This window comes from Colobus angolensis, unplaced genomic scaffold (assembly GCF_000951035.1).
Source record: "Colobus angolensis palliatus isolate OR3802 unplaced genomic scaffold, Cang.pa_1.0 Scaffold418, whole genome shotgun sequence".
NCBI classification, from domain to species: Eukaryota; Metazoa; Chordata; class Mammalia; order Primates; family Cercopithecidae; genus Colobus; species Colobus angolensis.
Window position 1 is genome coordinate 386,223 of NW_012117577.1, and position 144,179 is coordinate 530,401.

Genomic DNA, 144,179 nt, shown 5'->3' on the forward strand with positions numbered 1-144,179 from the left:
AGGTACCCCATAGGATGGGAGAGAATATTTACAAATCATATATCTGATAAGAGATAATATCCAGAACACTCCTAAAACTCAACAGTAAAATAACCTGATTCCCAAATTGACAAAGGTCTTAAATAGACATATTTCCAAAGAAGTTATACAAATGGCCAACAAACATGTGACAAGATGCTTAACACCACTAATCATTTGAGAAATGTGAATCAAAACCACAATGAGATACCACTTCACACTTCTAAGATGGCTAACCACAAAATAATAAAATAAACAAACAAAAAATAACCAGTGTTGGTGAGAATGTGGAGAAATTGGAACCCTTATCCACTGTTAGTAGGAAAGTAAAATGTACAACCACTGTGGAAAACAGTATGACAGTTCCTCAAGAAAATAAAAATAAGATTACCATAAGATCCAGCAATTCCGGAAAAATTGAAAGCAGGGTCTTGAAGAGATATTTGTGTACCCATTATCATGGCAGCATTGTTCACAATAGCTAAACCTTAGAAGCAACCCAAGTGTCTGTCAAAGGATGAATGAATAAGCAAATGTGGTATATACAGAAACCAAAATATTATTCTGCCACATGATATGATGTGGATGCACCTTGAGGATATTATGCTAAAAGAAATAAGCCAGTCACAAGAAGAAAAATATGCTTTGATTCCACTGATACAAATTACCTCATATACATGAGTAGTCAAATTCACAGAGACAGAAAGTAAAATGGTGGTGCCAGGGCCTGGGAGGAAGGAAAATAAGGAGTTATTGTCTAAAGGGTAAAGAGTTTCAGTTTTTCAAGGTAAAAAGAGTTCAGGAAATGGTGGTGATAGTTGCACAGGAATATAAAAGCACTTAATACCACCTGTATATTTTTAAATGGTTAAAATGGTAAATTTTATGTTTTATGTATTTTTTACCTTAACACAAAATGTGCACAAAATAAAAAGTCAACTGCTTTGAATCAAAGATGATAAAGTACAAGAAAAACAAATGGCACCTGATATGGTTTGGCTGTGTGTCCCCACCCAAATCTCATCTCAGATTGTAATCCCCATGTGTGGAAGTGTGGAAGGAGGGACCTACAATCCCCACATGTCAAGGGAGGGAGGTGATTGGATCATGAAGGCAGTTTCCCCCATGCTGTTCTCATGATAGTGAGTTCTCACGAGATCTGATGGTTTTATAAGCATCTGCCATTGCCTTTGCTTGCACTTCTCTCTCCTGCCACCATGTGAAGAAAGTCCTTGCTTCCCCTTCACCTTCTGCCATGATTGTTTTTTGAGGCCTCCCCAGTCATGTGGAACTGGGAGTCAATTAAGTTTCTTTCCTTTATAAGTTACCCAGTCTTGTGTATGTCTTTATAGCAGTGTGAGAACAGACTAATACATCACCTGCAGGTTTATTTAAAAGTTCAGGACAATACACTATGGAGTCAGAGTTCTATATAAGCAAAAGCAAACTTTCTAAACAGAAAGCTTACCAGATCATTTCACCAGCTTATCCCATTGAAACCATACGTCAATAACCTATTAAATGCTGGATCTGGAAATCATTGTTTCTAGATATTTTATTAAATGGGGCGGAGCAACTAATTGTCATTCGTGCATCCTTTGGTACTCCTTTTTTGCCAGAACCCACAACCCGCAAATTGGGTGAGAGTCAGGTCTTCTCATAGTGTGAGGGTGAATTAGCATCCGTGACACTCAGCCTAAGACAATGCTAAAAAGTTATTGGTTGGTTGAGTAGTAATCACTTTGTGACACCCAAGCCTCCAGTAAAGTGAAACCCAAGCAAAACTGGCAACCAAAGAACCAAGTCTCCTTTCTCCCTCATTTCCAACATCTGTTTGCCAAATACTTGAACCCAACCTTTCAAGTCCAAAGGAAATAGCATAAAAGAGTTTTAATTATTTGTAATTTGCTCATTATTTTTTATGATGAAATATTTCAAACCTATCTAAAATGAGAAATTAACAAATGGACATCCCTCTATTGTCTCCCGAATTTATTAAATTATAATATTTTCCACACTTACTTTTTAAAAGAGAAATAAAACATTAGACGTATAGTTGGTGTCCTGATATACCCTTTTCCAATGCTGTTCTCGTCTTCCATTCCAGAGCTAGTTCTTATTCTGAATTATTATCTTTTGTGTACATATTTTAAACTATTACTGGTATTACCACATAATTTTGTTCCATGTTTTTATACTATTCTCACATACTGTATATCCAAAAGTAATACACAGCAGTTGTGGTGGGCAGCCTCCAAGATGGCACCCATTGATCTATGCCTCCTTGTGCTCACACCTGTGGGCAGTCCCTGCCCCTTGAGTGTCTGCTGGACTTAAGAGATTCACCTCTAATGACTAGCATACATAATGGGATATCACTTCCAAATGTAGGTGATAAGAAGACTGATTTCCATTTGGGTACTCTCTGTCTTACTCTCTCTTGGTTGATCACTTACGAGAGAAGCCAGCTGCTATGTCCCACTTTGTCATGGGGCAGCCCTGGGGAAAGACCCACCTAAGTATACGTGGAAGTAGATCTACTGAGGCCTGCAAATAGCCATGAAAGATAGCCTGGAAGCAGCCTCATGAGAGATCCTGAGCCGGAAGGAACCAGCTCAACCATTCCTGGAGCCTTGACCCACAGAAACTATGATGAAGTAAATATGTATTCTTTTAAGCTGATACATTTGGAAGTATTTTGTTGCACTGCAATAGATAACTAATGCGGCAGAGTCTAGCATGTTTGTAAACTTTTTTCACTTAATATGGTCGTTGAGATTTATCAATGTTGATACATGCAGCTGTAGTTTAATTACCTGTATGAATATATCATAGTTTATTCACTCATTTTTAAGTTGATGAGCTTTTATATTTGTTTCCAATATATGCTACTACAAGTAAAATTCCTGCAACAAATATTTTTTCTCATTTCTCATCTAATCATTTTTAATTTCATAAAAATCACAAAGCCAACTAATACTCAAGTGCAGATTCTTCAGTAATCAAAATAAATTAGGCACGAGGAATTTATGATTGGTCTACACTAGCATGACATGTTTACATTTTTAAGGCAATATTTAATCTACCAAGGTAAAGCCCTGGGTTTCTCCACAAAAAACAATCTAAGCAGGTGATCTTGGAACTGTAGAATAAAGGCCATTGAAGCATATTCCAATCCAAAGCTGAGGCACACAGGTAGCAGTTTCTCATAATTAGCCCTGATTTGAAAACATTTGACCTAGTTAGCATGCTTTTCCTTCTCTGTTTTCTAAGCTGAGATGTTGCAGAATTTCCCAACAGATGTTTCTTCTGTGACTCAGTAGGAGACTTCTCACAGGTGCATTCTCTAGTAGCCACATGAAGAAAAGTCAAGATGCAGTGCTCCTCCTCACACTGCCCTTCTGAGCCAGCAAATGGCCAGCCCTGCCCCCGCGGCTATACGCTGGGGCTCCTGAGATGCCTGTTACTCTCTTTGGACTACAACGGTGAAGCTGAAGTTGTAAACCTCCTAAGAAGTGGGAACATGCCCTGTCATGATCTCTCCTGGCAAAACAGGACTGGTTAAAATGTCATCATGAATTAACAAGCGTGCCTGCATGCTTCATGATGTGACAAAGGTCTTAAAAGATTCTCTTCTATTTTTGATTTACAGACTTTTGAAGCTGACATTAAAAATTATTCCTCCCATAAAGTGTATTTGGTAAAATGGTATCACTTTAGCAGGCTCAGTTATTTGTTATCAAATATATTTCTTTATGTTTTTATATTTCCTATCACATATTGATAGGAAAAGAGAAACTAGCAAATGATGACCTCCCAGTTTTAGCTATAGCCATAGAAGCGAAGCACCCCCAACACCACTACCACCCCCATTGAAACATAAAAGTGCTGAATAAGGAAAAGACAGCTTTGATGAGAGATGCAAATACAGTAACACCCCCACGATGAACAGCCTTGAATGACTGTCATTTTGATGCAACCTGAATGGGTGATCTATTTAAAGGGATGTCAGGCTTGTCAAAGCACCTCAGTAACCATTTCACCACAACCTAAGATTTATTCAAGAAAAATCAAAAAGTGAGCACGTATAACATTCCTTCATTATTTGAATCATTTTTAGAAGCAATCCATATCTCTCTCAGAATATATACCACAATTCATGTGCATCAATGAAAGAAATACATACTAAGCAAAACCTGCAACCAAAAGTGTGTTATCCAGATGCTTCTGAACAGAAGAGGCAACAAAGATAGGCCATAGGCAGTCTCCCTGGCCCTTTGGTCCTGCGCAGCTTCCACCTCGGTCTTGCACACTGTGGCCTACCCCCCCGCCTGCCCCCACAGCAGAGCCTCTCTCAGGGCACGAGTTTACTTTGTCTCTTCACCTGCATAGCACACAGCCTTGTGTATCAGAAGTGTTGGAAAGATGACCGTGGAACAAGTACAAATTTAAACTTACAGGCTTAAGGATTAAAATAGACAACCAACTGACAGAGGAAAATGAACTTAAAAGTTTTCTTGAGCACCCATTATGCTCATTGTCCCATCTTCTTTTAAAAGGATCAGTTGAGGTGTCTCCGGCGAAGGTCAACAGAACAAAATGAGGTTACCGAATATCCTTCCTGCTTGCAGGTCATTAGGCAGACAAATGCCTTCCTGTGGCGGGAAAGCTGATATGAAAGAGAGCAAAGTAAGCACAGAATCTAGGAAATTAAAGGTATTTTTCAGGCAATGCGTTCAGCGGTAAAACCCAGTCCCTGACGTCCAACAGACCCTGTTGGAGAATACTTTACAGCCTCTGCCCCAGACTGCTATTCATTTAACAACACATTCGTTACTAAATGTGCATTGTCTAAAGAACTCAATGCTCTCCACAGAATAATTCTGGAAGGCAATCAGAGGAATTTATGACTGGTGGCTTCTGAGGAAGGGACTGCAGGGAGAGACTTCATGTTTAATGTTTTGCACCATTTGATTTTTTTTCTTTACCTTATGCTTACACAGTTTTTTACATTAAAAATAGTTGTTTGAAAACGTTTGATTAAAAAAAAAAACAAAACACTCAAAATCACAATATGCCTCAAACAAACATAACAAAACCAAAAGCTAGCACTTAGTGTTTTCTTTACAAGCTGCTTCACTAGCTGTGCATCTGAGAGGTCCATGGAGAGTTAAGGAGAAAGCTTTAATTTCGTGCTGAGGACAGCTTTGGGGGAAAGGGGGTTATTTCTTGTTCATGCCTGTGAAAACACCCTCCTCAGAGGAGACACAGGTTCTCTGAAGGGTTTGCAGGGTATAGAGACGTCACAGTTGTGCCCAAAGCCCTCAAATCTTCTACGACTTTAACCCGAGCAGATGGTCACCAGAGCTGACTCCCTATTAAAGGACGATTAAAACAAAGTCAGCTTCAGTATCATGCTTTAGGGAGAAAAACTGAATATTTCTGGGAAAGGGGTTTTATTTTTCTGCATTTTCTACTTAAAAAAACTTGGCCAGGTGTGGTGGCTCACACCTGTAATCTCAGCACTTTGGGAGACCTAGGCAGGCGGATCACGAGCTCAGGAGTTTGAGACCAGCCTGGCCAACATAGGGAAACCCCGTCTCTACTAAAAATACAAAAAATTAGCTGGGCATGGTGGTGGGCGCCTGTAGTCCCAGCTACTCAGGAGGCTGAGGCAAGAGAATCACTTGAACCCAGGAGGCAGAGGTTTCAGTGAGCCGAGATTGCACCACTGCACTGCAGCCCAGGTGACAGTGCGAGTCTCCGTCTCAAAAAGAAAAAAAAAAAAATCAAGGTGATTCCTCTCCTTTCACCCCTGTTCTGGATTGAATTGTGTTCCACCCAAATATATGTTGAAGTTCTAATTCCCAGGACCTCAGAATGTGACCTTATTCGGAAATGGGGTCTTTACAGTGCCTTCCACAGTTACAAAGGGGTCATTAGGATGGACCTTAATCCAGCATGACTGCTGTCCTTATCAAAAGGGGAGGTGTGGACAGACACACATAGAAGGCAGATGATGTGAAGAGACACAGAGAAGATGCCACTGGAACAAGAAGGCAGAGATTGGAGTTATGCTGCCATGAGTCAAGGAGCATGTGGGACTACAAGAAGCCGGAAAGAACAACCCTCTTAGTACTGTCAGTAGCACACCATCAAGGAGAGACACACTATTTCCAATCACCTCCGATTAAGAACCAAGGCCCAGAATCTCAGCAGTCTTGTGGGGGACTGGAAAATAAGTACACAACAAGGAGAAACTAGGGCATCTAGTGTGTTTCTAGCACTTCTGCAGCGATTGTTCCTCCTCACTCAGAGGCCACATGAGATAAAAGAGCCCAGAACAGTTAATGAGTCCCCAGGAATGGCATCAGACGTAGGTTATAAATCTGTCTGGGGTATTTTTACTCCCATTATCTCTCACGTGTCTACATGTACATCTGCATTGATTTCATTTGGTCATAAGTTCCTTTGGGGCTGTAACCTCTGCATCAGACAGTGCCATTCAGTGTCCTCTGGGAACTGAATAAATGATTGCTGAATTGAAACTCCAAAACAATTGAGACTAAACAAATGGGTAGATGTGAAAGCATTCCCTGAGATAAGTAAGTGGCTTCATTCCTCACTTCTCTAACACCAAAAGAACATATTTAAAGAATTAATGATTTTGAAGACATAAAAAAGAAAAGTAGAAATAAAAGTCCTGTTTTTCTAATTAAAAAAAATTCTCTTGATCATCTACAAATTATAGGACTCCATATATTAGCATGCTATTTCATTAACAAATTACTGCCAATTCTCCATAGTGAAGGAATAAAGAAAAAGTTCACCTAATAAAAGAGGTTAGCTCCTAATTAGGATCAGGCTACAGAATTTGCCGGGTGTAATTTTCCACTGCGAATTGTTCTCGGGTTGACCTTGGCTGGTATCAAGGACATGGGTTTGAAAACACATCTTTCCTTTGCCAGCACGTCCCCATAAAGCACCAGTACCTTCCACAGACCATTACTGAGTCTGTCTCCTCCCTTAGTACCCCACTCCCCATCACCCTGCACTGCCTCTAGCTTTTAGGAATCTTCTTGAAGAGGAATTAACTTGCACTGAGACCCACGGGGTAGCAGAAAAGGCACAAGACTTGGAGTCAGACAGGCCTGGTGGTTCTGCAATACCTGTGTGACTTGGCCCTCTGACTCTCAGTTCCCAGTGGTATAATGAAATCATAACACCTACTTTCACGGGGGTTAAACATAAGGGTGGTTTATAATGGTACGAAGCAACTGCTCACACATGTTACTTCCTTTCTGTTTCGAGTCCTGTCATCAGCTCTGGCATTCCTCTCCATTCTGCCCTAGATACCCAGGGAAGCTATGTACATCTCCTAAGAATGTGCAACTAACATACGGTAAGGGCAAGATTGAAAACGTTGACCCCCAAAGTGTCCAGTTTGGCTCCACTGTCCACCCCATACTCTCACCTTGAAAATTGACTGCACTAAGCACACTGTCTTATCTACATCTTCCATCCTTTGGGGCTCAAGCAAGTGAGTTTGGAGGGGAGGATGGGGCAGCAAGGCAGTCCTGCGCAAGGACACTGTCCCTGCTTGGAACCCCAGCGCCCTGGCGGTGCTGACACAAAGAATCTCCCTGCTTACCCTGCTACCTCTACCCCACTGGATTCTAAGTAGATTGTGTAAATCCCTTGAAGATGTTATTTATTTATTTGCAGGAAATCATCACCACCTATCTTCCTATCCCATCCCAGTTGGTTCTCCCAAATGCCCCGTGAGGTCCCAGGTGTGATTGATCTGTGTGGTTATTTCACAACGAGGCAAGGGTCAGAGCTTTATACAATCACTTCATCCATATCAATTGCCTCACCATGTGAATAGAAAACCCATGGAAAAATTCTGTAAATGCACACCAAGCAACCGAGCTTCGTAAGTCAGCACTTTGGAAAACTTTGGGGCTCTGAAAATTTTCCAGTGGTTCCAGAGACATCAATGTGACTTTCACGGACAGGACAATGGTGTGGAAGTTTGGGAGGAATGAAGGAACAAGGATTTAGAGCTGAGGCCAATTCTGCTCCCACATTACTGCCATTGATAGGTATCTGGGAGATTCTTACAGAACTTCAGACTTCCCTCGATTCCTTTTAGGGTTTGTTATCTCTGTTTGTCCCAAGTGGGCCCTACTTTCTCAGCTTAAGGACTATCATCAAGAAAGTTATTCCAAGGAAACAAAATCAGTTAAAATTTCTAAAATTTATAAATCAAAGATTGTAACAGGCTGTGGAAGACAGAGAGTAAAAAGAGTGAAAAATAAGTATAGGGAGATAATTTTTCTTGGCCAACACTTACAGATTTAGCAGGTGATATAAGTTATTTTCATGAAGATGAAGAACCTGAAAGCAAAATTCTTAACATGTCAGTATGTTTTAAAGGGGGAAGGAAAAAGACTTCTTTTTCTCTTATATTTCAAAAGGAATAGTACAAATTTCAACAAACTTCCTTTAGTTAAAAAGACTTTCCTGAATTTGGTTATATAGATACTTAAATTTACAAGGCATAATTATAATACAATCTGACTTTTAGCAAATCCCCAAAATTGTATTTAAATTATTCTTATTTCCTTCAATGTAATCATCTCCAAAGCAATTATTGCCACGAGATTTTTAAAAACTCCCTTTCAGAATTATTTTCAGAACCTGAGGGATATTTCTCCTCAGTAGTGGTAAACATATGTTCTTTGAAAGAAAATTTAATTTTTGGAAATGGCCCAAAACCAATGTGATCTTGATCAATTTAGGTAAAAACAGCTTTGGTCAAATAAGATGAGACTGAGATTCTATAGTCATTGATTTCAAAACCAGTTCCCAAAGAGAAGTTTGAAAGTGTATTTTGCACAATGGTAGCCTTGTTAAAATAGGTGTTTTCTTTCCCAATATAATGGTGTTCATTTAGCTTTATGAAAAGCTTCCTTTCTCTTTTTGAGCCTAAACCTCAGTATTTCGTTTTTGCTAGCTGCTTTTCAAAAACTTGTAATTAGACACTTATGACTTCATGATACTACTGCTTTCACCTGGGATCAGTAATTTTTTTCATTTCTAGTGTGGACAATTAGTTCTCTTAGAACTTCCAGAACTAATTAGCTAGTAGAAAGGCCACTGTGGATTTGCTGGACAGCTTTATTCCTTAGTTTACAGTATTTTCTGGCATTCGTAAGCTGTTAAGATTAGCGCTAAGTTGTAGCTTTACCATGTTCCTGACTCCAATAACATGTAGAGGTTAGATGGGCCTCCTTTCTTCTCTAATTTAGGAGCTCATTAAGAGACTTTTACTTACTTCAAAAGTGCACAACCATCAAGGTTATCAAGTGCTAATCTCTGCCATGTCATCACAAGAGACAAGGAACAAAATTTTTCTACACCCACAGCGTTTATGCACGCTTTTTGGCTCAGTTCCTGTGGCAATTTCTATATATTCTGGGGAAAGATCTATGTTGGTACCTATGGGAAGAAAAGGGATAAAGTTATTTAGAAATGATGTCCTCTCTGGACTCCTTTGGAGCATCTGTGCACCTCCCTGTGGTCCAAGCCTGCCCTTTAAATTCAATTGAATAGAACGTACATGGGCATCTTCCCTGCTCCATGCTGAGGCCACAGCAGGCTGAGATGGGATCCCAGCTGAGTGTTTGGGAACACAGTGGAGTTACCCAGGCTACCAGGGGTGCCTGTTCCACAGAGGTCAGCTGTCATGAGCTCGTCTGAAATTGGCATCAGGCTAAACCAGGGTGTGTGTTCCCTTGGGCCATAACGGAGGAGCACACTCAGAGGAGGAGCCTCAGGCATCTTGGAAAACTCCATTAAGATGCACAGGGAACAGCCTGCACAGTGTCTTTTGGATGGCAGCTCCTAAGGGTGAGTGTTCCACCTACTGACCCAACCCGATATTTTGGAATTGGGGGTAGAGGTTTTCCACCCCATGAACAAGGAGGATGATGGATGCCATGCTGACCTACTGTAAGTGTTTGCCTTTGTCACTGATGCTTACCTGGGTATTTTTATTTGATTCATATAATTTATTAATGTATGTAAATTGAATTTGACATTTATATTCTTTTATTTACATAATTAAAGTTTTGTGCCTCTAGATTAGAAAAAGATGTCATATTTATCCCTTTCGGTGGTTATTTGCCATCACTAACCACTCAGGATGGCTTATCACAATGGAAAGTGAAGGCAGTTATTCTTCTAAAGTAGTATCAAGTGAATCACTTTCTCAGGAAGTTGGAGAATACAAAGTTAGATTCTGAATTGAATCCCTAAGTTCTCAATAATATTTGTATATAGCACTTTCTACTGACAAATTTGCTGCAAATTTGAAACACAACAGAATCTGCTCTGGAAAATAAGTTTTGCCTGGAGTCAATATTTTCTGGTGGTTGGCTGCCTAAGAAAGGGAAATTACCAAAGAAGACTCAGGGTAACTGGAAAGATCACAGCCTGTGGGCCTTCCCTCCTCTGTTCCTCTATTGCTTGTTTCTCAATCTTTGCTTCAGAAGTTGGTGGTAACTTAAATATACATTGTTTATATAGATAACTCTACTAATTTGTCACTGTATTGTCAGCACAGAGAAAAATTTATTGAGAGAAATCTGCAAAATACCTCTTCTCCCACTCTGCTCACACATCAAAATATCCTCTGTTTTTGACACATACAAATGTGACTTTAATAAGGTAATAAAATATAGACTCACTAAGCATTCCTGTACTGTTTCTCATCCCCTGTTTCTTCAGCCTCTCTCTCTTTCTCTCTCTCTTCACTATTCATCTTTGAGTCTCCTGATTTGTTGGGGTGGAGAAGGGGTTGATAGGTCTAGCGTGGGGATAGTAGTGATGAAAATCTCTAACTCCTGAGAGACACAGGTCAAATTTCTCTGTGTGCTGGCAAAGAAACACACGGTCACTGCCAAAACCACAGAGTAAAGTCTTCTAAAAATCCCCTCAGACAGCAATGTTTTAGAGTTAAGCCTTTTCATTTATATTTGGACAACCACCTGTCGACTTCTACTGGCACTTGACAAGGGCGGGTAGATGGCGCGAACCTGGAGCAGAATTAGCCCATTCAAAGGGCTTGGTATTCCCCTTTGAAGAGGCTGCCATTGTTTTTAACTGAGCCTAGTCAAGGCTCATAAGATCAAAACATGAAAAACAAAAAGGAAAGCGTTTACTTGGGACAGGGTCTCACTCTCCTCTTGAGATTATCGCAGCATTCTCAGACCATCCCTTTTAATCCAGGAATCAATTAGAGCAGTCTTTACAATGTATTTCCTAGTCCTGCAAGGCAGTCAGTGAGAGCCAGGGGAAAAGACAAAGGAGAAAATCCATGCTGGATGTGCAGGGTGCAATGGTGGGTCCTGCCCGATGACTCCTGCTGTGGCCACACATTTTCCAGGGCAGGATTTTTCTCTGCCACAGAAGTAGAAGCTGGGATGGAAGCACATGAAGCCAGAAGTAAGAGAATGAAGTGCAAAGTATGCTTCAGTTAGGAAAGTCTCATTTAAGCCAAATTGCAAGTTTGTGATGGGAAAGGTACCTGCCATAGGTTGACATCTTTGGTGAGATGCAGACACTCAGTACTGACTGAGTTACCCAATTCTCTAGTTGACGTAGATTAAGCCATTCCACCTACATCTTGGGGTTTATAATGAGCTGCTTATGTCTCAGGGGAATGGATCTGTGATAGGTACTTCAAAGGGAAGATGAAAAACTGCAAATGTTCTATTGCAGGTGGTGGGGAAGAGTAGACAAAATTTATGAATGTATACTATATTATACTCTAAGCCCTATGAAAACACATTGATGAACCTATCATGGATCCTGCTCAAATAAAAGTGTATATTATTAATTATTCTTAACAATCCCCAAACGAGACAAGAAGATAAAACTCACAACTGTATGGCTGGCCTGGTTCGGTGGCTCATGCCTATAATCCCAGTGCTTCAGGAGGCTGAGGTGGGAGGATCACCCAAGGCCAAGAGTTCAAGACAAGCCCAGGCAATATAGGGACACTTCCGTCTCTACAAAAAGTGAAAAATTTAGCCAGGCATAGTGGCACATGCCTGTACTCCTAGGAATTTGGGGGCCTGAGGTGGGAGAATTGCTTGAGCCCAGAAGTTAAACCTGCGGTGAGCTGTGATCACACCACTGTACTCCAGCCTGAGCAACAGAGTGAGACCTTGTCTCAAACAAAATAAAACGAAACACAACACAACAAAAATTGTATAGCTGCTTTTCCAAAATAAGACATTCCAATATCTCTCTTCTGGAAACAATCTTTTGGCCAATTCAAGAGCATAAACAGTGGATGATGTCTTCTACTTACCTTTGTAACATTTATTGTGCACCTCTGCAGAGTCAAAATTATGCTAAGGGCTGTGAAGCATACAGGCAGCTGGGGTGAGAACGCCAATCTTCCCTCCTGCCCTGTGAGCTGTGACATTCTGACAAGGGCAAGCATGCAGGTCCACCAGGTTCCTCCTGTACCATGGACGTGGGTTTTGCAACAGCTTTCAATTCATTGCCCTTCCATTCTCGTCCATGCCTACTCCAGTCACCCTTCAACCTAGACACTCAACTGAGCTTCCACAGAGCTGGGGTAAAGTAAGCTGGCTCTGCATGCTGGGGACTAGGGGACCAAAGCCAAACCCAGACGGTTTGTCCTTGCTCTCAAAGTTAACATGGTCAGTTCTAAATCAGAGTTTCTGTGAAGTGTTACGGGAATACGAATGGTAAATATTTGCTTTTGGTGGGAGAGAAACAGAGACTTCTATAGTCCTGATTAAACACAAGATCAGCTACAGCCAGGCTTGGGACAGGACTGGAGCTGGCTAAACAAGATTACAGCTTTGTTGGAGCTATGGGAGCCCATCAGGTGTTCAATTCCTCAAATTTATTTTTTGATTTCTTGGTTACTTAAAAGTCGCATTGGGCTTTGAAAGCAGATAATAAACAGATGTGTCACCTAGACAAGGTAGCTTGTGGCAAGAGCAGGCACTCTGTACAGCAAAGAAAGTACATCTACACCTGCCCTTCATTTCCACCCTCACTTTGCTGCCTGTCATAGCCCAGTCCTTCATTGGTACTCTTTCTCTGGATGGAACTCATCCCTGCCATCCATCCTGCATCCTGCAGGTCCGTGCCGTATCATTTTCTCCAAAAGGTCCTTTGCACCTTGTCATAGCCAGATTCCAACAGGAACAGATGGGCATATGCACAAAATTTAACTGAGAAGAGTTTAATAAAAGAACTGTATACAGAAGTGGATTCGGATTCAGATATTACCAAAGGATGCCAAAATACTGAGGGACTAGCAAAAGTAAGATCTTGCCCCAGGTCTGAAAGGCTAAAAGGAGAAAGATGGACTCTCTCAACTGGTGAGAGCCATAGCTATAGCAGAGGGACTGCCTGTCAAAGTCAAGGCCTAGAAAAATATAATCACTGTAAAAGCCATGGCAGGAAGAGGATGAGGCAATGAACATTCCAGCTTTTCTCTCCCCCATCTCTCAATGGTTACCCACTGGTTAAACCCAACGAGAAGGTGAAGGGAACCCCACTTCCCTCTGGAGTCTCTGCATGGGTTCAGTGTCTGTGGCACAAAGCAGGGTAGAAAGGGTAGAGAATGAATCTGAAGGGGAAAGGGTTCTTTTATATCGGTATCTCATATAATTCCTACGGTTAAATTGTAGATCGGCATCTTACCCATTTTACAGATGATGAAATGTGGCTCAGTCCGATTACATGTCTTAGCTAATAATATAGCCACATAGAGTCAGGATTCAAATTCAAATTCATTGTATGACTCCAAAATCTGTGCACTGTAGCCAAGAAAGCTGCACTGATGACTGGATTCAGGGATTGGTGGGGTCTAGGAAAGGAGCAAGATGGGAGATCTGAAGATGTCATTCAGGGGATGATTCTGTTGACTTTGATCATGTTGAGGCCATGAACTGAAATAGGAAACCCAGGAGGAACATATTAGTTTTATGTGCCCACCCATGCTGAATCTGAGGACCCTAAAGGAAACAATCATTCAGTGAATGTGTCTAGCATGCGATGTGAATGCAGGTCTGGAGTATCCGGAGGGCTCAAAGCCAAAAAGAAATATTTACAACCATGGACTAGGGTGATGGCTAATACCTTGAGGGTAAAGGACATCACCCAGGGGACTTCCTGAGCAGAGATGAGATGAAGATTCAGGCAGGGCCATCCAAGAGCCCTGCACTGAGCATTTCCTCATTACCAAGGGCTTTCAAGGCATTTCATAATGCCTAGCTTGGCACAAAAGGCCCTCCTCCACTGGGCCCCAGACTTCAGCATTCTTTCTCACTGATTCCAGTAACCAACTCTCTTCTCTGGTTAAACCTACCTGCACTCTCCCAGCTCTTCCACTTTCCCACACCCCAAGCCTTGACTTGCCCATGCTCCACTCCTCCTTTGAGGCACACTATGCCTGGCTCCCTTTCATGACCTTTGGTGATTCCCACATCTTCACTACACAGCACATCCTGTCTTACAGACCCTGTGTCTTTTGTCTCCATCTGTATGAAGAATTAGGTGCTCAGCATACATTGGATGTAGATAAATAAAAAAATACTAGTTGGCTTAATAATACTTGCTTATTTTGGAGATGGCCAAACATCACTAAGGCCAGCTTTCTTGTTTTAATTCAAATTAGCTCACCTTGGCCAGGCATGGTGGTTCACACCTGTAATCCCAGCACTTTGAGAGGGCAAAGTGGGAGGATTGCTTGAGACCAAGAGTTAGTGACCAGCCTGGGCAGCATAGCAAGATCCTGTCTCTACAAAAAAATTTTAAAAATTAGCTGGGCATGGTGGTATATGCTTGTAGTCCCAGCTTCTCAAGGGACTGAGGCAGGGAGATCACTTGAGCCCAGGAGGCTAAGGCTGGGGTGAGCCAAGATTATACCATGCCTGGGCAACAGAGCAGGACATTGTCTCTTAAAAAAAAATTAGCCCATCAGTTTGGGCTACTTTCTGTCCGAAACAGTGATCCAAACATAGTAATGGCAACATTATTAGAATATTTGGGTAGGCTTCCGGAGGGACTATATGAAAGGGAACGGCACTTATTGGGATATATATTATAGCGCCTAAAGTCATTTTGGGCTCAGTAGGTAGTCACTGGTCAACTTCTGACCATAGCACATACTTTCTTAAAATTTGGGGCAAGTTACTAAATCTCCCTCAATCTCAGTTTTCTTACTTGTAATAGTGTCACTTATTTAATAGGTTTACCATGCAGATCAAATGAGATCATGCTTAGCCCAGGCCTGACAGCTAGTAAGGCCTTAATAAATGCTAGAAATCCTTGTTATTATAATTACTTCAGCCCATCGAGTCTAGCTTATTAGAGCTAGAAGGAACTGCATAGAAAATTCAGTCCCAGCACTTAATTTATAGATGAGCAAATAGATTCTCAGGTGTCAGGCCATGATCTGGTGGAGCTCAGAGATAAAATAAGACCTGTGTTCCTTTGTCCACTGGCCAGCACTACTCAAGAGTCTGTGTCACATTTTATACTTGCACAGGCCCATGCTTTTACTTGTATTACAAGCAGTAAGGCAGAGTGATCTAGATCTGTTTTTTGTTCATTTTCTGAAGAAATAGAACATTTATATCAAATCCAATCTACCTTGATCAGACAGGAAAATATAATAAAACATTTAAGACAAATCTTTACAGAGCAAAAGTTACACCTGTTTGTAGTTACAAAAATCCTTGCCGGTGACCCTAATTAACACCAACACTTACGGGAATAATGAGAGCAAACATGCGAAGAGTAAGGTTGAAATGAAAGTCACGGGGGTGTTTTGTGCATGACTGGTTTTTTGTTAGTTAGTTTTTGAGTTTTGTTTGTTTTTTTAGACCACTGTCTGGGTCACAGAAAAACACTTGTAATGACAATGTCCACCTATAGGTGGCAAACTTGTACTGCTGTCATTCTGTCCTTGAGTGTCCTTGCAAATAAATGTCACTGGGAATGGAGATGAAAGTGAAATTTGAAGAAAGAAAACAAGAAATCCAAATGGATCCAGAAACAATGTTCTCAAAAAATTTTTAAATGAAAAAAACACGTAATAATCTTACAAGATACTTAGTCTGATTCATCTGCAAGAATACCTCATGAAATTGCACCAAATGCATATATTCAGGATCCATTTCAGAGTTCCTACAACATAGCACACCCTGGTTTAGAGTGGGAAAGACATATCCTTGCCTTGAGAGTGCTAACAGCTGGGAGCCTTCCACCCGCAACACACTTCCAGCAACAGCTCTCATTTGACTTTTGCTGTTGTCCCTGATGTCACAGATAAGAAAACAGAATCTCAGAGACACCGCGGGGAGTGGCAGACTGGAGCCCAGCTCCTTAGAGTCCAGGTACTGTCTCTGTCTGCCACTTTATGCTATCTCAATGTAAGGCAGAAAGCGACAAAGAGATCTAGGATTTGGGGGTAGGAATAACTAATTATTTGGGTGTATCACTCACAGGAAAGCCCCAGTGGTTCTTCTAGAGCCTTTGTAAATAGAATGACCTTGGACTCTCTCATTTCTGCTGTTCACCCCGGCTAACCAACCCTTACTCTCTCATCGTGAAAGGGGGGTTGTTTCCCAGAGTGAGGGTCAGGATCCCCTGGGGCTCTAAGGAAAGTAGTGAAGACTTTAATTTACAGTGGCCAGGCTTGGTGGCTCACATCTGCAGTTCCAGCTACTTAGAAGGCTAAGGTAGAAGGTTCACTTGAGCCCAGGAGTTTAAGGCTGCAGTGAGCTATGTTTACATGCCACTGCTCTTCCGCCTGGGTGACAGAGTGGAAAAAAAAAAAAAGACTTTATTAACAAGAAATAATTCTTTTTTTTTTTTTTTTTTTTGAGATGGAGTTTTGCTCTTGTTGCCCAGGCTGGAGTGCAGTGGCACAATCTCGGCTTACTGCAACCTCCGCCTCCTGGGTTCAAGAGATTCTCCTGCCTTAGCCTCCCGAGTAGCTGGGATTACAGGCATGTACCACCATGCCCGGCTAGTTTTGTATTTTTAGTAAAGATGGGGTTTCTCCATGCTGGTCAGGCTCATCTCAAACTCCCGACCTCAGGTGATCCGCCCACCTCGGCCTCCCAAAGTGCTGGGATTACAGGTGTGAGCCATCACCCCCAGCAAGAAATAATTCTTCTACCCTACTTTTAAAAGCTTTTGATATAGTATACTCATGTAAATGTGTTTAATTAAGACAATATTGAGTGCCTGTTTAAACGTATAAAGAGGGTACAATGTGTTTTTTCATGCATTCCTTGCTCCTTTGAAAAATTGTCTCATGTATTATCCCAGGCTTATCCCTAAGTATTTACATATATGTAGATATGTAAGTGTGGATATAGAGAGAATTTTCTTTGCCCAATTCATGTAGTACTCTGCTGCTTGCTTTTTTCATTTAACAGTATAACTTGGAGAGCTTTAACTAGACATATGTTATGCAGTTTAACGTGTCATGGGGTTTATAGTTTGAATGTACTATAATATATAAACCATTCCCTTCCCTACTGGTGGATGTCTAGGTTGTTTCTGTTTCTCATTAATATAAACAGGTCTGTAGTGAAGTGCTTTTATATATACCTGTGTACGTGTACAGTATCTCTGAAAGATAAATTCCTTAAAAGAAAAAAATTGTTGGACCAAATCATAGATATGCATGTTGAATTAAAAAAAAATACTGTTAAATTACCTCCCACAAAGGCTGAACTGCCTTTTTATTGACCCCACCTCTCTCTCATTAACTTTCTATTCACAACCTATACTCTGGGCCATTTTTATTCTGTTTTAACTTTTTTTTGTTTTGTTTTGAGACATAGTATCCCTCTGTCACTCAACCTGGAGTGTGGTGGTACAATCATGGCTCACTTGAGCCTCTTGGGCTCAAGGGTATCCTCCTGCCTCAGTCTCCTGAGTAGCTGTGACTATAGGTACACACCACTATGCCCGGCTAATTTTTACAAAATTAGTTTTTGTAGAGATAAGGTCTTGCTATATTGCCTAGGGTGGTCTTGAACTCCTGGGTTCAAGTGATCCTCCTACCTCAGCTTCTCAAAGTGCTGGGATTACAGGTGTAAACCATTGCACCTGGACCTATGTTTTAGCTTTAATCTTGAAGTCTTCCTTCTTCCTCTTTCTCTCACCCCACACTCAATTCACCGAAAACTCTGTTGGATTTACCTTCAAATACATCCAGAATCTAGCCACTTCTCACCACCTGCTTTGCTCTCACTTGGTTGAAGCCGCCATTACCCCTCCACTGGATCCCTGTAGTAGGTATCTCCTTGCTTCTGCTCTGCCCTCATTCAAACTACTGTCAACACAGCAGCCAGAGTGACCCTGTTAAAACAAGTCAGATCATTTTACCCCTCAGCTCAAAATCCTGCAACGTATCCTCACTTCACTTCATAAAATCCTTAGGGTGACCTCCAAGGGCCTATGTGATCTGCACCTACATTCTCTTCTCCTACATTCTCCTCCTCCCTGTCTCTAGTCTGCCATGGACACTGACCTTCTTGCTACTCCATGAATCGTCCAGGCACACCCCACATTAGGGTCTTAGCAGTCCTCTCCTTCTTGATATCCACTTGACTAACTCCTTCACCTCCATCAAGTTGGCTCAGATTTATCTTTCTCAGTAAAGCCCTTCTAATACCCTTATTCAATACTGCAAACATCCCCCACCAACACCCTATACTTCTTGCTCTCCTTTTTCTTTTCCCAGAGCATTTACAACCCTCTTACCTGTTATGTAATTAACTTTATTAAGTTCATTGCCTACCTCCCCCATTTGAATTTACATGCCACATGGGTGGGGATCTTTACTGTTTTTTCACTGAAAAAAATCTTCCATAAATATCTGTTGAATTGGAATTGCCATTCCTCTCTCCATTGCAATGGTGAAATAGCTTCAGAAAGCTGTGGTTTTGACACTGAGTCATTCCCTTGTGGATGATGTTGTCCTATTGCTTTTTAAAGATAAGTTTCAAATAGGAAAAAAAAAAACAGAAAAAATGGGCATCATCAAAATTTTAAACTTTTGCTTGTGAAAGACTCTGTAAAGGAGATGAAAAGACGGACTACAGACTGAGAGAAAATATTTGCAAATCACAAATCAAACAAAGAATACATATAAAATCTCAAAACTCAACTGTAAAAAAAACACACAGGCAATTCAATTAGAAAAGGAACAAAAACATGAACAGACATTTTACCAAAGGGGATGCAGAGATGGCAAATAAGTACGTGAGAAGGTATGTAACATTATTTGCCATTAGGAAGATGTAAACTAACAAACACCACAATGATATCAGACATATCTGAATGGCTAACATAAAAAATCACGTCAAATCCTGGCCAGGCACGGTGACTCATATCTGTAATTCTAGCCCTTAGGGAGGCCGAGGTGGCTGGATTGCTTGAGCCCAGGAATTCGAGACCGGCCTGGGTAACCCTGTCATACCCCGTCTCTACAAAAAATACAAAAATTTCTCGGGCATGGTGGTGCATGCCTGTAGTCCCAAGCTGAGATGGGAGGATCACTTGAGATTGGAAAGTCGAGGCTGCAGCATGCCTGGGTGAGAGAGAGAGATACGATTTCAAAAAAAAAAAAGAAAAAAATCAAATGCTAGTGAAGATGTGGAGAAATTGGATCACTCATATGTGGTGGTAAGGATGTAAAGTGGTACAGTCACACATATAGTTTTACTTTTTCTTTTAAAACCAAAAATGGACTTCCCATACCATCCAGCATTTGTACTTTCAGGCATCTGTTCCACAGAAATGCAGACTTATGTTCATACAGGAACTTGTACAGCAATGCTCATAGCACCTTTATGTATAATATACAAAAACTGGAAACCACCCAAATGCTCTTCAACAGGGTGAATCGTTAAAAAAACTGTGGAACATCCATACCATTGAATACTACTCAGAAATAAAAAGGAATGAACTACTGATACCTGTAACAATATGAACTGGTCTCAAGAGGTGGTGCTGAGTGAATACACCAATCTCGAAAAGTTACATTATATATTATTCCATTTACGTAACATTCCTGAAACAAAATTATCAATGGAAAAGAGATTAGTGGTGTCCAGGATTTAGAGATGAGGATGGAGGGAAAGAGAAAGGGCTAATATAAGGGAGTCTTGTGGTGATGGTGCGATTCTGTATCTTAATTGTGGTGATGATACACTAAGCTACACATGTGATCAGACTGTATAGGACTATGAGCACACACACACGGACACACACACACAGCCGCGCACAGACACACACACACGAGTACAAGTGTAACTGGAGAAACCTGAATGAGCTCTGTTAATTGTACCAATGTCACTTTCTTGGTATTTATACATACTGTAGTTATGCAAGATGTTACTGGGGTAGGCAAGGTAAAGGGTGCACCCGAATTCCCTGTACATTTATTTGCAACTTCCTGTAAATCCATAATTATTTCCAAATTTAGAAATTAAGGGCCGGGCACGGTGGTTCACGCCTGTAATCCCAGCACTTTGGGAGGCCAACGGGGGTGGATCACAAGGTCAGGAGATCAGACCATCCTGGCTAACACGGTAAAACCCTGTCTCTACTAAAAATACAAAACATTAGCCGGGCATGGTGGTGGGTGCCTGTAGTCCCAGCTACTCGGGAGTCAGAGGCAGGAGAATGGCGCAAACCCAGGAGGCAGAGCTTGCAGTGAGCCAAGATGGTGCCACTGCCCTCCACCCTGGGCGACAGAGCAAGACTCCATCTCAAAAAAAAAAAAAAGTTAAGAAAAAAGTTTCAAGAGGAAATCCACGCCAACTTTCCATTGGGATGTTTTCCCCTGGGGTTACTCTCCTTATTTCCAATACATCTAACCTTAACTTCTTTTTATTTGGTCTTTTCACTTTTTGAGGGAAAGCCCAAAAATACTTACTTGAGTGAACATTATTCTTATGTGGTTTTGGGTAATCTACTCAGCTCTGTTCTTCAGCCTTCCCTTTGGAAACCTGGGGAAATATCTTCTGTCCCCATCCTCTCGGGAATGTAGAGAGTTACTCACAGAAGTTCCAATTAACTCATTTCATGCTGAAATAATAGAGCAAGTGGGAAGTGAGGTGAGCACTCTCCTCTAGTGAGCACCCATCACATTCTGGTCACTGCACAGGCATTTCAAATCTGCTGTCTCACTGGTCAGGTTTCAGCTCATTTGAAAAAGATGTGAAGGTCCTATATAAACTACAGCATTGCTGGCCACTGAAGAACTGATAGCTGATAACATTGCTAAACAGCAAGAGTTCTTACTGGGTTTATACTTCTCAAATTTCCAATTAGTCAAAGCAATAGTAATATTTAAGTTACTTTTTAAAAATGCACAGGCTAATTGTCTAATGCAATTTTCAAAATAAGCATACTTGGCTCTTTTTAAAGCCTTTCCCCCTGAATTTGGTCAATAGATTTTGGAACCATTTTAAACACGTTGATGTCAATCTTTTTGTAAAACTTTCTCCTCGGTGCTCCCCACCACCATGTGTCCATCTCTTTTTCTTCCTCACAGTAGCATTTCTTTTCATTCTCTACTTTCTCTGGGATATGCCCTCACTAAACAAATTTGCTCTGTCACTCTATTCTTATACTCGCTGGGAATGAAATGTTATTTGTTGGTCACCCATTAAGCACTGAAACGACTGCAAGATTATTTCCAATACATCATGACAAACATTCTTTGAAGTGTGTCACACGAGCCCTGAATCAGCAAGGAGGATAGTATTGGGAGGGCCGTTGCTAGACTATACAGTGCCTTTGTGCAAATTAGAAAAAGAGCCCCCTCTGCATGGGACACAGGACTGAGCCAGGGCTGAATTTCAGTCCTTACCTGCATGGATGAGATACAACCTCCTCAGTAAGATCCAGAAGCTATGGAAGGAGCTCTCAAAAATACACTCAGCTCATCATCATTTTTGTACCCAAATCCATCACTGACTTACAGTGATTCCAAGAGTGATCCCTTGACTCATCTGTGACCAAACTTTCTTTCTGTGTTAGACTATAAATCTATAAAATACTTACACATGAGGTTTTACAAACCTGTCCTGTACACATTTCTTATTTATCATCATGACATTTATCATCTTAATTATCATCATGACAGTGGTGCCAGTACTCATTGGGAGATCAGCAGATCACTCAGCCTTGGGACAAAATAGAGAGTTTTAAGTAAGACAGGGGTACACCAGATATTTTTATCCTTGTTTAGTTTTCCTCTTCCAGTGCAGTGGTCTCTGATTCAACAAAGCCCAACATTCACAACCTGCTGTCAGGGGCCTGTTGCATGCATTGTCTTGAGTTGAATGAAAACATTTGACTCTCTCTGTCAATTTGCAGTGGAACACACCTTCCAGATTTTCTACACTATGTGGTACCAGCTCTGAATATTTTCTATTCAGTGTTCACCTCTGTGAGCTAGTCTGAAAATTGGAGACAGAAACACTTGACAAATCACTGGCCACATTACGGTTACAGGTGGTGACACATTGCTGCTGCTGCTGCTGCTACTGCCGCTGTTTATTCATGAAACTGGAGATTAACGTTCCATTTCTGAGATGTAAACTAGGAAAAACCCCATATAAAGCACCAGCATTGAGCAGAATAACAGACAGACAATTTTCAACTGAAATGTCAGTTATTAGAAGTCATGTGGAGTCAGGAGTTGCCATGGAATCCATTTGTTTCTAAACCAGCTCCTCCTGCTGGAATAGTTTCTCATTATCATGTCTTTCTTATGGGGTTGGGGGAGAAAGAAAGTGAGAGTCCATCTGATATAAAACTATACTATAATTCCAAAGCACTGAGGCCCTAAAATGAATAGGAAATCAAAAGTTTTAAGGAAAGTTAATGTAAAATTTTAATACTCATTTATATTTTTGGTTGGCTTGGAGTAAAACAATCACATTGCTATCAAGATTTCTTTTCTGTGACTTTTGATTATTCAAGGAGAATACACAATGGCTTATGGTACAAGATGTATCTTCACAAACTAGTTATCAGATCTCCAGGAGTGAAAATAAATATCAAAGCAGATCTAAACTGAGATGGGCTGCAAATTTGCAGTGCACTTGTTTTCCCCTGTTTTCTCCTATGTATCATTTTTATTTAGATTCTTAACCAGACTATTATGGCTTTTCCTCTTGTGAAACTGCTGATGAATCTATCCCCTTGTTTCCTCCAAGTTATTTGTTCAAATCACGAGAAGTGATTGGCTGGCATATGTTAATGCTTGAGTTGTTTCTGTGGTAAAGTCTCCCATGTGTTTGTAGGTAAAATAAAGAAACAGATTGATCAAATATCAACTTGGGACAATTGAATTTCAAAACATACAGAATCCAGAAATTAACCACTGTTTTAACATATGTACAATATAATTGATTATAATTAGACAGGAGATCTGTTGAATGAAGATACATTAGAATTATATTTGCATATCTATCTTATTCTGTGTTTTCTATGAAAGAATGTTAAATGTTTCATGTGAGTAAAAGTGTTGGTAGATGACTCTAGAACCTTGAACCTGTGTTTCTTGTTGTCTCCACTTCCCAGTGTTGACGAGTGAGCTCACCCCAGGGATTCAAGAAAGGTTCAACTGTTTTTAAAACCAGACCCCACCTCATCCTCCTACCCAAGGATTTACCCACCTCAGAGCCAAGAGGGCCCCCACCCTCAAATCATTTGGGTTGACAGTTTACAGTACAGAAATGCAAGCAGCAGCACTTAGGCATATGAAAATATGCCAAACTTCCCTAATAACAGAAAAAAATTAAAAGTCAATTTTCATCTATTAGACTGGGGAGAAAAGTTAATAATATGCTTCATTCCAAGACTGTAGGGAAACAGTCACCCTCACACATTGCTGATTAGTGTCAATTGGCAAAACTGTCATGGAGGGCAATTTAGCAATGTTTATCAGGAGTGCAATCCATGTATCCTTCCATATAGCAACTCCATTTTTGGGAATTTGTCCCGTGGGTGTACTTGTACACAGGTAAATGACATGTGTACAGTGTTATTCACTGCAGCATTGTTTGTGATAGCAATAATGGGAAACAAACCTAAATGTCCTCAGTGGGTGAAAGGTTAAATAATTTATACTGGTATTTCCTGGAATGCTATACAGATGTTTAGAAAAGAAAGGATGAAGAAGCTTTCTGTATACTGTCATGGAAAGTGAAAAAAAATCAAGGTGCAGAATGGTGTGCATAATATAAATCTTAACGTTTGCTTGAAACTCTGGAAGAGTAATAAGAAGCTAAGCAGTTGTACAGCTGCAGACATAAACTGGTAGCCCAAGATCCATTTGCTTGGTTTGCATAGTGTTTTGAGATTGTATTTCACTTAATAACCTGGATTTCTAGGTAAGGAAAATGACTGAAGTAGGTCAAGTGTTAAGATAAGAAATGGTGCTGGTAGCCTAATCTGTCTGGATTTTCCACTTGGTTTTAGGGTGGAGGGACTCTGCAGTGCAGCCCTGAGGAGATGAACAGTTTCATTCCAGAAATGGAGCTGTGACTCACAGATAGAGATCGTCATCCCAAACCTCTCTCCAGTTTTCTGAAAGGGGCTTAGGAACCACCGCTGGGAAAAGGCATGCCCAGCATCCACATCATCCCAGGTGTACCCAGGAGCAGCACTGACTTACCCATTTCGCACAATAGTCACAGTGCCGGGGGCCCATGTAGTTTTACGGCCTGAGAAAAATGTTTCAATGTTTATTTCTTTTACCATCAGAAGAAAAAAAAAATATGTAAAATAATGAATATACGATAATGAAACCAACCTGGATTACACTCATCTGTTTACCAATGCAGTTAGAAAAATATAATTTTAAAATATTTTCTTATGCAGGATGGAGCCATAAAAAACATGAGAAAAGTGCTTAAGGATCAACAAAGCTATATTATAAGGTTGACCCCGCACAAGAGGAAGCACTTAACCACTTGAGGGGAGGCCTAGACCTCCCTGTCCCAATGCATCCAGGCAGGGCCCCCTCCTCTAGCGACCACTCCCCCGTACCAACAGCACACACACACACACACCTTGAACCCTTTATGCCTAAGTTGTCTCGAAAAATGAGGGAACAGGTTTGGGGTCAAAAGGAGAACCAATGCTTGTCTGCTATCTTTCCAGGGTGTTCCACCCCTTGTTGACTGAACCAAAGCCTCTGGACTTATTTCCAGCAACATAGCTGAGAACCCTGGAACACTGGAACATTCTGAGAGCACCCTGTGTATTTTCCTGCTCATCTGAAGCCAAACTCCCCACGGAAGATTGGTCTGGCTAAGGCCCCAGCTTCCTCTCCCTTTTCTTGAGACCAGCCACTTTCCTAAGGAGGCAGGAATAAGCCATCTTCAGCGACCCCATCCCTATCACGGAGGACAGCCTCACTTCTAGGCCTCGACTAGACCGCCCTATAATTTTATGCTGTATGTTCAAGATCCCACAATACTATGGCCATCGCTTCGAATATTATCCCCCCTCACAGTCTTCTACTTCAAAAATAGGCTGAGAAAAAGCAGACTAAGGCAATGGTTCTTAAAGTGCGGTTCCCTCACCAGCAACATCACCTGGGAACCTGTTAGAAATGCAAATAAATTATTGAGTTCTACCCCAGATCTACTTAATCATAAACTCTGGAAGTGAGGCCCAGCAATCTGTGTTTTAAGCAGCCTTTCAATCAATTCCCATGCACGCTCAAGTTCCAAAACCGCGCTAAGAGCGAAGGCGCCCAGATATTCAAGGGCAGATTCCCATGTCTCGGGCCCAGAGGCGATGAGTCCAGAAGGACCCAGGAATGTGCCCCAGACGCCCGAAGCACAGGATCTCCCGCCCAGACAAGCACAGTAGTACTTTTCCGGGGTCCTGAGGTTGAGACGCGAAAGCGGGAGCAGCTATTGGAGGCTCAGGACTTGGAGACTCAACCACCTCAGCGGCGCCGCGCCCCCAACGGGGATAAGCTGCTACTCCTCTGCGTCTCCGGGCGGGTCCACCGCCCCTCACTGCGCAGCCCCGGGTGGCGCCGGCAACCCTAGCTCTGAACTCATCCTTGCTTCTGCTTCCCTGCATTCGGAGCTGCGTAGTGGCCTGAGGCCCTCCTCACCCTTACGGAATGCCAATTCCAGATTCGGACAGGGATTCCGATTCCTAAACCAAAGTGGGGCCTTAGACTTCATATTTAAAAGCCGCCCTCCTCCCCAACCTCCATCCCAAGTGACCCCGAGGCTCGGCCAAGACTAGAAGCCAGACATCTGCTTACCTATTAGAGGGATCCTCCTCTTCAGAATGCCTTACCTACCTACCCAGGGAATGCAGGGCGTCGTTCCGCGATTCACTGGCACAGGGGCTAGAAGGAAAGTTGGGGTTCAAAGAAGGGAAGAACCCTCTAGAAAGTTAGTCCAACGGTTCTCAAACCCGGAGGGGCTGAAGGGCTAATGTTGGAGACCTGGAGTTATAAAGATAGGTACCTGCTCTCCGGATCCAGCCCATTCTGATGTCCCGTACCCTTTTTCAGGCCACTGGCCTCCCCACCCCCAGTCCCTCCGGCCGCCAGCCCGGGCCTCTTGAGCGTGGGCCTGATGTGGCCACCTTATAACAAAAGCAGAGTTTGGTCTGAAATTCGGGATCCGATTTAAGAATCAAAGTGTTTTTTAGCCCGAGTTTCCAATCTAGTGTTCATCTCCAGAGTTAGAACGCCTCAGCTGTGTGCCTGCATTCAGCGTTGCTGAAATTTATGTACACAGAGCTTCCTCCGCTCGATTTCTGGAAAAAAGTGTGAAAGTGCAGGCACCCACCTGCTCCCATCCTCAGAATGCACAGAATCAGACCTTTTTCCAGCTAGCAATTATGTTAAAATAATTATATTATTTAAAGCTTAAAATTTATGTCTGCAAATACAGTAGTGCACAATTCAAGAAGCACTTATTTCTCGGCGGCCATTCAAGGTTATATATTAGACAACGGTTTCCGATATCTGAAAAATTAACCATAATATTTAGAGAAACTATATGAAACCCTTACTTGTATTCGCCAATCTCATTTTCCAACTTGGTGGATTTTCTTTTTTTTTTTCTTTTTCTTTTCCCAGTGTGTAACCACTGAAGTGAATTTGGGATATTTCAACGGTCAATTTAGGGAGACAACTGAAAAACAGTACCTCGGAAAAAGATTTTTCTAAATATTTATATACATAAAATATACTTTTCAAAACGTCCTGATCAGACAAGTAATATTTACCATAACTTCTAACATAGCAAATATAACCCTATTTTGGGAGGCTCCTTCTACACTTTGGGGTCAAGGCTACAAGTGGCCTTTGTTTCTGCCTCAACATCATAACGACTCACAGAGATGTAAATGTCTAAATGTGGTGATAAAATGAGTCTAGGATAGGATTACATTAACTAATATACTTGGAAGTAGAAAATGTTAATATTTCCTAAGGCAATAATATGTCCCTAGATAACTTGTCCTTTTCAGTGATAGAGTGAACATCTGGATATAACATACTGAGATGTTCGAGTGACCATCTTCAGATTTTGTATCTTGATTATAAATATATCCTTCATCCTGACCTTGGACATTGAGCAAATCCATGTCTGTGTGCTTTGTGCAACTGTGCATGTGGAATGTGCGAGCATGCAAATGTGTATGTGTGCGTCCCTAGCAGTCTGCAAAAAAAATTAAAGAGAATGGTAGTGGACAGAAATCCTTCTAGTTTTGATAAGTTACTCAAACAACCTGGAGGAAAGAAGAGTCATTAGAGGAGTTATCGGAAGGCAGGGTGGAGGTCTGCGCCAGAGCAAGTGTAGGGGGCTGTGCCAGAGCAAGGGTTGGGGGCCGAGGCATTGAACCCCGGTTCAGCGGTTTGCACCTGAATTCCACTATGCGTTCACTCGTTCTTTTACAACCGAAAGTTCACCTTCTCTAGTCTTGATTTTGCCTTTTGCGGGGAGGGGTCAGAAGGCACCTGAGATGCCCATTCCCCCGTCTATCCGGGTGCGCGTGGTATGCTGGACATTGCTCACACAGGCGCGTTGGTTCCCGAATCCACCCGGGCTGGCTCCCCGCAACCACTGGGGTAGACTCACGGACGCCTGCAGGGTCCAGGGCAGACTCCATGAGGGCAGCATCCTGGGTTGCCCCAGAGGTGGCAGGGACTCTTGGGGGAAGAGTGTCGCCATCACACTAGGCTGTTCGGTAGGGGAAGGAGGGAGATACTTTTTTTGCAGCCCTGCATGGGTTTTCTCCCACATCAGGATCGCACTCTGGATGCCTGAGGGCCAGAGGCTAAGTTTTAAGGCCACTGGCTCAAGGAGGTGGCGGCCTAGACTCTATAAGGATCTCTATTTGGGGATAGTGGGTCGCCGGTGACCGTCTCTTCCTTTCTGGGGCTTTTCTCCTTATATTGGCAAAGCGGATGGTGCGATTAGTCTCTGAGCTTCAAGAAATTCATTTAAAATTTCCCATGACAGAGGCGAACGCAAATTCTCAGAACACGTGGGAGGCACCTGAGGTTCCGGTTCACAGTTCACGCCTCCGGCTACAGGGCGCATGGGGGGGTTGGCAGGCAGGGTCGCGGGGAGGGTGCAAAGCCGGGTCCCTGGGCCCGGGCGGGGGAGTGAAGGAGCAGCGTTCCGGCTCCAACCTAGGTTCAAAGATTAGAAAAACAGGTGTTACGTCGTCATGCTAATTCACTCTCTCGGTAAACGCGGCTCAGACAGTTGTGTGCTGAGGACTTAGCGAGAGGCCGTCACCTCGTGGTCGTGCATTCACTTTGTTTATTAAACGACATCTACTCGTCTCATTGACAATTGAGCTTTGCTGGGACATTGGAACAGCCCGCCTAGCCCCCCAGCACGTCCGCTTTAAGCGTGAAGACTTCCTTACTCATTTTGCCCATCTTGCTTCTGAAGGCAAAATTACTGCGTTTCTTCTTCTGGAAACCCAGCATTACCTGACTCCCCGCCCCCACTCCCGGAAGTTTCTGCTGTGGGCACAGGTTTCAGATCCCTGAGAGGCACTTCCACACTGGCATGTTGTTTCAAGTAGAGATAGGGTTAGAGTACTCGCGGATTTGACTGAAATCCTCTCTAGAACACAGTCGAATAGAAAACCTCCTCTTAACCCTGTGTCATTGCTTCGCCTGGCAGCTATATCTGACCTGGTTGGAGGGGAGAGGAGGGTCAAGAAAGTTTATTTCCCTCTCCACACGCACTCTCCACCCCCTACTTTACATGTAGTAGCCAACTTGACCTTATCTGATCTTTCTGGAATCTTGTGTATAAGTGAGCCACAGTGCATCTCTCGCTATCTTCTAGCTATGCTTGTTAAAAATGCATCACTGGGTGGTTGAAAGCTGCCCAGAACCAGGTCTGTAAGTGGCTACAGTCACTGGGGAAATGACTCCTCCTAGATTGGAGTCCATTAGCCAGATTCCAGTTTTGAAAGACGTACAAAATCTCTGTGCTTCTTTTTCTTTCTATCCAAAACGTTCACCTCCTCCAGCCAGGTGTTGCCCAGATGTGTAAATACCACCAGAAAGCTCCTGTTGTCCTTCTTCGAGGATCTCACTGCCATCGGGCAGCAAGGAGGAGGCAGATGTCTGCATGTTTGAACAAACACTCTTAAAGTTGTTCTGAATATCAGCAGAATGGCACACACCCCTCTTCAAAGTATTTATTTTCTCAATGGCAATTAGCGCCACACACGAGAGGATGAGTGCCCCGTCACTGGTGTTCTCACTGATTTTTATGACAGATGAAACAACTCCCCCCAAACGCACCTCTGGGAGCCGAATCTGGTCACAGGCAGTACCCAAACCAAGCCGGGAATCGAGTCTGTAGGGGGTGATTGGTGAGCACAACAATTGTTTTTGGGACAATTTGACTTTTTCTCTATGCTATCTGTTGTGTTTTCTCAGATGAGAGAAAGAGAAGGCGTTTCAAATTAGAGGGTCTCTAAGAGATAATTACTCAGGGAGAGTCCTGGTGAGCGTTTGTTTAACCAGCTCCTATTAGGGAATTGTGCGCTCCTATTAGAGAACTGTGAGCATCGTTAAGTTCATTCATGCAGACTGTATCCTTTATGTAAGGAATAGTCATGTTGGACTTTTGTTCCCTGAAACAAAACCCGACAAAGAGTTGGCTAATGTTTAAGATAACGGACTGTTGTGATATGTATCTCTATATATCAATCATTCTATTTTGCCCTGAAATGTAACGTGTTCCCCTAGTGTCCCCCTCGCTTCTCCCCACAGGAAAACTCCCTGGTCCAGCTTTCCACAGCGAAAAAAATCAGCCCCCAAACCCAAACCGTTTAGAAAAAGGCGCACTTCTTTGGGATTAATTTAAAGACAGTTATTGTATTTATTTCCTCTGGCAATGAATTCCGTGTCTTCATGGTTTCACAGAAAGAGAAAATAAAGCACAAAACCGGCCTCGCGCACGCCGTCGGCCCCCGACTGCCAGCGAGATGGCCCTTTGGGCCAACCCTGCCTCCTCCGCCGGTAGACCTAACCAGCCGGTCCGACCTCCGCTGCCTCCGGACGTCCCCGGCTCTTCTGGGCCGCCGCGCTGGACTGAGCGCTTAACCACCCGACCCCAGGGAGCCCGAGGAACGCGGGTCGCGCACGATGTCGGGAAGGCCCAGGAGGCCGCGAGCAGCGGCGGCAACCGGACAGCGCCGACCCCGCACCCGGGGCTCATTAGGAGCCCAGCGGCGGAGCGGATAGTAAGATCCAGACCCTGGAGCCTGGACGCGCGGAGGGCGGCACGGGGCCGACTCGTGTCACTCATCCCTGTTGGCCAATGAGCGCCTCGCCCCTGGCCGGGCCAGGCCAATGGGAGGCTAGGAGGCTTCTGAGTGGCATTGAGGGAGGGCGGGAGAGAGGCGGCCCGGGAGTGAAGTTGAAGCTAAACCCTTAAGCTATAAAGAAGTTACGGGGGGCAGTTTTCGGCCTCCAATTAGGAATAATAGTGAACTGGCTTCGTAGCAACTACGGAGGACCAGGATTCTAAAATCACCTCACTCTTCCCAAAGCTTGCATCCTCCTTTCTCTGCCACGCACCACTCCTCTAATTCATGATCCAGAAAAGGGAGCCGGGAATGCTCTGCTCCTCTCTGCTGGTGGGAAGCGGAGAGGCCGGCGGAGCCGCTGGGTTGGACGGTAGGCATGAGTACAATTAAGAGATGGGCGCCCCCGAACCCTCTGCCGCCTGTGGGGACTGAAGGTAGGTGAAGCAGAAGACACCCCGCGCCCTCCAGGCAACCCCGGAGCTCCGCGGCGGTGTGGGAGAGGCCGCGGCGCCTCCCACCCCCGGGGCGCCTGAGAGGGGCTGTTGCGAGCTCGCCACCTGTTAACCTGGCGCTGTCGGACCCCGCTTGTTGCCGCCCCTGCTGGGCAGCCAGAGCGCTGGGTCGCTTGGGAGTCCCGAGGGACTTGGTGTGTAAGTGTCACTTTTTGAGGAATCCCTCAGACTTGAGGCCCAAGTTAAAGAGGTAGCCAAGGTCCAGATCTGCCAAGGTCGGGAGCTGAAAGGCCCCCGCCGCGCCGTGGAGGAATTCTGAATTGTGAAAACCTGCTTTTGTGGGACATGCGCCCAACCTGGGCGCGGGCTCGGGGACTCGCAGCGGAAGGTCCCTTGCGGGTCTTCAAAAATATGCATTTTGTTGTTTGGGCAACTTCCCAGGGGTCTGGAGGATGTGGCTGGCGTGGGTGAGGGAATGCCAGCATTATTTGCAGGGGACCGTCTCGCTGCCGATTTATCCGGTTCTTTAAAAACAAACCCAAAACGCCCGGCTAGGCACGCTGAGTCCCTTTCCGGCGGTGTTTTTGGAATTGGGACGAGTGTGTGAGTGGTTGTGGAGCCGCGGATCTCTTATGCTCTGATGTTGTTGTCTTCACAGGGCCTTGAAAGAGTAGTCTGGAGTTCCTGCTCTTCCCAAAGGGGCTAGGAGATACCTTAAATGCCGCGAGACTGAAGAGCAAACGTCGGGGATTATTATGTCGATTTTCCGAGGACCAGCGTTCGCAGCCCGGAGTAGAAGAAAAGGCTGGCTCCTCAGGGGTCCCACCGGCATTTGATACGCCGGAGACCCCCAGGATTGCCCAAATTCCGTGGATCAGCAACTTTCCTATACTGCATCCCGCATTTTCAAAGAAAATATTTTCCTTTCACCCCCGCTGGTCTTTTACTGCCATCAATACACAGTTCTTGGTGCAAATACTTCAGCCTCTTTATTCAAAGTATGTTTTATGTTTCTGCCAAATATGATCTCTAATTGAAAGTTTATTTTTTGTTTTGGATGAATCTGCGGAGTTTACGTTGTAAGAAGAAAGGGGGAACAAGACACAATGAAAGAAAAGTCCAAAAATGCTGCCCGGACTAGGAGGGAGAAGGAAAACAGTGAATTCTATGAACTGGCTAAATTACTGCCTTTGCCTTCGGCTATCACCTCGCAGCTGGACAAAGCATCCATAATCAGACTCACCACCAGCTATCTCAAAATGAGAGTCGTGTTCCCAGAAGGTAAGTGACTTTGGCCAGATGGAATTTCAAATGCAGAAGAGGCAGGGGATTTGCCAGGCAATGAGCCGACACCAGTGACCAGAGAAATGCATACATATTTACATATATATTCTGCAAAGGGAAGTTTGGCTCGGCTACTTCACTAAGGTCCTCACTGAACTCAGAATTTCTGATGCTTTTTCTTTTTCGAGGCTCCCTCTACTTCCCCATCAATACTTTCTCTTCAGTCCGTCAGATATGTTTGGTTGGGAAGCAGCCCAACAGTCCTTTTGTCAACACTTCAGATACTAGGCTCAATTGAAAGTACTACTAATCCAAACATGACTTTCTTTTTACTCCTCTTGTTAGAATTTTGTCCAGTAAAAAGCCAGAGCACTGCCAAATTCTGTATTTTTTGCCAGGTGTAGATAGACCCATGTACCTGGAGCTAGATATGCCAGATAATAATTTCTCTATATGTCTAAAGTTTTGCAAATGGGTAACATGCATATTTGTGAACAAGTATGCTTGAATTTACTCAGGTTCTTAAATAAATTCTAAGCAAATTTATTCTGAGTTTTCAAGACATTCACAGATTCTAGAACTAACTCTGGAGCTTGATGATTTGCAACTGTGGGCTTGGTGTTATCTGCAAGATAATAGGCTAGTTCTAAAATACATAAGATTGAATTAAGATGGCTAGCCCGCTTAGAAAATATCTTCTGGGTGTCAGCTTGGCAAATGGATTCTGAGAAAATTGTCTCTTATAAGGCCTAGAAGTTAGAATAGCTGAGCTGTTGACATGGTTTAAAACTTGTATTTAGATTATCAAGATTCACTGTGTGAGGACAGTGCAGCTTTCATAGAACAGTGTCCTGTATAAAACCATTTATACTTATTAGAAAAGGACACTTTTCCATTTGCCCATCTTTTCCTTTACTTGCATTCAAATAATACAAACAGATTTTTTTTAAAAAAATCTTGGATATGTCTTTGCTGGCAGAAGGGGATTCAGAAATGTAAAAGAGGGATTACTAAACAAGCTAACAAACAAAAATCCAAAAGAAAGAATTCTGTTTATTTACAAATGAGAACTTCTGATTTGACCCCTGGAGGTGTTTGTTGTTGTTGATTTTAGATGTTTGGGGTTTGTGGTTTTCCATTAGATGAATGGATGGGCAGGAAACAGTCATTATTGGGTTTGCAGTTTCACTTTGCTTGATCATGACGTTAAAGTTATTATCTAAGTCAAAAAGCCTGCAAAACATGCTCCAAGCCAAAGGAAAACTTTCAAATTATAGTTCAGTTCTACCTTCAAACTACAAGTGATGTTTTAGTCGTTCCCTCCTAAAGCAGTTCCTTGAACAGTTCTTCTCTGACCCTGGAAACCGCGGGGAAAAAAGAAATGAAAGCCTAAAGTACCTGAAAAGTAAATAAATAAATAAATAAATAATTTAAAAAGAAGAAGAAGGGGAACTTATATACCAAAAACCACATTTCCCATTCACACTGTGCTATGAATTGTTGATGGGATAATGGCCATTATACCACACTGCCTTCTATTTAAAAAAGAGATCTCGTTGTCTTTTATACTGTCAGCGCCTACTTTATAAAAATAAAGCTATTGCGAACTCCGCTGGCCGCACTGTTCCTAACAGGATTATTAGCAGTGATTTGTCAGCCCCTGCGGTCTCAGTGGGCTCCCTTTCTGCGTGATTTCCAGCCGGTCTCGTCAATTATCTGTGCCGATGTCGCTCGCTGTTTGATCAGAAGCAGCATATGGTGTTGCTTGTGGGGCTGCGAGTAATCGCGGGAGGAGAATAGCAAGGCGGCGTTCTGGGGCGGGCACCGAGCCGGCCGGGAGAGCCCGGGGAGTCTCCCGGCCAGGGACGCTAGTCGGCTTGGTGCAGACCTGGGGCAGGCGCAGCTGGGAGGATATCGGGCTGTTTTCTGCTGTTGTTCGTGTTTTTGTTTTTAAAAGAGCAAGCCTTTTTGCTTAATTAAGTGCTAACTCTACACATTGTAAGTCGCGTTATAAATAAATAGGAACAAAAAGTAAACTCTCACAGCCAACCTCTCGTTATTTTTAAAGAGAGCGCCAATGAAGGCTTCCGCTGGAGTCCTTTTGGTGGCCAGGATGGTCCCCTCTGGCTACTTTAACAGCCACTGTGCTTTCTGCAGCCCCCTCACCTTCCCCCTCCCGAGCCCCGTACCCCTCCTTTCTCTCCCTTCTGTGGGTGAGTGTGAGTTTATGGGGAGGAGGAGGTGGACGATGTGTGAACTCTGGGCACATCATTTGTTTCTCCAGCTACTGTTGAGCTCATAACTCACCCTCAGCCTCCACCCAGTGAGCTAGACAGGGTCATCAGAACAGCTGGCTTCTAGGGATGAGGTTTTAATTTTGATGGTGGACAAGCTTCAAAAACCCAAAACCCAAACACAGCTCTTGAAAATATTAAACAACAATAACAACAACAACAACACCACAACAGCTTTCAAAGCAATAAAATAGTCACAATCGCAAGACCAGGCACAACCTGTAGGGGTGCCAAATTTAGGTTCAGTGTTGACTGAAGGCAGAGAGTGGACAAGATTGGGGTCCAAGGCAGTTGGAGGAACTGACCACTTTATATGGATGTAATCTTTTCTAGTGGTGTTAAATGGAATTTGTTGGAAGATGAAATTCATCTTTACATCTATCTTGAAGCCATCCTAGTACATAGTAGGTCCTCAACACGATTTTAAGGATGAGATTAAGATAGGTATAAATGTCTATCACAGGTAATATATGGATTTTGTAAGTTATATAATCTAAATAATTATTAATCTGGTGACATAGCTGTAGGTATAAAAATGCTGTAAAACTTCAGTTTTGTTCATATACTATTTCATCTCTAATACACTGTAATGCCAAAGTCTGTAAGTTAAATGAACAAAAATCGTTTCATAATTGTATTTGAAAGAATAAATATCCTTAAGTACACCTTAAATACAACTAATTCCCTTCCCTTCTCATTTGCCAAATACACTTTTTTGTTTTCCTCCCAAGTCTAGTAGCTTCCGTGTCTGGGGGCAAGTTTCAGCTTTTATTTGCCTGAGTAGATGAAGTTAAACTGTTTAGGTGAAAATGGGGGAGTGGGAGAACAGAGAAATGGATATGGGTACCTGAAATAATTAAGAATAAAGCATTAGGTTGGAGATTTCAGAGAAAAAGAAAATTAGGAAAGATAACTGAGAAATCACTAACACTTCATATCTCCCAATTAGTGACATATTATATTCCAAAGTAGCCTTGTGAAGAAAAAATCGAGGCACATGGAAATGTACCAATTTTTGGTATTATCACAGCGAGAGGGACAGGATCTATAAAATAGCATGACTTTATTTGTGTGCAAAATAGGACAAATTCAACTACAAAGAAATATATATTTGTTATCCACCTATAAAGCAATTTTGGCTGGGTGTGTAGTGGCTTTCATAATAAACTTTGAAAGGATCAGATATATTTTCTAATCTATAGTTATTCAAAATCTTGGTAACATCACATTGCCATTTCGTTGACAAGATGTCTTGGAAAAATAAAAATAATCACAGAGTTGAAATTAGTAACTACTCAGGAAAGATGGTCTCTACCACAGACAAGGGTGATTAAACAAACTTCCGCAGACGATTTCTATAATATTCACCTGAAGATTGAAATCCTTAATGGTATTTTATATATATATATATATTTTTTTTTTTTTTTTGAGGCAGAGAACTGAAAAAGAAAAGGAGGCCCCATTTCCCACGTGGGTCGGTGATTTAAGGCTGTTTTTCTTGCTTCTTGGGGAAATGATTGAGCATTAGGTTTCCATGTTTATTTTCTTACAGAAGTTTTTCTCATTTAAAGGCCTTTAAGCACAGTTTATGCTCCGTGCTGGTTTTCTGTGTTTAATTCCAGTTTTGATGTTGACTTAAAATGTGGAGTGCAGAACTAAACTCCGTGCAGAGCATTTGCAAGGCGGATTTATGTGCTAGAAATTGTAGATCAGATCAATAAAAAAGGATACTTTTTTCTTTTAAGGGAGAGATCACTAATAAAAACAACAACAACAAAAACAGGTATTATAAGCTATTGTGGGATGCTTTCAAGCAGGGTGCAGTCACTCATCTAATGATAAAACAAGGCTGAATTTCTAAAGGACAAATCTAATTTCTAGGGGAGTTGTTGTCCAGTTCTAAGAAATCTTGGCAGCTTCCAGCTTTTACACACCCAAATGTGGACACAGAATGAGAGCCCATAGATTCTCACCACATTTCTCCGTACCACCAGGTATTTCACGGGAAAATGAGGCTTGCATCTTGCTAACATCTAATGATTTTAATGGGCCACCCATTGCCAGTCTCTGATCCATGAAATTTTAAAATTTTGTGTGGAGGAAGGGGAACCTCAATTATTTAGAAGTGGTCCTGATACTCTGAAAGTGCTAAAACAGTGTCCACGGCAGAGTAAACTTCCTTCCGCAGGCAGCCCCACTGAATAGGCGGTTCCTGCACCTTGTCACTCGGCCTCTGCGGCTCGGGGCCGATATGGGACAATTATGTCCAGGCCCCCGTCGCGCCTCCCGCACCGTCCAAAGCACGCAGTCAGCCAGGTCTGCGCAATGTGTCCCATCCTCTGTCTGCGATGGCCCCAGCCAAAGGCCTAGCTCATGGTCTCAGCACAGAGTCTCCTCACTCCCCAGGCCGGCCCAGGTGCCACCCCCTGCCCGGATCAGAAGTCCCTCTGGAGCAGGTGTGTGCCAGCAACCCCTCCTGCCGTCCCGGCCACTGCTCCCGAAGGGCAAGCAGTCGTCTAAATCTTAGGTCCAGATCCAGTCTGTTTGGGCAGTTCCCGGGAAGGCGGGTTAGGTGCCATCGTCCGAGTCCCTGCGCCAAGTAGAACCGAAGTGGATTCGCCTGCGACTTTGGGCTTGGCCACGCCAGCGCGGGCCTCTAGGGAGGTGGCATCGCCAAAGCTGGGCCGCATTAGAAGACACGGAGTCCCAGGGTGACATCGGTTGACGTTTTTCGGCCGTCACTCAGGACTGTCTCGTGAACGCTGCATGAATTTCGCCCCCAATTTTAGTCTGACCGAACCCCGCCCTCCTTGGGTTTCTGCAGTCTTTTGGCGGCTGACTCCAATTCCGGCAGCCAGGTTGGCCCGCAGGCTCTATCCCTATGGGAAACCCAAATTCCAGGGCTGGAGCTCCGCGAAGGCGGGGAGAGAGAGAGAGAGAGAGAGAGAGAGTCAGCGCTGTGACCTTAGGCCTCCACCCCACATTTACAGTAACATTAGTGGATTCCCTGGGCGCGGCCGCGGTGTCTCTGAACCGGGATAGGCAGGCAGGAGAGATCAGGGCACTGCTGAGTGCAGGCACACACTGTGGGGTCCAGGCTGCTGAGTGCAATAAGACCTGGCCCGGCGCGCTCGACGATGCTCTCAGGTCAACCAAACAGGCCCCTTGGCCGTAGAAGGCCGCAGGCAGAGGGGGGCAGCAGCGCCAGAGGTGGGGTCGGGTGCGCCTTGGTGCGTGAAGCGGCCTCCTGCCAGTGACTGCTCCAGAAGCTTGGTTCGGGCTGGTAGCACCCATTTGCAGTCACTTTTTTTCTCTAAAGAGCCCGGCCGCGGAGGCGCCCGGAGGCTGAACACAAAGGCCACTCAACGCCTCAGCCCGGGGAAGACTTGGACAGTACGCATTTAGCGAGGATGCGCAGGCCCGGAAGGATACATGGGATTTGGGGTTTTCAGGATTACCCCCCACCCCCGGACCAGACTCTCCTACGCACTCTCAAGGGACACTCAGTTGGTTGAGACAAGTTGTTCAGGAACCGCAGTGGCCTCGGCCTCAGAGGGCTTTCCCCTCCTCAGTCACCAAGTCGTGGTCAGGTCATGAAACAGCGCCTCGGTCCACCCTCCTCCATTGCCTAAAAGGCACCTCAATTAGTTGGGGAGGTGAAGGTTCCTGGGAAGGACTGCAAGGAGGATACATTTCTATTGAGATGTAGCGTTTATTTATTAAAATAAAGAAAAAATTTAAAAGAACAGAACACACTCTTCTCTTCCTCCTTTTCCTGTCTGAGTGAAGGCGGTGATGATGCCGGGTCTGTAATCTATATTTTGTCAAGGGTATGAAATTCATTCCGAAGGAAAAGCTCTATCAATTTATTTTTGCTGCTTGCAATAACACAGCTGGATGATGCTTTGAGCTCATGCTAGACTGGGGCTCATCATTCATTCGCCAAGAACGGGCCTAAATGGTGCCTGTGGGATTAGGTCAATTTTAGTGGATCTACTTCGCCTCATTTGGTTACTAATTGGTTTCTTGTTTTATAAATCGAAATCTCATTTTCAGGAAATTACAAAACCCGTGCAGTCAGTCCATTGAGGTAATCCTTGGGTCAGGGGGTATTTAAATGGAAATGGCTCAACCGAGAACGGAGGGTAAAGCAACAGTGAAACTTGCCTGGGTTTCACAGGATATGTGAGCTAGCCCTTTAGATCCATAATAGATACATCCCTTCCAATGCTACTTATGTAAATATGATAAACCAGACTTTAAGGGAAGAGGGGGGCCTGGGAGAAGCAAAATTTATCAGCTAAGGTTAATGTGGCATATCTTGGAAATCTTCCAAAATAGATTCTGTTTTCCTTTGTCTTCGGCCACTTTAGCTGAGGAAAATCCTTTTGTCTAAAACCCGATTTAGTTATCGCCTCCCTCACAGAGCTCCTTTTCTCCTTTGCAAAACCCCGTTCCCTCGGCCTCACCGAATTACAAGAGAATCTTTAGATCTTGTTCCCACTGTAATCCCGCCGCAAAGGGAGCTGGTTTCCTCCTCATTTTAAACAGACAATCAAAGGATTTGCGAATTTTCTGCGGTAGGTCAAGTGCAGAAACGAAATCTCAGCTTACCCCCTGGCCAACTGAAATTGGGTTTGCCAGAGCGCGTCAACGAAGGCAGGAGGCGAGGGGGTCCAGGGAGGAGGCCTCTACCCCACTTCGAGACTTTAGGGAGGGGGGACCCCTTACTAGGACTTGGGGGAGGTTTCCTCGATATTAGATCGGGAAAGCCCGGCAGGTAGACGAGAGTAGCCAGTCCTTTATAAAACATTAACCCAGACACAATCGTGAGATTTCTACGGGTAACAGAAAGAAAAGGCAAACCTCTGGGAAAGCAAAAGGTTCCTTAAAAGGTGGCGGGGGTGGGGCAGGAGAGGGCGAGGAAGGCTCCTGTTAACCTGTGCGGGACGGGTTGTTTATTAACCAGTGGGGAAGTCTTATTTTCTCTAGTAGGCGCATACTAATGAGGCCGAAACCCGAAACAACAAACAGCCTAAGCTGGCACCGGGAGTTCAGAACGAGTATTTATCCCGAGCCCAGCCTGGGGGGATTTTCATATCATTCTAGTTGGGAGGCCGCTTTGGGTGTCTTCCAGCCCCTTTGGGAGACCCTCAAAATGTCAGTCTGAAGACGTTTTGGTGGCCTTCAGCGCAGGCTTCGTACTCTTCCGGGAGCCGCGCGAGACCTGTTCCCAGTCGCAACGCCGTCTCCACCCGCTCTGGGCTCGCCCGAGTGCCCCGGCCCTTCGTCCCCGCCAAACTTTGGGGTTTAAGGCCTCCGTAGGCCCCAGAGCGCCCAAGGGCCAGCGTCGCCAGCGTCCTCGGCTTTCCCGACAGGGTCCTTTCTCCTTTCCCCCGTGTGGCCTCCGCAGCCAATCCCTCCTGCCACTCCTTCTGAGTGGGTATGTCTGAGCCGGGATTTAAAAAGAAAAAAGCAGGTCGTGACAGAAACGAAGAATAGGTTGGCTGAAACTGGAAGAGCGATAAATGTGACAAGGCGAAGGGGTGTGTACAGGTGGCTGTGACGGGGGCCCTCCCAGAACGGTCCAGGAGGACCCCAGGGACCAGGGCAGTGGAGTCACTCCAGGGAGGAAAGCTGGGGCGGGCTAAAGAGTCGGGAGGAGTTGACCGGGAGCCAGAGAGGTAGAGGAGTCCCGGGTGCGGGCGGGGAGCATCAGTGTTTGCAGAGTGTTGGGGAAATCGTTAGATTTATTTAGATGTGCAAACACCCAGAAAGACCGGATTTGAGTTTAAGGGGCGCTCACGGTTCCTCATTACCAAGGCTTTGATCGCTTGCTTAGGAAGCAGCTCCTAGCCAAGACCTTTTAAAAATCCAACTCCATGTTTTATTTTGAAAGATCTGCCCCCAACCTCATATTACAAGGCGAGTGTTCATCATTGTGTACTTCTTGGTGATTTGCTCCTTAACGCAGTAAATCACCTTTCTGAGGGGTGGGGTGTGGGAGGTCATGTTAAACTTTGTTTAATGGTGTAAGAATAAAAAGATTTAACTATCTAGTTAAAATAATTTTAGCAGCAGCACTATTAAAAAGATAACACCCATAAATAGCTTAACACAGGCCTTCGAAAGTGTTTTTTTTTTTGCCTTTTTTTTTTTCTTTCCACAAAAGGGTACTCTAGCATACTCCATATTAAAGTTTTAAAAATCGGCCACAGGAGTCCTGAGCGTTTTAATTTTTTAGGCATCAACAGAGAAAGTTTGCAGCAAAGCCTCCAAAGATCTTAACGGGGAAACACCAAGGAGAGAAAGAGATGGTCTTTGTGAATAGAATACAGTACCTGGAACGTAGAAAAGTTGAATGAGTCTCAATTCGAGAAGAGAACGAAAATATTACAAAAAGGTTGTTAGCACCCCAAAGTAACTGACTTCAGAAAAAGCCCATGCGGGTTTTAGTGGTAGGGGAGGTGGGTAGGGGGCATGCGTTGTGTGTAAGGCAGAGGGCTAGGAGGGGAAAGGAATAGGAAGATGAGTTGAGCAGTGATGCTGGTAGACTTCAGGCTGGAAGTCATCCGCCAGGGAACTAATTTTTCCGAATGGGATTAAAGCCAGAGGCCAAGGGGAGGAGAGTGGCTGGAAGCCCCGCAGCCAATCAGAAAGCCCGCCAGGGACCGGTTGGACCTGGCCGGTCGTCTTAGGTCGCTGCAGGCTGGCAGTGGCTTTCGCTGGGTGTCGGGACAAGCTCGGCCCCCGGGAAAAGGATGACGATGAAAACTCTGGGCGAGAAGCAGAGTGCCCTTACCCCGTAAACAAACTAGTGAACCTACACGAAAGTTATCGGTGGGGTGCAATGTTGGAGGCTTTTTCCCAGCCTGGGCCACTTGGAGTCCTGCCAGGGGGCCCTTGGCCTGGGCCCAGCCCTCCCTGAGAAACCAGGTCTAGTTTAGAAGAGGAAATCTAACCTCTGCGGAGAAACTGAAAGGACGGACTGAAATGTACACTCTCCCATCCTCCGCTGTCCACATTGAGAGGGATCCCCTATGGTATCCAGTCAAAGGGCAGGTGCTCGCTGGGGTAATACAGTCGCGGGACTTGGTCCCAAACTGCCTGCCAGGTCCGGGTTCAGTGGCTACAGGATGTTTCTGTGTCTCCACAGGGCTCGGCGAGGCGTGGGGCCACTCGAGTCGGACCAGCCCCCTGGACAACGTTGGCCGAGAACTGGGCTCCCATCTGCTCCAGGTACAGGTGCAGGTCTTCCGGTGGCACATAAGCTTTGAGGGTCTGAGTGTCTGGCCCTGAGTTGGGCTTTTAGTTTCTCAGAAAAACAAAACAAAACCGAACAAACAAAAACAAAACAAAACAAAAAACAGGTATCTGTATTGCACGGGGCCCTCTCAGAGCCCAATAGCTGCTGCAAAGTAAAATTTTAGCTTTTGCAGATGATGCCTCAAGAGGTTGAGAGAGAGGTAAGGTAGACAAGTGAGAAGCTGGGTTTGGAAGGTAGCCCAACGAGGCCCCATCAGAGCGAACTAACCGAGGGAGGGGGCACCATTTGTCTCCATTGGGCTGAGGGAATTGGAACACCCCAGATCAGGCAGAAGAGGCAAGGCCACAGAACCATCCCAAATGAAGAATTTCCAAAGGAAATAACAGGAATCTGGTAAAAAGACCTCTCAGTGCTTTAAGCCCACACCTTTCCAATTCAGCTACATCTGCAACTGGTTTTATCTCCCTGTAGTGCCCAGGTTCCCTCTTCTCTTCCTATTCCCCTTCATTCCAAGCCAGCCCAGGCTGCGTGCAGGACTTTGCTTAAGCACATACACACCCCCAGATAATGAGTCTAACCAATGCTAGGCTCCCATTACCTTGTGGTATGTAGTACTCACAGTTTTAAATTGCTCTTTGCCTACTTAAGTCACAGAACAAATATTTTAAATTGCAAAACCCCGGTGGCATTTTTAGATTTTGCATTTGTCCCAACCCTGCAACATCATCATTATTATTATTCAAGCCCACTGGGAGCTACTTCCCCCAGGGGCCTTGAACCTAAGCAGCATTTGGGGAATTTAAGCAAGTTTTCCCTGTGGGCTGGCATAAGTGGCGTCTCTTGACAGGAGCTCCTTTTCCTACCACTACCCTATACCTTCCTCCTTCCAAGACACCAAGGAGATTTTAGTTTCATGGGACAAAGAAAGGGCTTGGGCAAGCATTCTCTCACTGACCTGGCCTTCATACCTTTGAATTTATCTAGAAAGGCACTTAACTCTAAGGCATCTTCTATCAAATTTCCCTGTGTCCTTCCCCTAATATTTTCATATTCCCAACTAATTTTCCTCAGAAACATAAACAAGAAAACAAAATCCAAACTGTCCTTGACACTTTCTAGCTCTTGCTAATTTATTTCCCCTTCTTCACCCCACATTTCTGGCAGGACTGACTTACATTCCCAATTTCAATGCCCCCCCAATTCATTCCCACATCCCTGCAGTTTGACATCTCTCCCACCCATCATGCTCTTCACTGGCTTCACCACATTTTGATAGCAAGAATTAGATGCTCATCTCTTATCCTGACAGAGCTCGCTCATTCCGCAAATTTAGGGGGGACAATTGCAGGTCAGATGGAAAGCCCTGCTCTCATGGAGTTTACATTCTAAGGAGAGCAGTTTTACAAGCCCACATAGGTACACTGTGTAGTGTACCAAGTGGTGGTATAGGTGCCATGGAGAAAAATAAAGAGGATAGGAAGAAAGAGTAGTGCCTTTTAAAATAAGAGATGGTTGTAGAGGGCCTCACTAAGAAGGTAACATTTGGACTAAGACTTGAAGGAGGTGACACTGATTATTTAACATTGTCTCCTTTCCTCAGTTTCTAAAATAGCACTATTTCCCAGATTCTTCTCTCTCTCTCTGCCTGCTCCCTTTTGATTTTGCCGCCACTGGTTGGCCTGCAAATTCTGTAATTTCCCCAAGGGTTTAGCTCTATTTCTCCTGTCACAGCTTCAAGGCTACCCAGGTAATCTCACTCAATACCAGCCTCTCAACTCCTTTCTCCATATGAAACCAACTGGTTTCTCTAGTCTAGACTCTCCTCCTGAACTCCAGATTTTTGTTTCCTACTGCAAACTGGACACATCTAAATGGAAATCTGCATACACTTGAAGTTTAGCATCTCCAAAACAAGGATGCACTATCTCCCTCCCCCAGAATTCTACTCATACAAAATCTCACTAAATCTTGGTTATTGATGCCACCTTCTGCTTAGTGCCTTCACTGAAACCTTGAAGTAAACCTCTCTCTGCCACCAATGAAATCCATATCCAGAAACATCTTTGAATTAGATTCTTGCCTTTCTATATTCCCCTTCTGACTGCCCCATTTCAGGCTTGACCATCTCTGCTGCAGCTGCCTTCTCTGATCTGCTCTTCCCCTCCACTTCCTCTTCAGATCACTGTCTTCATTCTGCCAAACAAAATAAAATTAAACAAATGCCACATCTAAGCATGCTATTCTTCTGCTTAGAAACCTCTGTTAGAACTCTAGTGCTTACGGAGCAACTCCGGGTTTCTCAAGTTGACATTTCAAGCTCCAAAATCTATTGCAGGTGTAGCTCCTTTGCCGTCTCTGGTTCACCAAATTCATCACTTCAGAATACACTAGGTTGGTCCTATCCCCAGACCCAGCAGACTTTGTCACTTCATTCCTTCTGCCTAGAATGTTCTTTCTCTCTTCTCCAGTCCAAGCTTCTGTTCAAGGTTCTGCTCAAACATCAGCTCCTCTAAGGCCTGATTGTCCCCCAGGCCTCTGGTCACTCAGGCTCTGGGCCGCTTGCCTATTCAGCACTGTCTGTTCAGCTGTGTTGTCATTATATCTGTCTTCAGGCCAGTTGCCCCTGCTGGACTTCCTGCTCCTTGAGAGCAGGGTCTGACTCATCTTGTGTCTGCCTGGACTAAGGCCTTATTCACAGAGATAGAGACTGTGAAAATCTTAAGACTTTCCTTCATGGAGAGCCTGTCAGTTTGATGTATCAGTGTAAACTTACACACACATACACCCTATGGCACTACTCTATGGACTTGCTCCTTGTTAAACCTCTCATCTCCTAAACGCCGCCTCTCCTGGACTCTTTCCAGTCACTGGCCAGCTTTCTTCTGCCTACAAACTTTAGACTGCCAGCCCTTCTGTATTGACCAACCAATGCCTACTACACGACTATTCCCAAACCCTGCTATTACTCTTTCCATTATAGAACACGTAGGCTGTGATTTTCCCCCCTAGAACTGTGTGTGTGTGTGTGTGTGTGTGTGTAAGAGAGAGAGAGAGAGAGAGAGAGAGAGAGACAGTGTGTGTGTGTTTTATGGATGTATTTTCTTTGTTCATTTCAGTGGATCTTGAGTCTTACAGGGCATTAGCCTTGTCCACCAATTACTCTGGATCTTTCCCACTGGGCTGCATGCCCCAGATGTTTACAAATTTAGAATGAACAAAAGGGGCTCATGTGGCTAGTTTTCTATGCCCTGTTTCCTGCCAGACCTGCTCCACTCCATCTCTCTACACTTTTGGCTGAAAGTCACTAACTTCTGTCCTCCTGCTCCCATTTCTCCAGATGGCCCAGAGGGCTCTCTATTCTCTCTGTTTCTGCCTCCCCAGACCCTGGATGGCTTCATCTTCGTGGTAGCCCCAGATGGGAAGATCATGTACATCTCAGAGACAGCCTCAGTCCACTTGGGTCTTTCTCAGGTAGGTGAGTGGTTCACATACCCCACCTGCAGTGTTTACAGCCAGGGCTGGGTTGGGGGTTGGGTGTGCTTCTCTAAACCTGGAGCTGGACATCTCACAGCTGGCAGGAAGACTCTTAAATGGGTCTCAGTCTCTCCATTTCTCCACTTCCCTTCTCCTTTACCTTCCACCCTAGGCCCAAACAATGGCTACTTTTTTGAGTCCCTGTGGTAAGCCAGAAAACATGAGAGGAGGTTACATACTTATTTCATGATATCTTTATCAGAACTTTGCCAGGGAGCTGCTGCTGCTGTTGCTACTACTACTATTACTGCTATTATTATTGTTATCATTATTACTGCTATTTTTATTATTATATAGACAAGGAAGTGGAATCTTAGATAGGCTGCAATAGGTAGCAAGAAGCAGAGCTGGCATTAGAACTCAGGGCCGAATCCAGAATTCTGGCTGCTGTCCTCATGGTCCTGCAGCTCCGGTGGCCTAATCTTTCAGTCCCTTCACCGGGCATTCCACCGCCACCGGGGCGGCGACATCCTCCTCTTTACAGGTAGAGCTGACCGGAAACAGCATTTATGAATACATTCACCCGGCAGACCACGACGAGATGACGGCGGTGCTCACCGCCCATCAGCCCTACCACTCTCACTTCGTGCAGGGTAAGGTAGACATGTGCCTGCGATGCTCAGGCCCATCGCGGTCCGCTTGTGATTTTCCCCCAATTAGTCGTGGCAAAGACGCTTGCCGTCCCACGCCGCCGGTATCACACGTCCTGAGCTTCCCTCCGTTCCTCTCTCCCAGAGTATGAGATCGAGCGCTCCTTCTTCCTGAGGATGAAATGCGTCTTGGCCAAGCGTAACGCCGGCCTCACCTGTGGCGGCTACAAGGTGCATAGCTGGAAGATCCGCTCCGGGTGGAGTCAGAGGGGGCAGGAAGCGAGGCGCGTGCGGGTGGGAGGAATGTCCCCACCCATAGGACTACCCGCGAGGGCGCCCCCAGCTTCAGTCGAGGAGCCGCAGGCCAGGACTCTCCACGAGGGCCGCGGAACTTTGTGAACACCTGGGGACTATGCTTAAAGACAAAGTCTAACTGGGTGCCAATACTGGATGGCCTTGGTGGCTATGAACTTGTGACCCGTAGAGATGGGCCTTAAGGGTTCGTAAGGCCTCTGAAGGGGCGGGTAACTTTGGTGGATCCCTAAGAGTTTATGCATAGCATTACATAAGAGGTTAGAAACCAGAGCTTTAGTTCGAAGATATGGGTCTCACTTTGAATGTCGTTGAACGTCATTAGCAGGTTTCAGGGCCCTACTTCGCTGTTCAGATGCGTTAGGGTTGGTGGGGCCAAGCCTCTACATTTTTTATGCGCTCCCAGGTGAGTTCAGTGTGGCTGTGCAGTCACTTTCTTAAGACACCTTAGAGTATCAATAACTTTGGATTCCTTAGTGCATGGGCGTGGTCAGCACAGCGTTCCCGGCTGAGTCGAGTTTCAACATGTTTCAACCCCTTCTCCACCTTTTGGGGGCTCTTCCTGACTGTGGCTGAGTCTCCCTCCCTCTCCCTCTGCCTCAGGTCATCCACTGCAGCGGCTACTTGAAGATCCGCCAGTACAGCCTGGACATGTCCCCCTTCGATGGCTGCTACCAAAACGTGGGCCTGGTGGCCGTGGGCCACTCGCTGCCTCCCAGCGCCGTCACGGAGATCAAGCTACACAGCAATATGTTTATGTTCCGCGCCAGCCTGGACATGAAGCTCATCTTTCTGGACTCCAGGTGGGTGGGCAGGGCCGGAAAGGGCTTCCCTTAGCCTGAGGGCGGCCCTGCTTAGTGACTGAGAGCTTTCCGTTTATCCTATGAGCCCATTTTGCAGATGAGGCGACTGAACCGTCCCTGGAAAGTCAGGGCGGACAGCTAGGTCTCAGAGGGCTGTCGAGGGTGTGTTTTGAGGGGTATCCCTGCACCCCCACCTGCACTCATCCTGCAGGGATTGCTCTCCTCAGGGTGGCGGAGCTGACGGGGTACGAACCTCAGGACCTGATTGAGAAGACCCTGTACCACCATGTGCACGGCTGCGACACCTTCCACCTGCGCTGCGCGCACCACTTGCGTAAGGGGCCACCCTGCCCCGTACCCAGGCAAACTTGGCGCTTCCCCTGGTTAGGGGGTGGGGGAGCCACGATTTAAGGGGACAGGTGGGAGCCCAGGGAGGTTGGTGGTGGTGTGTGAGGCCTCCTGAGGGGCTGCTCTGACACTGGGCCCACCTAATTCTCTTCTAACATCCGCGGGCCGCTAATACAGGCGGAAGAAGCATTTCTGGGAGAAATCCGTCCCCCTCCCCCCACGCGAAGGTATATTATTCTCCTATTGGTATTTTTTTTCCCATCTGCGAACCACACTAAAGATGAACAAAAACCAAGGCTGGAACTCACTTGCGTTGACTCGCCTGGCTTTTGATACAGCTTTGCTTTGCGCGTAATCTCCCGGGCAGGGAACGTAAGCTCTGGAGTTCAGCTGCCCAGAGCTTTACTTTCGTAGTTAGAAAAGCGAATCTGTAGGAAACCCCCCAACCATAAGTGTTCCCCCCTGTGCTAATGGTGAAGACATCTGGTCACCTCGGTATCATCCCTATAAGGGTGACCGGAGGGCTCGATGCAATATAACAGGACAATCAATTCTTTGGGAATTTGCCTGTCCTCTCCCTTTCCTGCCTGGTGCGGTTATTACGGCCCACAGGGGGCCCTCAATTCTCACCACCAGGGATTGCATTTGGGACTAGTCCCGAGCAGGCTGGTTCACCACCATCTGCCTCCTGTCTCTCCGTCAGTGCTGGTGAAGGGACAGGTGACCACCAAGTACTACAGGTTCCTGGCGAAACACGGAGGCTGGGTATGGGTGCAGAGCTACGCGACCATCGTGCACAACAGCCGCTCCTCCAGGCCACACTGTATCGTCAGCGTCAACTATGTCCTCACGTGAGTGCAAGACTGAGACCCCTTTACCCACTCCAGGCGACCCTGCTCTCTGCGAGAGTGCGGGTGGCGGCACAGCCGGGTTAGACAAGGCTCGGGCCACTGGAAATGCCTTTTTGACCCTCGAGTGCTGGCTGCGCCAAGAGGAGGCAGGTCGAACACTTTCAGCTTTTTGAAGAGGCTTTCTTCGTCATATTCTAGAGAAAGATTTAGGAGTTTTTCCATTGCAGTGCATATTTGCTTTCTTCTCTTTCTTTTTCTCTCTTAATCTTTTAAGCGAACTCTGCATTAAATAAAACTTAATGCGGCAGAAAGAAAAAGAGAGAGAGAGGAAAAGATCCGACGTACGGAGCCATTTATCGTTAACAAACAGGACATCTGTTTCATTTTTTCAAATCTGGGGTTTGAAGTTCTTAATTTTAACCAGAGTCTCCAATCAAAGTTAAGAGTTCTGAGAGAGTGGTTTTCCCCCTGAACCACAAAGGGGGCTTAAGTGACCAGGAGGATCTGACTTTAACTCGCAGAAAGCTAAAGGACCCCAGCGAACGCTGCAAGTCTTGGCCGGTGCCCAGGCCCCTCGCGCGGTGTAATTGCTTCACTGAGCGAGGAGCAGAGCTCTGGGTGCCACCTGCGGGCGCGACTGACAGGGAGGTTGCAGAGGCCTGCATTTCAGTCTTATTCTTTCTAGAAACAATAATACTTTCTGGTTGCCAGTGTGGCCCTGCAGGTTGATCACGTGGCCTGGTGTGTGGCTGGTGAAGAAAGCATGTTCTGTATAATGTTTGTGAAAGTCCAGTTGCTTAGGGTTGAAGCCTTTATAAAGAGCTCTTTTGTGTGTGCAGTTGCGCTCCCCCCACCCTCTTTTTGGTAGAAGTTGAAATTCTTGTGATTTTAGGGAATCTCATAGGTTGTTTACTTTGGAAGTTGGAAGTGTTGACACACCAGGCACTTAGTAGAATGCTATTTAGACGTTAGGAAGTTGGTGAAGGGGTGCTATTTGGAATCAGACTATACTATAGGTGATGAGGACTAGATTCGTTTCACGTTGTTTTAAATTGCCAAATTAAAAATGTAGTAGTTGGAAATACTATGCTCGGCAGTAAGACTATTTATTCTGTGTCTTGTTTAATAAGAAAATTTAATTCAATAGACTTAGAAAATGAATTTGGCTTAGATGAGGATTCAACATTCAAGAATAGTAGCTGACAATTAAGAATAATCTTTTAATTTTTTCATCTTAGTAAACAGTGTTAATATTATACAATTCTTGTAATATCAAGAAGGCTGTGTATTTTAATACAAAACAGAAAATTTACCAATATTTTGGGTTTCATGAAACAAAACCACAATTTTATGCATACAGTTGTTCATATTATTAAAATAAATGCAAGAGAGAATTGCAAAGCATAATTCATAAAATAGGCCACTCTGTGAAGCAGTAGTATTAAAGGGTGAAAAATTACGTCTGCTTACCATGGAAAGGAAACGGACATTCTTTAAGAAGGTACTTTGTGTGTCTGAGACATCACAAGCATTACACATACACTCTGTTCTCTGGTGGGTGCCTGTGGTTAGTAATCATTTTTTATCAAACAGCAGGGTATATAGTCACACAGACCCATATAAATGATCCAGATGCAAGTTAGACCTCCCAATGGGTAAACTTAATTTATGTTTGGAGTCATTTTGAAATATTCTGTTTTGTTTTCCAGTAGATAAGTGTACATTTTTTCTTCTGTTGATTCTGTCATTCCTGACTTTACATACTCCTTCAGAACTGTAGAATTAGATGATCAACTTTACATCAAATTTAAAAAGATGTAATGAGGATAAACAAATGATTAATAGAAGGAAAAAGAACATGGTGCACATTGTTAAAACATTTTATACCTCTGAATGAAAATGGAAATAAACACACAGAAGCATATATACACAGCACACAAGATGAAAAGCTGAAATTGATTACCCTTTTATGAGTCTCAGCTTCAGTTTCTTGTATAAAAATTCTTAGGACAATTTTTATGGCTGCAAATGTGGAAATTGCTTTAGATGAAATGTCATCAAGTGGCTCTGTGTATGTTAACAGGATTTTCATAATGAACAGGTTGCAGTTTGTTTGATGTGCATATCACACATCTGGCTGGAAGTTACTAATTTACATTGTCTTAGCAAATTAAATAGATGGCTATTGATTCTCCATGGTTGTAGTGAACTACCACATACATTTGTTTTTTAGGGCTACTTCCCTATGAAGCCTGAGAATGACAAGTGAATTCTTTCTAAATACACCACCTCAAACAAAGTACTTAAAGCCACAAGCTCCCAAATTGTTTGACATGCCAGATGTTTTCCAAATTTAAATGCTTTAATAGCATATATTTTAAAGGGATTTTCATGTCATGAAAGTAGAGATTTTAAATAAGCCTTGGTCAAATGAGGTTGTGATGTTTTGGTGGAGGCAACATTCATAAGCTCATTGATTTTCTAATTTCCTGATTTATTGCTGAAGTTAAAATATGCTAGAAAAAAAGTTATTATCTAACAAAAGCAACACTGATTAGACTTATTTAGCAACCTTGTTTTAATAAGTGGTTACAACAGGGCATATAGGAAAACTGGATGATTTTAGAGGCAGGTGGTACATGCCTTGGTGCTTTTTACTGACTTTTGTATGCCCACTATATGTTCTGAAAATCTGGAGAGGTGAGTGAGAAGATACTGTGATTAAATTCCAAAAATTCCCTTAGTTTTTCTGGGTCTCTGAGGTTCAGTGAAGCTTCTATAGCTCTTCATTAAACCCTCGCTCCAAAACAAAACAAAACAAAACAAAACAAAACAAAACAAAACAAAACTAATCAGTTCATGATTTTCTGTAAGACACACATACCCTGTTAGCTTTACTTTACAGATTTAAAAAAGATTTTTCTTATAAGTTATGAGTATCCTCAGGCTTTGAAATAAGTGTTAAGTATGACAAGCCTTACTCTCTGGTTATTTTCAAGAGGGTAGGTGAATGGAATTAGTGTCTAGTAACAAGGATGTCGGGCAAAGTCCAGAATATATGGAGTATACTGTGTAAAGACCTACGTGAGTTTTCTTGAATTCATGTTTTCTTGAGTTTAATTACTATTATTAATTACTCATCGCCAGCTCAGATGGAAAGCTTTAGTTTTTAATGTAAAGAAAATTGAAAATATAGAACACTTAATAAACTATGAAAAACAGTTTCTAAGAAAATTAACAGTCTTGGTTCTATTTATGTTTTTAGACTACATATATTTTTAAAATAAGAAGTACTCTGCCACTTTTAAAGATAACCCAGTAGAGTATAAAATTCCTATTTAAAAATATTTTAAAACATAAACTTTGCAAATATAAAAGTTGAAAGAGAAGTAAATGAATATCCATATTCACCTCATCTATATCCAACAACAGTTATTTTCCTATATTTACTTTACATCTCTCTCTACCTATATGTGTGCTTATTTTTAATGTGTATTTTTTTTCCTGCTAAATCACTTCAAAGTAAGCTACAGATATCATGGTGCTTCATCCTTGAATAGCATTTTCCAACATAGCCACTGTACCATTTATGATGACACATTTAAAGTGTTAAAAATTATTGTGTGTAGAGCTTGCAAAAATATAGTTGAGAGCTAGTTTACTGGTGCCATTAAAAACAATCTGCCACTAATGTTCATCAAGTACTCATTAGTGTATGATCTCAATTAGGCTGATTGATAGGAAATATTTTGTGAGGAGACTTTCGTAGGATAGAAGGTTCTAAATGATACTGTATTTTAAACTAGCTTTCTAATAAGACTTGCAAGCTAATACAATTCTGATATTATGTCTGGAAAGTAAAAGAGAGAATAGATTTAGTGAGTAATTTGGAAATTTTGGAATCAGACAGATTTAACATCTCAACTTCTTTTTCTTAGCAAAGACAGCTTCTCTGCTTATTTATTTTCTACATTTAGGATGGAACATTGCTTTCCTAGAAAATCTCACGTGGTGTTTTAGAGTGATTCACTGAACATATATGAGGAAGTAGTCTTCTGTGTTAAAATTTCTATTTCTGTGTTACTAAAAGCAAAACAAATAGAGACAATTTATATTGGTAGTGTATGTAACATTTGCTGTCTACTAAATACCCTTTTTGAATTTATAGAAAAGTTAGGCCAAATACCAAAGGTGAGGTACAGTACTTCCTTCATGTCAATGAAAATAAAAAGGGTCTCTATATTATAATTACTGCAGATCCCATACTTTTTGTTGTTGTTTGCATACCATGGTATGTTAACCACAACAATTTACCATTATGAGAACCACTGTAGTTCTTAGAATTAAAAAGGATTTTAAATGTTAACATATTCTGTAAGTATAAAACCTGACATATCCTTGTCATAAAGTAGCAAACATTAAAATATGTTCATATTGCTTTCCTCTTTTAAGTACATTATCGGTGCTGAGTTAATTTGGGTTTTCAAATTTTACAAAATTACTTATTTAAAGACCAGTGATGCATTATTATTGTTATAGGAGTTTTTAGAGAATGCTTTAAAACAACTTGACCAATAACATATATAGTTAACATATATAGTAATTTATTTTCCTGGTTAGCAAAATCATTTTTATATTACAAATAATATAAATACAAACAATATAAAATTTCCTTTTCACTTAGCAAGCTACAGAAAATATAAAATAATTTACTCTGTGGAGCATTTGTATAGACTTAATCTTTTGATCTTCCAAAATAATAACCATGCACTAACGTATCAAATCTAAGGATAAATTAGATTTGATCCTTAATTGTGTTTAATCTTTACTAAGATAATATTGAACATCAGAGTCACAGTTTTCTTTTCAGATGATCTTTTATGTAACTTAATGATTATAAAAACAAATTGAAGACATATTTGTATTAATATTAATTTTATAACTACCAAAACACTTAGTTAAAAGGAAGAGCCAGGAGATTTAGTGTCTTTTGAAATACATAATACCAGTTAAATATTCACTTAAATAATCTTATTCTTCATACACTTTTTCCTTATTATAGTATTTTATCAAAAGGATCTGTATTTGGTTTTGAATTCATCTTTTATGAACTTAGAGACTTTGTATTTTGTTAAACAAATACTGAATGCATATCTGCTTCAAGGTGCTGTCACATTGGTTACCTGACTTGCTTCTTTGATGGCTCTGCACAGTGGTTGGGTCAGAGATTGCTTTTCGTATTTTTAGGTGTGGAAACTGAGGCTCAGTTATGCTGAGTAAGTAGTGAAGCCAGAATTAAAAGCTGGTGTGTCACTCCTACTGCATCCTGCTGTTCTCTGTGTATAGGGGTGGAAGTGGAAGGTGGTTGTAGGAAAGATGTCTGAGAAACAGGGATGGATTTGAATGAATGAGACCTGTAGCGTTCAGCCCACAAAACTTCAAGATAGGCTTTGATCTGAATTCACAATGGAAGATTAAGAAACTGCCTCTTTGTGGTTGCTTCACAAGTGTGTGCAGATATTGACATTTTCCTAGCTAAAATTTAGCTGTTCTGTCTTCTCAATGACATTCAATTAAGAATGTCTCATTTTTCCCCCATAAGTTTCACTAAGGGCATTTTCATTTTGTAAGAAGAAAATGTAGCCTGCAAACATTTTAGTGTTTTACTGAATTGCTTGGTTCTAGATTACACAAGTACATTATTGCTATTACTAATTATTCTATTTCTGCAACTAGATTTAACATTTTATATTTTTGCTAAACAAAAGAGTTAACCCAAATGTCAGTAGATTTGCAAACCAAGTCATATGTGATGCAAATTGCCTGCTGTGGCAGGGGTGTATTTCTTACATGGTGTGTGCGTGTGTACATCCCCATGGGGATGGGATGGGAGGAAGAAATTGGCCCTTTTCTGCCTTTGAGAGAGAATAGAGGGGATATATGGCAGCAGGGGATGCCCCCTGGGGGTTCTATTCAGAGGCCTGGGATAGAGAACTTCCCAGTATTCTTCGTGCTGCTGTGCCATCCTCTGGCCCCTTCGCACTGCCACTACCCAACTACTTCTCCCTCCCCAGGCCTCTCTGGCCTCCAGTCCTTCCTCTGTTGTTGCCCTGACCTGAAAGGCACTGATTCACAGGAGTTTCATTTTAGTTCCCGGGTCGAGGCCACTGGGTGTGTACTAAATGACCAGCCTGTCTACTTTCCTCTGGCTTTCTCTTAGTCTGGCTGTTGGGAAAAAAGGGTTTTAATCTTTGACTCACATTGTAGAAAAACATGGATCACTGCCTTATTTGAAGGCAGGGACCCATACATGTGATTGTGAATGGATGGAGAAATTCAAGGGAGGCTTTACTTGAACTCCAGAAAAACATGTTTTTGTTTCCTGACTTAGTCTACTCACATGGGAAACACTGTTATGTTTGATACAAGATGTGTGTGTGGTGGGGGGTGGGGTGGATTATACATATCTTCATAATTGAGTAAAAGGCTGCCGCTGCTTTCACCTTAACCAATACTTCCTTCTCGGTTCTTGGCCTATGATGTCTTTCTAGATGAGCAGGTGATCATAGAAAATTCACTGGAGTTGAAATGCTAGTGTCTATAATTAAACCTTTGTGCAAAAAAAGGATTGGTTGGAGTTTAGATGAAACTTGGAATTCCTGAGTGCCTGTCAGTAGAGGAATTTAACATTCTGGCTTGCCTGAGGGAGTAAACTCTCCAACTCCATCTCCCTTTCCCCTGCCTCTGGCATTCCAAGGACAGGGAGCTGGCGGGGAAGAGGGCTCCTCCTTGGTGATCATGGAACTGAAAGAAGAAGTTACTTTGCAGGGCATTGACAATGTTCTGGGGTCTGGCTGAGCCTGGGCCATCTCCAGAAAGTGGTATTGCAGTAGGATTGTGATTTTGTTTTTACAAAGACCCACAGTATCATTTTCCAAGCAATCTGTGAAACAAAGGCATGGGCTTTAGTGCCAGATGGGCCTGGGTTAGAATGAAGACTCGGCTACATAGTAGCTGTGAGGCCTTGAGCATATCACTCTACCCCTTTGACCCTCTGTTGCCCCATATGTGAAATGGGGACATTTATACCCACCTTTTGGGAATTTGTGGAGGATTAAATGAGACAATATATACAGAGAATATATAGCACAGTATCTGACAGAAAGCAGGTGCTCAGAATTTCTTAGCTGTTTTTATTAGCTCTTGCCAATTATGTAATGTCAACTAAAATACTTTGAAAGAGAATTACTAGCTTTCTCCTTAACTTGGCTTTCTATATCCTCAAATCCAAAAATTTAGGTGTTTATTTTCTCTTCCCTCCCCAGTCCCTCAACACACAAACCTCCAAGTTTTGTGCTGTTTGTGTGTGGTGATTTCTGCAGTTTGGTTAGGCTCACCCTGTTTTTCACTGTAGTCTTGATACTCTAAGGGGAGTAGAGATTTCTATGTGGAGGGAGAAAACACAGCATTTACTGAGCACCTTCTTTGTGCTAGAGAGGGTGGAAGGTGTTTACATAGGTTAGTTTCTTATGGAAAAAGAGATCATAAGAAACTAATCAAATATCTAGGGTAATTTAGTTGGAATCAGTGTTTTGTCAACTTTACCAATGCTAGTAGTTATAATTTAATGTGCATAAAACACCAAACACTGACATTTCTGATGGTGTTCAGTGGAGCCTTTTGTATATTCCTCATTGTTCTACATGGACTGAGTGTGGCTGTATACCAGTGTTTCATGGAGTATAGCAGATTGCAATGATTAGTTGCATGATTACATGAAGTAGGAATCTTAGCATTTCTCAAGTAGTTGACAATTTAGTTGGTGAAATAGAAAGGTTTCATTGAAATCTTTGAGGAGTCAGATTAGCCCAGTTTGCAATGTTATAGTATACTTGCACCATTTGCTAAGGACACAGAATACAAAGGAGCTCAAAGTGACAGTGGAGCTATCAGGGAAAGGATGGAATGTTAAGGGTTGGAAGCAGAAGTAGGGTGCTTTGAGACGGGTCAGTGACCTATATATATTTGTCATGTTGTTCTTTTCCAGTAAGTACTCCTTGTAACATTGTTAGTATCACTCTTCAAATTAGATTCAAACGGTGATGGTCTCAGTGCTCTTGTCTAAGCTGGGTTTTCTCTCTTTCTTTACATTCTTCACCTTGAACTTTATTGCTGAAACTGAGCATGTTTCTTTGTTAAAATTTAAATAGTTTTTTGGGTACAGGTGGTTTTTGGTTACATGGATAAATTCCTTAGTGGTGATTGATGAAATTTTAGTGCATCTGTCACCCAAGCAGGGTATACTGTAGCCAATATGTATGTAGTCTTTTATTTCTTACCCCACACAACCTTTCCTCTGGAAGCCCCAAAGTCCATTATACCATTCTTATGCCTTTGCATCTTCATAGCTTAGCTCCTACCTGTAAGTGAGAACATATGACCTTTGGTTTTCCATTTCTGAGTTACTTCACTTAGAACAGTGGACTCCAGCTCCAACCAAGTTGCTGCAAAACACATTATTTCATTCCTCTTTATGACTAAGTGGTATTCCATGGTGTATATATACCACATTTTCTTTATCCACTTATTGGTTGATGGGCACTTAGATTAGTTCCATACCTTTGCAATTGCAAATTAGGCTGCTATAAATGTGCATGTGCATGTTTGTTTTTCATAAAATGCCTTCTTTTCCTTTGGGTAGATACCCAGTAGTGGGATTGCTGGATCAAATGGTAGTTCTACTGTTAGTTCCTTAAGGAATTCCCATACTGTTTTCTATAGTGGTTATACTAATTTACACTTCTACCAGTAGTGTGAAAGTGTTCCCTTTTTACCACATTTATACCAATAGCTATTGCTTTTTGAGTTTTAAATTATGGCCATTCTTGCAGGTGTAAGGTGGTATCTCACTGGGGTTTTAGTTTGTATTTCCCTGATGATCAGTAATGTCGAGCATTTCTTCATATGTTTGTTGGCTGTTTGTATATCTTCTTTTGCAAAATGTCTATTTATGTCCTTTGTCTACTTTTTGATGGTATTATTTGTGTTTCCTTGTTGATTTGTTCATGATCCTTGTAGATTTTGAATACTTGTTCTTTGTTATATGCATAGTTTGCAAATATTTTCTTCCAATCTGTGGGTTGTCTGTTTATTCTGCTGATTGTTTCTTTTGCAGTGCAGAAGCTTTTTAGTTTAATCAGGTCCCATTTATTTTCATTTTTGTTGCGTTTGCTTTTGGGGTCATAGCCATGAATTATTTGCCTAAATCCACATTCAGAAGAGTTTTTCCAAAGTTATCTTCTAGAATTTATGATCCCATGTCTTAGATTTAAGTATTTGATCCATCTTGAGTTGAATTTTGTACAAGGTGAGAGACAGGGTTCCAGAATTGAGCGTTTCATCAGGACTGGAAACTATTTTTTCTATATCCTCAAACCCACAAATTTAGGTGTTTACTTTCTGTCCCTTCCCCAGTCCCACAACACACAAACCTCCAAGCTTTGTGCTCTTTGTATGTGGTGATTTCTGCAGTTTGGTCAGGCTCACTCTGTTTTTCACTGTTGTCATTGATAGGCTAAACGGAGCAGAGATTTCCATGCAGAGGGAGAAACGTCAGCATTTATGGAGCACTTTCTTTGTGCCAGGGAGGCACAGTCTCTTGCCTTTCCCAAATTGGTACTGATATATGATTAAAATGTTCACTCAGCTTTAGTAATAAATACTTTTTTTTTTTTTTTTTTAGCATCTAGACTAGAACACCATTTAAAATTTTTTTGGCCGGGCGCGGTGGCTGAAGCCTGTAATGCCAGCACTTTGGGAGGCCGAGACGGGCGGATCACAAGGTCAGGAGATCGAGACCATCCTGGCTAACACGGTGAAACCCCGTCTCTACTAAAAAATACAAAAAAACTAGCCAGGCGATGTGGTGGGCGCCTGTAGTCCCAGCTACTTGGGAGGCTGAGGCAGGAGAATGGCCTGAACCCGGGAGACGGAGCTTGCAGTGAGCTGAGATCCGGCCACTGCACTCCAGCCTGGGTGACAGAGTGAGACTCCAACTCAAAAAAAAAAAAAAAAAAGAAAATTTTTAGGGATATCAATATTCTGAATGTAAATCTTATTGAAATGAATACACTGTGCTACCAAGTATATGATGGGTATATTTCAAAAATTATTTTCAGAAAGAAAATATGAGGTCTATATTAGGATGACAAACACCAGCAGATTGGAGAAAAGGGAGGTTCAAAGTCCTTATAACAGCTTGTTCCAGATTTGCAGGGTCAGAGGGTCTCATTTGATATTATAATCCTGTTGTTATTAGAATATGATGCAGTCTAAACCTTAGGCTTCTTAGTTGGATGTTTCAGACTCTGAAAAACATAGCAATGCATTACAAGTTATTTGAAAAATATGTTATCAAATGAAATATCATAATGTTTTATCCTATGACATGGCATATTAGTTAAGAGGTTGGGCTCTAGAATCTAGGGTCTATTGTCTGTGCCCTAGCACTGCCATTCATTAGCCCAATGACTATGGACAAATTGCTTAACTACACTATCTCTCTATTTTTTAAAAATCTGCAAAATGGGCCAGGCGTAGTGGCTCATACCTGTAATCCCAGCACTTTGGGAGGCTGAGGTGGGTGGATCACGAAGTCAGGAGATCAAGACCATCCCGGCCAACATGGTGAAATCCCATCTCTACAAAAACACAAAAAATTAACCAGGCATGGTGGTGAGGGCCCGTAGTCCCAGCTACTCGGGAGACTGAGGCAGGGGAATAGCTTGAACCTGGGAGGCAGAGTTTGCAGTGAGCCAAGATTGCACCACTGCACTCCAGCCTGGTGACAAAGCAAGACGCTGTCGCAAAAAAACAAAAAACAAACAACAACAACAACGAAAACCTGTAAGATGCAGGTAATAATAGGTTCTACCTCACAGAGTCAATTGGAACATTCAATGAGATCATGTGTAAGGTTGGTGGCTCTGTGCCTGACACAGTAACACTGAGTACATGTGAATTATTACAGTGGTTATTTTAGTGAAACTGAATAAAATAATTTTTGTCCTGCCAATGAACACAAAATAAATGTGTGTGAGTCTTTGAACTGAAGGAGGGAAAGCATGAGTCTTAGGAAGGCAGAGAGTGGTCCAAGAACAAGAAATCAGCAATTATGTTGACGCATCTGGAAAGATCCTCCTTCAACTGGTTAGGACTAGTGGCCTTTAAGCATTCATAAAAGGCTTATTGAACACCTATTATGTATCAAGCACTGTGCACGGTTCAGAGGACATCAAAATGAGTAAGGCAGTGTCTGCAGGAAAAAGAGAGAAGCATATGTCCAAGCTGTATCCTAGCCTGATTTCCCTGTGGGCTTGCTGGTAACTGAGATGCCTTTATGGAGGAAAGTGTGTCCATCCACAATTAGAAGGAAGACAGCCCAAAGCATCTTGGCACTGTTTGGGTCACTCCTGAGGAAAGAGCTCACAGGTGTAGTCAAACTGCTTTCTGGCTAGATAGTAGAAAGGGAGGAGAGACAATGGGAGGAGCTGGACACCTTGGAAGGGGTGTGTGTGTGTGTGTGTGTGTGTGTGTGTGTATGTGTGATGTGTATGGTAAGGGAGTTCATGATTGGCAGCAGAGTAACTGGCTACAGATTAAGGAGTTCAACTTTAACTCTCTCAAGGACGTTGCCCAGGGTGGGCCCTGTGTATCTCATTGCCTCAGGGAGAGGGAGCAGTTGTGTTGATTTTTGTCCTGTTGGAATGATGTTTTGTCCTGCTCTAAATGGGATTTTTCAAAATTTTGGGTGTTGAGTTCTGATAGGATTATGAATCTCAGCGAGTTTTTCAATTAACGAATTATTCTAGATTCAAAATAGTCTTTGCAGATTTATTACATTTGAAATACATTGTCAATTATTTTAGATGTTTGTAATTTTTTTGCTTCTTTTTTCTTTTATAAGAGGTAATTCTCAGGCATTGCTGCTCTGTCTGGGAGAGACTGGGAGGTGGTTGTTAGCTCTAAGCTGAAAGAGGGGTGGCACGTTGTTTTGTTCATTACATGCTTAGGAAGGCTGAGGAGTAAGACAGACTCACATTTGAAGGGTGGCTGCTTTGTGTGAGAGGTCAGAGAGGTAAAGTGACTCAGCCAATACAATATAGCTAGTGAGTGGTCCAGTGAGCATACCAACCCAGGGCCTGGACTCCAGCATCCACCTGATTTCCTCTTTGGCATGTTTTCTTTAAGTGGATAATGCTGTTTTAGGGTGAACCATATGAAATTGTCACTTCTATACATTAAAACAGTTCAATGTTGGCAATTTTATATGATTCCACCTAATACTTACATAGTCATTTATGACATTTTGCCAATATTTTGCATGGTCTATGAACAGTTTACCCCCCTTTTTCAATATGGCGTCTCCACAAGGTGACTCGGTTTCTTCAGAGTTTGGGTATATTTGGAACCTACTCAATTGCCAGTTAATATCCTGAGCCCATCTCTTCTTCACTAATGTTAGCATCAACAGTCATGATGTTTTCACAAAACAACAATTGACATATCACCCACAGAACATTATTTTATTTAGAACATTTAATATTTTATCAGGATTCAAATGGGAGCTGCTGTCTTTACTAGAAGAATATTTTTTCTTTGATTGCTAAATGGATAGGGCCTCTGAATGGATCCTTTTTTCCCTCTGCCCCAGGGATTTCTTGTTCAAACAGAATTTGTTGTATCCACATCAGTAAAGCCGTGCTAATATGGGCTGCCGGCCAGATTGTAGAAATAGCCTCATTATTTTGAACTGGATATCATAATGGTACCCATTAAGGTGGGATTCTTTCTGTGTTTGTGCTTTTAAACCCAAGTCCCTTGCCACTTTTTACATCTCTCCAAGAATAGCAACATTCTCTGGTAAAATGCAATCTTAGAATGTGCTGTCTCTCACCTCTTCCTACTGAAAACCATTAACAAAAGTAGAATCCTTGGTTCTGAACATTCTTACGGGTTTGCAGCTGCTCTTCAGTCATTCATTTTACTCTCGTGCTTGTAATGACTATATATAATGTGTTCTTGTGACTGAACTAGGAGCTTCACTTGTTTCAATACCTCCCACTAATTGATATTGGTATCCAAACAAGCGACAGTCAAAGAGCTGCTTGTTATCAGATCAAACCAAATGCATCACAGAGTTTTTCATTTTAATTTTGGTAAGCCATTAAGAGACTAATAGTATTGGAAGACACAGCATTTATATTCACTGTTGAAATCTTACCACAGTCCTGGCATAGTGAAGTATCTGTTGTGTTGGATTTGGATAACGGACCCTTGCAGGGTTACAGCTCAGGAATGCTAGAAGAATGAAGCCCACAAAGGGGAGGGCAGAGTGAGTGTCAATTTCATTCCTCCAATTAGAGCAGTTAAAGAAATAGCAATGTGCAGGATAGCATTTTATTGTGAAGGCTAAGTGAAAAGCAGGAAGAAAATATTTAGAGACTTTACATGGCACTTTACAGTCTAATCTCTTTTCTATTTGTGTCTCTTCTTGGTTGACTAAATAGGACCTTCATTATAAACAAATTTTTATCATTAGAATCAGCTTAATCTCTGTTGCTATAATTAAGATAATGGTAAGAAATGTTTTAGAGTGTAGTCCTCTCTATGACAAGCTGGGGATTGTTCATGCATTCACTCAGCAAATATTTTCCCAGTGCCTACTGTGTGCCAGGCCCTGGTAGGGCTACAGTGTAGTTGAAAGAGACAAAGTCCCTACCCTCATGGAATGTAAGTTTTTAAATATATGTATATATAATATACATTATATATATAAAATAAATGTGTGTTTGTGTGTGTGTGTGTGTGTGTGTGTGAGAGAAAGAGAGAGAGAGAGAGTCTTGATCTGTTGGTCAGGCTGCAGTGCAGTGGCAAGATCATGGTTCACTGCACCTTGACCTCCCAGGCTCAAACGATCCTCCCATGGCCTCAGTCTCTGGAGTAGCTAGGATGGCATGCATGTGCTACCACACCTGGCTAATTTGAGCATAAATTTTAATATGCTTATAAAATAATTATAAAGGAATAAAAAATGTCATATAATATCAGAAAGTGATAGGAGAAAAATTAAGCAGGACAAAGAGGTGGGAATGGTCAGAAAGGCTTCTCTAAAGACTCATAAATGAAGGAAGGGGGCCAGCGATGTGGAGTCTTACAGGGAGAGTATTCCCAACAGAAGGAAGTGAATGCAAAGGCCCTGAGGTGGAAACCTGCTTGGCATGTTGAAGAACAGAGAAGGTCACTGTGGTGGCCACCAAGTAAAAGAGGGGGAAGAATGGAAGGAAGTGATGCTAGAAAAATAGGCAGGGCCAGATCGTGTTGGATCTTGAAGGTTTTGGGAAGCCGTTGGAGAATTCTGCACATGGGCGTGACATGATCTGATTGTATATGAAAAGATCACTCTGACTAGTTTGGAGAATAGGCTTTTGGGAGTATGGGTGGTGGAGACAGAGAATACCATTGAGAAATGATTGTAATTGCCACGGTGAGGGAAGATAATGGCTTGAAACATGGGGTAGTGGTGAGGGGTCAGATTTGGCATACGTTTTGAAGGTAGGCCCAGTGGGATTTGCAGATAGATTGGATATGGGATGTGAGAAGATGAAAGGGGTCAAGAACAACACCTAGATTTTTAGTCTCAGCAACTTGGGTAAATGGTGGGAAGGAACAGTTTAGCAGGCAGAGGTGGCAACCAGGGTTGTGTGTGGACAACATGTTTAGCTTTGAGATGCCCATCATTCATCAGAGTGGAAATGTCACTTAAGCAGTTGAACCTGGGGGTCTGTGGAGTTGGGAGGTCTGGGCTAGATATTGGGAGTAAACAGTGTATGGAATTTAAAGTCAGCGGAGTAGATGAGATACCCAGAGAGTATGTGTTAATAGAGAAGAGAAGCATCCTGAAGACTAAACTCTGCGGCTCTGAAATGTTTTGGGGTCTGCAGAAATAAGAGGCACTCAAAAGGAGGTTAAGAAGAAACAGGCAGTTGGGAGTAGGGGTGGGAGTACTTCACTGAAAGATATCCAGTGAGGTATGCCTTGGGGAAAGTGTGAAGCTTGAATTTTGTCCTTGGAACCCTCCCTTTTCAGTGGTTTCTTATCTTCTCTGTGGTCTCCTTTCATCTGATTCCTTTCATTTAAAACAACAACAACTCAGAAAACAACTGCTTTAGTTCTCAAAGTATGGCCCTTGATTGCAGCATCAGTACCATCCAGTAGCTTGTTAAAAATGCAAATCATTGGGCTCAACCGCAGACCTACAAATGAGAAACTCTAAGGGAAACAGCCCAGCAAGCTGTTTCTGAGGTGTGTTAACACACTCTTCAGGTGCTTCTGAGGCGTGCTGACGTTTTAGAACTACTGCTTTCAGGAAAGTAGCTGATAAACTAAACAATAAATGATAACAAATGAGGCATACACTATTATTTCTCTCTCTCTCTTTTTTAGAGATAGGGTGTTACTCTGTCACCCAGGCTGGAGTGCAGTGGCATGATCATAGCTCACTGCAGCCTCAAAATGCTGGGCTGAAGCAATCCTCCTGCCTCAACCTCTCATGTAGCTAGGATTACAGATGTGCACCACTATGCCTGGCTAATTATTTTTTTATCTTTTGTAGAGATGGGGTCTTGCTATGTTGTCCAGGCTGTTCTTGAACTCCTGGCCTCAAGCAGTCCTCCCACTTTGGCCAATGAATGAGTCATCACTCATCCAGCCCTACTATTATCTCTTTCTGGGCCATCGGCTTAAGACAAATAGATTAAAATATGAATAAATGAATTTTAAGCATCAGCTATTAGACCACTATTGGGACATCTTCATCATGGCCAGGGAACTTTCTCAAGCCCTATAAATCATAAAAACTGGCTGCTGCTGCCTATTCTGTCTTTGATAATGGGCTCTGTTGATAACTATGTATTCTGTATAGTAGTATGCAAGTTCTCTGACTTCAGGTATAGAGACAATGAAAATTTTGGTATTTTAGTGGGCAATCTGAAATCCCTAGCAACTACTCAGAACTTATTTTGTTTAAACGCAACTTATCTACCAGGCAATTTAAAATAATGTCTGAATACTGAAGCACAGAATAATACTAATAATAATGGTAGGACATTTGTTGAATTGTGGATTTTTATTCATAAAATAAATCTCAAATTTATTTTAGTCATTTAAATAATAGAGTTTAATGTATATTTAGCCAAGCATTACAGTAGTAAGGGCTTTAAGGAGATTAGAAATAAATGAATCCAATTAAAGAACATGTCTATGAGATTTGATATGTCATAGGTATGAATGAACTGTTTGCACAGCAACTGTAAAGAAACCATTAATGATTAACTATCTAGAAGAGGTTTAATCAAGAATAAATGTTATAGGACATATTTTAAAATATTTAAGTTAAACAAATGAAGATTTGTGCATTTGAAAACATTGCATCATGCCATCATTTTTTGCGGTGTCATTTTCTGGGGAGTTCAGAAGCTGAGGCTCTACTTTTTTATAATCTACAGAAATGCCAGTGTCTTTGTGTTGTGCAGAAAAGGGCAGAGCTTCCAACCTGCTGTGAGGTTTGGCCTTACGGGGTCTCCCCACGTGAGATCCTGTGGGGAATTTGGAGACTCTGTGGCCTTGGGTATGGGGTCTAAATTTCCCAGTGTCGTGGAAAATTATTTTATGATTGCAGGTAACTTTTTTTGTTCCTAGAGTTTGTGTGGAGCTGAAAACAGGAGGTATGCTCTTTTCACCCCTCCACCAGAGGATACTTTTAGGGTTTAGGAATCAGTTTTGCTAAGAACTAGGTAGGAAAGCTGTTTCTGTGATAATAGAACCTCAACCAAATGTAAGATGTTCAGTAATGGGATCTTCCATTACTTATCATTTTTAGGTATTGGAAGACTTCTAAGGGGAAGGTACACTTGAAAGACATTAGCTTAATAAATGACAGTGAAGGATCTGGTGAGAGGGATGGACACAGAGGGTGAGGAGGTGGGAAATAATGGAAAAGAGGGGGCCAGAATAACATATGTGTATTTTATTTCCTAGTTTTTGAAAATAAAAGGAGTAATACAAATGTGATTGACATTAATATTACTTTTTCTTTATATTTGATTCTTTTCTAGAAGTGGGCTACAATTAGGGGTTTAGATTGTGGAAGAAGAGACTGACAATTTTAAATATATGCCTCATTTGAAAGAGGCAGCATATTTTGTGTTTATTCAGATCTAACTTTTAATGACCAACACCCTCTTCCAGCCTCCAAGAAAATAAGAAACAGAAAAAATATAACGTCAATAGAATGTAGAACTTCAACCTGAAGGATTCACAAATATATTTAAACTTTAGTAGCTAAATATGGAATGAATTTCTGAACAGAATAAAGTTCCTTAGAACAAAAAATATGGTCCCCACGTTAGGGTTTACTTCATTTGAACAATGACAATTGTACCACTTATAAGCCACATGAAACTAAATTGTTTTAAGAAAGTACATGACAATACTTTATTTTTTTTTCAATTGTGGTAATAATTTAGATTATATTATCCTAAGAAGGAAACAGAAAGTCATATAGCTCACATGAAAGCCTTCAGAGACAGATAATTCTATAAGGTAGGAAGGGTGGAAAATAGATCAGAAAGTGAGTGAAACATGCAGGCACTGAGACAGCATGTGGATATTTTAAAATTACAGATGGCATACCTGAGGAGCTGAACCTTGAGGAAAAGGAATTTACTAATGCTTTCTCTTTTGTAATTTAACATACACAAAGAAGAAATTCTGGAAATGTAAAGAAAGTTTTAATATGAAATGAAAGCACCTGAAATTTGCCTCAATTAGTATTTTTTTAAAAGAAATATTTTTCTGATTGTAAAAGTCATACATACAAGAGAAAAAATTAGGGTAATGCAGAGATGTTTAAAGAGAAGATGAAAGACATCTTTAATCCATTTTCAAATATCAACTAAATATTTTAGTTTATTATCTCTCAATATGCATATAGAGTACATGTCAAAGAGAGATAATTTTTTACTTTATTATGTATATTTTATGTCATTAGAGTAAAAATATTTAATAACTGCGTAATATTTTATCATAAGGATATATCATAATTTAGTAATTCTATTATTGTTGGTTCTTCTTATTTGATTATTTATAATTAAGAGATTATGCTGTGATAAACACACTTGTATATCGTTTTTTTTTTTTTTTTTTTTTGAGACGGAGTCTCACCCTGTCCCTCAGGTCGGAGTGCAGTGGTGCACCCTGCTCACTGCAGTGCAGTGGTGCACTTGGCTCACCGCAATCTCTGCCTCTGGGTTCAAGCGATTCTCCTGCCTCAGCCTCCCAAGTAGCTGGGACTACAGGCATGTACCACCATGCCAGGCTAATTTTTTGTATTTTTAGTAGAGATGGGGTTTCACCATGTTGACCAAGTTGTTCTCAAACTCCTGACCTCAAATCATCCGTCCGGCTTGGCCTCCCAAAGTGCTGGGATTACAGGCATGAGCTACCGTGCCCCGCCCTGTATACAGATTCTTGATACTTATCTCTAATTATTTTTATAAGATATATTCCCAGAGGTGGAATTACCATAGTCCCCCTTATCCACAGTTTTGCTTTCTGTGGTTTCAGTAATATGACATCAACTATAGTCCAACAATAAGTGAGTGCAATACAATCAGATATTTTAAGAGAGAGGGAAAAAGAGCATGTTGACATACAATTACAGCATGTAGTTATAATTGTTCTATTTTATTACCAATTATTATTGTTAATCTCTTATTATACCCTATTTTAAAATTAAACTTTATTATAGTTATATAATAAAGTGTGTGTGTTTTCCTATACATACATTTCCTATAATGTATGTATAGGGTTTGGCACTATCCATGATTTTAGGCACCCTCTAGGGGTCTTAGAATGCAACTCCCTTGGATGAGGGGGCACTAGTGTGCTGAATTTAAGGTATGAACATTCTTAAAACTCTTGATAAACACTACCAGTTTACTCTCTTACTAGTAGTATATAAGAGTGTCCATTTATTTCACCTTATCTTCATTTGGATTTATTGTCATTTAAAATTTTTTGCTAATTTGAAAGCAAAAATGGCACCCATTAGCTGCTTTAATTCATATAGCTGCTTTCATTCATTTTACTTGTGAGGTTAAACCTTTACAAAATGTTTCTCAGCAATTTGTGCATTGTTCATGTATTTTTTCTCATTTTTCTACTGCAGATATATTGTATTTATTGTTGATTTGCAGAAGTTATTTCTCTGGGCGTCTAAAACACTATCTTTCTAACTCCTTCAATACAATTGTAATAGTCCAAATAAATGCCTGAGGATGAAATTAATTTAAAATTCCAATTTGGCTAAGTATCACATATGCTGAGCCTGAATTATAATTTCATAAAATAAGTACATTTTATTAATGTGCATAACAGTAAAATATGATTTGCTTTTTTTAAATTTAAGACCTTACAGAACTTCAGAATGATCATTATTAATTATAATCTGAGAATTTAAGAATCTCTCACATAAACTCACTTAGTAGATATCTCTTTCTCATTTATGTAAAAATATTTACCAGTATTTGAATTTTTATTCATTTGGCTTTGAGATGAGCAGAAGTTTATTAAAAGATAATTATTTTGTTAATCACTTGCAAGTGAGCATCTGTTCTATGTGAGATACTGTCTAGACAATAAAGGCTGTTTTAAGAAGGAATTTAGAAGGAGGTTATCAAGATATGAAGCCATCACACTGTAAGACAGAACATTAGAAATGCCACATGAGTGGTTGAGGCAGTGAATGGTATAGGAACTCAGAGGAAGGAGCTGGGAGAAATCGCCGTGGCCTGGAGGGGTGAGGGAACAAATTTAGATGTAGTGTGATGGCAGGTCTGGATTTAGCTATATTTCCACTTGTTCCATGGGTTGGTATGAAGGTATTAAACAATCTCTGTTATGAGGCTGGTTGACTTTGCCACATCTTATCAGCATTTCACAATTTTTTTTGCCTTACTTTTTGGTTGTTATTGTTTGCCTGTTGATTACACTCATGTCTTTCCGTCTTGAGATTAATAGCAAACTTTGTGTCTGAACCATTCCTTACCCTTATGATGCCATCCACTCCATCGCATGTTGGATGAAACCTTCAAAGTGGAGAAGAAAGATGGTTTCTAGGCAGAGGCAATGTATGTTTATGTAAAACCAAAGACTTTGGGAAAACTATTAAAATCACCAGATCAAATGGAGAAAACTACAAGGAGCAAACATAAATCCACTTATTAGTGTGAGACTATTACAATTTCCAAGGGTTCCTTAGCCTAATTTCCCAGCAGATTTTCTTAGTCTGTGAGCCCCTCGCAGTATTCCTTCTTGTCAGCTCTCTCTGCTGGGCTCCATGGGAGCTTGAAAATGAAACATAAAGTAGGTCTCTCTGCTGCAGAGGTTTACCCAGTGGCCAGGCGGTAACTCTGCCAGAATATAAAGAAGGTCACGCACTTCGTGTAACAGTGACTCTAGAATCCAATTAAAAAGTTTAGTGTAAGGCACAGTCATTCCCACCTAATCCGATCACGGTTTAATGCAATCCTCTGCTTATTTCAATCAGCGCCTTTGGAGCCAAATCAATTGTATGTCTTTGTTTCCACGTTTTCCTTGGTAATTTGATCACCTTCAGCTGTTTAAAAAAAAGCTCAATCGGGAAATCTGGCAACCTCTTTTAAGAATTGCCGCATAACATAAAGCCAACAAAGAAGCTCCAGATTGGCCAGCCAACTCCAAATTGATGTGACAGAAGCAAAAATAACGTTGTCTAAAATGAAAGTGGAATATGGTGGGGTGGAAGAGAAAAGTTATTGCAAATAATCTTGAATCAACAAGAACTGATGAAATACTGTTGATTGCTTTCTCTATACACTCATTCAAACTCACTTGAAATTGTAAATAGCTCCAAATTTCTTTATAAATTAGTTTGGCTACTAGTATTATGGAGGCTATTCTCCCAGTTGAAATGATAGAAATAATGTGAATGCATTTCTCTAAAACTGACAATGCCTTTTTGTGGCAAAGACACCTTCTATTGGCTCTCCAAGGGTGTCACGCTGAGCCTCCCATATGGCATGTTGGCATTTGCCTCATGAGTGGTCACGGTGTATTGCTTAAGGGAAGGCTGAGGAAGCCCAAAGATACAAAAATGGCCCCATTTTCTCTATTGGAATTTGAGTTATTTCAAATATGTACATGACTATTATAAAGTTTAAAGTAGACTCAGATGGTTAATTCTGCAAATTGAATGATTTCTGACTGCCTGTAATGGAATAAGAGGATTACTTTGGTCTGTGCAAATATGGGTGAGATTGACAAGCTGCAAGTCCTAGTGATTGCAAATTTCCCATTTCAGATTGCTTTCAGAGCTGAGGCACCTGAAGATGTCTGGAGCTCTCTAGAAATCATTGAAGGGAGAAAAAAGTGTAAATTTTCCTCAGTAGCCTTTTGAAGGATGTGTCAAATGCATGTGCCACAGTTCCTTTCCATATGCCAATCATGTCTGAGAGAACAGCATATACTGCCCTTGAGAAAGTTACCTCATAGAGCCCCAAACAGGGTCTGTGTGGCACTTTTCAAGAAAACTTTAGAAGGAGAGAAGTGCTGTCCTTCATTTAGAAAATTGGATAAGTCAAATTTCTTACCACACGGATTTAAGAGTCTAAGTTCTGTGCAGCTGAGTATTTTACTTTTTTTCACACCATGAGGAAGCATTAAATGTATGATTCTACTGAGCATGCATGTAACTTTGAGGACATATGCGATACCAGAAAGTGCCTCACGAAATGAAAAGAAAAGGGTAGGGCCAGACAATTTGTGTCTGGGTTAGGAGGAAGAAAATGGAGCTCATAATGTGATTTCCATCAGCATTTAGCCCTTTAGGCTATACAAGTGAAATGCTCAATTTAATAGAATTCTAAAAATAAAACAAATGCTTTGTTCTTAGTGAATCTGCCATTCAGAGCTGCTCTTGGCAGCACATCAACCGTACTTGAAATGGCTTTAAGTGGGTATTTTTTTATTGTGCTTTCCATCCTAGCACATCTTTTGAGCTGTTGGAGTTTTGAACAGAGAGGCAGGAAGGCCAAATTCCTCTCAGAGTGACTGTGTTGCCATAAGGTCCCCATTTGCTGACTTAGTAATAAAGAATTTACCTTAAAAAGTATTCTGGCCATACTGCAATAGATTTTAGAGGCTAAAAAGTAACAGAGTAAATTAAAATGGTCTAGGATTGTATTAGTCTGTTTTCACACTGCTGATAAATACATGCCCAAGACTGGGAAAAAAAACAGGTTTAATTGGACTTACAGTTCCACATGCCTGGGGAGGCCTCAGAATCATGGCGGGAGGTAAAAGGAACTTCTTGCATGGCAGTGGCAAGAGAAAATGAGGAAAAAGCAAAAGCAGAAACCCCTGAACAACCCATCAGATCTTGTGAGACTTATTCACTATCACAAGAATAGCATGGGAAAGACTGGCCCCCATGATTCAATTACTTCCCCCTGGGTCCCTGATATGCAATTCAAGTTGAGATTTGGGTGGGGACACAGCTAAACCATATCAGGGATAGAAAAGAATGAAATGCAGCAAAAGGTTTTTATAATGAAATTTATTGTAATCATTACCAAAGTGAAACTATTGTTCTGGGGATAGCAGGTGCCAAAACTTGTCACACAGTTTGGAAGGTAAGATATAATGCTATTTATTGAGCATTTACTATGTTCTAGGCACTGTGCTATGAGTTTTTCATAGAATATTTCATCTAAACTTCACCAAATCCAAGGCTAGTCATGGTGGCTCACACCTGTAATCCCAGTACTTTGGGAGGCCAAGGCAAGTAGGATCACTTGAGCCTGGGAGTATGAGACCAACCTGGGCAACACAGAGAGATCTCGTGTTTACCAAAAATAAAAAAATAAAAAAATCAGGTGAGCATGGTGGTGCATGACTATAGTCCCAGCTACGTGGGAGGCTGAGGTGGGAGGATCCCTTGAGCCAGGGAGGTTGAGGCTGCAGTGAGCCAAGATTGCATCACTGCACTCCAACTTGGGTGAGAGAGCAAGACCCTGTCTCAAACAAAACAAAACAGAACAAAATAAAAAAAATTCACCAAATCCATATGAGTTACAAAAAAGAAATTCAGGCCTATACATAGAGGCAGAGGTTAGCTTAAACCACTGATCAACCTGCCATCATGGTCTTCCGTTACATTTTGGTGGATTATTTTTGTATTTTTGATGTGTACCAAAGCATTAATATTTGTATTAATTTATCAAGAGTATTTGTATAACTCTTCTTTTTTTTTAGAGTTTTCGTGTGAATATGTGAAATTTTAAACTATGTCTTGGTTTTAAATGTTATTTAAATCTATTTAATTTGAAGTATTTCTGTTATTAGAAGCCATGCAAAAATTTTGGTAAGACTTTTTCAACAGTGAGATGCATACCCTGGGTGGGGGCGGGGTCTGAAAGTGTGCAAGAGAAAAATAAATCCTTGCTTATTCCCTGCTTATAGCCATAAAACCCCTGGGCTGAGATGCAGCATTAGGAATGGGTTTACCAAGTTATTTGGCCAAACTTTCATGGGTGCACAATTCTTATTGTCTGTCTAGATCCTGTCCAGCAGAAACTAAATGTCTACTGGACTATTGTCCAATGAACGGAAGTGCATTTGACACAGGAAATGCCCAAGGGTGGAGGCTCTACCTCCTGTTAGAGTCCAGTTAACTTGGCTCACTGATGTCTAATGGCAGGTAGGTCAGAGGACTCATAGACCATCTGAGTTTTTTCTCATGCAGAAAGGATATTGGGTTGCAAGTTATTAGTGCTCACTGGGGAAAACAATCTTTCTTAGTTTCATCCTTGTTATCATCTTCCACTTCCTTCTGTGAGAAATACTGTGCAAATGGTCATTGGAATATAATAAAATATCTCTTAACTCTTGTCTTCTAGGGACTTAGAATCCACTGAGAAAGACAAAACATTATCACTTGAAAAGTAAGGCTAGAGGTGGAAAGGATAGTTCTTGCTTCCTTCCCCACAATACTCAGGAACTGGCCCTGGTACCTTCTTCATGAGGGGTAGGAACTTAGTCCTTGTGTTCATTGATGTCTCCCTGTCCCCAGAACAGGGCCCCATACAGAAAAGACACTCAGTAAATATGGATTGAATAAATAGCTTTAGCAGTCACGAAGGGCTTCGTAGAGGCAAGTGGGAGTTAAGAAGAGTTTTATAGGTTAAGAAGAACCAAGAGAGTTAAAGTCAATTCGGGGACAACTGTTTGAATGAAGTAAGGGGTAGATGAAGGAAAATTTTGAAATATTTTCAAATAAACAAGTGGGAGCAGCATTTTGAAAGATATTCCATTTCTGACAGAGGGCTCAGAGTCTATATGGTCCTTAAAAGGAGTTGATTAGAGCTGAAAAGCAGACCAGTGATAGGATAGAACTTCCCAGGCCTGAAAGACAAATTGCAGGTTCACTTTCTAAATTTTTACTGTTTATGTAGAAGAACATTTTTTTTTTAAAGAAAGCTTGCATTGAGTGGATAGATTATTTGATAGGAAGCCATTGTAATTTGCTGATATACATCACTTCCCTGTGTTTTGTGGCAGTGATATTGTTGGAGCTGTTTTAGCTGGTTTCTCTTCTTACTCACTTAAGAGACTCCTTATCTGAATTATATTTTATCCATTTTAAATTGACAAGTAAAAAATGTATATCTGTGATGTACAACATGATGTTTTGATGTATGTATACATTGTGGAAAATCTAAATCAAACTATTTAACATGTGCATTACCTCACATACTCATCATTATGTCTGTCTGTGTGTGTGTGTGCGTGTGTGTGTGCGTGTGTGTGTGTGTTTGTGTGGTGAAAATACTTTAAATCTACTCTATTAGCAATTTTCAAGTACTGAATTATACTTTTGCTTTTGCCTGATCTTGCTATAGAAGAACCAATAGGGACAAAGAAAAGAAGATAACTGAGTATTTACTGATCCATGGAATGTGCTGGTCACTTTTACATATATGATTTTATTAATTTATTGGGTTTTAGGCTGGGTGCAGTGGCCTACGCCTGTGATCCCAGCACTTTGGGAGGCCAAGGTGGTCTGACTTTGGACCTGAGGTCAGAAGTTCCAGACCAGTCTGGCCAACATGGCAAAACCTTGTCTCTACTAAAAATACAAAAATTAGCCAGGCATTGTGGTGGCTGCCTGTAATCCCAGCTACTCGGGAGGCTGAGGCAAGAAAATCGCTTGAACCCAAGAGGTGGAGTCTGCAGTGAACTGTGATTGCGCCACTGCACTCCAGCCTGGGTGACAGAGTAAGACTCTGTCTTAAAAAAAAAAAAAAAATTATCTGGTTTTATATGCTTCTCAATCCAAAGACAATTAAAAATGCATGTAAAAAATTCTAAAAGGCAAACCCATTAGAGAATCAGAGAAAGTGAAAAATAAGAAAAATAAGAGAAGCCAGTGGAGTGTGTTGCACAAAATGCATGGCATGAGGACTTTGTATACTTGCTAGAAGTGATTACAAATCAGACTCAGGGCTTGGAGACTTTCGACTTTTAGTGCAAAGAGGGAAACTTGATGAACTATATGATTCACAGTTTCATGAGATCAAAATAAATAAACTACCCAGGGGCAGTCCAGTGAGTTCCGGAACCTGAGAGAAAATTCTCCCATGAGTCTTCATAAAGAAGACTCTCTAAAACATTTTATTTTGGCTATCAGTGAAAAGGGTTAATGTCCTCTTATGAAAACTGAGGAGTCCAATGAGATTCACTGCTGTCTAGAAGCCAGCAGAGGTTGTATCTATGGGCAGGCCAAGGCTGTCATCTTCAGCCCCTAGATATCTCAAGTATACCTTTGTAATGAGCTTCCTAAGATAAGCTCCATACCACAGTCTGCAGTTATTATGTATGTTTATTTGTTTACTGTTTCTTCTCCCCAATATATTATAATTCACACAAGGGCAGGGTTTATAGGTATCTTATTTATTCTTACATCCTTATGTAGCACAAAGTCTGGTGTATATTAGGAACTCAATAAATATTTATTGAATAAAGGAAGGAATGGAAAAAACGGTGGTAAAATGTACCTAAAGTAACTGAATTAACCTGTTGAGAGGAATGTTTAACTATTTATAATTCTGCTTAAACTAGTTAGCTAACTTTAAGAATGCTTTGAATGTTTACCAGAATGATTGATATTAGAACGGCTGACAGTTGACATTCTCCTTATATTGGTGGTAGACATGCTACCAATAATCTGGTAGCATCAAATGACCACCCCACATAAGAAACCTGTAGGCCGGGCGTGGTGGCTCAAGTCTGTAATCCCAGCACTTTGGGAGGCCGAGACGGGCGGATCACGAGGTCAGGAGATCGAGACCATCCTGGCGAACATGGTGAAACCCTGTCTCTACTAAAAAATACAAAAAAACTAGGCGGGTGAGGTGGCGGGCGCTTGTAATCCCAGCCACTTGGGAGGCTGAGGCAGGAGAATGGCGCGAACCCGGGAGGCGGAGCTTGCAGTGAGCTGAGATCCGGCCACTGCACTCCAGCCTGGGCGACAGACCGAGACTACTTCTCAAAAAAAAAAAAAAAAAAAAGAAACCTGTAGAGTAGGTTGTTTGATTCATATCTCATCAAAGAGCTCACAGAAGTTCAGAAAATATGAATTATGTGCTTATTTTCCACTTAACTAATAAAAATAATGAGAAATACATTATTGTCAGCACACTAGTTAAATATTAGGCCTTGCTAGAATAATCCAGGTGCTTGTGGAAGTTAGTTGTAGGGCTAACTTTTGCTTGCCTTCTTTTCAAATATGGATTACTATCATTCCTGATGAGAGTATGCATGAATCCATTTCCTATGGTGGCTGATTAAGGGCTTTGTCCTTCCACCCTGCAGAGACACAGAATACAAAGGGCTGCAGCTCTCCCTGGATCAGATCTCAGTCTCCAAACCAGCCTTCTCCTATACCAGCAGCTCCACCCCCACTATGACTGACAACAGAAAGGGGGCCAAATCCCGGCTCTCCAGCTCAAAGTCAAAATCCAGGACTTCCCCATACCCTCAGGTAAGTGCATTGCTGTTTTGCAACTTTCTTTTGGTGATATGGTTTGAACTTGAAGTTGAGAAAGTATTAAAACTGTTTGGAATGAATTATCTAGTTTTAATAACTAAAACTTCTGTAAATCTAGAAGGTTCCCTAAACTATCTGCCTCCTTTTAAAATAACTGCTAGTAAAAATTTGAAAATTTGAAAATTTGTGGTTTACTGCATTAATACAAAGGTCACGAGACTCTGGTTGTTGTCAGAACTATAAGTTCTTTGTGATTTTGAGGAGATTGATCCTGAATTTCCCTCCCACCCAGTGAGTGACCAGAATGATGTAGCCAACAAAATAAAATACAGGAAACAAGAGCTCGATGTAGAAAAATGAATCTTGGGACAGGAACTAAAGAAGAAGAAAATTAAAAGGGGAAGGCAAAGGAACAAGGATGCATGTTCCCATGCAATTTGAACACAGACTGGCTATTTACTAGAAGGAATGAAATAAAGAGGGTCTTCCAGATGGCCGGAATGGTAGGAAAAGCAAATTCTTCTTATCTTTGCAAGGTGGAGAGAAGATGAGACCCCGAGAGGTATTCCAGAAACATTGCAAGGTACAAATAGGATTCCTGGTTCTTGGAAGAAAAAAAAGATTATTTTTCTGTTCAGTCACAGACATAGAAACTAGATTATGTCAAGGTGTGTAAACAGCTCTCCTGGCCTGAAGGAAGTAGGACAGGACTGAGAATTACCCATTCCCAATATCCTGTGGCCACCTCACCTCCATCCTTCTCTTTTAATAGCATCATGTCAAACCTCCTGCAGTTCACTAGAGTAGCTCGGGAAATGCTTCCTGGGCTAGTATAAAACCAAACTGGAGGCTGGGCATGGTGGCTTATACCTATAATCCCAGCACTTTGGGAGGTTGAGGTGGGGGATCACTTGAGGTCAGGAGTTCAAGACCAGCCTAGCCAACATGGTGAAACCCCGACTCTGCTAAAAATACAAAAATTAACCAGGTGTGGTGGCATCTGCCTATAGTCCCAGCTACTCAGGAGGCTGAGATTGGAGAATGGCTTGAATCTGGGTGACAGAGGTTGCAGTGAGCCAAGATCGCTCCATTGTACTCCAGGATGGGTGATGGTGAGACTCCGTCTCAAAAAAACAAAAACAAAACCAAACTGGTTTCTGAGTCACTTATTCATCAAGTTGACCTTTGTCATTTATTTTAACATATATTTTGTAAGTAAAAATGACAATCCAGTAGATATAGAAACCATTGTTTTCTTATATGTCAGAGTTATGTTATTCTGTTGATATCTGTAAGTGTATACTATTTGAGAAAATGTTGTTCACTGAACCAGTAGTCACTAAGAGGCTGCTATTTGCTAGATTATTTTAGTGGCTTGGTGTATGAAGATGAGCACAACATGGTCTCTGCCTCTAAGAGACTTATGTCACATGGTTTGGAGTCTTCCACAGAAGATCAAGTTTCTTTACTCTGGCAAAAGAAAGGAGAGTAGATGTGTGATGCCCAGATGTTTTTCAGTGTACAACTTCCATTATAAGTACTGGGCACTTAATTTATAAAATATACACTTTAGTCAAAGTCACTGCAGAGAAGAAGCTGCCTTTTTTTGTGTGTGTGTGTGAGATGGAGTCTTGCTCTGTTGGCCAGATTGGAGTGCAGTGGTGCGATCTTGGCTCACTGCAACCTCCACCTCCTGGGTACAAGCGATTCTTCTGCCTCACCTTCCCAAGTGGCTGGGATTACAGGCACCCGCTACCACGCCAGGCTAATTTTTGTATTTTTAGTAGAGACAGGGTTTCACCATGCTGGCCAGGCTGGTCTCGAACTCCCGATCTCAGGCAATCTACTCACCTAGGCCTCCCAAAGTGCTGGGATTACAGAGGTGAGCCACCATACTCGGCCAGGAGCTGCTTATTTTTATGGAACATCTAATGAGAAGCTATTCTTATTGCTCTCTTGTACCTTGGGAAGAGAGTTTTATAGTTTCTTTTTACTGCTTGAAAAGATGGATTATGGCTTTGGGTAGTTCTCTCCTTTAATATGTAGATGTGTTGGACACATAGATGAAAGAAGAATTTAAATTAGGAGGTACTAAGTAGAAGGAGTTTGTCCATTGTTATATAGAAATTAAGCCACAAAAATAAAATCTCCCTATTGGACCCCCAAATCCTCACTGTCTAGTCTATGTTTTCTTTCATGCTCAGCTCTTAACATCTAACATTTCTATTAGTTCACTCTAACAGGATACTAAATGTTTTAACTACCATTAGATTACCCTTTCCCTGGGGTGAGGGTAGGCGGAAAGGAGTTAACTGGAAAGTTATACCTATTCTATGATTTAAAGAAAAGGAACACAGATGAGTAGAAAGTAGAAAATTTTCTTATTTATTTATTTATTTATTTATTTTTGGAGACAGGGTCTCAGACTTTTGCCCAGGCTGGAGTGCAGTGGCAAGATCCTAGCTCACTGCAACCTCGAACTCCTAAACTCAAGCAATACTTCCCTATAGTACCAGCTTTCTAAGTAGCTGGTACTACAGGCACACAACAATGTGCCCCATTAATTTTAAAATTTTTAAATATTTTTTGTAGACATGGGAGTCTCACTTTGTTGCCCAGCCTGGTCTTGAACTCCTGGCTTCAAGCCATCCTCCTGCCTCGGCCTCCCAAAGTGCCCATTTTTCATTTTTTCTCTCTAAAATAGTTCTTTCTTCTAGAAATGTTCTATGAAATGCACATGCACACACGTATGTCCACATAGGATTTATCTTAAAGTTTGTATATTTGTTATTGTGGTTAATACTTATATAAACTAGTCCTTAGAATTTCAACCATATGTCTCACTTGAAATTGCACAGTCATAAATTAAGTTTACTTAACATTTATGTGCCTAGTTAAGGTTATTCTTTAATTGTGTTTAGATAATCATGGTACTAAATCAATCATTGACTGAGTTCCTCCTGAGTGGTTGTCGATAACCTAGAGATCAGAATTGGAACATGCTATCCTTGCTGGTATAGACAGACGAGAAAGCAGGCATTTACAGTGAATTGTCATAGGCTGAGAGTTTCCTCTGGGGCACACTGGAAAAGTATGGTGTCCAGGGCAAACTCATCACCGTTTCTGTTGGAAGAAGCAACTTAGAAGTCCTCCATCTTGGATTTTAAATTCTCAGAATTTTTAAAAATTAGCTTCTCGAAAATCTCATCTGGTCCAAATCGTTTGTATATTGTTAAGGAATAATTCACTTTTAATTTTCATGCATCATTGCTATTACATGTCTTTGACTTAGCAGATGCTAGCTGAATACCTGCATTAAAAAGATACTTCTCTGTTCATCATGATAGTTGGGAGTTAGGGGTTGGATTAAAAAGTGCTAAACTATAAAGAAATGGTAAAAGAAATATCCTTAAGTTTTGCAGTACAGATGAAGTCATAAATTATATACTAGAATAAGTATTGTCTAGGAGATGGTATATATAAAGGACATTGCAGGTGGTATGAACAATATGGACTCTGGCTTAGCTGAGGAAGGTGTTGTGGGAGACCTGGCATCAAGGGTAGAACTCAGGCATATGGGCATAAGGGAAAGGAGAGGGGACTTCAGGAAGCCTAGGATTATGAGGAAATGCAGGAATAAATTGTTAGTGTGATTGTATCTAGGGGTGGAGTGGAGGAGGATTGGTGTCTTTTAATGAGAACAAAGAAGAAGTGATATGTTTAGAAATATAGACTGGTACCAACTATATGCTAGGCCAAAGAGTTTAGAGTTTGTTTTTGGAGAACTAGTAAAGGTTTTGAACAGGAAATGAGAGGATTAATGTGATTGAAGCAAGGAAAACTATTTAGGGGACTAATTTTAATAGTCTGACGTGAGTCTATGAAGATCTAAACTAAAGTTCTCTCCTGAAATAAAAGGGACTGTAGAGGAAGAATGGATAAAATGTTTTATCCTTTGTTGCTTGTAAAACTTTTCTTGTCATAAATATATTCTGATCATTCATTATGGATTTAGTTGGAAATTATACTTTTAAAGCTTACATTTAGTACTTATTGACACACAGATTATCCTTTTTGTATTAATAGCTGCAAAATAAATTCCTTTTTTAGTGACTGAATGATAAAACTTTGAATTGTATTTAATTTTAAATATTTCTGTCCATTTTTTCAAACATAAGGTGACAGTCTTTTTTGTTATTTACATATTTACATATTTTTGGCATGCAAATTCACATTAAAATTTTCAAGAGGCAGTTTCCAGAGCAAAAGCAAAATTGGACTCATAGGGTAATGTCTTGTGCTTCTTTAGCTACTTACATAAATGGTGATTTAATGATTCTATCACTATTATTCATTAGGCTTTTTGCTCTGACTAGTATGTATCAGGCATATCTAGATTTCTAACAGATACCTAACAAATGGCAGTAATACTGCTTTTTGGAATTATTTAGGCACCCTTATACAAATATTCAAGACATGCACAAATTGTAATTTGCTACCACTGTAAGGATTAAAGAAAGAGGAGAGAAACATGCAGGGTGGCTCGCCAGTCAACAAGGACAGGTTTATTTTAGAAAATGAACCTGAGAGGGACTTCTGGCTGAGTTAGGTCAGAGCCACACTCTCTTACAGACTAAGAGTTTTTAAGGGTTCAGGGTGGGAGAGTTTATTAGAGGCTGGGACTGCTTCTGTGTCTCTTTGTTGTGCTTATCTGGGAGGGAGCGTTGTGTGTCTGTTCCCATACATCTTCATGCAGCTGCAGACATCCTCCAGAGTCGGCTTTTAGCTTCCTTATGTTAGTAAACCTGAAGGAAAAGGAATGTGCTTATTAAGGCCCACCGTTTTACTGGGGCCCATTGTATGAGGGTAAAGTTTGGCAGTTACCCAAGAGACTTCCCCACCACCTCCCTCTGTGCCCGAGCTGTCTTATCTTATTTTACTGTCTGTTCTTTCTGTCTGCTTGTAGTTAGAAGAGAAGTGAATTCCTTGAAATGCATGAGGCTAGAAAGGGAGCTGGAACTTAAAGTGGTGGTGTTTGTCCAAGATGATGGTGCTACTTCTCTCTCAACCACCATTCAGTTTGTCTCCATTAATAGATGAAACTTTAGGCCCCTTTCTGGTATGAGATACCCTTAGGAATGATGTTAGACTTGATTATATTATAACCACTTAATGAATGACTCAGTTACCTTTGTACCTCAAGGTATTACTGGGGACAGGAGAGGTCAAAATAAAATTGTTTTGAATGGTTTTGGAAAAATTGTAAGAAATATTACAGTTAATTTCCAAAGATTCTGCCCATAGATACTGTGCTGCTGTATGGTGGCAATCTTACCATTATGACAGTTGTATTTTATTGTTATGACATTTGTTATGCTTATGAAAATAGCAATGTATTTTTCAGAGTTCTGTTGAATTAGAAATACTGAGTTTATATAATTTATTTCAAAGACTTTGTCTGCTAGACATTGCTACAATATTTTCTGTCTATTTTAATAAAACTAGTTATAGCTACATTAACACCAGTTGGAGGTTATCTTGCCATGGTTTAGTCATGTCAATCATGAATAAATTGCCTCCTCATTCCAGAGTTTCCTTTTAAACTTCTCACTGGCATATTTATAGTTACATTTATTACAGACAGTGCGTGCCATCCTGTTTTATTGTATCATCCTGCCCTCCTCTTGCCTTTTCCCTAGTCAGTAATAACCAATACACTATATAATTCAGTAATAACAGTGCATACAGAAGACTGTATGCTTCTGAAATCTGAAAGTATTTAATCACTTGCTACTGATACATTGTAACACTTGCAGATTTTATTCTACATCTGTTACCTTAAATAATCCCACAGAAATCTCTTAATTTTCATTGCCAGCAATCTGGCTTCCTTTTGGTGAAGGTAGAAACTCTTCCTTTGCAAAGGTTTTCTCTGGTCTCAAAAATATACTAGTGACTATATGCTGAGAGAATCTGTGACTTTTTAAGTCACAGATATCAGAAGGGTCAATAATTTCCTAAGCATAGTTATCCCTTTATACATAGTACTTTGATCACTATTAGTATAGATATTCCTTCATTTCATGTTTTATATGTAACACCCAAACATGTAATCCTGGACCACTAAAAACAAACATTTTTAATGCATATTGCCAAAAAAATTCAGATTATCTTCATAGAAAGTCTTATATTAGATAGGTGCATTTGTATTTCCTGTCCATGGATAAATTTGAGATTACTCTTCCTCTTCTGTTGAAATTTTAGGAGATTATTAGAGTAGACCTCTATAATCTTTTTAGATGGTTTTCATAAATGAATCTCAGATTCACATTTTAGAAAACATTTTACTGAGTGGGGTGAAGCCTCTGTAGTTTGGTTTTTACTAACTCTTGCATTTAGTTAAGTACTATGATGTGCAGTAAAGTAATACAGGTGAACCCTTAAGAGACTAGGGTCTAGTTGGGCAGGCAAAGCTAACCTGTTAGAGAGGAATTATAAGATGTCATTGATCATAGGGCCTCAAGGCCACAATTTCTGCCCTTTTATTCTCTTGGCATATGACTGAGGCAAGGGGCAGACAGTGGTGTCCAGGGACTGTTGGCTTCTGCCCATCCATCACTTTACCCAAACAGGATTTCTCCATGGTTGCTTTATGAAATCACATTCTGTTCACACTATTCCCCATTAATTAACTTCCTTATACCCCCAAATTTATTTGTCACTATCCTGTTTTTCTAAACTGGATCTCAGGAGGAACCAGCGTGCTTTTTTTCAAATAGGTTATAGTGAAGTCTGCTATAAAGGACACACAATCTTGCTGAGTGAATATGCATGGTAAAGGAGCACAGAGAAAGGGAACATTTTAGGAGACAGTGCAAAAGGGTGAAGAGATGGAAAGGAACTAACAGTAGAGATAGGCAAAAGTGGTTGTTTCTAATGCAGTTTATTTAATAGAGAACTTCTTTGGCCTTCACCTTGCTTTGGAGCACAACAGTATAAAATAGATATTTATGGTAGATAAAGTAGGTACATGGAATCAGATATAGGATTGTATACCTTTTTTGTTAGTTTACTTAAGTGGGTATATATATCTCAGGTATAATATTTTATTGATGTTTACTATCATAACATCATAATACACACTGATACATGGCATTTAGAATGCATTCCTGATACTGAGAATTTAAAGATGACACATCTCACAAAAATTAAGTAAATGGATGGCTAGATTTAGTCACATTAGTTTTCTAGGTAAGGCGGCAGGAGTTATTGAATAAGAAAAGACCAATAAGAAGAAACAATGAGAAAAAGTGGCATAAATGAGGAAGGTGAAATTAGACCTAGCAACAATGACATGGTAAAAGGAAGAAATTTTGGGGCAGTAAAGGTAAGGTTCATGAGGACAGAAGATGTTGCCCTTGGTAACCAGATTGCCTTGGCCACCTAGAAGTCCTTAGCAGATATTGAGTGAGTGCATGAGTGAATGGATGAATGATTCCTACCAAGGCGATGGGGTAGATGGAGAAAGAAGCAGGAGAATGATGAGACATGTTAAGTCCTGAGGATACCATCCTCACCCCAGAGAGCTTACAGATTCAATGGGCAAGATTAAAATGTAAACATTGTTTAAACACATGTAATATGTAATGAGATAAAGGAACGTGGTGGTGTCAGTGTGGTATATGTGGTGGTGGTGGTATGTGTTGGGAGTTGACCTGCCCTTCCAGCAATGATCTGGAGGCAGGAGTTGGAAGCAGATAGTGAGAGAACCAATAGCCCCTAGGCTTAGAGAGCTCACATGTTAAGGGGAGTTATCAGCAGGACTGGGTTTATCCCTGTTTACAAGATTTGCAGAGGGGCTCCAAGATGACAGTTAATAAACTCCTGGTGTACTTGGGTGCCCCTTCAAGGACCAGACTCATGCTCACTCTGAATACCCTGCTGTGATTTTCTCTTTCTTTCTCTTCCTTCCTTCCTTCCTTCCTTCCTTCCTTCCTTCCTTCCTTCCTTCCTTCCTTCCTTCCTTCCTTCCTTCCTTTCTGACAGAGTCTCGCTCTGTCTCCCAGGCTGGAGTGCAGTGGCACTGTCTCGGCTCACTGTAACCTCCACCTCCCGGGTTCCAGCGATTCTCCTGCCTCAGCCTCCCTAGCAGCTGGGATTACAGGCACCCACCACTACAGCTGGCTAATTTTTGTATTTTTAGTAGAGACGGGTTTCCCCATGTTAGCCAGGCTGGTCTTGAACTCCTGACCTCAGGTGACCACGCACCTTGGCCTCCCAAAGTGCTGGGATAACAGGCACAAGCCACCATACCCAGCCCAAGCTGTGATTTTCTATGCGTTCGCCCATTTGATCTTCTTCCCCTCATTGCCCGTGTCCTGGGAGGTCCCTCAGCCTGGATGATTGTAACAGCATCTTAATTTTCTCCCTATTTTGGAAAATTTTCCTCCCCAGTCTGCCATGTCTCCCAGACCATGATCAGAGACCACTGCCCTAGCGGTTCCTCAAGGTCATTTATAACTGGACCCTAAATAACCTTCCTCACATTCTCTCTTGTTGGTCCCCTACCTGGACTTTGTGATCTAGGCAGACCGGTCTACTCACTGTTTGATGAATGCCTTGTCTTTTTCTGCCCCCATGCTTGTGCCTATGCATTTATTTCTGCATGCATTGCCCCCATTTTTCAAAATTCTGCTTAAGGTCCAGATTGAGAACCACCTCTTTCATAAAATATTGCTGAGTTATATTTCTCCTTTGGACCCCTATTTAGAATAATCTGCCTTCTACTGCCTTTTAGACATGTCATATCTCCTCTCTTGGACTATAATCTCTTTGAAAGTAATGACATGTCTTTTTCATATCCACCTCCCTCCCCCTCCATTCCCCAGCATCCACGTATTTACTCACTAAATGATAATAGAATGAATGAATAAATAAATAAATTTTAAAAGTATGGGGACACTTTGTTAATTGTCTGTGGAGATATTAAAAACCCCAAGAGGAAGGGAACATACTGCTACTAAGAAATTTATAACCTCTGTAAAGAGACAAAACAACCTAGGGATGGTCTGCAAATGCCACATCCTGTAATAAAAATCAAACGCCTAAGTGCTGAGGAGGAATTAGATGTGGTGGAATCTAAGGGTTCTTTTGAGAGTAAAACTTTGAACAAGCACTCTCTGTCTCATACTCCAGGGACAGAGAACCATCCATTTCCAGTCCTGAGCTGGACTTTCTAGTCTTTTTGTCCTCACTGTAATCTCCAGTACAAAATGGAAATATGTGACAGCTGATATTTACTTTGTGTGTGTGTTTTGATAATAAAATACTTGCATTGGCAGTTGACTGCCTGTGTAGGAAATGCCATTTGACCCTATATTCCATCTCAATTACCCGTGTTTATGGGCTCAGCCCTAGTTCCAGGGCTCAGTTCTCATGATAACTAGTCTCTTTCTAGATTACATTCTTATTATTCTTCTACTAGTTTATGTACACTTTTTGTTCTACATCTTTAATAGTGTTATGCTTATGAAACATAGATTTTCTCCATAATAAAGGGAAAACATCTCAAACTATTTTATGTTTCCTTGGCTTGGTTTTTGATCTTATAGACACAAAAGGCCTTGTGAGGGTCATGTTCCTTCATAATGTTTCTTAACTCTTGTCCCATCCTCACTGTCTTTGCCTGGTTCCAGGCTCTCTGGAACAGGATATCACATTTAGAGAACCTAATCTGCCTCTTTATTGTTCTTTTGGTCTCTGATCATTCCTGCCAGGGTAAGATTCCTGAAATATGATTTTCATTATGCCTTACCTTATCTGCTTAAATACCTACAGAGTCACCTCATTGGTTATAGTATGACATCCAATCTTGACAGTCTGGCCCATTGCCTGCCTCACTCTACCCACTTCAGTCCACCTGCCAACCCCACCCCCATGTCAGCACTCCACTCTAGCTAGAGTCTGTTTACTCTGTGTGAGGATAACTTGCTTCTCAAATCCTATTCACCCATCAAAGCACAGCTGCAGCTCCACCTCTCATCCCCACAGATTCCTGGATATAAGTCATAATTTATGTTCAACATGTCACTATTCCATAGTGTAGCATGGTTTGGATCTGGGGAAGAGTTAGTTTCAAAAAAGAAATCAGGCAGTGGGTGGAGCAACTGTGCTAAATCAAATTGGAAGCCTCTGCTTCTGGCTTAATGGAAGTGAAGCTGCAATTTGTGATTCTGCTCCCCAGCTGAAAAGAAGAGAAGAGCAGAACGGCTGAATCTACTATCAAAATGTATCTAGGGAAATTTATTTTAACAAAATCTATGGAATAAAGTATTATTAAAACTAAACAGTAAATTTAAAGAGAGCAATGCCTCATTTGACAGTTTATGGTGGCATTTGACCCTTCTAGAGTTAATGAAGTTGAATTTGAGTATCTTTAGCTAAGAAATGTAGATTCCTTTAATTCTTCCTTCTTTCACAGATTTTTAGGAAACCCCCTTAGTGTATTACAGGGCATTGAATTGCTTTGTTTTTCTGTAAGGTCAAGGTTCTGATGCAGAATACACATTTTTCTCAAGCTCATGCAGAACGTTTTCCAGATAGTCATATGTTAGTCCACAAATCAAGTCTTAATAAATTCAAGAAGGTTGGCCTTATATCAAGTATAATATACACTGACTACAGTGGTATGAAACTAAAAATAAGTAACAGGAAGAATATTGAAAAAATTGCAATTTCATGGAAATTAACAAACTCCTGAACAACCAATGGGTCAGAGAATAAGTAAAAAAGGAAATAAAAAATATCTTGAGATGAATGAAAATGGGAACACAATATATAAAAATGTCTGGGTTGCAGCAAAAGCAGTATTAATAGGAAAGTGTGTAAACACTTACATTAAGAAAAAAACAAAGATCTTATATAACCCAACTTTACACCTAAAGGAACTATAAGGTAAAGAACAAACTAGACCCAAGTTTAGCAGAAGGAAGGAGTTAATAAAGATTGGAGCAGGAATAAATGAAATAGAGAATGGAAAACAATAGAAAAAATCAACAGAAGTAAGAGTTAGTTTTTTGAGAAGATCAACATAATTGACAAATCTTTAGCTAGACTAACCAAAAAAAAATGACAGGGTACACAAATAAAAAAATTATAAATGGAAGAGGAAATATAACTGATACTACAGAAATATCAAGGATTATAAGAGACGCCTATGAACAATTATATGCTAACAAATTGGATAACTTACTCTTCTGGATACATTTCCAGAATGTACAGACTACCAAGACTGAATCATTAAGGCACAGAAAATCTGAACACATCATTAATGTGTAAGGCAATTAAATCAATCATCAAATCCCTCCTAACAAAGAAAAGTCTAATATCAGATGACTTCGCTGGTGAATTCTACCAAACACTTAAAGAATTAATGCCAATCTTTCTCAGATTCTTCCAAAAAAATTGAAGAAGAAGGAACATTTCCAAACTCATTTCACAAAGCCAACAATACCCTGACACTGAAGCCAAAAAGGACACCACAAGAAAAGAAAATGACATGTCAGTATCCCTGGTGAACACAGACACCCAAATTCTCAACAAATTACTAGCAAACAAAATTGAACAACACGTTGAAAGGATCATACACCATGATCAAGTGGGATTTATCCCTGGGATGCAAGGTTGGTTCCATCCACAATCAATAAATGTTATATGCCACATTAACTGAATCAAGGATAAAAATCATGGATCATCTCAATAGATGCAGAAAAAGCATTTGATAAAATTCAACATCCTTTCATGATAAAAACTCTCAACAAATTAGTATAGAATAAATATAACACAACATAATAAAGATTACATAGGGCAGGCCCACAGCTAACATTATACTCAATGGTGAAAAGCTGAAAGTTTTCCCCCTAAGACCAGAAACAAGAAAAGAGAGAAATAGAAAAAAAATTCTCAAATTCATGCAGAACCAAAAAAGAACCCAAATATCCAAAGCACTATTGAGAAAGAAGAACAAAGATGAATGCATCACACTTCCAGACTTCAAACAATATTATTATACAAAGCTATAATAATCCATACAATAACAGTACCAGCATTAAAACAGACACATACCCCAGTGGAGCAGAATAGAGAGCCCAGAATTAAACCCATGTATATATGATCAACTAATATTTGACAAAGATGCCAAGAATGCAAAATGGGGAAAGGATAGTTTTTTCAATAAATTGTGCTGGGAAAACCAGATATCTACATACAAAAGAATGAAATTGAGCCCTTATCTTAGACAACTCACAAAAAGTAACTTGAATGGATTAAAAATCTAAATGTAAGGCCTGAAACTATAAAGTTTCTAGAAAAAAACATAGGGAAAAAGGTCCTTGACATAGGTCTTGACAGTGATTTTTCAGATATGACACCAAAAGCATTGACAACAAAAGCAAAAATAAATCAATGGGAGTACATCAAACTAAAAACTTCCGCATAGCAAAGGAAATGATATAATGAAAATGCAGCCTTTGGAGTGAGAGAAAATATTTGCAAATCATATATCTGGTAAAGAGTTCATATCACAAACATACAAGGAACATGTACAACTCAATAGCAAAATAAACAAAAAAGCGAAGCAGAAAAAAAGAAAGAAAAGAAGAAGGAAATATTTGATTAAAAATGAGCAAAGGACCTGAATAGACCTTTTCCTGAAGAAGGCATACAAATGGTCAACATGTACATGAAAAGGTACTAAACATCACTAATCATCAGAGAAATGCAAATCAAAGCCTCAATGAGATACCACCTTGTACCTGTTAGAATGGCTATTATTAAAAAAGACAACAGGTAAGTGTTGACAAAGATGTGTAGAAAAGGGAAAGCCAGGCACTGTTAGTAAATTGGTACAGCCATTATGGAAAATGGTATGAAAGGTCTTCAAAAAATTAAAAATAGAACTATGATATGATTCAGCAACCTCACTTCTTATATACCTGAAGGAAAAAATTCAGTATGTTGAGGAGATGTCTGCACTCCCATGTTCGTTGCAGCGTTATTCAAAATGAAGGCATGGAAACAACCTAAATGTTCATTGATGAATGAGTGGATTAAAAAATTTATCTATGTACAGTGAAATATTATTCAGCTACAAAAGAAGGAAATTCTGCCATTTGCAACAAAATAAGTCAACCTGCTAAGTGAAATACACCAGATAAAGAAAGATGAATACTATATGATTTCACTTATGTATGGAATACTGTATGAATGGATTAAAAAGTATATATATATACAATGAAATATTATTCAGCCACAAAAGAAAGAAACTCTGCCATTTGCAACAAAATGGATAATCATGCTAAGTGAAATAAGCCACATAGAGAAAGATGAATACTTACATGTAGATTACACTTAATATGTAGAATCTAAAAAATGTAGAATATTCTATATGTAGAATATGCATGATTTCACTTATATGTAGAATCTAAAAAAATCAAACTCATAGAAACAGAGAATGCTAGTTGTCAGAGTTTGGAGGATGGGGGAAACGGGGAGATGTTGATCAAAAGGGTACAAACTTTCAGGTATAAGATGGATGTGTTCTGGGGATCTAATGTAGAGCATGGTGACTATAGTTAATAATATTATATTGTACACTTGAAAGTTGCTAAGAATAATCTTAAGTTTTCACACCACACACACACAAAGGGTAATGATGTGAGGTGACAAATGTGTTAACAAACTTGTTTGTGGTATTTATTTCACGATGTATAGTTACATTAAATTTATGGTGCTGTATACCATAAATGTGTACAATTTTATTAGTCAATTATACTGCAGTAAGGCTTGAGGAAAAGGTTCTGATATCTATTGTTTAACATAGTTTATATTATTTTAGTTTTCCTCATATTTACTGTACTGGACTTAGAAGAAGAAAAGGTAGACTTATCCCTCCATTCACAGTTGCTCAACTTGGTGGAGGGCCTTTAAGCTTCAATTTCTTTTTACAAAATTACAAATCTGATAGACCTCCTCTTTCAGTGTGCAGAGGGTTGGTAATATGCCTGCCAATCGGTTGGCCTAGTTCTAGGACATTCCCAAGAACAGCTTGGGCAGTCCATGCTTTGTCCAAACACAGAATAAAGCAGTGGAAGACCAAACAAAGCTGCAACAAGGGGTTGGAGCAGGTGGCACCACCTGTACCCATCTAATTCAAACCCATTTAATCTGCCACTTACATGTGAAAAATCAGAGAGTGAGTCAGAGCATCAGTGAAAGGATCAAAGTGATTGTGGCACATGCCTGAAGCCCATCATGGAAGATGGGCTACTTTAAATTAAAATTAGTACTATTGGTTCTGGAAATCCAGGATTTTACCCAGTAGGCTAGAACTATTCCTATATTATCTATGCCAGTTGGGATATACTTAATCATTTACAGTCATGGATGCCATGACATAAAGGACTTAATTAAATACTTATTCTAATTTGTTGTTGCCTGATTAAAATTTTTAGTGCAATGAAAATGTTTGTAAGTCTTTAAGACTTCACCTTTGGATTTACAAAAGGGATGGATTGTAGATTTCATGGTTTGGGAACAACTCTCTCCATATGCAATCCTATAGGAGATTCCTTATAGAGTTACACCGAAGGAAACCCAGCCCTGGGTCCTGCGTGCTGATTCCCTTCCAGCTGCACATCACCCTGACAGCTAATGAGATGTCGACTATGGTTACTTTTCTGTGAGAAAAATGAGTTAACCAAATCCCAGGAACATTTTTGTAACTTTTTTTTGGGGGGTGGGGTGGATTAAGAGAAGGCCTACGACATTTCAAACCACATTTGAGGCATATTTTTAAAACTTCTCATGTTTCTACTTCATGAAATATATCAGAGAATTTACAGGTACAAAAGCTTTCTTGCCAGAATATTTCTTTAGAGCTAAATATGACTAAAATGTGGATAAAAGGTAAAAAAGTCACAATAAATAATAGATTAAACTATAAATGAATCAAATTATAACATAATGGGGAAAATCTTGTGAATAAATACTTTAAAATTGATTTTGGGAAGCTGATAATTCATACTGTTCTTTAAAATGAAGGAAGAAATGGCCAAAATATTTAAAACTTCTATTAACTGAATTTTGATTCAGTATTTACCATCTAATTATTTATAGTATAAATGGGTATATTTACTGCGCAGTTCCTCTAGCCAAATTATTTTCAACTCTGGAATGTGACTCAAGATTGATATAATTTTTCGTTTAGAATATATTCTCCAACTTTTCTTGAAGATTTTTAAAGCTTAATTCTTTAGGAACTATATGTAATTGAATTAAATTTCACAAACATATCTCAGGAGGGTTCTTTTCTAACGCTAAAAATTTGTGAGACTTGTCTAGAAATCAAATTATACTTAGTTTTTATTAATATATATTAGATTAGATTTATTCTTGCTGTTTATTAATAAGGTAATAAATTAGAAATGAAATGGCAGCAAACATTTCTATTATTTGTAGGAGTGCAGGAGTGTGGGAAATAATTTCCACTTGATATTCTCTTTGCAGTTTTATTTAGTTGTGTTTTCTAGGTACTAAAATTTTTCCAGTTAGAAATAAACTTTATTATTTGACTGCTGTTCAGTTACATTATCACAGGCACATGGTTTCCATCAACCTCTCAGATTAGCAAAATAAGTTGCATTATTGTCATTTAAAAATACATTTGATTCTGATATTAGTCTTTCTCTTACTCCTGTGTTTATCCTTGAGAAAACTCCTGGCAATTTCCAATGTGTGTAAGTCAAAGCCATTCTTTATAGTAAACAGGACTCCTGTTTGAGGGAAGCATCCCGAGAAATGGGGTTATTTTAATGGACATGCTGTATTACTTTAATCTAACCCTTTCACCATCTGTTCTTCCCATAACAGTGAATGAAAAAAAAGAACATATTTTATGTTTCAGGGTTACATTAGTAAAAGAAAAAAAGATAAAAGTGATTTAAAAGCATGCATATGTTCTTAGTACAATGCAGTCTGCATCTGTGATTTTTTTTTTTTTTTCTCATGGTTCAGACACAAATCAAGAGGAAAGCTGCTCATGCCTGATAGAGTGAAAGTTTTTCATGAAAAACAGGACTTTACCAGAAGAGGGTCTCTTTATATATTTTACAGCTATAAATGATAAAAACCTCAATGAGCTGCCAGAATAAAAATAGATAACTGTGACATCTATTGTTGGAACATCTGGCATTTTTCCTGGGCTGGGTGGTTGCTGCCACATCCAGATGAATGCAGAGCACCTGTCTGGAACATGCTGTTGAAGCAGGAATGAATCTTATGACCGTAATTAAAAGAAGAATATCTATGGGTGTACTTGTGGTAGGAGACTGTTTGAGTGATTAGAGGACATACATAAGGGTGTGTGGGGATTAAGGGGTGTAGAGGCTGGAGAAAGTCCCCTTTGTAAAAAGATGCTTGAGAACCTGAAATCTATTACTGCATAGAGGGTAGGACACTGTTGTCTTTATTATCTAAGTACAGTATATCAAAGTATGGGACAGTGAAAAGCATAAGGGTTCTGGAATTACATATCCCCTCTTAAACTTCGTAATTCTGCAACTTTGGGCCAAAAAATTTTTTTGGACCTTATCTGTTATGTCTGTAAAGGGATTAATAATACTTTTAAGATGTTGTTAGCATTTAATAAAACAATGTCTATGGAATCTGCATAGTGACTAATGCATAGCAAGTGTTTTATAATGGTAACTATTGTGATGGGTATTAGTTAGCATAAGAAAATAATATAGTAAGTTGCTACTTAATAAGTCACAGTTCTTTTCCTTTTTCCTAAATAACCCATTTACTAAAGGAAACAGTAATGGTTTCCTTCTTTGAACTCCTAAACTATTTTGTTTTCCTCTCTATTCAGGTCTTTGCCTTTTCTAAATTGTATTAAAGTTATGTTCTGTTCCTTGTTTATATCCCTCTTAATGTGAACACCTTGAAGGTGGGGCTGTATTTCTCCTATCACCTGGCATGCTGTCTTGCAAATAGCAGTCACTCAATAAATATTAGAATGAATGTTAGAATGAATTTTTGTAAATAGCTACCATTGGGTGCATATTAAGCCCCGAGGGATGGCTCAGGCCTTTAACTCTTCTAGAAGGAAGGATTCTGTTATAAGCTGAATTCCAGAGGAGAGCTGGGGGACTGTGGATGTCATCTGAAATCCAGTTTTGGCAGTCATTTGAGCTCTTTGCTTGCCAGCCTCAGTCCACCTTTGGTGGATGGCATTTGGTTGCATGTTTCATGAGAACAAGAGCATCCATCATCTGACTCATATTTTAATTTGCAAAATGAATGCTTGTTTTGAAAATTAAAACTTAAATATGAAATTGAGGTAAATTAAGGTGCATAGTATTCAGAACGACAAAAAATTTTCTAAGAAGTAAGAGGTTTCAGCAAAAGTAAAACTAGATTTTCACTGAACTTTCTTACTTGATTGGCATAATCTAATGAAAATAAAGGAATCATTCAGTTTCTCAACTTCAAATATAGGAGAAAACATTGTTACCTTTTCAAAGGAAGAAGAGCAAATACTCTCTAACTCATAAAGCCTGACTGTTTTACTTAAAAATAGTGTCAATACCAAGAAAGGCTAGGAGAACCATCCACAGGCTTGCATTAAACCTAACTGACCACGATTCTCCCTCCTCTCCACTCTTAAGACACATCTTTAGGCTCTTAATCAAAGTATAAATGATAAAAACTGTTGGTACCAAACTACCTTCCAGCTTTGAAAACTGCAGTATTTGGAAGAAGAGGCCCCAGTATTTAGATGACTGGCTAGTGGCCTGATTTCTTTCTGCAGTTGGGAATATTGATTTTTTTTTAACCCTTTAACATATGTATCTCATCTTTTACTTGCCTATAAGATGGTACTGAAAACATGGTTTTTCTATACAATATAGTCTATGGCAGAAAATAATTTTTACAAGATGGTAACCATTTCTGTTTACCTAAGTGAAAGTGATTAATCAACAACCTTTACATGACACATGCATATCTGTACCATTTGTATTTTTTAGTGCTGTTATATGTATTATTTATTTGATTCTTACTGCAATCCTATAAGGTAGTCTGTTCCTATTCTACAAATGGGAAAACCAAGGCCCAAGAAAAGTGATCCTTTGCACAAGTCATATCAAATGGCAGTAGATCAGGATGTACCCATGTCTGAATCCAAGATTTATTTGTACTGAAATTCCTGGTTGATAATTTTATATTTTCATATGCAAAATATTAATAGTCAGAAATAAAAACAAAGGTATTGAAATAATTAAATTATAGCTTTATTAAAACAAGTTTCCATTTCTTCAGAAAAATGTTGTTAAAAAAAGGCTTTGTCCGAAATGATTCTATAAAAATAAGATATAAGTTTACTATATGGGATTTTTCTGATGTTCAAATATTTATTTTAAAATGATTACATACTTTAAGAAAAGTTGCAAGAATAGTATAATTGTACACTAGGTTCACCAGTGCTTAGCATTTTGCCACATTTGCCTTATCATTTTTTTCTCTTTCCCTTCCCTCTGCCCTCATTATTATTTATTTTTTTGAACCATTTTAGAGTAGGTTACATATATCACGCCTCTACCTAAACCTTAATACATCGATGTGTATTTCCTAAGGACAAGAATAGTCTCTTATACAACCACAGTACAATTATCAATATCAGAGTATTTAACATTCATAAGATGATTTTTATCTAATCTTACAGGTGTAAGATGTAAGATTTCCCCAGTAATGTCCGCAATAGCATTTGTTATTTCCTCTCTAGTACAAGACTCAGTCCCGGAATCTATATTACATTTAATTTTCATGCCTCTTTCATCTCCTTTAATCGGAATAGTTCTTTAGCTTGGACTTTTCTTTCATGTTATTGGTATTTTTGAAGAACACAGCCCAGTTATTTTACAGAATGTTCTTCAATTTGAGTTTGTGTGCTGCTTCTTCAGGTTAGCTTCTGGTTATACAGTATCCACTGGAATACTTCATTAGTAAGGTTGTGTCTTCAGAGTGTCTGTCACATCCAGAGGCACATAATGTCCATCTGCTCTGAGTTGGTTGGTGATGTTAATTTTGATCACCTGGTGAAAGTATCATTTGGTTTCTTTACTGTATAACTTTTTTTTCCCTTTCTAATTAAAAAGCAATCTGTGGGGAAACCCTTTAAGACCATAAAAATAGCCTATTTCTCAACAGTTCTTCCCTGAGATTTATCATCCATGATCATCTGTGCCCAAATAAATATTTACTGAGGTGATTGCAAAATGTTTATTTTCAAACTCAACTACTCCCTCCATATTTATCAGTTGGCATTCTCCTGTAAGGAAGATTCGTTTATGTTTCCCTATTTATTAGCTAGTTTGTTTATCAGTTTGGACCCATGGGTTTATTTAGTGGGTTACAATTTATTAATTACTGTCATTTACTTTTGCTTAAGTTTTTCTGTATTTGGCCGAGGGATTTCCTTCAAGCTGCCTCCTGTGTCGTTTTGACATGTCCCTATCATTCCTATGTAAAGCTATTCAGAACGTGGATCCCATAGGTCTGGGTATGTAGTTTTTACCTCCAGAATTCTGTATTTAATTTACATAATTTGTGGTTACCTATTTTCCCCAAAGGGTTATTTAGAAGTGTTTTTTGTTTTTTTCGGGTCGAAGGGTTTTTTTTTTAATTTTGTTTTTAATTTCCATTTTTATGCATTGTGATCAGAGGGTGTTGTTTATATTTCTATTCCATGAAATTTGCTGAAGTTTTCTTTGTGACCTAATATTTGCTTGATTTTGATGATTGGGCATCTACATCAAGAAGGTTTCTTCTTTGTTATCGGTATTTGAAGTGATACATAGCCATACAATTTAACTGATTGGTTTTCGTTTTTTTAAGTCTTCTGTGGTCTTTATTATTTTTAAAATTCACTTTATTCTGTTACTGAGAGTGGTATGTTAGTCTTTTATTTGTCAGTGTTTCTATATCTCCTTTGGATCTCCTATAGCTTTTGCTTCATATAGATGGCATTGCAATGTTATTTGATGCATAAATATTCATAACATTTCTATCTTCATTGTGAATTCTGGCTTTTAGCAACATAAAATGTCTTTTGTTTTGTTTGTTTTATTTAATGCTTTTTTTTAAGGCTAAATTCTACTTTGCTTGGTTTTACAATCCAAACTCTTGGTTTCTTATTGTCTACATTTGCTTTGTTTATGTTTGCCTTTTCCTTTATTTTTAGCCTTTTGAAACTGTGTTTCAGGTATGTCACATGTTCAGTATAGAATTGGGTTTGCCCTATAAATTATCAGAAAATTCTTTTTTAAAATTGGTGATTTAAGCCAATTCACATTTATTGATGGGTTTGATATGTTTGATTCAATGCTGTCATATTATTTAATATTTACTGTATGCATTATGCTATATTTAATGTGTTTTCTTGATTTGTCTATTTTTCTGTTTTTAATCAAATTGTAATTTTGATATATTTCTAAATTAAAATGCAGGTATCACGGAAAGTGCCCATTTACTCATCATCTGGTTTCCCCAGTGGTAACACCTTGCAAAGCTGTAGTACAGTATCACAACCAGGATATTTCATTGTTACTATCATCATATAGAACAATTTCACTACCACAAGGATTCCCCATGTTGCCTTTTTACGATCACATCTACCTCTCTCCTGCTCCTGCTTTTGTCATTAGCCTCAGCAAGCACTAATCTGTTCTTCATATCTGTAATTTTGTCATTACAAGAATGTTATAGAAATGGAATCATACAGCGTTTTGGAATTGACTTTTTTCACTCAGCGTAATTCACTGGAGATTCATCCAGATTGGTGCATGTATCAATAGTTCATTTTTAATTGTTGCTTTTGGTTATTAAAAATAAAGCTATAACAACTCAATAACAACAAAAGCAACTCAATTAAAAAATGGGAAAAGGACTTGAATAGACATTTCTCCAAAGATTTACAAATGACCAACATGCATGTGGAATGATGTTTAACATTGCTAATCATTAGAGAAATGCAAATCAAAACTGCAGTGAGACACCAACCATCTCACACACATTAGGATGGCTACCACTACTACTACTACTACTACACACACACACACACACACACACACAATAACAAGTGTTGGTGAGGATGTAGATAAATTGGAACCCGTTGTACTGTTGATGGGAATGTAAAATGGTGCAGCTTCTATGAAAAACAGCATGGCAGGTCCTCAAAGAATTCAAAATAGAATTATCATATGATGCAGCAATCCCATTTCTGGTTATATACCCTAAAGGATTAAAAACAGAGTCTCAAAGATATAGTTGTACATCCATGTTCATAGTAGCTTCATAGCCGAAAGGTAGAAGCAACCCAAATGTCATCAATGGGTGAATGGATAAGCAAATTGTGGTATATACAATAGAACACTCTCCAGTTTTAAAAAGGATGGAAATTTTGACACCTGTTTCAACATGGAAGAACCTTGAGAACATAATGCTAAGTGAAATAAACCAGTCACAAAGAGACAAATACTCTACAAATTTCCTTATGCGAGGTACCTGGAATAGTCAAAGTAATAGAAACAGAAGTTAGAATGGTGGTTGTTAGGCACAGAAGGGAAGAGGGAATGGGGAGTTATTGTTTAATGGGTACAGAGTTCAGTTTTGTAAAATGAAGAGTTCTGGAAATGAATGGTGGTGATGGTTGCATGGCACCACGAATGTACTTAATGACACTGAACTGTATACTTAAAAATGGATGATAGTAAATTTTATGTTATGTGTATTTTGCCACATTGAAAAAGAAAGGAAACAAAGTGGACTTGGAAGTGCAGAGAGGTAATTGCTATAAATATTTGTGTGCAAGTTTTATATAAATATAGTTTTTATTCCTCTGGGATAAATGTCCAGGATTACATGTGGTAATTGTACATTTAGTTTTTAAGAAGCTGCCAAACTGTTTTCTGGAGTAAGTACACCATTTTATATTCCCATCAGCATTGTATGAGTGATCCAGTTTTCCTACATCTTTGCCAGCAATTGGTGTTGTCATTATTTTTTATTTTAGCCAACCTGATAAGTATATTGTGATATTTCATTGTAGTTTTAATTTGCATCTTCCTAGTCACTAATGATGTTGAACATCTTTTCATATGCTTATTTGCCATCTGTATATCCGACCCAGTGAAGTGCCACTTCATATCTTTCACCGTTTTTTGTTGTTCTTGTTGAGTTTTGGGAGTTCGGTATATATTCTAGAGGCTAGTTCTTTGTTAGATATGTAGTCGGTAAATGCTTTATCCCTTCCTATAGCTTGTCTTTTCATCCTCTTAATGGGGTCTTTTTTGGAGCAAAAATTTTTAATTTTGATATAGTTTAATTTATCTTTTTTTTTTCTTTTATGGATTCTGTTTTTGTTGTCAAGTCTAAAAACTCCTTACCTAGTCCTAGACCTTGAAGATTTTCTTTTATGTCATTTTCTAAAAGTTTTATAATTTTATGTTTTACATTTAAGTCTGTGAACCTTTTAAGTTATTTTTTATATAAGCTGTGACACTTAGGTTGAGATTTATTTGATTTTTGCCTATGAATGTCCAATTACTCTAGCACCATTTGCTGAGAAGTTTATGTTTCCTTCACTGAATTGTCAAAAATCAGTTGAGCATATTTGAAGTTTGTCACATTTTCTACCTCCAAGTAATGCTGATAGTATGGGTAATGTGTGACTTAATTTGTGCTTCTTAATGACTTTATAGGTTATGAGGGCAGAATGTGTGGACAGATCCAGATTACAGTGGTTGCCATTATCCTTCAAACTCAGAAGCCTCTAGAATGTAATAATTTATTGACCAAAAAGCAGCATGTAATTCCTAATGAAATTGTGTCATAACGGGATACTTGGAGGAAAAATAGGCATTATAGTAAAATTATAATTTACACAATAACTTTCTTTTTATAATTACGACAATAAAAATTTGTAGACTTGGATCATTGTTCTCAATAATTATTTTCTTCCAATAACTGAGATGTAGGGACAGGCACAAGACTCAAACATTTCAATACTAGAAAGGATACCAAATAGTTACTATATTGTAAAGAGTAGTAGAGCTGAAAGACAAGTTAGATAAAGTCTAATCTAACCCACTACTGCATTTTTATGCAGTATTCATTCATTGCACCGCACACACTACATATATTGGCTGGCTGCCTTCCTCTGTTTCTGCCTTCTCTCTTTTCTCAAATATATAATGAATACCTGAAATATTTTGGATCAAGTAATGCGGCTATAGTGTCCTCAACAGAGTTTACATCAAGTGCAGTTCATTTTAAAGCGATGAACGTGGCTCAGAGTTTTGATGGTGCCCACTGGTATAAATTTATAGGTCTTGAAAACAAAAGTTTACTGTGAAGTTTTTCCTCTGTATCTCCTAAGCAGTGTGAGGTCTTGGACTAACTGAACCACCCAACTTCCGCCTGCTTGAATATCTCAGGGCAATGCATTTGGTGTTGTTGTAGTTTCCTGCCTATTGACAAGAGGCTTATCCTTCAAATTCTTCTTCGGGTACTCTTGAAATGTATACCTCCTGTATGCCCAGGTAGTCTCTTGTTGAATTTTCATTTGATTGAAGGACAGAATGTTCTTCTCTGTTGCGCCAATAGCACTTTCCCATACACACTCAGGGGAAGCTTTTCCCCCTCTTAACAGGGCTCAAAAGTCTTGACTGGAGTACCTCAGAAATAGACCTGGTTTATACTTTTATAAAAACAAGCAGAATCTGGACAACTCCTAGCTTGGAATAACACTGGTGGTCTGAGTTTCTCTGAGGCAAGCACATGGATGGTACTCTCAAGGAACACATGTACATGTATAGCACTGGGATCCCCACTCAGTAAGGTGAGGAAGCGCCAACCTTGCTTTGGTGAAAGTGAAGGTGGTATCTTGTGAAAAGAGAGTCTGGGTTCACTGGGAGAAGAGGACGATGGCATGTGGAAGGCATGATATAGGATCCGAGTCCCAGGATGCCTTGATGTCTCCTATTCTACAACCCTGCAGGGAGAGAAGGTGGATTTTCTAATTTTTTTTCTTGATGGAATATAGTGATAGCCCACATGTGCATGTGGAAAATAATTAAAGTAATAATTAGAAATGGCAAAGGAAAAATTTCGACCCGGAATTTGCACAGGACTCTGTTCTGAGCATGCTATATTGGCATACTTTGGAGGTTCCCCAGAGGAACCTGTGTAGTTCATCTCTCTATCCCCAAGAGCCCTCGGCTGAGATGCCTCTTTGTACTGAAATGGGAAGAGCCAGGATTCTTATTCCCACAGGGTGGGCCTACTGGTAAGGGGAAGGTTTGTTTTGTCCTGTGAAGTTCTCATCATGGGTGACAAAGGAACAGCAGTGGAGACTAGGAATTTTTCTTCTTCCCTCTACAACACCACATATGCCCACCCCTGTTTATTCTGGGATAAGAAATAAAAGTCTAAAATTGACTGGTATTTTGGTTCCTGGGACTATGAAACAGTTCCTGCTCCTTCTTTGCAAATCTCCCTAACATTGGATCATTTTTTCTCTCCTTTCTTCCTTAACAGTGTTTTATCTGAAATGTAAAATCATGGTTTTAAGTGCAGGCTTTGAGACCAGATAGACTGTGAAGTGGCTGTGGCATCTTATTAAAACTTGTAGTAATGTCCTTTCTTCCTCTATTAAATGGAGCTATATTATGTTCAGGTGGTTGTGAGGATTAAATGATAAAATGTATATGGAATGATTAGCATATTGCCAGACACATAGTAAGCTCTCAATAAATGGCATCCATCATTATCATAGTAGGTAATCTCTTTACAGTACCTAGAATTGTTTGGCATTAGGCAACCCAAAACTGGTAAAAATTTTTATTATATTACTGATTTTAGTGGCTCACGAGGGCCTTCCAACTGAGCACACTTCTGAGGGAGTTCTACCAAACATTTTATATTTTCTTTCAAAATCTGACCAAATAGTCTGGGGGTAGATAAGCCATTTAATTCCAACGAGGCACAGCAATGCCTGTGGCTTGTTATTTTCTGGTGACCCTATGCATATTTCAAGTTTCATCTTCTAAACAAGAGGCAAATGCTAGTGAATAGGCCCAGCTCTTATATGGGACAAGACTTCTTAAGAGTTACATTGTAATTGAATTAGGTAAGCACTTATTAACTATTCTGCCATCTACCCAGCAGGGCCTTCAGAAAGTTAACAGTCAAGTATGAAGATTAAGTTTCAGGACATTGGTGCCTTAAACCTTAGGTTTTTGTTTGTTTGTTTTAATTAAGAAAAAATGTAGGCTGGGTGTTGTGGCTCATATCTGTAATCTCAGCCCTTTGGGAGGCTGAGGTGGGAGAATTGCTTGAGCTCCAGAGTTCAAGACCACCTTGGACAACAAAGTGAGACCCTGTCTCTACCAAAACTTTAAAAATTAGCTGTGCATGTTTGCACACCTGTGATCCCACCTACTCAGGAGACTGAGTTGGGAGGGTTGCTTGAGCCCAGAAGATGGAGGCTGCAGTGAGCCGTGATCACGCCACTGCACTCCAGTCGGGGACAGAGCCAGACCCTGTCAAAAAAAAAAAAAAAAAAAAAAGAAATACGTAGAAAGCAAATAGAAATAAAATATGGAACTTACTTGGAATCTCTCTTTGGCAATACTGTCAAGGTAGATGAAGAACCTGGGTTTCAATAATCTTCATTCTGTCACCTGCTAACACTGTGGCTTTGGGCAAATCACTTTCTCTCTCTGAGCCTTAGCTTCTCTATCCATAAACTGGGGATACTAATAGCGCCATTAAGGGTTTCCTATAGGAGCTACGTGGATAGTTCATATGAGGCACTTCATTCAGGGCCTAGTACTTCAGTCGATGGTTGTCATTATTATTTTTATCTCCTGCTTTCAGCAGCCCAAAGGATTTTCTTCGGAAGCATCATAATGAATTAAGTAATTCCAAGGTAGGTGTGCACACCTAACTAGGTGTGCACCAAGCCATGATGCCAAAGCAAGGGTTATTTTGACAACCTCAGGACAATTAGACCTTAAGGGTGCTTGTAGAGTAAATAAAAGCTGTTTTTTGTTTGTTTGTTTGTTTTCGTTTACTAATTGATCGATTTTTGAAATGAACTTTTCTCCCCTACTCTGTTTCAGTATTCGGGATTTCACACGGAAAGATCAGAATCTGATCATGACAGCCAGTGGGGCGGAAGTCCCTTGACCGACACGGCCTCTCCGCAGCTTCTGGACCCCGCCGACAGGCCGGGCTCCCAGCACGACGCATCGTGCGCCTACAGACAGTTCTCGGACCGCAGCTCTCTCTGCTATGGCTTTGCGCTTGACCATTCCAGGCTGGTGGAAGAGAGGCATTTCCATACCCAGGCCTGTGAAGGAGGCCGGTGTGAGGCAGGCAGGTACTTCCTGGGAACGCCGCAGGCCGGGAGGGAGCCCTGGTGGGGCTCTCGCGCAGCCTTGCCCCTGACCAAGGCCTCCCCAGAAAGCAGAGAAGCCTATGAAAACAGCATGCCTCACATCGCTTCAGTCCACAGGATCCATGGTAAGAGCAGGTGAAAGGGTTCCCAAACTCCAAGCTTTAGGCCCTGGGCAGGTTCATCATATTGTGACACTAGAGCGAATGACCAAATAGTTCTCTTCTTTGATTTACAAATCAGAACCCATGAGATGTTTTTAAAAAGTTCACTCTGTTATGAATTTTGCTAGTATTTGCCAAACACATTTAATTTTGACAAGTGAATAAAAATGATTCCTATTTTAAACATCAAAAAGTATTGAAATTATGTAGCTTATTATTGAATATGTCTATTGAATTTGTAGTGTGTATGCATTTACGTTCCTCGTGCATTATTTTCTCTTGTATTTGCATGCTTCAAATGTGAACTTGAACAGTCTGTAGGCTCATTTGGTCATAGCAGTGTTTCTGAATGAGGGCACTATTGATATGTTGGAGACGGCCAGTCTTTGTTTTATGGACAGTCACACATATCACAGATGTTTAACCTTTCTGGGCATTAAATGCCAGTAACTTCCCCTTCTTTCCCCATCATTATGACAACCCACAATGATGATCCTGTGAGTAAAGGATGAAGCAATATGTAGAATGCACTGCAATTTTCACCTTGGGATAATTATACGGCTTTATAAACACATTGAAATGGGCACCATAGCTAAAGCCTTGATTGTTGCTAATGCTTCCCTTTGTTCATTTCAAAGTAAATTGGTTAAGGAGAGTTCATTCCGTCCATTCCAAGGTTGGGTCCAGACCAGTCTTTGGAATCTTCCCTATTTCATCAAAAGCCAGTGACATTAGGATTGATCTGAAGGCCCCAATACTACTACATTTGTCTTTAGAATGAGAAATGTGCTAGGCAATATTCTTTCCATTAATAAACCTTCCTGTCAAATACCACTCAGAAGCTGAGTAATTTTAATCTGTTTCTATTCTTGCTTTCTCTTTTCCTGATTTTACTTTGAGTATCCCTAGATTGGTTGACTGGTAATGGAAACCCGGAGGAAAGGGCAATTACTTGCCAAAGAATAGAGTTAAGTGAAAATCCTGGCTTAACCTACAGGGTCTGGAAGAAAATATTAGAAATAAAACAAGAAGAAAAGAGAAAAGGAAAGCAATGAATAGTGTGATCCAGGCTTTCTCTGCTGCATTAAGCAATTTACAGCTTTCACATATTTCTACTTGTTTCTCTTCTCTCTTTTTATGTTGACTTCAGACTGTTTTGAGAATAATTTGGTTTATGGAATATACTTTGGATGCACTACTCCTCCATATTTTATTTCTTTCCTTATTGTTTAAAAAAAATTTTTTTTCGAGACAGAGTTTCGCTCTTGTTGCCCAGGCTGGAGTGCAGTGGCGCGATCTTGGCTCACTGCAACCTCTGCCTCCTGGGTTCAAGCAATTCTCCTGTCTCAACCTCCCTAGTAGCTGGGATTACAGGTGCCTGCCACCATGGCTGGCTAATTTTTGTATTTTTTAGTAGAGACGGGGTTTCACCATGTTGGCCAGGCTGGTACTGAATTCCTGACCTCAGGTAATCCACCCACCTGGGCCTCCCAAAGGGTTGGGATTACAGATGTGAGCCACCATGCCCCGCCTTATTCTTTACCTTACTTCAAAAACAATCTAAGGTACCTGAGTTACTATATGATTACCTGTGAAGCTGAGATGTTTACCACCAAATTTGATAAGATGATGTTTATGTTTTTATTTGGGCAAGATTGTATCTATATCTATAATCTTCATGTATATCCATCCATGCTTACATATATATCTATGTGAATAGATGTATATTTTTAACCTTCAGATACTCTAAAAATGAATATTAGAGCTTTATTGTAACTGTACTTAAGATATATTAGAGCTTTATTTTAACTCTACTTAAGATATATTTAGCAATATTAACATTTTTGGTTATTTATTTGGAAGTGAGAGAATAGTTCAGCCTATATAATTATTTCCCTCAAATCCAATTGAAAACATTTTCCAAGCATCAATTTAACATGACACTGCTCTAGTGAATAACGTAAACCAAATTCTATGCATCCTCCTCTTATTTCCAGTCAGACAGGTCTAATAACATATATCCATAGAGAAGTATAAACACACTTTACCATTTTGCTAATTGTAATTCACAATGAACAAGGTTTATCTTCTAAGAAACTTGTTATAAACTTGGTCTGCATTTAAAATTCACTGATTTCATATGAATCCAGTACAGAGAGTTGACACTCTATCATGTGAGCCTGTGCCTGTTTCAAATATTGGCACATATATTAAAAAAGAAAGATATAAAGTTTATTTCAATAGAAAAATGAAATATATTTATTTTTGAGGGTGAATTCTGAGATCACTTACTTTGGACTTTTTCTAATTTCTAGGGCGAGGTCATTGGGATGAAGATAGTGCGGTCAGTTCTCCAGACCCTGGGTCGGCCAGTGAATCAGGTGACCGATATCGTACTGAGCAGTATCAAAGTAGCCCACATGAACCCAGCAAAATTGAAACTCTTATAAGAGCCACCCAGCAAATGATTAAAGAAGAAGAGAACAGATTACAGCTAAGGAAAGCCCCCTCAGACCAACTGGCTTCCATTAATGGGGCTGGGAAAAAGCACTCCCTCTGTTTTGCAAACTACCAACAGCCCCCACCAACAGGTGAAGTCTGCCACAGCTCTGCTCTTGCCAACACTTCACCATGTGACCACATCCAGCAGAGAGAGGGAAAAATGTTGAGCCCCCATGAAAATGACTATGACAACAGTCCCACCGCACTATCACGGATAAGTAGTCCCAATTCAGATCGCATTTCAAAATCCAGTTTGATCCTAGCTAAAGACTATCTGCATTCAGATATATCTCCTCATCAGACAGCAGGAGACCACCCTACTGTCTCTCCAAACTGCTTTGGCTCTCACCGGCAGTATTTTGATAAGCATGCTTACACATTAACTGGATATGCCCTGGAGCACTTATATGACAGCGAAACCATTAGAAACTATTCCTTGGGCTGTAATGGCTCACACTTTGATGTAACTTCCCATCTAAGGATGCAACCAGACCCAGCGCAAGGACACAAGGGAACATCTGTTATAATAACCAATGGAAGCTGATGTTTTGCTGAAATATTTTGTTCTTTAAGGATCTCTGAAACGTATTTATAGTTTAATACCCCGTTACCAGCATTTACTATGCCACAGATTGTTAGAGAGGGTAACTTAAGTTACTGGGTATTTGATACGTGTTCCTATAAAATCAAAGAAAACATAGCATTAGCATTCAGGGTTATATATAGAAAATGGAGCTGAATTGAATACACAAATTTCCCCTCTAATTATATGGGAACCAGAATAGATAAATTTTGAATAGAAAAATATTCATGTAGATCAAGTGTGCATATATACCACGTGAGAGGACTGATGAATGACAACATTGCATTGTGACTATCCAGTGATCCTCATACACACAAACTATTACTTACAAACCGCGGTATACATTTTAAATATGGAAATACAGGCTATGTAATGTAAATACATAAAAAATGGGTAATTTTCTTGGACTCTATCACACTAAACTTCTTTTCTTTTTTTTTTTTCTTTTGAGACGGAGTCTCATTCTGTCGCCCAGGCTGGAGTGCATTGGCCGGATCTCAGCTCACTGCAAGCTCCGCCTTCCCGGTTTACGCCATTCTCCTGCCTCAGCCTCCCGTGTAACTGGGACTACAGGCGCCCGCCACCTCGCCTGGCTAGTTTTTTGTATTTTTTAGTAGAGACGGGGTTTCACCGTGTTAACCAGGATTGTCTCGATCTCCTGACCTCGTGATCCGCCCGTCTCGGCCTCCCAAAGTGCTGGGATTACAGGCTTGAGCCACCGCGCCCGGCCTAAACTTCTTAAAGAAATTTCCATTCCCAAAATAACTGAGAAAGAGAGAGATATATCTTACAAACTGACCTCTTTGTGGTTTCAAATCAGCCAGCTCATTTGGTTCAGGCGTAAATTAGAGAAATCGTTCTGGATGTGGTGCAAAAATGAGTTTTCACCTGGTATCCATTATAAACAATCAGGAAGAGGTAATTTTTCACCTTGCTTTTCAGTTAGACAAGGACGAGGATTGCACTGACATGGCGCTAAGGGTTTTTCTAAGTAAAAACACTGAGATGTTGGGACACACATCAAAAACCTGGTGTGCTCAATTGGAAGAAGTTCTATGAATATGGAAAGGCCAGAGGCAGAGTGGAATAAAATGATATCTCAAAAGACACAATTTAAGGGCTCAGCATAAGTAAATGATATATTTGGGGTTTGCTTGGAAAACCAACTAAATAAAAAAATTCAGACCAATTCACCCAGGAAAAAAGACTGATACATGCAAAAATAAAAGGAAAACTAGTGAAGTGCTACATAACAGCAGTGTAAGTGTTTGAAAACGTTTCAAAGCACATATGTGCCAGTGTAACAATATGTGGAAAGCCTCAGGCGAGGGTCTAAGATAAAAGCTTAGGCTGATAGACAAGTAGTTAAAAGCTAAGAGCAGTACTCTAAAGGAATAGGCGAAATGTTTATTTTCCTTATTGTTGGTAAACAACAAACTTGGTCTTACATCTGTGTGGCATAGTAGAAAGGCCAGCTGACTAGATCTCTGGATTCTAATTTTGGCCCTACCTATAACTTAATTTTGCGATCACATTTGTGTCATTCACCATGCCTGGGCTCTAACTTCCTGATTTGTAAGGCAGCCCTAACGTTCCATGTTCTGTGATTGAGCAGAACTGAACTTATTACCTAATTAACTCTCTGCTATGAGTTGTCAAGACTGATCATTCTGGTTTTTCTGTACACAGAAGTTTAGATGCTTTGTGACTTAAACAGGTATGTGGGCTCCTTTAGGCAGGTTACAGTTAACTTTCTAGATTTAGCCAAAATGTAATTGGTAGAAATTTATGACAAGGAAGAAAAATATCAAGATTTATTTAATGCACTATTCTTTAGTAATTAAAGCAAAATGATATAAGTGATTAGAGAAATTTCATAGATAATATTTCCTAGGAGTCTCATGCCCAAAACTCTTGCCATATTTAAGGAGGGGAATGTACTGGAAAAACTTAACTTATAATTTTGGAAACAGAACATGAAATTGAATACTCAGGGATTAGTAGTATATTTTCATCATTTAACACACAGTTCTTTGACAGTCCATAGGTAGGTGACAATCTGAATGATAATATGAAAGATGAATATTGGGTTGTTTGTATACGCAAGAAGAGGCTACATAAAATTAGATAATGTTAACATTTGTGCTGTAAATGCAAAAAAGTGCAAGTAAGTGAGAAAGTTAGTGGTTATATATACTTTCAAAAAATTCAAAGTGCAGCTGACCCTTGAATAACATGGGTTTGAACTGTGCAGATTCACTTGTATGTGTTTTTTTTTTTTCTTTCCCAATCAAATGCAGATCAAAAACCCAGTATTTGGAGAAATGTGAAATCCGAGTATACAGAGGGCTGATGTTTTGTGTAAGCGAGCTCCACAGGGTCAACGGCAGGACTTGAGTATGTGAGAATTTGGTTATATGGGGGTGGTCCTGGAACCAACTCCCTGTTTATACCAAGGGGTGACTGTACAATAAAAACTAAATTTTGAATGATACAAACGAGAGTATTTAGTAATTTTTAGAAAATTATTTATGAGAAATCCTGGAATACATCAAATGGAGTTTTGATCAGTTTGCAACATGAAGTAATGTCTTAAGAATGCTAAAGGTTTTGTAGAATTCTGTAGATTGATAAGTGTTTGGAAGACAAAAATATTTGATGAATGTGGTGTATTTTGGAAAGGTAATTTTCACAGATGGGTATTTCTGGTGGCTATACTTTTTACCAAATGTGGCAGGGCAGAAACTAAAAGAACTGGAAACTTAAGAACCAGGCAAAATTAACTGATATTAAAGAAAAGGCTGTCACTAAAGGAATTTCAGTGGAATTTTTATATGGAAGATAGTTAACTGGTGAAAGGAAGAAATTATGAATTTCACAGATGAGAGTAATCAGAAGGAATAATGGTTTTCAAAATGACATGACCAATATTTTTAAGGGAATACAGAATTAACTAAATTATATCTTGATTCAAAATTTTGGTAGATTGACCCAGTTTTAAGTACGTAACCATTTTAAAATTTACTGAATGTCAATAATTTTATAGTAGCAGTTTTATTACATTACATAAAATATCATATTAACTCACCGTATTGTATAGCTTACATTTTTTGCAATATGGCATGATTATCACAAAATGACCCAAGGTAAGTTAAGACATTTGATGACAATGTACCTTCTTAATATACATATGAATGTGTTAAAATGTGTTTATAATCTACATTATTTTGTTCTGTGCAGGAACATACTTCCTCATGATGAAAATGTCATCTGTGTCTTTTAAAAATAGTATATAGAATAAATATGTTCCTGATAATTTAATCAGTTAAACTTAATGTGGCTTTAGTTTTAATTCTTAATTTCCATAACTTGGCCAAATGTTGAGACATACGAAATTTGATTGAAATAGATGGAGAAGTATGATTTTTATATCACCTTGGGGATACATAAAAATGTGCTCTATCCAATTACCGGTATAATATGTATCAGTTCATTAGGTAAAATATAACTCATGGTTTTGTAGAATTCTGCTTTCTAGTAATAATAAGTATCTTTACTACCCATTTCACCTGCCATACCTATTTTAAAAATTTGGATGACCAAAGAAGTAAATGAACGTTTCCCCAATCTTTCTTGGGAAAATTCTGTTTAAATTGTTATTGGGAATATAAAGATTTGATGTGTTATTTTGGGATGCATAATATTAATGTCACAGTCACTACAGGTCAGATATTTAGGTGTGCTTCAGCTCCACAAGTCTTTTGTCATATTATGCTCGCTTAACTAAACTGTAATTGCCTGATAAAAGATAATATGACAGTGCTGAGGTATCATTCAAAATGAGATCAGATGCAATAAATGATTGCCTTCAGCATTTATACAGAAAAACCACTTGCTCTTTCTTGGTTATATTTTATAGGGCTAGATTATTTCCATTGATACTATTCTTAATTCACTCTATACCATGTTGTCACATGCTGCCTCTGGGCAAAGAATCCCACTTAAAATAAACTTTCGGGGGTCTTCTAAAAAAAGATAATGTGCTCCAATTTTTATTTCTTCTTATGGGGGATGAGGATCAATTATAATACAAGACCATTTGGAAAATATGCATAGACATTTTAAAGTGAAATACGAGACTTCAAGGTCTAACCCAAGTAAGTTTGATGGAGGGCAGCACAGGTAAAGAAACCTTCTGAATACACATTTGATTTTTATAGCTCTTCTTTCAAGAGTAGGATATTACTAAGATATTCAGTGCAATCTATCAGTCCTAGTAGTATTTGGAAGTGACAAAGCGAATGCTGATATTTGGAAAATTGAGCATTTGACCATTTTGGGGTTACTCACCTGGCCTAGTGGAATAGCTTACACTTTAATACAACCAAATGAAGTCTTTCTGATTTAAAATGTTTGAATACCCAGATTTGGTTCCCTAGTTCACTCAAATCATAGATGTAGACATACATCCTGTTTTCATAATGATTTTTAAAAGAATGTAAATCCTATGGTCCTCCAAGTAAATGATTCAACTTTCATGTAAATGTCAAGTTTTTGTGAATAGGGATTTATGTCCAAGACAGAAAAATCTATTGAACCAGTTCTTACTGTGGAACTTATTGTGGATAAAACACTCGTTATCATTCTAAATTTTAAATGAATGACAGAACAGTTATGGACACATGCAAAAGGTATCAGACATAGAAAATATTCTTGGGGGAAATTTCTGTGTGGTGCTAATTTCTTGCAAGGGTTGTATGGATAGTGCTTAACTCAAAAAGTGAGAGTGTAGTCATTGCCAAATAGGGGTTTGTTCAGAGTTCCTTCTCTAGGACTGTATGCAGAAAGCATACAAACACACACACACACACACACACACAGAAAAATATGATTTTTATAACATATTCATGAAAATGTGCCATATCCAATTATAACACACACACACACATAAATAAATAAATGATGGTTCACATAAGAAATCCTAATTGCTAATTTTAAACCAAACATTTACAGTTTTGTTTATTGCAACTTTGCTGCATGGGACTTTGCTTTCATAAATCTATATGGGGTTGGGGGGAATTTACCCTAATTTGCTGACCTGGGACACATGTAATCACAGTTAAATTTACACCCAGTAACCCTGATGTGTTTACATTTCAAAAGAAAGGAAATTGGCCTGGAAAAAATTCTGGAAGTACTGTAATTATTTTTCTTTTTTTCCAAAGGGAAATATTTCAAAAAATGAAACATTATGAGTAGACACTTCAAAAAAGATAAAATATTTTACATTTGTTTTTTGAATAATGTGCTATAAAAAGGATTATATTTGTGAGAAAAGATACTGATCGCCAATATTTCAAATACCATGTTGCAATGTATAGTTTTTAGTGACATTGTAGTATAAAGCTGTAATTTGAAATTTTACTTTGGAATGTAAAGTAGAAAATATTAGCTATGTCAATGATATCTTGCAAAGTGTTCCCATTTATAATTATTTATATTGTAAATAGTTTTCTGAAGTAAATTCAAAGTTAATGTGCATAAAATGTATTTATTATGTGAGGAATTTTTTGGTTTAAAATATAGTTACCAATATGCAGTTTGAGTCTGAGTTATTCATTGAAAGAAAAATCTCTATAGGACAAAGAAGACTGTCAACCAAAGGAGTACTATAAAGAAACAGGAACCATTTTAGCTTTAGATTCTATTGGAATGGGTAGCACTAAATGCACACACACACACACACAAATATGTACACACACACATACTGTAAGAGACCCGGGAATAGAAGCATATACATATGCACAGCAACTATTAAATAATGGGTCTATTTTTTATTAGACGCTGGAGAATGGTTTTTCAACATTTCATTAGGACAACTTACGCAGGACTTCTTTGTTAAATAAAGCAGAAAATTTGAAAGTAAAGATTACGTTTTTAATGCCTACATGAAAAGAAAACCTAAAATATTGAGATTATTTAATCTGTTGTCATTTAAAAATATTCTCTGAATAATTTTTGTTTTGGAATCCAAAGTAGTTTAAAAATTCAGAATGAAGAATTAAGGTCAAACAAAAACAGATTGCCAGGTAGCAATCTATTCTATCTGGCAATCTATTTTTTTTCTCTTTTAAGCATTTTCATAATGCCCAACGTGCTTTTCTTTTTCTCCTCTGAGAATTTCTGTTTTGCCCTAAAGTACTCAGAAATTGTCAACTATTGGCCAATTTAATGAACCTACCCAATATCTGTCTAATTCAATGGAAATATAGTTCATATTTTGTGAAGCATTTTTATGAAGTGAACAAAATATCAAGATATCATTGTTATTAATATTATAGCATTTATCAGATATTTTCAAATATGATTCTTTGAAATACTTATTTTCAGGCTTTTGCTTCTGCAAATAAAATTGTTTTCACCTATTTTATTCTCCAAAAGAACTGCACTTCCAATTTAACCCACAACTTTTATTGAATACCTATTATGTGTCCCAAATGGGATAGGCACCAAGAATCTTTCTCATTGCAGGGTGTAATAAGAAAGGACATACAATGGGTCTTTGATTTTCTCTATATGCTTTGAAGTATAAATTCTCTACATAATGGTAAAAATGACAAACACTTATGAAATATCATGTGCTACACACGGAAACAAGCTCAGATCAGCACAGAAGTCTGAATAAAGACCATCACAGAGGAAGATACCTATATGCTCCATTTGATTAATGAGGGAACTGAGACTCAAGGTCTCACTTGAGTAACTTAGTCACAGAGCTAATAAGTGGTGAGATGAAATTTGAACTCAGGATGATTTACTCTAAAACTTTACCTAACTTCATTCTGCTCTTTATATATATAATATAATATAATATAATATAATATAAAATTTAATATAATAAATCAGCCTGCTGGGATCAGTCTGTCGCTGGTTGCCTTGGTAATCATGCAACCCATGGGTATGAGGAGCTGAGGCAGCCTTCCAGGCCCACCCAGCCATCCTTTCTCAATTAACAAAATGCATGTTTCATCTATATATATATACACATATAGACGTATATATGCATATGTGTGTGTGCATGTATATAAAGAAAGCAGAATGAAGTTAGATGAAGTTTTCTTTTACCTAACTTCATTCTGTTTTCTTTCTATAGGCCGTTTCTTTCATATATATAGATATGCCCCTTACATACATTTTTCTTTCCTGCTGAATGAGGATTCTGATGTTTCTTTTATATGACCATGATACCAAGAGAAGTTTAGGGCACAGTAAGCTCACAGGAAAGTTATCCTAAAAGGTTCCGCATAATATTTGACTTTTTTTTTGAGACTGTCTCAATTAACAAAATGCAAATGGCTTCATTAGTAATTATAAACTGTATACATGTTTTACCTAACATTTTCAGGACATGAACCCAAACAAAAGTTTTACTTTCTCATCACAGTCATTAAATACTTTGTTTTGTTTCATGGAAAATTTTCCTTCCTGTTTGAATAAAAACCAACCAAAACTCACTCAAGCAAGAGTCAATATGTGTCAGCAATGACTGCATTATTTAAGGGCCTGGTTTTGCTATTTCAACTACCACATTGTGTATTTTCCTTATTTGAGGGGGAACTTGTTGCAAGTTATCTGACAGGAAGACTGCCCTTCTAACTGCAGATGATTCCTGTAGGATATCTTTAAGCAATGATGTGTGCCAGCTGGAATCAGTCTGTCTCTGGCTGCCTTGGTAATTATGTAACCCATAGGTATCAGGAACTGAGGCAGCTTCTCAGGCCCACCCAGCCATCCACCGCCACTGGCCTCTCTGCCTTATAGTATCAGGAGGGTCGATTCTCTGTAGTACTTCTTGGCCTTTTAATAATTATACTTTATAACTTAATATGTACTGTAGTTACTGATGGAACTAGATCCAGGGTGGGAGAAATATAAAACAGCCCCCGCTTTGGGAATTTGTAAATAATCTCTGCTTTGTTCAGCTTCCTCCAGGCCAGGCTCCTGTGTGGGGAGTAATTCCATATGCGAATCTTACTTGAGTGTCATCTAACTAGATCTTAAAGGAAATCTTGGCAGTATCTTCCAAGTCATAAGGAAATCATTCTCAGTTTCTGATGAGGCTTTTCTGAGAACTTTGAGATATATATATATCTCAAACATATATATATACACACATATATCTCATATACATATATATACATATATATGTATCATATATATACATATCATGTATATATGTATCATATATATACATATAATGATATACATATATCATTATATATATATATATATATATATCTCAAACAAAAAACCAAACCAACCAGACAAAAACACCTGAACCTGAGGAGTCCTTTCTGGATGAAGTCTCTAGGATTCACCTGGAAATGGGTGATTGGGTTCTAACATAAGAAGAAGTCATCCAGGCAATAATTGAGGTTCATTATTCAGTGCATTTCTACATTTCTAATTTCCAATTTCAGCTGTTGTGTGAGTCACATGCCCCATTAGTTAGGCTAGACAGGGCTTGTCCATGGTAGCATGCTAAAACTATTTTTTAATTTAAAAGGTCAGAGGCATGTTTTTAATTCACATTTGCAATTCTGTTACATAATTAAGGGTTGTCGATAGCTAAGAAAAGTTTTTTCAGGGTGGGGGGTAAAAGAGATGAGCGGGCTGGCTTTCACACTGGTTAAATACTCCTTCCAGGCTCACGTATTCCTTGTTTAAATACCCATGTCTGTTATCTAATTAACCTTGCTAGTTTCCCTACATAAAATTAAAAAATATAAGAGATGCCTTGTTATGAATGACACAGAATGTCTTGTTTTTGAAATTTATTTTTATTTCATGACACTGCTGTTCCTTCACTTAATGGAAATAAAATGGCTTAAGAATTCTGCCACTCTTTCATGCCCTCTTTAGTTGGTTTATGGTCAGGTTTCCTTCATTACGGATATTATGTCATATTCCATTGCTCCAAATTTTTACTTTTTTCCCAGGCTCCCCTTACCCTGCAGACATCATGTCGTTTTACTTCAGGAACCATCTCTAAATGATAAGGTCTTAAAAATACATATATAACCATTATGCCACTCTCATACATACCAAACTTAACAATTACTTATTGTCATCCAATATGTGGCACTTTTTGAAAGAAGGCTGTGATCAGGCGTGAATTTGTTTCCTTCTGTCTCAAGGTCCTCTTGCCTCCCTTTGGACATTCTGTCTTCGATGCTTCCACAGCTCTCTTCGTCTATTCACACTTCTCCCCCTTCTCTCATTTTTGACTCCTCTCAGCTTCTTCCCGGGATTTTTAGGTACGCCAGTGTTCTTTTAACATATGCTTACATACATGCACACACACACATGCACATGCTCCCAGATGGGCCCAGCCTTCAGGCCACACGCCTCATAGCTGCTCAGTTACTCTGGCTCAATCCTCAGAGCAGCTGTTTTCCATTCCGAGAGCATCCTAAATCCGATTCTTAGGTGAAGACGGAGTGCTTTATAGTCCTACCTTCCTGAAACGTTTAACTATCTCTTCCCAACACTTCAAAATGTGTCTGTATCTTTGCCCTTCTCTTCTGCCTGCTTATCTCATGAAACAAGTGATTTTCCTTTCCAAGAGTAACTCGTCTTCCTGTGATACTGATGCAGTTACACTGCTAATTGTTCCCTTCTTTTCTCTATTCACTGACTCCTTTGTTTCTGCTTCTAGATATGCCTCAGTCTCTCAATTAAAACAAAACAAAACAAAACAAAACACGAAGAACAAAAATAAGGATAGTCCTTTGAATACTATCCTCTCTCTTCCTATTACCAACAAAATAGTTTATTTATTTGTGTATTTAGATGACATGATACACTCCTTACTTTCTATTTTACACACACTCCCAAGCCTTAAGGTACAATTTTCCCCTTTTATCTTATGGTTCCCTCATGCACAAGTCATCATCAGCTCTTCATTGTCTTTCATATAGAATCCTGACCCCTTTTCTTGGTATTTAAGATTTCCTCCAATCTAGTTTCTGCTGCCATTTTCTTTCTTTCTTTTTCTGAGACAAGATCTCATTCTGTCACCCAGGCTAGAGTGCAGTGGTGTGATCATGGCCCACTGCAGCCTTGACCTTCTGGGCTCAAGGCCTGTGCCACCACACCTGGCTAGTTTTTCTATTTTTTTTGGAGATGGGGTTTTGCCATGTTGCCCAGGCTGGTCTCGAACTCCTGAGCTCAAGCAGTCTGCCCACCTCGGCCTCCCAAAGTGCTAAGATCACGGGTGTGAGTCATTGTACGTGGCTCTACTGCCATTTTCAAAATCATCTTCCACTACTCTCCTACATAATTAGTCTACACCCAACACACAGGTGTACTCATTTTCCCACATCACATCATTTGTCTGAGAGACTGGCAGTGTAGCCAGTGTGCACGTGCTTACATGCTAAATCAGACCTAGATTTGAATCCCAGCCTTGCTACTTACTAGTGATGCAACTTTGAACACTCTGGCTTGGTTCTTTCCTTGGTAAAATGGGGATGCAGAAGATTTATATCTCAAAAAACCTTTGTGAACATTCAATGAAGCAATGCTTGTGGCACCCTCAGTATATAGCAAGTGCTCAATAGATGTTAGCTATTAGTATTACGGGTCTCCAAGAATTTACCTCCCCTTCATTCATCATTCAGTCAGTGCTTAACTGACATTTATGAAGTGCCTCCACCTACTGACTGACATTCAGCTAGTCCCAGGCCACTACAGACAAAAATCCGTGTAGCCTCTGACACACGAGGTTCACAGTTGGGGAAGGTGGCGACGGATAATTTCAAATGCCCTTCAGTCCTTTCCTCCTGGGTAGATGCCACCCCTCCTGTGAAGCCTGCCTGTCGTGGCCCCCTCCTTGACTGACCCCTGTGCACTGCCTCGATATGCACTTTTTTTCTGAACTCCAAGTGTTCCTGGCCAGCTTGCCAGCTGTTTTCTTGTGCTCTCTAGTATGTTTGTGTGGGCTTTTTCATCAGCAGCAAGGCCTTCAATGCAGGGACTATTCCCTGTGCCTTCTGTTACCTTCAGCCCCAGCCCCTGTAACAGCACCTGACAAACGAGAGAAACATAATGAATATGCTGGGTGAGTGACTATGTGCCTTGCAAATGGTCATGTATTTCAGATTATTTCATCTGGTCTTCAGTCAGCATTATAAAACCTCCTGTGGCTTGTGCAACCCCAGATAATCTCTGGATTGTATAAACAGGATTATAGCTTCTTCATATTTTCTTGCTTTTTGTTGTGGGGGCAGAGGGAGGATTGCAAGTTGTTTTCAACATTCCGATTTTAAAACCTGAACAGTAATCATTCTGAGTCTCATCCATGTTAATGATTTTTACCCACAACTTGCATTCTAAAGGAGATTATATATGAGACACGTTGGCACGGTCTCTGGCTTACGGTGACTAAACACAATTGTGTTCCACCTCTTCTTCCCTCTCAAATCTACATTTTCCCCTAATTTGCCCCCAAATCTCTTTCTGCATTTATGATGCATATTCCATATTTTTAAATTGTATTCCATGACACAAATCCATTTTAAAAAACACTTTTCCCAAATCTTACTCTGTTACTGAGATAATACCACAAATTCAACTTCCTCTCATTCTTCCTTCAAATTTTCCCCCAATTTTCCTTTCCCCTGTTCTATACATCTCCCACACTGCTGACAGGGTCTTCTTCCCAAATAGTTTATGTCATTCATCTACTTAGAAAGCCCTTTTATGTCCCTGTAGCAGCTGAATGAAATTTAAATCCCTTAGCCTGTCACATTGGGTGCTTTACAACCGAGCCCTAAACTACCTCATTAGCCTTATCTCCATCTGTCACCTTGGGTACCCTAGGTTTTTGCTGTACCGAGTTTTTCACTCTTCCTGCAATATGCCTTGCCTTTCACTATCCCAGGCCTTGGCACACACTGTTTTCTGGTTGGAATGTTCCGCAACCATTATTTATTGGGGAAATTCCTCTTCACCCTTCAAGGCACATAGTTCTCGCGTGATGTCTAGTTCTCTCTGGGAAAGTTTTATACTCCTTACTCCTTTCTTGGCTCCCACAGTGCATGGCTCATATTTCTGTTATATATTTATTGAGTGTACTATGAGTTATAAGGTTTAAAAAATTATAAAAATAAGGGACTAGTTAAACATTGATGTACTACACAAATGTGTGCAGTAATAAAGAGAATACATACAATTTTGTAAATTTTTTCATTCAACAATATATCATAGGCATCATTCTATATGAGTTTATATAGCTCTCAATTATCTTTATAGTATTTTATTGTATGGGCTTGCTATAGTTCTACTTATGATAGAAATCTGTCTTTTTAACAGACATCTACTTCCTTCCAATTTTTATGTATTATTTTACATCATGTACATATGTACAATAAACATCTTTGCAAATATATCTTTTTGCATCTGTGACTAAATTTCTGTAGAATGGATTCCTAGAAGTAAAATTGCTGATTCAAAGAGTATCTTTAATTTTCATAAGTATTATCAAATTGCCCTTCAAAGACATTCTAAAAGTAGACACTCCCTTCAGCAGGATATGAGACCATACTCTTGCACTTTAATAAATTTCATAGTTTGTTTCATATAAGTTTTATGTATTTCTTAACTTGATTCATGGTTATTCAACAATTTTCTGAACTATTAATATCAATATGTGGATCTTTTTCTATAACTTTTTTCCTCATTTGGAATTGATAAGGTATAGGAAAGCACTTGATTTTTGCATATTCACCTTATACAAATAATCTTTTATTGACCTCATTATTTCTGATAGTTTTTAGTTGATTCCTCTGGATTTTCTATGTAGACAATATTTTTCAATACTTAAATATTTCTTTTTTGAGCTTTAGATTAGTATATTTAAAAAAAATGGTATCATGCTTGAACTTATCAACAGAATTTTGGTAATCAAGATGACAGTACTTTTTTCCCCCTTAATTTCCTAATTTGAGATATTCTTTCCTAATGTTGACATATTCTTGAATTCCTAGCCAAAACCTGCTTGGTCAAATTATTCTTTTGATATATTTCTGTATTCAGTGTGCTAATGTTTAACTTCAAGTCTTTTCTTCTATATTTTCCATTGTAATTCATTTTCTTATTTTTGTCCTTTTTTGAATATGGGCATTTTGAGGGCAGAAAGCATACATCACTCAGCATACAGCATACATCAGGGTAAGCACACATACATACATACCCACACCACATATAACACTAGGTACACATAGTAGATGCTAAAACGTTGCCTTGTGTTTGTGCTCTGCAGACCCAGATTCAACCCGCAATTCTAACTCTTCCTAAAAATGTGAGCAGGTCACTGGACATTGTGTCTGTTTCTTCATTTGTAAAATATGGTATTACCTCCTCAAAGGACCAATGTAAAGATTAAATGGAAAAACATTTAAATATCTATGTTAAGTGTTAAATATCTATGGCAGTGTTTAGAGCAGTGAAAGTAAAGTTAACTCCCTTCTTTTTCCTTTTAAGATAGAAAAATAACCTGGATTTACTTGTCATGGCAGAATTATCAGGGCGATCCAAGAAGTTTTTTGCTTGTAAGATTATGAGTGACTCTAAACTTTCACTCCCCCACTGCAAAATGAACTAGTGGATGTCAGTCTTCTTTTGATCACTGTCAACAAAAATATTTGTTGGGCAGATTATAATTACAACTTCAGAAAACCTTAATATAGTATAGATATCATGGTCAATTAGTAAGAAATTTATACTGAAATTATAGGTCATTCCTTCATATTTCCTACTTCAACCACATGTATGCAGATATGAACAGAAATACATATACATCTTTTTCATTTTTGCTTTTAGACTATCTCTTACATGTCCTGAAAGACTAGGATTGCTACTGACTTATTAAGTCACCAGTTCAGCAATAAGCTTGAGAATTTTATGATGAGAGTGGTCTAATTTGGGCTTTTTATTTTTACAAGAAGAACAAAATAATACCTGGACTGTTTAAACCTGAAACCTTTCTCCACCAAACTTAAATATTAATGTTTTCCCATATACAGGAGAATACATTCTATTGCCTATGCATGAAGCTGAATCAATGTCTCAGTAAAACCCTCTGGTGTCATCTCACTGAATGGTTTCAAATAGGAATACAAAGCCCAGATGAAACTAAGATGAGATAGTAGAAATTGTGACAGGGCTATTTTTGAAATGATGCTCTTAGGAAAAGCTGCTGATTGAAATCAATACCTCAAGACCCGGAATTTGAAAAGACTATTTCTGAGACCTGAGAGGGTCACTGAATAGAAGTGTCAGTTGATGGTATTCAGACCATGCAATTGCTTTCACCAAGGTGCCTCTGTGTTTACTTAAGTGACTTGTGGTAGCTGGTGGCTGAGCATACATTGAGAGAGTCTCCCTCGACTCAGGCTCAGGGGAGGAGGGGACTAGAGGGGACGTTGTCTGCGGTTTAAATGAGGAAGTCCTAGTGTGCTATATTGAAGGAAATGAATTGAACTGGATTTTCTTTTTTATTTATCCTTGGGAGAAAAAAAAATCTGTGAAAGATGTGAAGAATATAAACGTTTTAAATATTTAAAAAATTAGTGTACCCAAACCTTGTAATATTCTTCTCAAACCAAGTCCTATTTAATATATTATAATTGATCAGGAAAAATTCATTTGCACAGATTCCTGCTAATGTTTCCAATTTTCTCCAAGGCACATGGAGTCATTTTCTTTTTGTTAAGTGTGAAATTTTGTTTGCGGTGATATCCTAGGGTGTGGGGTAACACAGAAGCTATTCATGCTATTTCAAGATGCTTTATATAGAAGTTGCCAGATCACTTAATTATACTGAGTTAAGATTTGAGACTATTTTGTTGGGTGGGGGGAAGTGTGGATTTTAATGAAGCTATTAGTCTGTCAGTTTTTTACAGCACTAGATTGTAAATTTTAAATTATAGAAAAATTTGATTTATCTATTTTTGTATGTCAAAGTAAATCAATCACATTTTAGCATCCTTAGCATATATGGTATATCTTGATTATTAACTTTGTTCTCTATGTTTAGGATAGTTCATTTGAATGAAAATGAATTTCTTTGTATTCCAAGTGCTCTGAACCCAGCTCTCCACTGTCCTACTACCCATGGGACTATCCCAGATTGATATGCATGTTACAGGTTCAGATGATATCACAGACAGAGGAGTAACAATACCATCCCCCTACTCCCACCCAGACTCTGTCACATGCTGCAGATTTGGACATGCTCTTCAGAACTGTAAACTTGGCCAAACTGCATGTGAATGAAGCTTTGGACATGGAATCAAGGTTTTAAAATGTCAGAAGAACAGTTTGAAAAGTGAAGTTGTCCCATCAGCTGCCTTAGTCATGTAAGACCACATTTTAAAAGGGTAGACTCTGTGGTTGTGGCCATTGTTCTAAGAACTCTTCTAGTAGAAACGCTGTGAACATAGAGACAGGTGTGAGGTAAGGCAGGGCTGGGTGGTCAGGAGCCTTGGGAGGAAAGCAATCAGCAAGAGGTCTCATAAGTTGTCCACTGTGTCTGTGTGGCAACACATCTGACCTGGAATCAGAGCCCGATTCTTGAGCATTTACATTGTGAGATTACTATAGCTATGAGGATTTGGCCCACAAAACCCAAATGGAAGTTTGTCTGCTAGGTCTCTATAGCTTATATACACGCCTGCCAAAAATTATGTGGATAGGCTGGAAGTCCAGCTGGAAATTTTCTGCCATTTCTGCTTTTGGATATTTTGAAATCTGAAAACTCATAAGATCATATAGTCTAAATGTGACAAGTCCTTGAACTCTCTAAGTCTTAGCATCCACAACCATAAAATGGGGAAGAGTTTTTACTTTAAAGGATTGATAAGGGGATTTAAAGTAATATCTTCAAAGCATGGTAGCATAGTTTAACCCAGGACATAATTAGCTCATCACTCGATAGATATTACTTATTATGATCAGTACTATCATAACTATAATTATTATTCTGACATTGTTCTTTGGCCTCAATTCTATTTCTAGGAATAACCTGAAGTCAGAATATATATGGGTATTTTTTAGTTCACGAGATTTTAAAGGATGTTGCATCTCATCAAAAGCATTCTTTATAAAAGGAAAAAGAAAATGTTGTAATGTGTGTCATAGTTTTATTTTTATTGCAGTTCTTTAGTGGAATTCCAATATTATTAAGCATGTTTTATGTTTACAGAATTATTTAGGGTATAATCAAGAATATCGTAATGCTGTCTTCATAAATGGGCACTGTTTAAAAACGTGGCATAATTAGCAGGAAGATATTCATAGTGTAGGTCTGACATTATTATGACTGCAATATAAATTCCACGAGGTGAAGAAGACTCAGAGAAAGAAGGCTACAGATTTATCATAGTATGATGCATTTGCAATATGGATCATACTTATCTTTTTATTTGCCACAGACAATGTAAATTAGGAACATCTGAACAAGGATTCAAATAATTTAGCATCTGTAGCTCACTATAAAATATGCTGTTCTGATGCCCAGAGAGGAAAAAGAAATGTACTGTTTTCTAACTCTACTGATATGATTTGGTTTGGGGTCCCAGAGGTAGCCTCCTATCAGTGATGGACAGGGAGTCACTTTGAAAGAAAAATGGGAAAATGGCAGTAGATCACATTATTATTTCTTCCTCTTCTCCCTTTAGTAAAAAAAAACTTTCTTCTTTGGTCCAGATTATAACAATGAATAAAATCCTTTAGAGGAGGTGAAGTTTGGGGTAATGATATCTTCAACCTGTTTTCCATCTTAATGTTATTTATTATTCTCTTGCTGAAATCATAAGCTTTAGGGAATGTAATTGAACAATTGAGAATTTAAATTTATATAAATATCTGAGGTTTGGTGAGGTATTCTTAATGGCTATAAAGATTTCTTCTTGGACAACTTTGCCAGCATGTACAAAGAACTTTATTGTGCTCAGAACATAAAGTTAATCACCATGGCAGTGGACAATGGAAAGAGGGCCTGCAATAAGCCTGGAAACTTACCATACATTTTCATGCTTAATCTTCATTAGACAGATGAGGAAATTGGGGCTTGGAGATTTTTAAACGACTTACTCTAGGTCACGAGTCAGACTTTTCATTTATAATAAAGATAAAATATCACAATTTGGTTATGGGTGAATGAAGCTGTGGTCATATATCAGGGTAGTGGGCATCTGCTTTTTAAATGTATTAGGAAAGCCTGGACTGCCACAGGAGCTGTGTGCCCAAAAGCAAATGGAAGCTGCCAAACCGCCATGATGAGGATATTGGCACTGACTGGGTGTGTAGGATAGATGGCCAGAGAGTTTTCAGGTGTGTTGATGAGGAAGACCAATGGAAGATGGCACTTGCCTCATTTCACTCTGAGTGGCTGGGTGCATTTTTGAAGTGGGCTTCCAAGTTTTCTCATTATACCACAATTGGGGAAATTGAAGTATGAGATACAGATTCCCAAAGGCCTGAGAGATCGCCTCACTGTTGTCTAATCTGTAATCTGGCTGAGGCATTTCCCCTACTTTCTGATAGTCCCACTGGGGACAAAAGGGGCTTCTTGCTGCACCCATTTAGCAACAAACAACAGCTGAGTAGTTTGGATCCAATTTAGCCACATAATTTGCAAGTGGCTTAAGCAGACCAGAGGAATCCCACGACTTTCTCTTAGCTGTGTGTGTTGAGTTCAGAAAGTGGAAACACAACAACGTCCCTCTGGCCTCCCAGGCTACCATGAGAGCCGCAGCTTAATGCGGAACTGATTTCTTTCTTTGAGCAATAATAGCAAAGCAAGCACTTCAAAAAGACCAATCCATCTCCTCTCCATAAAATGTTAATACCCTTCAATGTACAAAAAAGAGAACAAGCTTCTCACCCTTTGCATGGCAAACACCAACTGAGAAAAGTAAAAAGAACCAAGGATATTTGAATATCTTCTTCTGCAATCCATCCATTATCCGTTTATCCCATATTGCAAAAAAAGCCCATCCTCTGTGTGGCTTTTCTGTAAGCTTGAGCTTTGCTTACACTTGGAGTTTTTTTGGGCAGGGATAGGATCCTCAGTGAAGCAGCCTCCAGCCCTCCCCAGGAGGCTGGTGACATGGGGATCCAGCTCCTGGGTGTTGGCTGTGCTCCTTCATATCAAAGCCAATGCCTCCAAGTGGAATTAGGACCAGACGTTTGGGAGTGGAGATGCTGTTTTCAAGATGCATGTGAGTATGAACTTCTGCAATGCTTGCCAACACTGTCATCCTGTCATGCCCAATCCCCTTTCGAAAGGTTACACCATTGGGCTCTTTATTTCTCTTTGCTTTCACCAACTTTCTATCCTCTTCACTGCCCGTGCTAAAAGCACGCAGTCACTTTCAGTGGGAGAGGTTTTTGATGAGGAGATGGGTAAGGAGAAATAGTGAAAAGTTTCCTTAGTTTCACACATGCTTTTACATGATGTGAGGGAATCAGGGACAAATTCTTTTGTCTTGCTTAGTGCCTCAATGAAGGTAGCGAACTATGCTCCATTCAGAAGGAAACTTCGGGCCCTCTGGAGAATAGAAGAAAGAAATTCACATTGCATATTCTGGATAAAAAATGTTTGAAATAAAGTACGATTTTTAGGGAGAAATAACGTTGGCATGTCACTCTAATTATATCATAGAATCCTAGTGCAGGAGGAGATTTTTAGCCTCACCCTCTACTTGTATAATAACAATAATTAACAAATATCAGATGTGTACTACATGACCAAGGCTGTGCTATGCTGGGGACTTTATATGTAATATATTCTCAGATCTTTACCTGAGCTCCTGTGAATCAAGTACTATTATTATCCAATTGTATAGACCAAACCAACTGAAGGTTTGGTCTGCACAATGTAGATAATAATAGTACTTGATTCACAGGAACATATTTGCTTAAGTTCTCACTGCTAGTTAGTGCTGGGGCTGAGATTTAAACACAGGCTCTGACACAGAGCTGATGAACTGAACCACCATAGAAGCCAAGCAAGGTCCAGAGCCTCCTAAGCTCACATTCTAATCTGTGCAAAACTATCGCACTAAATTGCCACTTATACTTCTGGTGTATGAGACAACTGGGAGAGTTTGTTGATGATATCAAACAATGTCAGTCATATATTTTATAAAAGAAAAAAATAATTCAAATTGAAAAGTTCCTGTTTTTTAAATGTGCCTAATATATGAGTCACTCAAATATTGAACTTTGTTTGGAAATTTATAACTAATACTATCAACACTGACAGTGTGTGTGGGTGTGGTGTGGGTGTGCGTAAGATACAGGCTGGTGGGATGGAAGAGAAAAGCAATAAGAAATAATTTTAGGGTGTTAGCACAGTGTGTAGGTTGGTGGAGGTAAGGAGTAAGTATTGGACCACACAATAAAATTTCTATGGTCTAGACAGGCCTTCTGACTTTCAACCTGTTTGTGAAGACTGAAACTCTAACACTTCTTCCTGACAGTCTGTTACAATAGGACACCATAGCCTCCTCATTTATTTGTTCCTTAGTGGGAACTAGTTCGTTTTTTCACTGGACGTTACATGTTATAGAAGTAGGCAAATGGCAAATATAGTAGAAACATAGTAAGTGAAAAAATGGGTGAGGGAAAATATTCAGAAAGGTAATATTCATGTAGATAGATCTCAGTTTGCCCAGGGCAGGCTTTACTGTAACCTTGTCTTTCCTTGAAATCTGTCCATGTAACAAAATCACATTTGTACACAAATTTATACAAATTTTTTAAAAAGAGAAAGGTCTGGGTCTGTGAAATTAGACTGTTTCACAGAATCTGAGTTAATCTTTGGGTTCTTTTTGCAACAATGGAGAAATACTTGCCCGTAATCTTATCTAACTGATTTGATTGATTTAATAAACATTTTGAAACAAAGATTTTTTTCTATAAGGGCAGCATAAAAAGGAAAGAAAGAAGTGGTTTTTTAAAAAATAATGTTTCCAAATTATGGAAAAACATGTTATTATATTAATGACTGGGATGAGGAAAATCAGCATTCACAAGGCAATTCTGGAAAGAGGATTGTTAACACTAATTAAACTAAAAATGATACCACCTAAACATGTACATAATGATTTTAAATTTACAAGCTCCTTTCATATGGATCTTGTTGATCCTCTCAAGACCGAGCAGATGTCACCATCTGTATTTTATAAAGAAGAAAATAAGAGAAAAATAGATGATTTTCTGAAGAGGCCACATGTGGCAAGTTTAGGACTTGAACTTAGATCTTCTAGTTCAAGTTAATGGATCATCTATGTCCTAGTGCAGGGCAAATGCTATACAAATTTTATCATGGTAAGTGAGTGGTTCAAACCTTTGTCTAGGATCCAAGAAAAAGTTCCAAGTGCATGAATAATGTTGCTTAATGCACTAGCAGGAAATTTTTTCTTTTATAATAATATTTTTTTCAGACTTAAAAATGCATTTTCATTGTAGAAGTTTAGAAATAAAGAGGAAATTATGAAATATTCACAATCCCATCATTCAGAGATAACAATTCTTACAATTTTTGTATATTTCCTTCTGGAATTTATGGATCTAGCTATCTACCTATCTATATATCTATTTATTTATCCATCCATCTGGATCTATGGATCTATCTATCTGGATCTCTATCATCTATCTGTCTATCTATCTATCTATCTCTATCTGTCTATCTATCTATCTATCTATCTATCTATCTATCTATCTGTCTATCTATATCTATCTACTGTGTATGTATATACTGTTTGGTATCCTGTTCTTTATACATTTGTTTGTGATAAAGAGGATCTCTAGATGACAGTCAATTGATGATATAAATAACTCTTTTGAAGGGAAAGTGAAATGTGTATGTAAACTGTAACCTGGAAGAAAGAGGAGAATGGATGAAGGTATTGCTGAATCAAACCAGTTCCTGCTCGTTTGATTAATAAGGGAAGAGCAGAGATTTTATTTTTCTGGTCAAAGATTAAGATGTGTGACACTCGGCACACAACTCTATGGCACACAGCAGAGGCTGCAAATCTGTAGTGTGCTCTGAGAAGTTTCTTTTCTCTACAGGCTGAAGTGCAGCGTGCTTAGCTTACCTCGTACTTTAAACAAAAATGGTTGCCTAGGGCTTACAGTTGCTCAGTGTAGGCCTCTGTCTTAGTCTATGAAGGCTACACTAGCAGATTGCCATGGACCAGGTGGCTTATGAACCACAGAGATTTATTTCTCAAAGTTCCAGAGGCTGGAAGGTCCAAGTTCAAGGTGCTTGGATTGGGTGTCTGGTAAGGGACTTCTTCCTGGTTCACAGAAGACCATCTTCTTCCTCTGTCCTAGCATGGCAGAATAAGCAAGGAACTCTCTGGGCCTCTTTTATAATGGCACTAGTCCCATTCATGAGGGCTCTGCCTTTATGACCTAATCTCCAAATACCCTTACATTGGGGGATTAGGTTTCAAACATATGAATTTTGGCGGGGAGACACAAATATCCAGTCTATAGCAGCCTTTTTAATGGCATGAAAACCTCAAATAAAAATATGTTTTTTTCAGAAGTTGGTGAAATTGTGAACAAATTAAGAATTACTGAGATTAAAAGTTTTTAAATGAAGGGTGTAGTAGTAAAGGGTTGGGGAATGTATTAGTTTTCTATTGCTGTGTAACACATTTTCATAAATGTAACAGCTTATTGCAATACTCATTTCTTATTTTTGTTGTTATTATTGAGCTCTTTCTTGCCCAAGCTGGAGTGTGGTGGCTTGATCATGCATGGCTCACTGGAGCCTCAACCTCCCTGAGCTCAGGCAATCCTCCCACCTTAGCCCTGCCAGTAGCTAGGACTACAGGAGCATACCACCACATTCGGCTAATTTTTGTATATTTTGTAGAGACCAGGTTTTGCCATGTTGCCCAGGCTCGTCTTGAAATCCTGGGCTCAAGTGATCCATCCACCTCATCCTCCCAAAGTGATGGGATTGCAGGTGTAGCCACTGTGCCTGGCTGCAATATCATTCATTAGCTCACAGGTCTCTAGTTCAGAAATCTGGGCAGGAACAACAGGGTTCTCTGCTGAAGGCCTCACAAAGCTATAATTAAGGTATTGGCCAGGCTGGGCTTTTTTCTGGAAAGCTCGAGGGAAAACTCTGCTAAGGTAATTTGGGTAATTGGTCAAATTCAGCTCCTTCTGGTTGTAAGACTGAGGTTCTGTTTCTTAGTGTCAGTTTTCAACAGGGTCCTCTCTCTGCCCTAAAGTCTGCCCTCACTCCTTGGCACATATTCAAACCAGCAGTGGCTTATAAAATTTCCCTCATGCTTTGAATCTCTAACTTCCTCTTCTGCCACCAGCTAGAGAAAACTCTCTCCTTTTAAAGGTCTCACTTGATTGTGTCAGGCCTACCAAAATCTCCATACCTTAAGGTCAACTGACTTGGAACTTTACACCTACAAATTCCCTTCACAACAGTATGTAGATTAGGGTTAGTTTGAATGGGCATGGAATAGAAATATTGGGATTAGGAAGAGCATCTTTAGAATTCTGCCTGTGTGTCACAGGGAGGTTAAAACACTGCCATTTTTATAATCTACCAAATCACGCCTTGAGTCTCCTCTGTACTTCCACACAGAAAGATTGAGAAATGTTATTGCCTTAGAAAACTTAATAGGGCCAGGCGTGGTGGCTCACGCCTGTAATCCCAACATTTTGGGAGGCCTAGGTGGGTGGATCACCTAAGGTCAGTAGTTCGAGACCAGCCTGGTCAACCTGGTGAAACCTCGTCTCTACTAAAAATACAAAAATTAGCCGGGTGTGGTGGTGTGCACCTGTAATCCCAGCTACCCAGGAGCTGAGGCAGGAGAATCGCTTGAAGCTGGGAGGCAGAGGTTGCAGTGAACTAAGACCACGCTACTATCCTCCAGCCTGGGTGACAAAGTGAGACTCTGTCTCAAAAAAAAAAAAAAAAAAGGAAAACCTAACAGGAAAAGTACTTTTATTATCATATTAAAGTAACTGGTCACACAAGTGGTAATAGAGTGTTAGGCCTCAAAGCCTCTTGTCTGCTACTGAGGCCAAGCTCTTAGGCTCCTGGAGTTACTCTTTGCTATTTATTATCTTTTCATGGGTTTGTTGAAAGACAAAGCTCATAGGTACTGTATGGGGACTGTGGGATAAAGTTCATCTGTTTCCTATGTTACATCATTTGACTCATATTTGAGTAACAATGTCTTGAGCCACCTAATAGGAGCGAAGATCCTTAGGGCAATATGTGTGTATTAGTCGTTTCCATGTGGCTATGAAGAACTGCCCAAGACTGGGTAATTTATAAAGGAAAGAGCTTTAGTTGACTCATGACTGGGGAAGTTCAGTTCAGCATGACTTGGGAAGCCTCAGGAAACTTACAATCATGGTGAAAGAGGAAGCAAGGCACCTTCTTCACAAGGTGGCAGGAAGGAGAGGTGCCCAGCAAAGTGGGGAAGAGCCCTTTATGAAACCATCACATCTCATGAGAACCCATTCACTATCATGAGAACAGCATGGAGGTAACCACCCCCATGATTCAATTCCCTCCACCTGGTCTCTCCCTTGACACGTGGGGATTATGGGGCTTACAATTCAAGATGAGATTCTGGTGGGAACACAAAACCTAACCATATCAATGTGCTAAGCCCAAGGTCCTGCTTGGGAAGAATTCCTATGTTCAGGCATGGGGCCAGCTATTGGTTTGGAATAACAAATAGTTATTTTTCTACACATAAACGACATGAGAAGTATTTAACGCATTACGTTGGGTATCAGTTTCAGGTAGTTTGTCACCTTCTAGTTATTAAGGGCTGGTCATGGTTAAGAACTTGGACCCTGGAGCCAGGTTCCCTATATTCAAATTCCAGTGTTGCCCCCAATCAGCCCCTGGCATTTGGCAAGTTACTTCTCCCAGTCTCCATTTCCTGTCTGTAAAATGGGGACAATAATAGAGCCTGCCTCAAAGGACCTAGAACAACATCTGGCACATAGCAAGGACTCAGAATATGTTGGCTGACATTTCCTTACCATAAAGTAAAGAAGGCTTAATTTAGTCTTATTTTGTGTTCTTTTTTTGTCAATCCTATACAGGTAGCTTGATCTTCTTGCTGAAAAATGATCGAAACAAAGTGTCTTAGGCAAAAGTAAAGTAAAAATTTCTAAACAGAGCAATGTTTGCTCCTTTGTTAGAGGATAATTCTACCACCACCCCGCCCCCCAACCACCACATTGATAACTATAGTTTCTATAGAAGAAACATACTTCCTGAATTAGCTCTTACAGGATAGTACCATGGAAGAGATTGTTTGCTAGTGTATTTCCATGACCTAACAGACACAAGTTGCCTCCAGATTTGAATCATGTAATTACATTTTCCTCCTATTCTAATAGGACTACATTTTATAATACCTGTAGTGAGTTAGTATAAAGCTTATTACTCTTTACATTGGTACTCTCAATTTAATTGATTCTCAGAATCTTCTGCAAAATATGTGGAATCCCAGAATCACTTTCAAAATGAAAGCTATGAGATAGATAGAGAAATTGTGAGGAAGATCATGTTCTTGACTGTTAACACAACAGTGCTTTCAGGTTACATATAATATCCCAACAGCATTACTTTATTCCATTCCCAGGACTCTCAGAAAAATAACTAAGAGAAACTGAGATGAGATCTAGGAGAAATAAGTAATAAGATTATTAGAAAATATAGAATTCAGTGTGCTTTGGGGCTTGGGATTGACCTTCCTATTACAAAGGATATTCATTTTGAGTCAAGTAAAAGGAGAATATAAAATATATACACTGGTATGGAAAGGTTTGTGGGAAGAATATTTTACATTCCCAAAAAAGGCAATTGGTATATGATGTGCCTAAGATTTGTAAATTCATATACAATAATTAGTGAAACAGCTGACAATTATTGAATATCTACTAGGTGCCAGGCTCTTTACATATACTCTCTCACTTAATGGTCATAAATATTATATCATATACATACTATTGCTGTGATAAGTCTATTAAGGCATTGCTCGCAGACTTGTATGTCTGCAAAGCATTGCTTCCTTTTTCCATCTTTAAATCCCAAGTAAACTCCTACCAATGCCCTTTGTGTCAAAGATGACTAGTAAGAAGGAGAGTGTCTTGTCACAAAACCTGTAGTGCTCTCCAAAATCTATTTTCTCCTCTTCTTTCTGGCATACTATAAGACTGTATTTTCTAACCCCCTTGCATCCAGATGCAGCCATAATTAAGTCTTGGAGAATAGAATGTGGTGGACATGATGCAAGCTTCTTTTAGGCCTTCCTAAATCCCCTGCGTTTTCCTGAGCTTTCTTTCTGCAGACTTGCAGGAGATCCAGTGATGGACACCAAGGCCATAGAATATGAAGAAACTACAACTACCAAATAGGTGGAACCTAGCTCCCACACTGGTGAGTAAAACTATCTCCACAGTCTGTCCTTTGACATGAGTGAGAAATACTTTTGTTGTGTTAAGCTAATTTAAATTTTGGAGTTTGTTATATTAGCTAACATTACTTATTCCCACCTAAACCAGTTAGTATAAGTGTTTATATATTTGCTAATACAAAAATGAGTCAAAATAATAGGAGTGGCAACACCTATTGTCTGTTCATTTAATGCCAAGGACTGAAGCATAGAGAGGTTAACTCACTTAACCAAGGCCACCAGGTAATGAGTGGTAGCACCAGGATTGAAAGCTAGGAAGAATGGCCTTGAAGTTCATGCATTTATCCATTTTACTTTGGCATTTGTTTATAAAACATATCATGTTATCATTAATTTTGCTTTAAAGAAGTAAATCATGGAGTGAAGTGAGCTTCAGCTAACTTTTTGCTCTAATCATTCAAAAAAATCTTGTTATAAGTAGCTACAAGTAACTATAATTTTCATAGCTGAAGACCTCAGTCCTTAGGTCATTGAATAATTATTGCAGCACTTATAGCAATGCAAATACATATGCATCGTCCTTATAGTTTTCTTTCTCAGCTGGGCCACAATACCTCCACTGAGACATGTCATATCATGTCTACCCATTTTTTTTGTTGTTTTTTTATTTGGCAGGATTACTTTTTATTCCCATTAGTCCACATCTTCCATATTTCTCTCTGTACTCCAGCTATAAAAGGAGAACAGCCTTTAAAACGCCAAGATCCTGGTTGAGATGCTAGAGGTGGCCTGTGTTAATTTGTGTGAATAGAGGAAATGCCAGTTAAGGGATAGCCATTCTACAGACAAAAATGCAGCCCTCTATACTTTTACTCCATGGGAATATATTATTTGTATTTCTTCTTTCTTAAGCCTCTTGTCTATTTGAGTTAGGTATTTGTCTTACATATTTGTCTCCTACGTAAAGTATGCTCACTAAAATGCCACTGACTTTAAGGAATTTTAAGTATGATTATATGTGGTCCTTGTAGAAAAACCGTCTTTAAAGTGTAAAAATAAAAAAAAGTTTTTTAAAAGCTAAATTAGAAACAAAAAAGATCTGAAAACTCTGGAACGTATACATATAGAAATGGTTCCTTGAGGACCATATGTTCCTCTTTGTAATACAAATGTGTCGAAAGAGCAAATATCTGCAAAAATCAACTACAAAGAATACCATGCAAGTTAATGCATATCAAGCCATTCAGTCATGAGAAAAATTTGGAGTAACCAGCAGTGGGTCCATCCAGATCCTCTCTCTGCAATGGTGATAAAATTCCAGATGCTGTGCCAGCCGTGTGTGTGGAGGCTCCAGGATGGAGATACCCCTGGGATGTGTGTGCATGGGGAGAGGGGCAGGACCAGTTCAGCACTGCCTGTTTGGAATGCTAATGGGTTATGCTTTCTGCTGATAGAGAAGGTTGGGTTTTTTTTGCAAAGCATTAAATCCTTCTCTCCTTTCCCTCCCTCCTCTATCTTTCCAGTAGTAATTCTAGCACATTCTATCGATTGACTCATTCTGGACTGATTTTTACATTCAAATTTGAAGAATATATGCTTTAACTCACAGGAACATTAAAAGGCATAATAAGGAAAGCAGTCTAAGTTAAAAAGGAGTAAGATGGGAAAGTACTCAAAGGGCTACTCAAGAAGAGGAAAGGAGAGAGAGGGAGGGAAATGAGGAGCTGGTTAGTGTGGGTGTTATCTGTGCAAGGCAGCAACTTGGAGTTCCTGAACACGTAATGGACCCTTGCCTAATAATATGGCAATGTCAATATTAGCTGTGGTTTTGACTTCAGTTATAATATATTAATTTATATATAGAACACATATTGTGAACAGTGAGAACTGAGTTTTAATCTGACAGACCATCAAAGGGATTTGTGTTAACTAGCAATTTCACACATCTTCAGCTGAATGATAAATGGTGCTAAATGATGTTGTGCCTGTACAGAATGGGATCCTCAAGGGCCTGCACACCATTAAGGAAAAAAAAGAAAACACATTTATTCCATTTAAGGCAGTGAATGTACTTTTGTGCATTCATATCGGTAATCCATATACAGCATATATGATAAAAATGGTAATCCATATACAGCCTATGTGATAACCAGAGTGCTTTATTAAGGACATTTTATTTCTAATAAGGCTATGAATAATTTATATTCAACAAACTGAGTTTCTCTAACTCATATTCCTTCTTATTTTGAAGTGGAGCTTTTCAGAGTACTTAACTGTGATGTCTGGGGATGATGATGAGGCTCATTTGTTGAGGACCAGAGAAGGAAAGTGTATTTTAGGGCTTCCCACTGTGCCTTCTTCTCCCTCACATTCCAGTCAGGTTCTCCCCTTAGGAAGTCCTGTGATAATCATATTCAGGTTTCTGCTCTCACTGGATGCTTCTGTTCAGCCCTACAACACTCTCCTTGAATTTGTTTCCAGCCCTAGGGTCTCCTAATCTTTGAACTTTTATTTTCCCATCCCTGCTATTAGAATTTTTGTTGCCTTTGCAGTTCCATGCACAGAACTGTATAGCTAAGGGTAGACTTGTTTCGTTGAGAGTCATTGCTTTAATTGACAGCATTTGTGCTCTTTGAGAGCAATGTGAGCCCATCCATGAGAGAGCTCACCCAGGTTACTGGGAAGTATGTGCAGAGGTAGCAACAGTGACTTTGAAAGACACAGAGAACTTTACCAGTTTTGCTTTGGAACTTCAAGATCTTCTCTTCCTTCCAACTAAGGCTAGAAGAAAACTAACATTTAAGTATCTACTAACTGCTGAATGCTAACAGGGTCGTACAGTACTAGATCAAACCTCTGTACATAACAATTCTCTGCCATATGCCCCTGGTTTGGGAAATCTCTGGATCCTAGAGTGTCTATCAGAACTGGCACCACGCTGCTATCAAGCAACTGAAACATTTTATTTTTCATGACAATTTTATATCACTTCCAGACCTTAAAACTTTTTCCATTTTACTGAAAATTCTTGGTTTATTTGTTGGCAGATCAAACGCTGTTCTTAAGTGCACATATTTTAAAATTAACTGTCCTCTAACTTCAGTGAACAAAACCTGCCTGAAAAGCTTTTCACCCCAACACAAACTCTTTTAATTCTTCTCAATTCATATGAAATGAGGAAAAAATTTAACTCCCAGGACCTGTGGAATGAGTATCTCTCTACATATGGTGCAGAGCATGTGTGCTTAACAGTCTACTAAGGCAGTAATGCTTAGTGTTGAGAAGTTGGTGAAATTGTATGTTTTGAGCCTTTGTTAGTGCACTGATTTAAATTTCATTTTTAAGTTTGAGTATATTTGTTTTATGAGGAAGGTAGGTGATACCTACTAATGTTGAAGCAACATTCATGTGACTATGCAGCTCCAGGCAGCCTCAGTTTCTCCCTCTCCTGGACTCTGGATTGGACAGACTTATTATTTGGAGGGTTCCAGTGTGGTTTTTTTGGTTGAAGCCCTGGCTCTGCTGTTTTCTAGCTATGTGACCCTTGAAAATTTTCTTGACCACTCTAAGCCTCAGTTGCATCATTTGTAAAGTGGAGATGAAACTAATACCTTATCATAGATAGAGTTGCTGGATTATTAGTTGAGATACTACACCTAAAAAGCTTAGAATAGTGTCTCAGAACATGTTAGCAATTATTTTGAAGTGGAAACATATCTTAAAGGTAATGTTAAAAGCATTTTTCAGCTGGGCGCGGTGGCTCACACCTGTAATCCAGGCACTTTGGGAGACCAAGGTGGGAGGATCACGAGGTCAGGAGATCAAGACCATCCTGGCTAACACGATGAAACCCTGTCTCTACTAAAAACACATATGCAAAAAAAAAAAGAAAAGAAAACCCAAAAACGTGGTGGCATGCACCTATAGTCCCAGCTACTCAGGAGGCTGAGGCAGGAGAATCACTTGAACCCAGGAGGCGGAGGTTGCAGTGAGCCAAGATCGCACCACTGCACTCCAGCGTGGGTGACAGTGAGACTCCATCTCAAAACAAACAAACAAACAAAGGATTTTTCTTATTAAAATTTGGTTTGTGTTATCAGACAAGAAGTGAAAAAGCTTCTCATTGCATCTCCTCTGAAGTGAGATAACAATATTCCACGTACCGCTGAAATTCTGCTTTTACTATTAATTTGCTCATCGTGCCTTTCCATTATTAGTATTAGTAATGGCATTTGCCAATCTACCTACATGTGTAACACTAAACTCTGTCTGTTTTCTGAAGTAATAAATTGCTAAACCACAGCTTCAGTACCTTCAGTGGACATTATGAGAGAGCCTTCTTCATTCATTGGGTATCTCTGGTTCTTTGGTTAACTACACTTCAGCTTCACAGGGTGGGCTCTTGGAGGTCATTTTGATGTGCATCTTTATTTGTGCCTTTAGGCAGCGTTGTGAAGACACCTGATCTGCAATAGACCAGTCACATTTTTTCGTTCAATGATTTGGCTTTGAAACTAGACCTCTAGTTACTTTATGTGGCTGAACATGTAGACCTGGAGGCCAGAGGCTGCCATGAGTCATGAGAGAGAAGTGGAGAAAGGCTTATCTGCAGAGAGAGAGAGGAAGGGAGTAGACAGTAGAAAGAAGCCAAGATGCAGTTTGGAGAGATTGGAAGAGAGCTGACCTCCAGGATGCTTCCTGGTGTGTAGTCCCAGTTGCATTCTTGGCCTTCAGTTTCATGAAGAATTCTCCATGTGTATAATTAATGCTCTGTTTTCATTTAAGGTAGCAGAGTAGCATCCAGATACCTTAAAGACTCCTGGTTCTCATCAGCGATGATCTCAAATGAAGTGCACAAGTCCACTGCCACCACCCACAGGCTCCTGCCACTCCTTTGTGGCCTTCTGTTATTCTATTGCTCTTCTCTTTTTATGCAGTGAAACTCAATCTCCATGTGTGTTTCAAACAGTTCAATTTTGTTAACATTTGGAACTCAGAACGGTTCATCTGCTTTAGTTACGTAAATTTGGAATTAGTCTAATTTTATAGTTGTGCTGAACGTTTAAGAAATAATTGATTAATTCATTTACTTCTAACCCAGGTTTTGAGGGATGTCTCTAAATCTGTGAAGAATATTTGAAATGGTTTGTGCTAACTCATGTTTAGGAAAGATTATCCTTAGCAAACTAACAAAGCAACAGAAAACCAAATGCCGTTATGTTCTCACTTATAACTGGGAGCTAAATTATGAAAACACATGGACATATAGAGGGGAATGACACACACTAGGGACTATCAGAGAGTGAAAGGTGGCGGGGGAGATCAGGAAAAATAACAAATGGGCACTGGGCTTAATACCTGGGTGATGAAATAATCTGTACAACAAACCACCATGGCACAGATTACCTATGCAACAAACCTGCACGTGTACCCCTGAACTTAAAATAAAAGTTTAAAAAAGAACAAAATGATGTAATGTTTCTGGTATCAATTGAGATAGAATTTCAGAGCAAAGAAAATCACTGCTTTGGTCTGGCTCAAAAACTGGTCCTTGAGGATGATCCACAGAAATTTCCCAACGTATGTTCGCTAGAACTCTTGTTTTCAAGGATGTTAATGGTGTAATGAATAAAGGCATTGCATGTTCAGACATGCTGTGCAATACTGAATTTAAAGAGAGTTAAGCTCTTTTCTTTATTAAATAATTTTTTTCACAAGCGATTTTATATAGTGATATATATTGTGATTCTCTAATCTGTGTATAGTTTCGTAATTACTAAACTAATTGGCCATGGAATCTTTTTTCTATAGAGAACATCTTTTGAGACTAGTGTTCCTTGGCACGTGTTATAGAAACCATCCCCACAGGGTTAACAGGGATTACATGCTGGGTTCTCGGCAGAAATAGTTATAATTATGTATTAATCAGACTGCACTTTGGCCCATTTCCTTGTAACCAATACCGACCGTTTGCATTCCCACTGGTCTTACAGATAGGATCACTGATGTTAGAATTATAAGGCTTTATGTTTAAGAATTGCTTAAGATGTTCTTCAGATCTTGAATTCCAGTGGAATGGCTGATGCCAACCAATTTATAGACCCCCACAGAGGAATCATATCAGTGTAATAATGAAGTTTTTTCATCTCTCTCTCTCTCATGACTTCACTCTACACTCTTCAACTAATTAATAGTCCTCACACCTCGGCCTCCTGCAAACCCTTTAAAATCCTTAGAACCAGCTCCTTGGAGAGGTGGATTTGAGATTCCCTTCTATCTCCCCATTCAGTTCTTTCTCTGCTGCCATCCCCAATGTCTTGTATGTTGACTTGCTGCACACCAGGCAAACAAACCTATAACCTTTGTTGTGTATTGTTCTAAGGGAAGTATTTGGGGAAGATTGTGTTGCATAGTGTTGCTAGGCTTGACCTGCTCTTTAACTGATTACATAGCTTTTTCACTTGTAAATGATACTAAAAGTCCTTTGAAATTATAGGTATTTATAGAAAATCAGATCAACTTTTAGGTGACATTGGCAATAAGAAAACCATAATACTAATGACATTAATAGAAAACTGTTTCTCTACTGGGTGTCCTACAATTCAATTCAGTTCTGGCACTATCTACCTGAGTTAGTGTCAAATGTCACAAGTTAAAGGCCTGAGCTCTGCAAGACTGACCCCCCACTTCAAATGCCAGTCACAAATGCCAGTAACTCAAGTCGGAGTTACCACTTGTGTTTTGACTGACCAGCTATAAATTGAGGTTTCTATGACCCCTGTTCTCAGATTTGATAATTTGTTAGAATGGCTCACAGAATTCAGGAAAGTATTTTACTTGTACTTTCCAGTTTACTATAAAGGAAAACTCAGGAACAGCCAAATGGGAGAGTCACACAGGGCAATGTATGGAAGCTGGGGTGTATATGTGCAGAGTTTCCATGATCTCTCTAGGGAGCTACCCTTCCAGTACCTCCATGTGCTTGCCAACCAGAAGCTCTTCACATGTCAAGAGTTTTTACAGATCTTAATCTCTAAATCTCCCTCTTATTCCTGGATGTTGGTGGGAGGAAGTGAAAGTTCCAGTTCTAATCACTTGGTCTTCCTGATGACCAGACCTATCCTGAGTCTACCTAGGGACCCCATTCCAAGTTACTTCATTAGCATAAACTCTGACAGGATCAAAAGGGGCTCCTTATGAATAATAAAAGCCATTCTTATCACTCAGGAAATTCCAACGGTTTTAGGAACTCTGTGCCAGGAACCTAAGGACAAAGATGACATACATTTTTCTGTTATAGCACAGGCACATTTCAAGGGCACAACGATCACCCCTACTAGATTTCAAGCTCCTTCAAGTGTCTTATTTATCATTGAATCCCTATTACAAGACCAGTTGATGCCAGTCAGGTTGGTTGGATTGAATTATTAATTTACTGAAGAGTTAGGATTAAATATTTCTTATTCTTTCAAAAATTAGGAGGTTGTGCATTTCTTTTTCCAACAAAGGACTTCTTTAAAGCACTTCTTTTAATACAACAAAGCTGCCATTTGACTCACTCCATCATCCCTCATGTGTACCATTTAAGTTCTCAGGGATATATTGCCAACGAGTTCTTTATTCTTTTATAAATTTCTTTCACATTTAGTGATGTATCTGTTATACCTTTTCTAAAGGAAAGAATGATAATTTTTTTTTAGAGAAATCAAGTCTTTGTTTATGCACTAATATGAGAGTCTTAAGTAACAGACTATCAATACCACAATTCAATAAAATTGTGAGATAATGTAATGCAGAACAGTTCACTGTAAGAGTTTGTTGTTCTTATATTATTTATGGAATTGAGTCTGGCAGTATGAAAACAAGCTGAGCAAAGATTCTTTAGATTACACGAGTATTCATGCTCATAATGCATATAACATACACATTGCATTTTAATTTATGGGCTTAAGGGAACAGTGATTAAGTAGGAGAGAGAAGAGCTTTTTAAACACCTTCTGGGGAGTGATTTCTATTCTTTGCTGTCACATCTCCAATTATTCTTTCTTTCAAATATTTATTCTCTTTCTTTGAGTTTTCCTGGTACAGGTGGCTGCCATTTGTAGAGCTATCAATTTTGCTGCCCCCTTTTAAGGCAGCTATTATTTATGCTAGTTCCTGCTTATCCTTCTTTTGATTCATTTAGACAAGAACAGCTACAAAACATTTTAAACAGCTTGAAAAAAAAGGTTAACTTTAAGGATCACATGTTATCACGCATAGCCTCCAAATAAAATGTTTAAGCCTGCTCCAGCACAGTTCTCAAGGATTGTGACTTAACATGCTTTTAATTTGAGCCACTCTTTTAGATGCCAGAAATGTGAGGATCAGCACCATCCCACCAGTGCAATGGCCGGCAAGGCTGTCTTGCCCGGTGGCTGAAAACATAAACTCGGTTGGAGGAAGGATTTATTTTCTTTTTAATCTTTGAAAGTGTGGAACTTGTGTCATGCAGGATGGCTGTTTTCCTTCTGTTAATTGTTGTTGTGTATTTTACTCTTCCAAATCATTGGTTTAAAGTTTGTATGTTAGAACTAATGGCAGGTTTTGTAGTCTGTTAAAACGTAAATTACCACTCCTTGTCTTAGTTCTGAAAGAGATTACTTAGCCATTCACAATTTTCCGTGGGATGTTCTCCAGATGTGTGCCATCTGAAGTCTTCTGACTTCTTTCTCCAGTGGACTAAGCTGCCTCTTCTTGAGGAAACAAAGAACTGGAAAATATATACATCAATGTTAAAACATGCGGGGCCGTCAGACAATGTTAAGATGCCTTCACACTTTTACTGAGTCCATTTGCGTTTCCTAACAATGCCCCTACTGTGGTGAGCAAGTGCCTGTGCTGTACTTACTCTCCTTTATGTATAATTTTATGCTAATCCTTGAATTGTTCAAGAAGCCTTTAACAGTCAGCTGTCTTTCTCTGTCTTTTGAGGTATCAAATAATGTTACAACTTGAAAATCCCATAGATGCGGGCAATTGTGTCTTTAAATAATTCTGGCTCGTTGGATTTTCTAACATGTTATGTGTTAAGGATGTAGTTCTTACCAGTCCATCCTGAAATACTGCGGGGATTCTCAATTTCAAAGTAGCCCAAAGGAGATGGCCATTAAGACAGCGTGGCTGCTAATCCAATTTCCCATAATCTCAAACTCTATGCAAAAGCAAATGTTGAACCTGTAGCTGAACTCAGTCTTTTGAATACCAAACCAAGACCCATAATGTATTATCTTAACTATTTTGGGGGAAAGCTGATTGTTTGCAAAATATCTTTGGGTTGCCATTAGTTTGGGTTTAATCCTTTAGAAATATTCAGCGCTCAGGCCTATTCAAGCTCCCAGAGAACTGGCTCATCGCAGCAGCTCAGCTTGGCCTGTGAGATTGCTTGTGTACTTAGACTCCACTTATTTTGTTCAGGTTCACGATCAGGCGAGACAGCGCTGTCAATTCAAAAAGACATTCTTTTTTCAAACTATTGATCCCCATTGCTCCTGCAAATCCTTTAGTATTGGCTCTCAGGATTACTATAATGCTATAATCATTCTGTTAAGGATTCAGATTTGTGGTGGGCTAAAAGATGGGAACATCAAAAGGATTGAAATGCCCTTGAAGCAATCAATTTTTGTTCATCAAATACAAATGCTGAGAGCCTGCTTTCAGCTAATAATTTATAACTGAATTAATGACACATGGCTTCCTTCAGTCTTTTCTTCTAGGATCCTTTCCGTCCTCTTAAATGTTCTGATTTTATTTTCTGCAAAGTGAATTTGAATTGCATAGTGTTCTAAACAAGAATGCTTTGGGAAGTAAAGCTTATTTCACTTGCTTTCAAACTGTTAAGGCAGTAGAAATCTTTTCTTTCTTTGGGCTTTAAAGGAAGGTAAAGTCTAACAGCATATCTGTTCTACTTTCCCTAGTAACAAAAAATGCACTTGTGATTTCTCTGTGAGTAACATTCTAACAGAAGCTTCCACCAGCAAAAAAGGTTTCTGTTAAAATCACGAATGCTGTCATGTGACTCAGTTACTTTTGCACAAAACAATTCCAACAGACAAAAGTTTATTTATAATACGTAACAAAATGATGTTATAACCAGGGCAGGATTTCTTTAGTATTAATAAATATAACTTACACGTCTATGTTAAGGTAGTGATTAAATGACAGAACATTTAAAATGCTGTAACAGCTTTTAAGTTACTTTGATTTGCTCTCTTCTCTCATCCTCTTCTAAGTGAGAATGTGAATGTTTATATTTTGGGCTGAGAGGTAAACTTCCAATGGGAGCACTGAATGTCTGCACACTTTCATGTGCCCAGCCAGCTTCAGAATTAACCAAGACACCTAAGAGGAAGGCTCTAAATGGGAAGTGAGTGTGAAGAGCAGAATGCAGAAGAGCATATAGAAGTCCCCCAAACCTTATGGATCTGGTCTCTTATATGTGGAAATTTTTATTATTTAGAAGAAAACTGAGTTAAAAATTTTCTTAAAATCTCAGTACATTAAAATTTAAAATTAATAGTATGCACAAAATTGTGGAGGAGTAAATTAGTAGAGAAAAAATGGTTTTTGAATATTTTAGAAGTATTTATTTACGTGTACAAATTGAGTTCCTAATTATATATTAATCTGTCTTATTTTTTATTACTTTGTCAAGTTAATTTTGCTAAATCAGTTTGAGTTGTAATCATATCTTGCAATGATAAAACTGGAGATGGGGGGGAAATGAAGAGAGTTGATTAATAGGTATAAATGTACAATTAGATGGAAGAAATAAAGTCTAGAGTTTGAGAGATCAGTTGAATGACTATATACAATAATCTACTGTATATTTTAAAATAGGTAGAAGAGAATAATTTGAATGTTTCTAGCATAAACAAAAGACAAATATTTAAAGTGATAGATATCCCAGTTATACTGATTTGATTTTTACAAATTACATGAATGTATAAATTGTCACACGTATCACCAAAATATGTACGTCTATTATGCATCAATTAAAAAATAAAATTATTTTAAAATTAAGACAATTCTAAAAATAGTCTTTAATGAAGAATTACTAACTCACATCTTTTGCCCCGTTTCATCCTAATATTGGTTCAAATGAGTGAAAAAAAAACACTTACTGAAAGCCTCTTATACCATTGTTAAGTTTCCAGTGCCCAGTGCTGAGCCTGGCTATGGTAGACATTCAGAAATTATTTGTTCAAAGAATGAAAGCCGTTCTTTGTGTAGATCTTGGATATGAATCAAAACATTGCAAGACTTTGAGTCAATGTATTATTTTGGATTTCCTGGTCACACAGATTCAAAAATAGAACTATCTTTAAATGTTTTGAAAGTGTTGGTGTGTCTCAGTTTTCTTATAAGAGTGGATGAAAATTCATAAAGACACACCTATGTCATCTTTGCCTTTGGGCAAGAAGGAAGTGAAAGCTGAAGAATCCTCTTGAGAACTGCGTGAGAAGAGGAACTTTAAGTCCTGCTTTTTGAACTTTAATAAAAATCACTTTACTTGAGGAGAGTATTTTTAACTTTTCAAAGTTTGTGAGTGATGTGCCCATTCCTGTTGCTGCCAATTTCATATCCTTCTAAGGACTGGTCTCAAGTCCCAGTTTCAAAATTTTGCATTGTCTGAGTCAACACCCACTTCCAGGTATGTTTAATTTATTGCTGATATTCATATTTGTGTTTTCTCCAGGTTATTTTTACAAAGCTTTCTATGAAGCTTATTTTTTTAATTTCCCATAGCTTTTCACACCATTGAGAGAAAGTCATATTTTTAGTTTCTTTGCTTGCCCTGAGTTTCTCAGTGTTGTCTGCCTTAATCTTTGTAAACTCAGATCTATCTAGGGCCATGGCAGAATGTTTGTTATCCCTCATGTCATGTGGTATTTATCTAGCTGCAGCAGTAATACTGTTGGTATTTGGAAATAAATACCAGGCAACTTGTTTTAAATACCTGGCACTTTTATGCAGGTGTTAAGGGTAAAAGAGCTTCCTATCTTGGAATAACTGAGTTATCATCTTTAAACAGAGACTGTATTTACTACTAATGACACTTTGGACCTTAGTACATGCAGGTGTATGTGACACAGAGAGTGTGTGTGTGTGTGTGTGTGTGTGTGTATGTGTGTGAGAGAGAGAGACGGAGACAGAGACAGAGAGATTGACTCTGCCTGCTGTCCTGGGGTCAAACTACTAAGTGGCAACAACATATATAGATTAATTATCTGTTGGAAATTGGCACAATAAGAAGTGATGTTTTTCTTCCTTTAAAGCAAGAATCATTGCTTCCTGATTCATTTTTTTACCCATTTCAAATACACATACAACTCACTAGAAGAAAAACATACACGAGGGATGTGTATTTTTTTTTTTTTTTTTAGCTACAAGATGCCTATTTCTTATTTACTTATATTTATTTATTCCCCTGCTGGGGCAACAAACTGTTAAAGGTGACTTTAACCTGAAACATGGTTTCACAAAATGGAGTTAACTCTCTCATCCTAACACACTTTCAGAGGGTGGATAGTGTTGGAAAAGTAACATTCACTCTGTAAGCCAGTGGATATTAAGCCTCACTTTCCAGGTCTGTGTGACCTTAGTCTTTGGGCCCAAACCCTTGCATGCTACAAGCACCATCTAGACTCAGTACATTTAGCAGCATTTAGTGGTATAATTATAAATAATAAATAAAACATGATGCATTTTAAATGAAAGTCCAATGTGACCTAAATGGAACTGAACAATCTGTTAAATTGCAAAGATGTCGTGTGCTTGGTTCATTTATGGCAAATATTGTGATACTCTGTCCCTTGCACATATATTTTATTTAATTAGGGTGGGAAAGATGGAAAACTGAAAGTGCTTTTTCTTTTCTAGTCTGAAGATTTTTCAACCCTTTGGTAATTGAAAACATAATTCTGTTCAGGAAAATAAAATGATTTCCTCCTAATACTAAAATATTCGATCTTTATTATTTTTCCTTT

The 144,179-nt window shown here is 39.7% G+C and overlaps 1 protein-coding gene across 1 annotated transcript; it reads left to right on the top strand.

Annotated features, from left to right (window-relative positions):
- Positions 1-31,066: 31,066 nt before the first annotated feature.
- Positions 31,067-105,613, top strand: SIM1 (single-minded family bHLH transcription factor 1). Its single transcript, XM_011956431.1, has 12 exons — positions 31,067-31,382; positions 32,059-32,681; positions 42,135-42,217; positions 45,627-45,716; positions 46,264-46,372; positions 46,515-46,600; positions 47,285-47,484; positions 47,712-47,818; positions 48,536-48,683; positions 75,714-75,882; positions 102,129-102,531; positions 104,883-105,613. Exons 2-12 carry the CDS (start codon positions 32,507-32,509, stop codon positions 105,611-105,613), a joined length of 2,301 nt encoding a protein of 766 aa, XP_011811821.1. The 5' UTR covers positions 31,067-31,382; positions 32,059-32,506.
- The last annotated feature ends 38,566 nt before the right edge of the window (positions 105,614-144,179 follow it).

Excerpts from the sequence above, each read along its gene's own strand:
- SIM1 (XM_011956431.1), top strand. The coding sequence starts at position 32,507 with ATGAAAGAAAAGTCCAAAAATGCTGCCCGGACTAGGAGGGAGAAGGAA. Across the intron at positions 42,218-45,626 it reads TGGGCTCCCATCTGCTCCAG|ACCCTGGATGGCTTCATCTT; the intron begins GTACAGGTGCAG and ends CTGCCTCCCCAG. Across the intron at positions 46,601-47,284 it reads TCACCTGTGGCGGCTACAAG|GTCATCCACTGCAGCGGCTA; the intron begins GTGCATAGCTGG and ends CCTCTGCCTCAG.